Source organism: Notechis scutatus, chromosome 1 (genome assembly GCF_049901735.1).
Source record: "Notechis scutatus isolate UNSWTSFEM ecotype Mainland chromosome 1, rNotScu1.2, whole genome shotgun sequence".
Classification (NCBI taxonomy): domain Eukaryota; kingdom Metazoa; phylum Chordata; class Lepidosauria; order Squamata; family Elapidae; genus Notechis; species Notechis scutatus.
In genome coordinates, this window is record NC_142009.1 from 95,100,270 (window position 1) to 95,244,448 (window position 144,179).

A 144,179-nucleotide genomic window follows, 5' to 3' on the forward strand; every position below is an offset into this window, starting at 1 on the left:
TATCTGAAGATGGAAATTGATTGTTGTTGCCAAGTCTGCAATGAGATGAATTTGGGAGACCTGGTTCCTAATTTTAATGGTAGATTGGTATGCCCTATTTCTTTCTCTTCGTAACTGTGTACTTATTCTGGAATATGTAGAAAGTATATATGTTTTTATCCATAAATCAAGGAGTTCAATAAAATAAGTCATATATATTGAATGATCCATTGTATATAACCCTGTTTGAAATTATTCGTTTGGTAAGTAAATATAGCTTTCCTCCTGAGAAAGTTGGTTTCGGAGTCTGGGAAAGACATTTATGCTTCCAAACTTGAATGTTGAAGTATGCGGAGAAGTTACCCCAAAGCCTTTTTTTCTTTGCCAAAGCTCACCCACAAAGTATTTGAAGCTAGTGTAAACATGGTATTCATCTTCATATACTTTCACTTTATTTAGATAAGTGGAGCCTAGTGGTTATGAATTGGAGGAAAGTGTTCTACAAAAACAAAACAGGACCTTTGCCAGATTCCTGGCCAATATTGGCCATTATGCTCATTGAGTCTAAAAGCTAATAACTATAAGAACATCGATTAATCCTCTGATGTAATGAAATGGAAACAATATGCCCGTGATGGCGAACCTATGGCATGCCTAATTTTCGGCCTGTTTGAGGCCTTTTTTCGGCCTCCCAGGGGCTTGAGGAAGGCCTCTGCAGACCTTGCAAGCCAAAAAAATAGGCCCGTTTCGTCAGTTCCTGTATTTCCGGAAATACTGGAAGTGATGAAATGGGCCAATTTTTCGACCTGCAAAGCCTGCAGAGGCCTTCCTCAAGCCCCTGGGAGGCTGAAAAAGGCATCAAACAGGCCGAAAATCAGCTGTGAGGCACAATGCAGAAAAGAGGGCATGGCAGGGATTGTGCGCGCATGTACACGGGGTGTGGGGGGTGCGCACGTTGCTTTCTGGGTGCTGGCACGTGAGCGCTCAAGTGCAAGCATATGCACAATTTTTGGCACAGGAGCCCAAAAAGGTTAGCCACCACTGCAATATGCTTTCCCAACCAATTGCTTATGGCAAAGTTTTCAGAGCACTGTTTCTGAATTGCTGCAAAAAGACTTTTAATGTCTTTTGGTCTGAAACGTCTGCCTACTGGAAGCGAAAGGGAATAGAAGAGTAATTATTACTTGATTCTTTACTCAAGGGAAGATGGGAGCAGAGGTGTTCTCTTGGCATTCAGTGATAGGGTGGTCAAGAAGGCAATGCCAATGGATATGATTAAAACAACAGACAACCGGGGGGAGGGGGAGACACTGTTGACTCTTCTCTCTGAGCCGCTTGCTCCTGAGTCACCAGGAGCAGCTAGTGGGGAAGTTTCTTATAAAAAGTAGTTGAAATAATGGCACATCAGGCAAATCATTCTGGATTGTAATGCTCATTCATTTGCATTCACAGAATCCTCCCAAAGCAGAGGTGGTATTCAGCAGGTTCTGACCAGTTCTTGAGAACCGGTAGTGGAATTTTTGAGTAGTTCGGAGAACCAGCAAATACCACCTCTAACTGGAGATTTTGCAGTATCCGTCCCCTGCCACGCCCACCAAGCCATGCCCACAGAACCGATAGTAAACAAAATTGAATCCCACCACTGTCCCAAAACCATATGTTTGAAAGCTTAGTGAAACATGTAATGAATATTCTTTGCTTGATGTACTTGAACACAGTTGTTGTTTTTTTAAAAAAACAAACAAAACTCCTTTGTTTTATAAGGCACTTTAGTAATACTTTGTCACTGTTGTGGGAGAATTACTTTATATGAACTCCAGTTTAATTGACTCCCGGCATATTCCTGACCAATTCCTGTACCTAGATCAGAGCAAGCACACAGGCCATTCAATAAAGCTACCCAATTATCTATATATATCTACATCTACTTCTTGATGTTTATTCATTAAATGGCAGCAAAATTAAATATTTACCTTTCTCTGTTGGACGAATCCTAGCATTGTAAAGTCCACATACCTTTTAATATGCTCTTTCCTATTGCAGTTTTTTTCATTTGCATTGTTCAAAACATGTTGATAGGCCTCCAGCTTGGCAGTTATATTCTTAAGAGAAATTTAATCATAAAATTTGATTAAAGGACATTGGTAGTTTTCTGATAAAAATTTAATAACAATTCCTTGATAAAATTACCAAAATTGTACTTTGTATAAAATTGTACTTTGTTTACTAGATTTCAAATAGAAAAATGCCCTGACATATAACAGAACAATAGAATAACAGAATCATTAAATTAAGCTTCCACTTGCTGATAATTTCAGATTCATGAGTTTGCTGAACTTTGAAAGTTTTATCTACAAAAAAAGTTGGTGTCACGACTCCAATGAGGAACAGACTGGAGCTGAGACAGCTGAGATGCAATACGACCATAGTCTTTTAATTACCTTACATTGACTGTGTTACCATGTTGGCGTTATGATGAAAATTCCTCCAATGACTGACATCGACTTCCTGACAAGGAGTGGTGCAATAATGATGATTCATGACTGGATGTCAAGAGGGTGGTGGTGTAATAATGGTGCGGGGCAAATGGGGGATGGGGTGAATTGTCATTGGGGTGCATGGAATCATCGAGCAGGGGAAAGGTATAGTTACCATGTTTCTTTAATTTAAGGATGTCTGATGTTAGGCAGCGAAGGTGGCCGGAAGGTGGTTATAGTAATTATGTTATTATCTAAGGTATAACATGTATAAATACACCTCTGGGTTGCAACGAAAACCAGAGCTGACTTTAAACATAATTTGATCGCTGTTACCTGTTCTTGTGGTGTGGGAGACAAATAAAAACTTCACTGAAGCTACACGAGTGAGTTGGTATCTTATCGTTTACCACCTCAATATCAGATGAACAGCTGACAGTTGGTTTATTTAATCAAGGCTAGAATAGATATGTTGTTCTCTCTGGCAACACCTAATGAAACTTTTGTTGACATCAAGGATGAAAAGTTGAGGTTTTATGCATTTGTTTACTGATAAAAGATAGGATATGAGAAGAAGAAATTATTTGTTGTACTTTAAGAGAAGGTGATAAGTTACTGAAACTGTACTTGTGATGAAATTACTAAATTAAAAAAAGGTAAGGCCTTCCTCACCATAAAAAAAAATAACATAATTATATCATTGTGTTTAAACAGAAGTTATAAACAATATTTGATTTTATTATAGGACTCTTGGCATTCAGCCAGCTGTAGAGAAGATAAATACATTAATGAAAACAACAAAACACCAAAGAAGCAAAAGTGAATTAATGAGAAAAATCTGCTGAGTCTACATAAAAGTAGGTAAACGTATTTGAATATTTGTAATATTGTCAAGAGGATTAACATAAGACCTTATGTTTAAACTATTTTAAACTAATATGTTACTGCTGATTATTGAATAGTGACTTTTTGACTCTTAGACATCTTACCCTAAGGCAGGGGTAAGAATCATTATAGCATTGTGCCTTGAATCGAGATACATATAGGTTGTAAGGAACAGGCCTGAAAGAGCATTCATTTAAAATGATACAAATGTTGGAAATTAAGGCCATCTCTACACCTGACTTTAACTCTGGACTAATGGCTTTATTGAATTAGATTATACTGTATATTGACCTTTGTATGCTGAATACTCTGCAGAATCCATAATATGAATGCACAGCGCTTTAATAACTTCGTATCCAAACTGCATGACAGGAAAGCATGATTTCTTATAAAGAACATTAACTTGAAAAAGAAACGCATTGTTGCATTCAGATGACTGAGTAGAATCTGCGGAATATTATTAGATGCACCTTACCTTTCTGCAGAACAAATTATGGTAACATAAAGATCTGGTTTTATAATCAAGGTTGGTTTGTCCTTGATTATAAAGAAGCAATTGACAGGACTAGTTTTTAAAAATCCACAGGGTGTTAGCATTGAAACAGCTATTAAGAGTTGTGTCCTCTTCCCTTAATAGAAAAATAATCATCATGAAACATGTTTTAGCAAGATAGCAAGTATTACATTGAATCCATTCACATATTCTGCCCGTGTTTCCTTATGATGTCAAATGTATTAGCAGAGGGAAACTATCCTGATCATAATATGGGAATTTGGATAATTGAATTCTTGCTAGCTGACATGGTGAAGTACTGTGATGGATTGCTGTAAGTATGGCTGTTTTTAACATTCTGCCTTACGGGAGAAGCCTGATGTGAGGTGAATTTCTATAAGGATGATAATAAATTGATGTTTGCCTGCTGTGAACTTTATCTTGAAATGCTTGGAGGTAAGAGATAATTAATCATTAAGAGCTACCAAGAAACTGGAATCAAGTGGGGAAGCCTGAAGAAGAGTCCATTTGTTACTTCTGTTCTTTTACAAAGCCACTTTGGTAAATTCTGGGAATGATGGCCTACAAATGTTTGTTTAATTTCCTACTCATCAATGTACATTGGGAAGGAGAAATAGGATTATATGTCCTGGACTAGAAAGAAGGTAAGAAAAAGATAATGTTTTTCTTTACCTGTAAAGTGGAACTCTAGATAAGAAATAGGGGCCATTCATAGGAAAGTTGAAGGGTATTTGCCCCTAACAATGTGGTGAATAGATTTGACTTGTCTGTGGTATAGATCAGCAAGCTGAAATAAGTGGAGAAAGATTAAGCTGAGAGTTCGGATCACTTTGTTTAGCTTAATTCTAACAGGTAGAATATATACTCCTTCTTTGGAAATGGGAAAATAAATGAGTGCATTGTATTCTTTAAAGTAACGCCATTGTATTAACGTATTCAATAATGCTAAATTTTATTTTATTTCCTATTTGTAAGTTTGAAACAGTGATGTCTATGCTGGCTTGGGCATGTCGTGAGGATGGCTGATGGGCAGATTCTGAAAGACCTTCCTGTATGGAGAATTAGTGCAGGGAAAGTGCCATAGAGGGAGACCACAGCTGCGATATAGGGATATCTGCAAGAGGGATCTAAAGGCCTTGGGAAAGGACATCAACAGCTGGGAAACCTTGACCTCTTATCATTCAGCTTGGAGGCTAAAGACACAGCATGGCCTTCTCCAATTCGAAGAGACACTCATTCGGCAGGCTGAGGCAAAGAGACAGTTCAGGAACCAGCAAAATCTGGGGACTGGAAAGAGGACAGACTGTATCTGTTCTCATTGTGGAAGGGATTGCCACTCTCAAATTGGCCTTTTTAGCCACACTAGATGCTGTTTTAGGACCTCTTTTCAGAGCATGATGCCATAGTCTTTTGAGACTGAAGGATGCCAAGATATTTGTAAGTATAATGTGATTTCTGCAGCTATGGTAGAACAAGTATGTATAACCTTATAAGTGCCAATTTTTACAGCAGTTGGATTGGACAGGAGCATGATCAAAGGACATGAAGAAAGTTCCCAACTGCTTTGCAGGGTGTCCAAACAGCAATGATTCTCTTTTAGAAATGCTGAACTTCCAAACATAAAGGGTTTTGTTTGTAGTCCAGAATAGGGACCTGACTGCTAACTCCCCAGTAACTACCACATGAGACAATCATGTTTGCTTGATTTGATCATTTCTGCTTTATGCTTTGAGTAATATAGCATCTAAGGATAACATAGAAATGTAAGGAACATATAAACTCAAATTCTAACAGGGTCCCTTCCTTTAGGGTAAAAATATCGAGCTGATAGCCAGGAAGAATGGAAGAACAACTTAAGTATTATCTATCACAGATGTTGAGTTAATTGGCACCCTGCATACAGGTGTTGAGATAATTGGCATCCTGCATGTCATTCTGCAAATGTTGCCAGATTTGTTAGATTTTAAATTAACATTAGTAATAAGGCCTGAAGAAGAAAGTTGATGGCTAGTATCCAAAATATTTCTTAAGTAACACCTGGCAAATGTATAATTATTCCAGAAATCACTGAAAGATGTACAGCATGGTAGTCAATATCTTACTGAAAGTTCAGTGAGAACAAATTTTATTCAGTTGATACTTAGCCCAATGTTTCTCAGGTATGTTTAAGATATGTAGACTTCAACTCCCAGAATTTCTCAGCCAACATCTTAAAGCAGCTGAGGTTGACAACATTGCCCTACCTAAATTTATCTGGATCTAGAATCTAAGCAGGGTCTGGGATAGTAAGGACTTGGATAGAAGATAAATGCAAGTTGAAATAAATTGAGTTGGATAGAAGATAATTAGGGAATACTGATGTTGCAGATTAGACCAGGAAGTAAAAGAGTCATCTTAAAAGAAGCAATGGCAAACCACTTTTGCCCAGATGCATTCCTGCAGTCACCAGCAGTCAGGTGAATTGAAAGATTCCTGACTACAACTGGGATGGAGATGTTTGGTAGAGGAAATATAATGTATTGTTAGAAGTAGTGAGATAATAAGTTTAACATGTAGGAAACATGAGAAGATGGTCTAATCTTGTATCATGATAACTTTTCTATAACTTTTTATTTTTTTATGATAATTTTTACCATCTGCTAGTCTCCAGACCTGCTGGATGGCATGAGTTATAAGAAATGTATTTCAACATGTCTGAAAGCTACCTTGAACGAAGTATTTCAGAAGATTGTATTACAACAGTTCAGGAAAACCTAAAAAGATAAAAGAGTTTTTTTTTAAACTTGCTTCTGATAGATGTAGTCTGGATGCTTAGATAATTTATTCTGACTAGAAGACCCCTCTGAAAGGAGAAGCTAAATCAATGCTTAAGCAATAGATTTTAAGAGTCAAATAGTCTGCTTTTCCATATATATATATATATATATATATATATATATATATATATATATATATATATATATATATATATATATATATATATATATATATATATATATATATATATATATATATATATGTTTTCTGAGGTTCTCGCGGGTATTTGTATGTGGATCTTTGGTTATTGGGTTTTCTCGCGTAAGATTCAAAGTATCTGAGGCAAGCGTTTGGCGAGGTCCCACTCGCCATCTTCAGGCTGGTGCTTTGGCTTAGTGCCAGTGCAAGCTGCTTGCACTGGCACTAAGCCAAAGCACCAGCCTGAAGATGGCGAGGGACCGCCAAACGCTGCCTCAGATACTTTGAATCTTACGCGGGAGAAAACCCGAATAACCAAAGATATATATATATATATATATATATATATATATATATATATATATATATATATATATATATATATATATATATATATATATATATATATATATATATATATATTCTTTCTGTTCAATAATGTCACTGAGATTCCCTGCTGTTTTCCTGGCAACTGGTTCAGACAGAAAGACAGACAGACTGAAAAAAATATTGATTTTAATGCTATTTCTCTTTTTCTTGTTTCTTTCGCATTTAAGTTAATACATTTAAATAAATTTAAGTTAATAAAATAAAGAATTTTAAACAAGTTGTCTGTGCACACAAGATGAATATATACATCCCATCATTTAGCAGTAGAACAATGTAGTGAGTTGTTTTCTGCAGGCATACTCTTTCCCTGATAATGACAAAAGTGGATTTCTGAATATTAAAATGAATGCAGTTCTATTTTATGGTTGTTCTCTTGAATTAAATAGGCAATTACATTTTTATGGAAGAGATGCAATAGATTGGGTTCTAATTTATCCATTTATATTCCCCCTCCCCACATACGTTCTACATTAACCTTCAGTTTTAAAATTGGAATACACTAAATGTAGGAAGTAATCTAGCAGTTTGTTCATGGGCTGGAATTAACATTCCTTTAAAACAAGTACTTTAGCCTTTTCCTTTTGATTTTTGTCAACCCATAGCCTGAAGTTGAGTTGAAGCTCTATTGCAGGGCTGTCCAACTCCTGGCCTGCAGGCCAAATGCATCACATGCTGGCCACACCCATGCCTGGTTTAGCAAAGGGGAAAAAAGTCCCAATATGTCACATGACAATGATGTGACGACATGAGTTTGATACCCTACTCTATTGGAATTGAGTAGAGTAATTGAAGTTAATCTGCTTGGGTTCTGTTGAATGCTCAGAATGGATCCTGAGGATACAGTACTATGTGTGAACGATAAAACTGCTGCATCTATCTTGCTCGCTCATCTTAGTAAGAAGGAGGCTCAGAAGTAAATGAGAAGATAATGGTGGGAATTGAGAAGACATCTTGCTCTTCTCATTCATTTTATGAGGGGGTCAGAAAATAGAAAGTACTAATGGTCAGAGTTAAATTCAACCACCTCACACTACCTTGGGAGAGGTAGTAGGGACTATTTGAATCGGTTTGGAGAGGTGGTAGGGACAATTTGAATCAGTTGGCCCCACTCACGCCTGCCCGCCTTCTTCCTTTTAGAGACTGAGCCCCTCCCCCACCGCCACCCACCAAGCCACACCCACAGAGCTGGTAGGGAAAAAAATTGAATTTCACCCCTGGGTCAAACCCATTTTTACTGTCTGTGCTGTAGAAGGAAAAGGCTGGATCTTTTTTTATTGAACCAAATAAAAACTACCTCCAACCAAAGCAACTAATTGAGAATGATGAGTCTTCTTTTAATTTCCAAAAGGAATTCAAGATTGAATCCTAAAATTCTATTGATTTCAGTGGATCAGCTTTCTAATAATAATTTAAAACTCAGGAAGGAAAGCCTCCTTAAATGAAAAGGGATGGATACAGAGCGACTTCAGAAGTAGGAGGAAAATTGATTACATTTCTTCCATAAATGTCTTTAAACAAAATTACATTTTTTTATCCATATTTGATTTGGAATCATTATTTCTTCCCACCCAATTCCAGTACTCCAAATTTTATTTTGTGAGAGAATGCAGGAGAAGGGGGAGGACCTCAAAGCAAAGAGGACATTCTGTCCCATAACAGGTCCTGGACCTGTAATGTTTTTAACATTCTTAATTAACTCTGCATGGACAGCAATTGAAGATATGTCTCTCGGTTGTTCTGAAGAGTTGAATTTGTCCCTGGTGAATACTCTTATTCCTGTTTCCTTGGTCACAGTGATTTGCCATGGGCCTTTCCCAGCATATTTTTCAACTTTCCACTGTATCCTACATCCTGGTATTTTCTAGAGAATTCCCACTCAAACACCAACAAAGCCAAACTTTTAGCTTCAAGCTCAGATAAGATATAGCAGGTATTGCTACATTCTGGGACTCTTAGACATTTTCTAGTAGATATTTATTTATCAATGGCTGTGTGTAACTTCATTTTATTGGCATATGTGCAAATAAGGGAAATGTTTGATGAATAGAATACCTCTGAGCTGAGGGATGAGGCAATTGAAGTTTGAATGCTTAGAAATGATAACGTTTTCATAGAAAGATATTCTATGGAATAAGGTCCTGGAGATAATGAATAGAAAAGAGCCTAGCCTTCCCCTACCTGGTGATTTCCAGGTGTGTTGAAGCCTTAATACAGTGCTTCCCAAACATTTTCCTTTATTATCCGAATCTGCTTATTAGAAAGTCCTTTTTACTCAATGTAGGTAAAACACTTTACGAATTTAAATATCCCTGTTATGATTGGGTAATGGGTTTGTACAGAATTTTGGATAAATTACCCAGGTTTGGGAAATACTTCCACAATGGCTAAAATAACAGGGAATTCTGGAAACTCCAATCTTCATCTGGAAGATACCCAGATTCTGCTAAAATATTCCCGATGTATCCTTGATTTTTGCAATTTGATTTCTACAAAAAAGGCTATAATGAAACTGGGGTTAATCATGTTAGTTTTGAATGAAATGGTGCTCTTAATATCTTTGATTGGTTGCAGTGTACCTAGAATCTATCTAGTCTTAGCTTATTTTTTTTTAAAAAAACCATAGTTCTCTGTTTTAAGGAACTTAATCCTGTTTTTTTCATGTATGCTAATTCAGTTTTAAAGCTACTCTTGATAATTACTAGTTGTATTATACTGTAGTTACTGGTGAGATTAGATTTAGTTAGTAACACTATAATAATCTTTTTTTAGTAGCTTTAACAACTGCTCAAAACAATGCTTAAATTACTTAATTGTGGTGATTATAAGGAGGGATTCTTTTTCCAGATAATTAAATACATAACTAAATAGGCACCAAATTGGCATCAAATAAGGCATTTCTGGTCCAGGAGATAAAGATAAATAAGTAGAGTTTGTTTAATTCTCTGGAATGTACTTAAGGTTTCCAGTGATATTATGGATGGAAATATGCTTACAAAGGGATGCCTTTGTCTGCTAAGCAACTACATTTGGCAGGATCCAGATGTTTTCTGTTGTGATGGTGCCAGCCCTTTGGAAGATCACATTGCCTTCCCAGTGAGACTGGCACCCTCCTTGATGTCCTTCTGGAAGTCTCTTAAAACTTGGTTATGTCAATGGACACAGATAAACCACCAAGTGCTTCAACGATCCTCTAAAACAGGGCTGTCAAACTTGCGGCCTGCGGGCTGGATGTGTCATGCGCTAGCAATGGCCACATCTGGTTTAGCGAAGGGGAAAAAAGTCACGATATGTCACGTGACAACGCTGTGATGACGCGAGTTTGACACCCTGGCTCTAAAAAGATGCAAATGACCAGCTGTCTGAAAGGAGTATAAATCCTTCTATTCCCCATTATTCTGTCAGAGCTGAAGAAGCTTCTTGGATGAGAAACAAAACATCTTCACAGAAAAACAAGAAAGTCCAGTTGCCACCTTAAAAAGCAGCTTTGGGACAACAGACTTGGAGGCTTCACCAAAATGGAGTTTTAATGAGGTGGCTACATTTGAGTGTAACATCTATGCTATTTTTACCTTTTAGGTTTTTTTAATTACAATAATTTTTATGTTTTAATATTATTTTTCTAATTATTGTTTTTTATTTTATTGCACATTGCCCAGAGTCAGGTTTCTGTGAGGTGGGCAACATGTAAACATCATAAATACATATCCAAAGAGTAGATTAGAAAGGCAGTTGGTGGTGGCAGGATCCTACTTTGGCACCCATCCATTGCTTAGAGCCACAATAACACTTCATTTCATTTAACAGAGCTGCCTTTGATTTAGGAGTACATTACTATTTTCCCACTTATGACCACTCTCAAAAAATGCATTTTGGTAAAATTAACGAATGCACAGCCCAGCAAATTAACAGTGTTCACAGTGAGGAATCTGACACTGGGATAAATGAAAGCTTGGTTTGAAATTCATGGGATGAAAGAGAGAAGAGTAGGATAATAAAATGGCCATAACTAGGAATAAAATGATAAATCCTCAGAGTATTCCAACTTTAAGAAGTCTGCAAGGGCACTTCTTAATTATTACTGTACAGTTCATGCTTCAGCATGTTCATTAAAAAAAAAAACAGTGTTTGTGCTTATTAGAATAATGTAGACTCCAACTGTGATTTTTCTAGCAGGCGAGTCATATTTATTACTTTGCCATTTTATTGTTGGCAACATAAATGGTTTGCACTAGTGATCATTGCTTCACACTTCCCATTGATTAATGTAGTGCAAAAATAACTATGTCTCTACAACGCTACCACTTTCACACGTATTGGCCACACTACTTATGTTTCTGGGTTTTTTAGATAACAAAAAAATGTTGTGCTACACACAGCAAACTTCATCCCACCTTGCATTTTTTGAAGGGCTTTATGTTTTCCTGCCAAGATAGTGATCCTTATATAACTTCTTTTTGTGACCTCTCAACTGACATTCAGGTTGTGCCTGCTGCTTAAAACAGTAGCCGAAGAGTGAATCTTAACCATGCCTTTTTCTTGAATGGGAAAAGTTTCTTAAAATCCCTTTTCTGAATTATGTCCTCTTCCTCCCTCCCTTTAGCTATTTACAGAGTTTCAGTTTCTAACGTACCAGGATGTTTATAAGAAAGCCCTTGAGAATTTGGAACTATATGCAGAGAACACCATTAACAACATACTGGGTGAGGGACATTCAAATTGCTGTTGTTTATGGGGAAAAAACATATATATATTTGAAATAATATATCTGGAAATGTATGAAAACATTTGGAGATAGTATAGCAGTTTGGAATTCAAAACTTTAAATGAACGATATTCAATCATAATTTTAGAAAATCTAAACTAAAATTAACAAACTTCACCTCCAAAAGGGCACTGGGAAATAGCTTTTCATCCCAGATTCATTATGTTGTATTCTAAGTAGAATCTAAACCAGTGTTTTTCAAACATGGCATCTTTTAAGATGCCTGGACTTAAAACTCTCTTTTATGGCTATGGCATTCTGGGAGTTGAGATCCAGATATCTTAAAGGTTGCTAAATCTGAAAAAACCTTGATTCTATAGAATTGGGGGTGATGGTTAATTTTTCATTCTAAAGATACCATCATGTGTCACATTAACAATATATGGAAATTATCTCCCATCTTATTATTATACCAAGCACTAAGGAGAAATTCCAAATTTATTCTGCTATGACATTCTTGAACATTTTTGACTGATATAATCCTGGAATTTCTCCCCCTCCTCCCCCCCCAAAAAAATCTTTGCCAGGTATGAAGATAATAGGCATGCCTTCACTTCTGTCTAATGTGTTGGGGAAAAAGTAGCTTTTCTTTTCATACCTGGTATTAATTAGGAGATATGTAAAGAGCTGGTGGATAGCCTAGACCAGCGCTTCCAACCTTTTGGGCACTAGGGAGCAGTTTTGTAGAACAGGGGTCCCCAACCACCGGTCCCCGGACCGGTACCAGTCCGTGGATCATTTTTTACTGGGCCGCAAAGCTTGGGCGCCGCCATCTTGTTTCGACAGCGCTTCCAGGTTTTTGGTTGGAAAGTGCTTCCGGTTTTTCAGTTGGAAAGCGGCGTTTGGGTGTTCACGCCTTAGTTTTGTCGAGGGGGGGCGGCTTCGAACGAAAAGCCATCCCGATGGCAGTGGAGTCTCGCGTTAACTCAGGTACTGGTCCATGGAAGAATAAATAATCGTGAAACCAGTCCCTGGTTCAAAAAAGGTTGGGGGCCACTGTTGTAGAAGACAATTTTTCCACAGACCAGGGAGCAACTTGCAACTTAGATCCCTTGCATATTTGTGCAATTTACAGTAGGCTTTGTGCTTCTAATTTAATCTTACACCTGATGATCTGAGGTGGAGCTGAAGCAGTATTGCTAGTGCTGCGGAAAAGCTGCAAATTTAGATGAAGCTTTGCTCACTCGCCACTCACCTTTGTGTGGCCCCAGGGGATTGGGAACCCTTGCCTCAGAGAACAATAAACTATTTTTTTTTCCTTAGATAATATCTTTGGTAAAAGGTGTTGGTCATTAAAATTACTAAAAATATGTGATTGTTTTCCTTTTATGCTCTTTGACAGTAACCTGAAATTCTAAGCAATAATTAATTGCTTAGTATTAAATACAAGGATCAGCAGTTCAATCTCCTGTTTGGTAATGATCTTATTACTTAGCCAGCTTTTTCAGTTTGTGCTGTCATTTCTGGGTTAAATGATAAGCACCAAGGAAAGAGCTGCTTTCTCTGACATAAAGACTGCATTTGCTTCTGACATTTCAGAATGCAATTGTTCTCTGGGGGGTAGTAATAGTTCATTAAATACAAAGCGCCAAATAATTCTAAAGAGAGCCAGTTGCTGTTAGAATATATGGAATTGTACTGTTAGAAGGCAAAAGCCTCCTTAACACCTTCTAGCCCAATGGTGGGCTGGATAGGGGCAGGTATAAGCCTGGCTATGGCTCACAGACCATAAAATGCCTATGTCTGTTCTAGCCAGATAATACTGTAATCTTGGCCATGTCTGACTCCAGGAAAGTCCAGTCACAACATTAAAAAAAACCACCTGAACTTTTTAGCCAAGCTTGATTTTTTTTGAAGAAACTGATAGGAAGTTGGCAGAAATCAGTAAATGAACCAAACCCTACAAAATCCCCTCAGGATATGGAAATCCTTTACAAACATAGCAAAATTCCCCAAACCTGGATCCATCACCCAAGGTCAACACAAAAGATGATAAAATTGGCCAAGGGAACAACCCATTCAGGTAAACATTTCTTTCAGGATACCATAAATTATACCTATTTAAAAACAAAAAATCCTTTCCTCTATGTGACCGCCACCTCCTGCTGCAATGTTAATTAAACAGAAAGCTGGTTGATAGGGTAAATGAGTGGAAAAACCACACAAGCTCAACAGGGTATCTAACCAAGCATCCCCTTTTGTCCATCCAGCTAATTAGTTCCTAATATTTCTTAGATGGGTCCATGGTGCTCTCTGAGCAAGGTCCCCTCATTTCATCCCTGAGCTACAAATATTCTTCTTTATCAATCCCTAGAGGTCAGACTCTATCCTTGGGAGAGGAGCAAAGGAAAGGTTTCTCTATAAAGGTAACTACTTCAAAATTTCAAGTTCCTAGCCTATCTTTTGACTGCTATACTGCATGTTATGCTATTGAAATCATGTCTGCCTCTGTTCCAAGTAACTTATTCCCTGTGTTCTATGGAGGGCCTGGCCTAGATATGAATCCAGAAATTTCTTCTAACAGTGCGTAAGGCATGCTAGAAATTGGAAGACTCTTTTGAGTTTTAGTCTTGCTTTAGACACACAGTCAGTTGGGTGACCTTGGGCCACTCTCTCTCTCAACCCTAGGAAGCAGGCAAGGGCAAATCACTCCTGAGAAACCTCATCAGGAAAACTGCAGGGGTCAACACTGACTCAAAGGCACCCCGTTCCCCCAAAATGAAAGATTATAAAGAGCCAGTTTAGTGTAATGGTTGATAGTATCAGGCTAGAAATTGGCGGAGTGAATTCTGGCCTTAAGCATGGGCCAATAATTTTCTCTCAGCCCTGGGAAGAAGTCCAGGGCAAACTCTTTTCTGCCATGAAAAATGCAGGTTGCCAGGAGTTAAAACTGATTCAAGGCACATATACCCATAATTGGTAAATGAATTAGGGGAATAAAGGTAAGATCCTGAATCTGCTTTCTGGTTTTGTAGGTTGAAAATGCAGCCTCCTGGCAAAACAGCTATCTTCATGCTATTCTCCGTGCCCTGAATCATCTCATGCCAGGAATTTTCCAAACAGCAGGGCAGGAGAAAGTTATGACCAATTCACATATCTTTAAAGGCAGACTCACAAAGTATATGACATGGGCTAAAGGAGAGGTAGGCGACTATTTCTCTGCTAAGAGAAATGATGGATACTTTTCTAAACCAGGTGAAAGTGATTTGCTGCACTACAAATAAAATCCCATTGAATGTGTGTGTTTGTGTGTGTGTAGATGCTCTTTGAGAGAAGGGTAGAAGCTGAGCCATAGCTCTTGCTGATCTTCTTGCTTCCAATTGATCTTTGGAATTCCATTTCCCGAAAAACTGTACAACACACTTAAGCATTTTGGCTTCTCTCATCTTTGAAGGAAACTGTTCACCACAACTTTCAGTGAAAACTAAGACAAATGGAAAAATATGACTGTACTAATATTGATACAAACCAACTGCATGAAAAATGAGTCATACAAAAGTTCTTTCACATTTTGGCAGTTATGAAGCGTAACAATTTTAAATGCAATTTTAAGTGTAAAAAGTCAGAACAAAATATAAAAGATGCAACTTTTATAAAAAAGACTGAACAGAACAATGTAATATAACCCTTGATGATCTTTTTCACATTGCTTTCTATTGCACATGTTAAAGTCAAGTGACCTAACTTTTACAAATTCCTTTTAAATTGGATAGAACTGTTTTAACTTTTCCCTTACTGCTATTTTTAGATTATTGAGTTAATATTCCTGTTCAACCAATTTAATTCTTTATAAAAAGGTGTTTTTTTTACAGTGCAGGATTATTTTTATTCTGCATATGCACATTTAATTTGTATCTCTTTTCATAGAATGAACTAAAGTAATATAATGCAACATGAAATATAATTACATTAACCTTTTGTAGTTCTTATTAATAATTTCATACCAAATATGCTACTGGAAGTATTTCTTTTTCTTTTAACCATGCAAAAATAATTAAAAAAAACCAGCACTGATCTTCAGCAGTTTTCTTAGAATAAACCAACCAGAATCCACAGCAGTTTTCAGTGTAGTGCAAAATTAATGAGTTAACCATTTCCATTAACTAATTGCATCCCAAATATTTTTAAATTGTGAACAGTTTCTTATGAAAATGGTCAAATAGGACAAAGAGATTAACTAAGCCCAATGGGTAAATTCATAAAGTATATATTTTGTGATTCCTTTAAAAAGGCTAATATAACCATGATTCTAATATGTTCCCTTAGTTACTGGTTCCCCAATTAAATTAAGGTGGCTAATTGTAGAAAAATTAAAACCACCAGGTTGACGAACTTTACGTACCTGCTCTATTAAATTTTTATCTTGCTAAAAACCTTAAGCACTTCTCAGAAGTGTCCAGTTGCCCTAGTTTTTGGAAAGTATCTTTATTTCATGCACTTAAGACTTTTTCCCTTTGAAATATTCATCCTAGGTTATCTTTCTATATCTTTGTGCTTTGGCTAAAACATTGGCTGGAGTGCAGATGTTGTCCTGTAGACCTTTTATCAGAGTTCATTATGAGAGTTTTTATCAGCAGCTTTGAACATCAGGATGGAATTGAAGATTTTTAGGGCTGGTCCCAGTTTAATGCTCATTATTTTGACAATGTCTGCTTGAGTCATTAGAAGAAAAGCTTCCCCATCGATTTGCTGAAAGGAAAAACCAAATCTACATGTTAATGACTCCACACAGCTATGAATGTACTTTCAACTCTATAACAATAATTTAAAATGGGATCAATCTATTCACTACAGATATAGCAAAATGGAATTTGTTAATCTTAAGAGTGAATTGAATTCACCTTGTTCATTGCATAAGAAATATTCCTCAGTGATGCTTATCAACTTTCCCCCCAAAGACTGCCATTGCTCCTGCCTTTCTAGTTAGCATAAGTGATTCAGCCATAAGAATGGTCAGGATGGCTTTTGTAAAAGCAAAACAAAAACTATTCCAGAATTCTTTGAGCACTTGTTCAGCTCATGCCACTAAATATCTAGTTAAAAGTTTATTTTAAATTGTATCAAAGGACTAAAGGGATGTGAGGCTAATAGAAATAATTTATCTCCTAAAATACAGAAGCAAGCCAGAAGCATGTTGTTTGCAGTATGTAGAAGGTCTGTGAAAAAGCTTCAGAAGACGTGCTCTGGAATATGCTGGAATATGTACAAAGCGCTGCTCACATTCTTCAAAAAAAATTGCATCACTGAAGCTGTAATTTCTTCTGCCTGTGTAAGCAGGCACAATCACTACAAGCAAACTCAAGATGAGCTATTTGTGTTGGTTCCAAAGCCTCTTTTCAAAGGATTATCACAGCCTTCATATGCAGCTTCGGAAATCTGTCACATTCCTGCATGCCAATTATAAGTCACTAGTTGAGTTAAAATAGGATCCACAGTAAAATTATTATATTATATCCCATCCTTCAGAGAAATCATGGTATTTTAAATTACGGCGTTATAGAAATATTGTTTTCCTAAATGTTCTCTTTATCTTAATCAAGTCAACAATGGCATCAAAGCCCCTGGGTTAGTTTAGTCTTCCCCTTTTTTTCATTTCTTTACAAGCAGTAAATATAGATGGAGGACTTGACGTCTTCCTGATAGCATTGAATTACAATTATGAGCACTGCTTACATGCTGGTTGGACTGGAACTAGATTAGCAACATTTAAAAATTCCTATGTCTATTATGTATGCAATAAATAACATCCCAATATATTAAGTGGGCATAACTGATTGAAAAAGGAGGTGAGTATTAATGCCCATTTTCTTTTTACTGAACGCCTCACTTTGAAGAATAATTACACTCTCTGAAATGTATGTCACGTTGAAACTTTGAACTTGCAAGGCATTTACACATTGCCATATGCATATAACATTGTCACGTAATTTAAAGCAATATTTTAGATATTCTAACAAACAATGCCTTTAAAAAATGCATCCTTGATTCAGGAAAGAATAATTCCAATTCCAGTTGAATTTCTAGGGCAAAATTAATTACACATTTTATTTCACCGAAGTCAGTTTTAAGACAATTTGGTGAAACCATGCTGAGAGACTGTCTTCAGAAATGAAATTAAAAACAGGGCTGATTTATTGTAGACATATTATCTTTTGCCAGTTAAACATTATATGAAACCCTGTAAGAGTGCTGAACCTTGATCACCCAAAGGACTGATCTGCTATACTCACCTCATCTTTGAATACTTTGCCATGCTCCTCACAACCTGGCAAACTCCGAATGAACTCTGAGACCTGCCAAGCAATTTTAACAAAATAAAAAAGTAAGAATAATAGAATAGCTGTTCATTTAGCTCTTCATCTTGCTTCTAAGTGATAGGAATGGGGGGGGTGTCAGCAAATACTTGTTTCAAAGATGGCAAGGGTACTATAGCTTCTTCCAATGTTATAAATAGCAATGGTCAAGCTGTCTAAACTCTATACTCGACTTAATCTTTTTTAGTCTTGTTTAAAGTCCTTGATTTAGAACTATTTTTTAGTGACATTTGACGTTACAATGGCACTGAAAAAAGTGAATTGTGGCTGGTTTTCTCACTTTTAAGCACTGTATTTCTTCATGGTCATGTGATCAAAATTCAAATGGCAACTGGTATATATTTATGACAGTTGCACACTCCTGTGAGTGATCATGTGTTCACTATTTGTAACCTTCCCAGCCAGCTTCCGCCAAGCCAAGCCAATGGGGAAGCCAGATTCACTTAATGATCGCATGGTTCACACTTAACAACTTCAGTGATCCACTTACTTGTGGTAAAGTTCATAAAATGGGACATAACTACCTTACTTAGTAATAGAAAATTTGGAGCCAATTATAACAGATAACAGATCATCAGAGTTGGAAGGGACCATTTAGTCCAACCCCCCGCCCAAGCGGGAGACCCTACACCATTTCTGACAAATGGCAGTCCAATCTCTTCTTGAAGGTCTCAAGTGATGGCACTCCCACAACTTCCAAGGGCAAGCTGTTCCATTGGTTGATTGTTCTCACTGTCAGAAAGTTTCTCCTTATTTCCAGGTTAAATCTCTCCTTGTTCAGTTTCCATCCATTATTCCTTGTCTGGCCTACAGGAGCTTTAGAAAACAGGTTTACCCCTTCCTCTCTGTGGCAGCCCCTCAAATATTGGAAGATTGCTATCATGTCTCCCCTGGTCCTTCTCTTTACTAGGTTAGCCAAGCCCAGTTCCTGTAACCGTTCTTCATATGTTTTAGTCTCCAGTCCCCTAATCATCCTGGTTGCTCTTCTCTGTACTTTTTCTAGAGTCTCAACATCTTTTTTGTAATGTGGTGAACAAAACTGGATGCAGTACTCTAGGTGTGGTCTTACTAAGGCTTCATAGAGTGGTATTAGTATACCTCCCTTGATCTTGATTGTATCCCTCTGTTAATACAACTTAGGATTGCATTAGTTTTTTTGGCTGCTGCTGCACACTGCTGGCTCATATTTAGCTGGTTGTCCACTAAGACTCCAAGATCCCTCTCACAGTTACTGCTATTGAGCCTGGTTTCACCCAGTCTGTATGTGTACTTTTGGTTTTCTTGCCTAAGTGTAGGACTTTACTTTTCTCTACATTGAATTTCATTTTGTTAGATATGGCCCAGTGTTCTAGTCTGTCAAGATCCATGTGGATCTTGAGCCTATCTTCTTGGGCGTTAGCTATTCCTGCCAGCTTAGTGTCATCTGCAAATTTGGTAAGTTCCCCTTCTATTCCCTCATCTAAGTCGTTAATGAAGATATTGAAGAGTACTGGGCCTAAGACGGAACCTTGTGGAATCCCACTGCTTACTTCCCTCCATGTAGACTTAGACCCATTAAGGACTACTTGTTGACTATGGTTTGCCAGCCAGTTGTGAGTCCATCTAGTGATGGTGCTATCTATTCTACTTTTTTCTACTAAGAAGTAGGTTGTGGTCCTCTTTGTTGAATGCCTTGCTGAACTCTAAATATATTATGTCCACAGTATTTTGCTGGTCTACTAATTTAGTCACTGTGTTGAAGAATGAAATAAGATTGGTTTGGCATGATCTGTTCTTAACAAACCCATGCTGTTCAACCCTAATTGGGGAGCTCTAGATGTACTACCTGTAAGAGCATTTTGTCTACATATCATGCATTCCGCCTCTTCAAATTTACTGATCTAAATAATGTCAATGAAGCAAGATTGCTATTTAGACTCTAAGCCCCACCGCAACTCCATCAATGCTCCTTCACTGCAGCACGGTCATATTCCTGGGATGAATGATCAAAGAAAAATGGGAGTTATATCCTGAAAGTAAATAATTCTAGTGCAGGGGTCCCCAAACGCTGGTCCGCGGACCGGTACCGTCCGCGGAACAAGTCTTACCGGGCTGCTGGTTGCTGAAGCGCCGCCATCTTTTTGATAAAAAGTGCTTCCGGTGAACTTTTCCGGTAGAAAGCTCACCAGAAGCACTTTTCATCAAAAAGATGGCGGCTAGCGCTCGTGAGCTTTTCCGGTAGAAAGCCATTTACCCGAAAAAGCTCACCGAGCAGCGTGCCGCCATCTTTTTGATGAAAAAGTGCTTCCGGTGAGGTCACCGGAAGCACTTTTTCGTCAAAAAGATGGCGGCGCCCAGTTGATGCCGGTACCGGGCCACGGCGCCCAGCTGATGCCGGTACCGGGCCGCGGCATAAAAAGGTTGGGGATCACTGTTCTAGTGGGATCATTCAAGCCATGAAAGTCATCCCTCTGCCCAGCTAAGACAAACAGGCACCTACTGTATATCATGTAACAGCAATATAGGAATGTCTGTGGAGATTCTCAGTCATCCAGGTCATGGCTGTCCCAAAGGTGCTTTTTTTCAAGAGGCAACTAGACTTTTCTGGTTTTTCTTTGAAGACGTTTCGCTTCTCACCAAGAAGCTTTTTCAGCTCTAACTGGATGGTGGGGAATGGAAGGATTTATACTCCTTGCAAACAGCTAGTCATTTGCATTCTTCTGCTAAAAGAATGCAAATGACCAGCTGTCTGCAAGGAGTATAAATCTTTCCATTCCCCACCATCCAGTCAAAGAAAAACCAGAAAGTCCAGTTGCCTCTTGAAAAAAGCACCGTTGGGGCAGCCATATAGGAAGATGTTGGAGATGAAGGCTCACTTTAGTGACAGTAGCAAAGCCATAAAGAATGGGAGAAAGCAATGATAGACCAACTGATATTTTACCAAGAATATTAAACTGATACACAAAATAAAGTGATTGATGAGATAATGCAGGATTTATGGCCTCCCAGGTTGGATGGCCTTCAACACACTATTGAGGAAGTGTTGAGGATCTTTTCAAGAATTAATGTTGATCAGTACACAGCTAGAGTAAAGTCTTCAGGACTCTAGTTGCTGATGCTGACATCCAGGAAAAGAAATTCAAACTTGCAAAAAACTGTGGTGGAAACATGGAATTTAAGAAGCAAGAACATAAGAAAACTGAATACAATGAAAGATGAAAGGAATGGATTGTATGTTGACATCTATAGCACCAGCAAAATGAAATGGATTCTTTCAATCAGAAGATCATACTGTTTACTACTCAAAACATGAAAAAAGAAGGAAAAATGTTGCTTTCATAGATAGGAAGATAGGAAAGGGAAAACTGCTTTCATAGATAGGAAGGGAAAACTTGAGTAAGTCTGGGAACAGAACATTACAGAGAGTCTAGCAACAAAACAGGCCTGTTTCATCCAAAACACCATGAAAAGAACAATCTGAATTGCTTCCAATTTGCAGGATTAACATTCAGAGTAAAATAGTCTGAAGGAGAAATAGAGCATTCCAAGATTCCCTAAAATATCTCTAGAATAGGGTTAGACATATGTAGAAGGCTGAATCTCCTGAAGAAGATACTTATCTTTGTGACATGTACTAAAATTATCCTAAGCTAAGGTACAAGATGAATATAATCTGCCATTAAACTTGAAATTCAATTTATTGAAATTAGGGTGAGCCGTAAGGAGGCAAATGCAGAGCCAAAGCACTAACACACATCATCTGTGAGATTGTGCACTTCAGGCAAAGGAATCAGGCATTGGAATCTCTATTCTCTCACTTCTATGGCAGTAACAGAGGGGGGAAAAATGGAAGCAAGCTATCTTAAAAGCATATTCAGAAAGCGGATGTGATTGCAGAGGTTTTAGGAGCAGAAGGACACCATAAAACAGGGATGTCAAACCTGCAGTGTCATGTAGTCACATGACATATTGTGACCTTTTTTCCTTCACTAAACGGGATGGGTGTGGCCAGTGTGACACATCTGGCCCACAGCCCATGAGTCTGACACCCCTGCCATAGAAGGTCAGTAGTGGAGTTGAGCGTGCTCTCACTTTCAGTCAGACCTATTTCACTAGGCTGTATCTGAATAGGGGGAAAGCTATGTACAGTATGCCATCTTGGGTGGTGAATGACCAGTGGGAAGTAAATTTAGCAAATCAATAAAAAGGACAATACAAAATACCTCTCTCCTGATAAAGGGAGAAAAAAATACCCTATAAATAGATCAGTATTCACTTTCACTAGCCTACTTTATTATGATAGATAATAGCATCCCCTCCTAATCACTACTAAAATATAAAAAGGCAAAATAGAAATATGCAATGAATATATCATCACAATGGATTATGATATATCCTATTCTAATAGAACTCTATCAAGTAATATTAGCTGATGGTGAATAAAAATTCCATTTTTAAAAATATTTTTATTAAATATATAAAAACATCCAAAAAAAAAAAGAGGAAGGAAGGAAGGAAAACAACCAAGGAAATTAAAATAGATGACTTCCGACCTTATTAACAAACCTACTGTCTCCCCTGCCTCTTAAATCTTCCAATAATCCCTTCATCCTCTTATTTAATTCTTACTCTTCTCAATAATTAAATCCATAAATCATTGTTTCGGGTTTTTTTTTTCTTTAGCAAAAAGTCCATTAAAGTTTTTCACTTTTTTAAGGTGAAAATTCCATTTTAAGACATACCTCGTCTGTGCTCCATTTAGAAACTTTACTGGCAGGAATCCCAGCTACTGTAGGAAGGAGCTTACTGTGCTGTTCCCATCGCAATGGAAGTGCAGAAGTTGTGAGCTTGGAAGATAAAATGACTGGCTGTAGATGGGAACTTCTGCTATTGGTTTCCTTGCTGTCTGCAAGCAATAATAAAACAAGTTTTGTTATTGTACATATGATATGAAGACACTTGTAAAGTATGTTCAGTTTAACATACTTGGCCCATTTGACTTATTACTAAATGGCATTAATTAATGAATATATCTATAGAGTATCAGAAATACTCTAATCTGTACTAATTATGTCTGAAATAGATATATAACTACATTTTCTTGAACACAGTTTAAACTACCTTATGTACTTATCTTCTATGAAAACTGCTCAGCCTCTTTCATTTCCCTCTGCATTTTGAAAAAACTATATCATTGCTTCAGCTCCCAATGGTAGGTGGGATGTTCCTAGTTCCTTCTCTTAAATATTGCCATCTTATGGGAGCTAGGAAGCGTATCTTTTCGTTTGGTAGCCCCTGCGCTATGGAACACTTTGCCCCCTGAAGATCTACCCTTCTAGTCTTCTGTAAAGCACTGAGAATTTAGGCGGACCCGCAAACACTGGGATGAAGGGATTACACATCAGAAGTTTGACTTGGTGCCAGGATTTTGTTTTTGGTTTTAATAGTTTTAATACAGCTTTTGTGTTGTTTTAATTTTTGCTTCGAAGCCGTCCAGAATTTGTTATAAGATGGGCAGTGATTGTCACTGTTTTTCTTTTTTAAAAATCCTAAGCCTGAAATTTCTCACTGGGCACTCCTGTATAATATTTTGTTCAATTTATCTCCTTTTTATGGTTGTCCATAAATGCCAATTTCACAAACCCACCACACACTAGTCCTGGCTGAACAATTTACTGCAACTTATAACTGGTCACTCACAACCCACCTAACACCTCTACCTTCTCCAATGTGAGATTGCTTTTCCTTCCATTTTTACAGATCAAATTCTGCATTCTTTCTTTGTCTACAACTACTAGTTTGAAGATAATAAAGATGATGATGACATCATCTACTTTGTTAGCATGTCTGTGTTCTGTAAACTGCCTAGCGCCCCGTGGGATTTAAAATAATCCTATGTCTTTAAATAAAAAATAATTAAGTAAATTCCATCTTTAGTCACTTAGTATTAATCATTATTTGTATGTTTACTTATATATATCTCTCTTTTTTTTTAGCCATTATGAACTCCGTAGTAGAATTCAGGGGGACACGGCCTGAATCCCTAAAGACAATCTAAAACCAAAGAGTCTTATGAAGGCAAGTGTGGCTCTGTTTTTTTAATAAAACGTTTCATTGATGAAATTATTCCATAAAGCCAATTGAAAGTATTAATTTATGTCACTAATTTGTTAAAACTCTTGTACAGCACATATAGCATGAAATAGCAAAATAGCAGCTACCTTTGGTTTCATTTATAGATAATACTTCATTTTCCATTTTTCTTTCTTCACAGCCATCTTTCCCAGTGAGTTCCTTGGCGTGCTCTCCCCTAAGTAATACAAAAGCTTCACATTTAATTGTCTGGTAATGATAATCATATAGGGTTTTTTCACCTCTAGCTAGACATTTTATAAGATGTATAATACAAATTATAATGTATCATATATAAAATAAAATATAGAAATTGAAATCAAAACAAAACAATAACAATTAGTCTGGTTTCATAAACTAATATTACATAATCAATAATAATCAACTTACATAATCAATTTTGCTGGTTACTATATAAAATGGTACAAAACCAAAACCCAACGTATTTCCAACTGCATTGTCTTCCATAAATAAAAAACTCCCCAAAACAATTATATCTTTAGATCTCTAGAAGGTAAGATGATTTCATTAGAGTGGAGCATCATATAAAGTTACTTTGAATTCCTTCTACAATTTTATTAAGTGTTAAATGATGAGTCCGAAGATAATTGATTCCACAGAATGCATACCAGGCATATAAAACCCCAAGGATGTAATATTATGGCTCTAGCAAATGGAATTGACAACACCTTCTGATCTACAAATTACTTGCTCAGACATGTAAGAAATTTTAAAAAACCTGAAGCCACCAAGTGATAATATGACTATATCCAAAGCCATTGGAGAGACTGTCTGAAAAGATGCAGTCAATTCAATAAAAGTGGGGAGCTGTAGATGTAAGATTTTTTTTTTTAAAAAAAACTGTCCCCAGCAGTCAAAAACTAGAAGCGTTGTATATTCCTAATCTAGAAATTATAGGAAATTTATCCATCCATCCAATTTATATGACCTCTCATCCATCTAAAAAAAATCAACCTCTGGACAGTGAACAAAGTTAACTGTAGCATTCTATTAAAACTAAAAAGAAACCAATTGGGGTTTCAATTAAAAAAAATAAATCTTAATTTCCACTTATCACATATATTCACACCAGAAGTCCAGAATTAATATCCCATTCCAATGCCTGGAGACACAGTCTTCACAGCCTTCTAAAAGACCAACAGTCACAACCATTCATATATCAGGGGAAGCTGCTTTATAGGGCTGGTGCCATGACAGAGAAAGCACACTTTCTGGGACCGCCAGGGACATTGCTTCACTAGGGGACCCAGAACATACTCATTGTGCCAAATATTGTGAGATGGGTAGAAACCACTAGAACTGGGGAGTCCTGCAAGCAATCTGGTCCCATGCCATGTAGGTCTTTAAAGGAGACCATTAGCCAGAATCTTACTGGGAACCAACTGAATCTATATAGTAGCAGTGTTATATGGGCATGCCATAGTACGCCCAAAATTACATTTGTTGCTATGTCCAGGACCAGCTGAAGCTTCCAAACAGTCTTCAAAGGCAGCCTCACATGGAATACATTACAACAGTTCTTCCAAGAAACATCTAAAACGTGTGTGGCTGCGAGCAATGCCTCTCAATTCAGGAACAGATGCCACAAGTGAACAATGCGTATTTATACAAAAGCTCCTCAAGCTGGAGCCATGAATCTGGTAGAAACTTCTCACTGTGCATCAACTTTGCCCATGGCAGTGTAAACCCATTCAGAGTTAATGATGGAAAACCACTGATTTGAGGGATTGTACAGCCAATTTAGGTTGATCTGAAGCCAAGATTTCTGCAACCAGACCCATATTTCCTCCAGGCATCAGAAAACACCTCATGTGGATGATCTGGAATAGAGGTGTACAATTAAGTATTATCCTTGTACTGATGGCATTTAAGAGGTCACATTGCTGTGGCCTAGAGGTGAAGCTCTCGCCTCACAATCAGGAGGCTGTGAGTTCGATCCTAGGTAGAGGCAGATATTTCTCTCTGTGAGCACAATGAGAATATATCTGCTGAACAAAACTCTGCACTGGTGACAGGAAGGGGGTCTGGCCAGTAAATACACAGCTCCATTCAGTTGCACAGACTCCATCCCAAAAGGGATTATGGGGTCATTAAAAGGAGATGATGATTGCACTGATGACATTTATCCCAATGTTGAGGGATGATCTGGATGGATGAGTTTCATGTACATGTTAAAAGAGGAACGGGGAGAATCAAGTCCTGTGGCACCCTACAAAGGAGAAAGTTAGGGCTGGATGTCTCTCCATCCTATCACTACTAACTGGAATTGGTTTCAGAAGGAGGAACTACTGAAGACCAGTGACTTAGTGGAAAGTCATTATCATTCTCTGAATAAGTAATTTCATAACGAATGTCAAACATAAAACATTGGTGTCTGACTACTAAAGATGCAGAGTTGACAACTTTGAAAACAAGCAAGGAAAAACTAGCATTTTTCAGGATAATTTGTACATAATAATTTTCCTGCCACTTTTACACAATATATTCTATACACAGCTGTCAAATGTAAGACATTTCAGATCCTCCAGTTAAATTTACAGTATTCCATTATACTCCAGAAAAATGACTGAACTATTTTCAGGGCTAGGAAATTATGCTAAGCCATAAAAGCTGTTGCATACTGAAGTGTCATTCCTTTTTAATTAGCCACGCAGATGAAGTAGGAATGTGGGCAAAAGGCAGTTTCTTGCCAGGATTTGCTGGCAGGTGGTACATTTATGTTTATCTGGAGAGAAAAAAAATTATCTTCAAACATATCAAGCAAAAAGGCAAGTTATATTGGAATTCTGTGTTTGTTATCAGTAGATCTGGTGGACACATAAGACTGAGTCATAAAGCAATTTTTACTGTTATAGATTAGCCTAGCCTTAGGGAATTACGTTACATCGGAATGAGACCCTATTTTTTCTTTAACAAATTTGGCTTAGCACTGCTGTGTATGCAGCGCATTTTATTTGCAAGTTCCACAAATGAGCCTATAGCAAGGTGTCACTAGATGAAGAAACCATTTGCTGCTCAACCTGAAAAGAGAGTGCCCTAAGGGTTCTGTGTCCTTCATTTAATGCAGAAATGGATTAATGTGCTGAAAAAGAAGACATTTTTAAAAATCTCAATAGCAGGCTATCCAGCTGTACAACAGCAGGACTCTTTACCAACTCACTTTTGGCATATATGCTAAAACAGAAATGCCTTTGATTTTTAAATGTTAATTGTGATAAAAGCAAGTAAGGAGTATAAAATGCATTAGGACATGAACTCCTCATATAAAAAAATGTTGCTCCTCAGATTCATTTACGTTATTTTCCTGTGTTTTTAAGTAAAAATAAAACTGGTTGGCTATATCTCCCTTTGCAACTGCAATTATGTGAAAAAACCCAAAAAGCACAATTAAAGGGCAGATTGACCAACAATTCTATAATTTAACAAATAAAAATGCACTTAAATTTTAATTATTAGATGCTCCATGTTGAAATATAGACGATAATTAACAGTTATCTAATGTCAGTAATAACACAAAGAATTGGGTTCAGTTTTAAAGAAATAACTGCAATAGAAACTAGTCAGTGTAAATCCATTATTTAAATTTAGAATCATAAGTATGTTGCAATATTGAAATGCGCAACATTTAAAAAATATGAAGCAGGTAGTCCTAAACGAACGGCTAGTCATTTTATGGGTTTGCAGTTACGAAGACCTCAGGATGGGTGCTCTATGCACTTCTGGCCACTGAAATACGTCACGCGCACCTCCCAGTGGACACGTGACTGCACTTTACAAGTTGCAATATCCCAAGGTCATGTGACTAATTTGTGATGTTTTTGTTGGTTTCCAGCATTTTTGCCAGTTTCTAGCAAAAAAATCCCCTGCCCATTCAAAAAAATGGGTTTGCTGAACTTTTTTTAATCACTGTGAAAAGTGTCAGAAAAATTGATCTGGACTGGTTGATGCCTTAATTTATGACCACAAGGAGTTGTGACTGAATTTTCTTATGTTGAGCAGTATCTATATTCTGGAGCAATGAAAACATTTAAGAGAAACTGGTCAAAACAAAATGCAGATTCACCTACTGTACCTAGACAGTTACGTATGATGCCCCCTATCATTTGTGGCAATATAAGAGCAAATTTATTTTTAATAGTTAATTCAATAACGTTCAGAATACAGTGAAGGAAATTTCAGTATCATTTCACTGACTTCGATGTTTTGCTTAGAATGTGGCGTGAAGTTGGCTACCGTGAACTATAAATCATCGTGGCTTAATGTGTTGTGAAGCTACCTAATTATTAAGCATGGTTTAATATGACCTAATATGATTTAATGTGATCTATGAATGAATGGTATCACAGATGAACAGCCACTCAACATTTACATGTTCCAGTTTCAGGGAAGCAGTTTCTGGTTATGCATATATGAAGAGGATTAAGCACATTCCATGGGTGGGCTGCTACCAGTTCACCCCAGTTTGGCGAACCGGTAAGTAATTTTATCATTTTAATTACCCCATCCCTCCGAGGAGTCCCCATGCGGCCTGTTTTGAATGCCAGGGCCTGCGTGGAGGCTTGGGGAGGGCAAAAACTGGGCCTCCCAGAGGCTCTGGAAGCCTCCTGAGCCCAGGGAGGCCATTTCCCCCCCTCGGAGGCTTGAGGAAAGCCTCCAGAGCTTGGGGAGGGAGAAAAACGGGCCTCCTGGGAGTTCTGGAAACGGGCCCATTTCCGGACTTCTGAGGGCCTCCGGAGCCCTGGGAGGCCATTCCCCCCCCCCCCGAGGCTCGAGGAAAGCCTCCAGAGCCCGGGGAGGGCGAAGCCTCCCCCACCATAGTACAGGAGGCAGACTAGGCCACACTCACCCAACCGGGCAGAGAACCAGTTGCTGAAATTTTTGAAGCCCATCCCTGGTGCATTCCCTTGTGTCTTGGGAAGGGCAAGACAATTTGGAATCACCTGAAAAAATGGTATTACTCAGCCATGAAATAGGACTGGGCAGTTGCTTTATTTGCAGCTCTCTGGACTTTGCAGGACAGACTGCAAATAAAGTATCCCTCTTCATCCCTTCAAAATAGCCAACACTGGTTTAAGACTCATGTGTCTGCTTCAGTTTCTGACGCGTCACTTTCGAAGCAGCACATGAACCTGTCAAAAGTTTTGGCTGGTTCAACTAATAAAGAAGTATTTAGGTTGCACTTGTTGGAAGAAATGTCCATCTGGGTTCAGTCCCAAGTGGGAAGAAAGACATTGGAAACATAAGGCTCTTTGGAAAGATGATTTAATGGTGGACAGGACCACATGGTTTGACGTCCTGGGCAACTGAGCACATGGGTGAGAGAGAGAGAGAAATTTATACCTTCTCTTGGGCTTTGAATTTGCTTCCTGTTCCTGTGGGCAGGGTATTTATTCTGATTGGTTGTGAAACTCTCATGGAGCCATGCAGGGGTAACTTTGTAGACTGTCTTGAGTCCCAGGCTTGGTTGAATCTTGTTGGGTGATACAATATTCCCAGGTACCATGTGGTGAGATGGGTAGAGGGCTAATCCTATTATGTCCCGAGGGTGAAGGTCTTTTGTTTTGTAGATGAGCTGGCCTAGCCTTTTCTCTTGTAGATAGGTTGACACCAAATAATCTGCTGGGGGCGGGCAGGGAGCTGAGGCTCTGAGTTTATGTCCTTAGAAACATGTTTCTCCTTTAGGAAAAATATAATATTCTGTCTTTTTTAAACATTTCCTAGAATATTTTGTTTTTCTAGGAGAAGGGTGGGTGCTAACTTTCTACATACTTCTTCACATTTGTGAAATGTCTGACTTCTGGAGACTAAGACACATATTCCAGGAAAATGTAGTCATTATTAAGCCATTGGGTTAACCAAGATTCTATTAATTTAAAAAGCGCTACTACTTTAGGTACTAATTAATCTCTAATATTTTTCTTATTTCTAGCTATGTTACAACTTTCAAAAATATTTGATGCTCATTTAAAAAAAGTCTGGACTCAAGAAATAAATGTGACAGGAAGAGTGAGATATTGTACATTCTGAATGCAGAAAATGCAAAAATAAACAAAAGATATAAATAGAATATTAACATTAAAATGGTAAAGACACTTTTTATTGAAGTTTTAAAATTGATATAGAATTTCTGTGACAATACTTGCCATTGGTCTACAGAATTTCCTAATAATTAGGAAAAGACTGAATATTCATTTTTGGTTCTTCTGTTCTCCTTTCTAGGAGGATGCTAATATTGAAAAATAAGCTTCTAGACATTATAATTACTGAAAATAATTTGATCCAGGTTTCAAGGGATTGAACTGCTTTTTAATTAAGTAGGATGCTGCAGTAATCCAGACAGTGCTATGAAATATGAACTACATGCAATTAACTTTCCCAACCTGATGCTTTCTCCCTAGTCATAGGTTGTTATAACTAGTTAATACTATGGATGCTATGAATATAGTACATTTTAATATTAACTCTGGGATATTTCATTATACTATCTGTAGCATAATCCCCACATCAAATTCTCAAACAGTGATTTTACTCTGTCTTTATTGCTATTAGTTCTCTGATACTATTTTCTTTTTTCTTTCATAAACAAGTAGTAGTAGTATTTTTAATTAAAGCAATAAACCGTTATATCTGCAGAAAAAAAGGCAGAAGAATTTCTATAGGCAAATGAAGGACTACCATACGTTTCTTTGGACCAGCCCCTTGCTCAAGCAAGAGAATCGATACCCATCTCAGACAAGTGACTCTCTAATCTCTTCTTAAAAACCTGCAGTGAGGTTTTCTGAAGGCAAACTGTTCCACTGGTTAATTGTTAGGAAATGTCTCCTTAATTCCAAGTTGCTTCTCTCCTTGATTAATTTCCAACCATCATTTCTTGTCCTGCCCTCTGGTGCTTTGTAGAATAATTAGATCCCCTCTTCTTTGTGGCAGCCCCTCAAATACTGGAATACTGCTATTAAGTCGCCCCCAATTCTTCTTTTCTTTAGACTAGCCAGACCCAAACCTGCAGCCGTTCTTTGTATGGTTTAGTCTCTTTATTCTATGCCTCTGTTTATTTTATACATGATAATATTGCTCAAACTCAGGTCAACTATGTCAAAGTGACACTCACAATCTGGAAAGTAAAGCCCCACTCTTTTTTTTTTTTTTTTTGATGTTGCATAAACATAAAATAGAATGAGGCTTAAATTATAAGGTCACAAACACCAAATTGACTTTTTGCCAATACGATTGACCCTTGGTTTTTATGATCCTCTCTCTGATTGCTCCTGCTATCTAGACTGATGTTAAGGACATTATTAGGAGCCTAATTTTACCTATTTTTAACAAATATTTATTCGCAAAACTTGCTAATGTCTTTATAGGGTTTCCTGTATCACTTCAATGCACTGCACTGCACTCTATCATTACATAATGGTTAATATTAGGAAAGAGGTCCCCACCCCCCCAATATGCTAAATGTCTGACTACATCTGGCACTCTTTATAATGATTAAGGGATTAGGTCATTTGTGGTGCTGACTTTCTACAAGCACACAATTGAAGTTGTTACTAGTTATAATTTATAATTCTAAATGGCAAATGTAAGTATTCTCAATCTTCAAGGTTTCTATTTCACGATCCAATCTGGGTTGGTCATCGAGACCAGAGGTTAGGTTTTCGGAGGCCATCTTTAGGGAACTTCTCTCTAGCAGAGTGTGTGCTTTAGGCTATTCTGTGTGTGGTATTTATATGGTGCCTGTGGGTCTTTAGAATTTGACTGGGGTGTTGATGGCTGGCTATTAAGTAATTAGCTGTTGTTTTCTTGTGCTGCCAAGCCCTTGCTTCCTAAGTACTTGATAAGCACTTGATAGTTATCCTTATATTCACTGATTCATCTATCCATCCACCCACCCACCCACTAACCTACCTATCCATCCATCACATTTCTAGACCACCCAACTCATCTAAGTGACCCTGAACAGTTTACAATAAAAAAGCTATGATGCTATAAAAGCATAAGTAAGAATAAAGTTAAAAACAGAATTAAAAAGGTTAGGGTGAAAATATTAAAAAGTTACAATTAAAAAGGCAGAGAGAACATCCTCATGATACCAACATCCCCAAGGTTGCAAATCATTGTTTGACTCCCATATCAATTGGCAGAGCCAGGTCTTAACACGCTTTCTGAAGGCCTAGAGAGTGGGGACCCCTCTCACTCCTGGGGGAAAAAGGCAATGGCAGAGAAGGCTCTCTTCTGGGATTCTTCCAGTCAAAATCCTTTAACCTTTTTACGAACTAGAAAAACTACAATATCTAGTAGTGAATGATACCAATCTCATTTATAAGCATACAGAAAAATGTTAGGAACGACTTTCAAGAGTTTAGCAAATGGATTGTAGGCTGCATCATTTATATGATACAATTAAGGGTCTGAGTAAAATATTTTGTTCTGGGAAGCAGCAAATAATGGTATTCAGCTTATATAGATCAGAGCCAAAGTATATAGTATTTTTTTAAAAACCCAGATAGATACCTGTAGTTTTCTTCTTTGACATCACACATTAAAGGCTTTTTGCAAAGAAGTTTCAAATCTGTATCTTCCTCCTTTGAAGGCTGTAAATGAGGTGCAGGCTTTACTCCAATATGACTGGGACTGGGACATTTTCTGCTACTGTTATATATTAAAAAAAGAACAATTATTTAAAATCCTGTATTGATGCAAAACTTAAACTGGAAAATAAAACTGAATATTACCGAGTATCTCTTTTTATTAATTAGCTATTTATTTAAAGCATTTATAAATCTAAGATCTCAGAAACTGATCTACAGCTATTTTTTTCAGTAAGAGCAACTTCAACATATTCATTCATTCATTCATTCAGTTTGTATAGCTACCCATATCAAACCAATGACTCTGGGTGGCAAAGAATCATATAAACAATAAAAAGGTTAAAAACACAATACAAAACCAGAAATTAAATACATATAGCATCCAGGAGATATTGCAATCCATTCATGGCAATTTAAATAGAAAATTGGGTCCTTTACACACTTGGGGCTCCAGGCCCAGCCACCTTGTCAGATTTTTCAAGGCCTGATGTATCATTTTCCGTGTTTTCATTTGCATCTTATTTTATTTAAAAACAAATGCAAGTAATAAAAGAAAATTCAATCATAGTTAAGAAATGACTGTCAACTAAATGTTAAAGCAAATAATAAATGCAAACTGAAATATAGATAACAAAAACAAATTCAGTGAAAAAGGATAAAAGAGAACAAAGCAAAATAAAACCATTTGTCCAATATTCATAAAGAGAAAGATGGAGACTATTTTAGAAAACAGGAGCCACCACTGAGAAGATCTACCCACCAGGAAGCACAATGGCCCACTGAGAATCTTGGAATATGCAGTAAGACCCCTTCTGCTTAATAGCAAAGGAAATACATCAGGTACTCTCTTCAACTGAAAGCGCTTAAATCATAAGTAAAATGTTGTACCTGATGTGATATCTAACAACTAGTGCAATTACTTCAACAAGGGTTTAATGTTGTTTGTCAGATATCCCACTCAGTGACGTGGCATCCATAACCGTTATCCGCTGCCGCTTTTAGATCAATGGCAAAGTTGGTCTCATAAAAAGCAGCATTACAGTAATCTCAAGGTATCTTTCTAGGTTGGGTAAACAACAGTATCTAGGCTGTCCCTGTTTCCCTAAGGAGAGCATCCATGGGAGGTTGAAAGGAGGAGCAGATAGTAAAAGTACTGCTCCAATGAAATATAAACTCCACCCCTTTTGTTTCTGAAATGGATTAGATTATTATTTAATTCTATTCAAAACCAAATTATTAAAAATTGATAAAATGTTGAATTTTACAGTTGTTTCGGAAAGTTTAGTTTAAAAAGCCCTCCTCTATACAAAAGTGTCTGTTTTCTCTACTGCTTACTGAAGACGTTAATAATATATATATTAATAATGCATGCAAACCTCATTTTCAGGTGTTTGATAGGCTAATATACCATTTCACAGTGCTTTACAGCCCTCCCTAAGTAATTTACAGAGTCAGCATATTACCCCCAACAATATGGGTTCTCATTTTACCCACCTCAGAAGGGTGGAAGGCTGAGTCAACCTTGAGCCAGTGAGAATCGAACTGCGGGCAGGCAGCAAGCAGCAAAGGCAGCCTGCAGTTCTGCATTCTAACCACTATGCCTCGGCAGCTCTGCTCTATTGATTCTCTATTTTAACACAGTGGTTCTCAATTTGTCACCTGCAGATTCCTGAGGGTCTGCAAAGTCATCATAGGCAGTTCACGAAGACTTGAAATTTTTTTATGATTTAGACCTTGAGTTAAGTCTTGGTGGTCCGTGGCCACGGTCCATGGTCACAAAGGTATTTAAGGAGGGTCTGTGGTGAAGAACCAATGCCTTAACTTATACATTTACTCTCACAAAAAGAGAGAAAATCTGTAACCTAATACCCCAGCTTTGTGTGCCTCTGGTTGAAGGATTTATCTTCAATAAAACCAAGCATTATAAATACAAGAATGCGTATAATCGATATATGCCATCAACAAAAGACATTTATACTTATCAGAATTGAAATCACTGCAATTTGTTTCCAATGCCCAATTGAATTTGGGGTTGTTATTTCTTGAAGAACAATTCCCCATGGGTTTTTTTCCGAATTGTAGAAAGATTCAAACACATGTTCTCATGACATATGGGATTAAGCTGCTCGAGAGGAAGAAAAAAGCCAAAATCCCCTGGGAATAACTAGAGCCTTACAATGGAGACCTAAAGCATTTCTCTAAATTTCAGTCTTAAGAAATACATACTGATGAGTCAAAAGAACTTCCAAGTTCTTTTCACAAGTACAAAATGAACTTACTTAAAAAATTCACATTTTTTTAAAATATCAGTCACAGACTTTTGAGTGTATCCTGAAACAAATACCACACAGATAACATACCGTATTTGCCGGCGTATAAGACGACTGGGCGTATAAGACGACCCCCAACATTTCCACTCAAAATATAGAGTTTGTTATATACTCGCCGTATAAGACTACCCCTCTTCCACACACCTTCCACTTTTGCACTTTTTTTTTTTTTGACGCACTTTTCTGCTTTGGACAATTTTTGAAATGAGCTAATCCAATTTTGAACCAAGAATATGCCAATAGCTATGGAGTTTAGAAATGAGTTTTAAAAATATTTTTCATTGCTTACCATTAAGCGTAAAATATGTTGTAAATAAAATGAGAACACAGGAAACGTTCTCTTCTCAATACAGCTGATCTCTCTCTCTCTCTCTCTCTCTCTCTCTCTCTCACACACACACACACACACACACACACACACACCAAAAACCCGGACACTGAAAAGGCTGCCAAGGAACAGTATATTCAATGCCTTCTCTTTAATCAAGAAACAAGGAATTCCTTAGAATCTTTTTTTTTCCCCAAGTGGCCCTCTTTAAAAAAATATATGGAGGTAACACTTTCATTCAAAAAGTCTTCCAGTATCTGGAGTCGCTCAGACATATTGAAGTGAGGCAGGAGAGTAAGTGAAATTTGAAATGATCCAGCTACAGTTTTCTTCCCCTCCCGCCTCAAGGCCATTATCTCCACATCAAAACGAACGAGGGGAGGCAAAGAAGCCAAACACGCTAAAAGGATCTCTTTATTTTCCTACACAAGGTCACACCTACTTTTTCCGCATTCAAAGGACAACCTCTCCTCACCACCACCACACACACACACACACACCCCAATACCCGCAAACAATGTTCTGGGCATTAATCACCATTGCTACATTAACCTGGTAAATTTATACCCTGCCTCCCCAGTGTTGCTTTGACGGCAGGATTTCACACAGCGGGCGCTCGCTCGCTTCTCTTCTCCGCTCTCCCACCGTTCGCACATGTTGGAAGCACCGTAAAACCTGATAACCCACCCGGGGCTCCCCATCCTTAACCTACAGCCGCCGCATGCAAAACCTGCGTAAAAAGAAAAAAAGAAAAAGAAAAGTACGCCGCACGTGAGGATCTTGAATCCTCTCCTCCCCACACCGCTAAGGAAGGAAGAGGGGGAAAGGTTGCGCAGCGCGCGTGGCGAGTGACACCCGCCACACACACACACACACACACACACACACACACACACACACACACCCCCCAGCCTCCTCCCGGCTGCAACTCAAGCTCGAAGTGGGAGTCGAGTCCTCCCGGCGTATAAGACGACCCCCACTTGGAGGCATGTTTTTCAGGGCAAAAAGTCGTCTTATACGCCGGCAAATACGGTATGTGCTTCAGGTTCAGCCAGAATAAAACACATAGTAGAATAAAGTTTGAGCATAATTTCATTGACATAATTACTTGATTATAGGAGAGGCTGATCTTTCATTTATTTCTGATTTTCGATTCCAATGCATAGGTGGATTATTTAGAGAGGTCTCCCCACTTAAACGGTCCGAAAGAGTATGCTCTTTGTTTAGGTTTATTTCAGAATATGGGCAGTTGACCACACTGAAAATTAGAGACAGAGAAGAAAAAACAGATTAGATGTTAAAGCAGTTCCTAGCTGAAACAAACATCATATTGGTTACAATTTCTCTGCAATTACTTGGAATTCATTAACAGACGAAGTATAAATGTCTTGTGTTCCTAATAGCAATTCCTAATAATCACTTTCTGCCAAGTATGTTGAAGCACACAATGTTTATTTTCAGGGAAGCTTGTTATGAAGCATATTAATTTGTGATGTATATTTATAATTTAAAGACAAATATTTTGTTTACTATTAGAAATAAGAAAGCCATATTCTCAAGGATCAATAGGTTAAGGGAATGAGCAAAGTAATGTAGTACTCTGACAGGATAGCAAGAATTATGAATAAAAATGAGTTTTTTCTCCTTTTCCACTTTTCCTTTCTTTTTTATTGGAGTATTAATACTATTGAGACAATATACAGTATATATAGTAGCTTGTTATTTTAGCTAAATATTATTGCCCTGTTGTACTATTTGTCAAGAAAAATATATGAAACAGAACCCTTGCATTTTATAAGTTCTCATAAGAGGAAAGAAAAGTAATTACAAATATCAGTGTGAGGATCACAGTCTATCTCAGGTTTTTCAAACTTTCAGGTTGTGGAGCTGTTCATTTAAAAAAAACACTTTAATCTGATCAAGAGGCAAAACTCTTAATAGAAAACTGGCAATGTTCAAGTGAATACATTTTTTAGTCTTTCATGGAACCTCATCAACTGCTCGAGGAATCTGAAGGTGCCCCAAAAGACAGTTTAAAAATCCCAACTCCATCTTATTGTTCCATGAGATACTAATCTTCAGTATCTCTATTCCTCAATTTAGCTTCTTCAGATAAAAGCAGCCAGCTTTATTTTCTCCGAACTTTTGAAAAGATAACCCTGTTTATGAAATCAGCAAAGATATCATAATATTACTGAATCCAAAGATTTTACTGTTGCCTACTTGCCTTCCTTCAATATTCTTTTCTGAAGTCAGGAAATTATAAAAATGAGCACAAATTAGTTTATGCTTAATGTCATAAAGTTTGGAAGCCAATTCTTTATTACTGTCTTTGTTGTTGTTTTTTCCTTTTCTCCTTTTTCCTTTTCCTTTTCTTTTTTCTGGACCTTTTCCCAGTTGAGTTTGCATTAGTTTTCACTGGGTTTATTAAAAATTTCAGTTTTTCTTATCAATAAACTGAAGCATCTGACTTCATGAAATATGTTAATTCTTTTCCGCCCAAGGCTTCTTCATATAAGTTTTTAAAAACCCTCCTAATATTTTATCTGCTGTTTCTTTTTCTCCAAAGCCATTGCCATTTTTCCACATACTGTCTCACATTTCACTCATTGTAGCAAAATTATCACAAACCTCTTGAGAGTCCTAATCAAATGTCTATTCATTATGAAATGTTACCCATAAAAACAGTCTAGTTTGTGTATTGTTTAGCTCATTTTTAATAGTCCATAACACTAAGCTTTTTGAGGTTTAAATTAAAGCTGTGAATTAAAAAACAACCCTCATTCTCATATTAAATCTATTTTTGTTCATACCCTTTGAAGATTTAAGCATTATGTTTTCTTTTCAAATAAGACACATTTATCAATTCACTGACTTTCATCAGCTAGGGTTATTTTGTCACTTTCTTACAAGTCAGTGGATCCTTTTCATCCTATGCTCAAAACAGATGTGCCTATTAATTTAAGTTCAATAATATGAATGAGGGCATGGAAATCACTGGTTGATAAATAGTTGCATGCAGAAATTCAGATGTTAAATTGTTAGACTCCTAAGTCAAGCAGGCCTGTGATGCTAAAGACTCAGAAAGTGGTTGCTCCCTCCCTTTGGCACATCATCCTTCAGAAATTAGACTAGCTCCTACTGACACTCTTTCAAAAGGCCTTGAAGACTTGGGAACCCAAAGTGGGGTGGAGCCCATCAAGTGGTTTATTTGACTGTGTATTGTGTATTTGTTCGGGTATTTTCCCACGTCATAGTAGTTGTGCTTTTAAAGTTGTAGCAACGTTTCAGCAGAATCTCATCTGCCATCATCAGGCTTTTGTATAGTGTTCGTCTGTGAGTTAGACTTTTACAGTGGTTTCAGATTTAAATTTGGGGCAGCCTATTGCTGTGCCAGAATGGTTTTTTCTTTCACCATGGAAACAGAAACAAACAAACAACTACCATTCCTAGATGTACTAATCTACAAAAAAACAGATGGCACACTAGGACACACCATATACCAGAAGAAAACCCACACCAACCGCTACCTCAACGCCCAATCCCACCACCACCCAGCACAGATAAACTCCGTGGCTAAAACACTAATTACTAGAACCAAACGCCTGGCAGACAAGACACACATTAAGACTGAACTATGCACCCTGACTAAAATATTGACAGCCAAGGGCTTCCACAAAAGCAAAATCACCAACTTGATCCACAAAAACACACTGAGACATAATAGAGACCCAGAAGATGAACAGACCCATGGAACAGCTGTCCTGCCCTACATAAGAGGCACTACAGACAAAATTAGTAAGATACTATACAGACACCACATCAAGACTGCCTTCAAAACAGACAGAAAAATAGCAGCCATCCTCAGAAACCCCAAAGACAAAATTGACCTGGAAAACCAAGGCATATACGAAGTCCCCTGTGCATCATGCCCGGCCACATACATTGGACAGACCAATAGAAGAATAAGCACCCGCCTGGATGAACACAAAAATGCAGTCAAAAAGCTGGAACACACTTCCTCACTAGTCCAACACATGGAAGCCACAGGTCATAGAATCAACTTCAATGGCACCAAAACCCTAGCCACTATAGAAAATCCCAGCCACAGAATCATCAGAGAAGCCATAGAGATTGAAAAAAAGACCAGAAAGCATGAACAGAAGAGATGATTCCACCAGGCTGTCAATCATTTGGAAGCCTGCACTCACAAACAAAAAAATCTCCACACCACAAGCCAGGCAAACACCTGGGCACAAACAGATCCCCCCTGATACCTCCAGCTCAAACACACCCCAACCAGGCACCCAGATGAAACCCAGCTTCCTAACTAATGATAGCCGTCCATTTACCCGAAGCCAAGCTGCACTAAAGGCCTCCAATTAAAGTAACACAATGTTGCCAGCCAATCAAGATACAAAAAGAGCCAAAAAAACAGACAGAAGATATTAGAAGCAGAACACAGCAAACTCCAAGACCAATAAACACAGACCAAGACTCTCAACCAATCAGGATGAAGAAAAAACCATTCTGGCACAGCAATAGGCTGCCCCAAATTTAAATCTGAAACCACTGTAAAAGTCTAACTCACAGACGGACACAATACAAAAGCCTGATGATGGCAGATGAGATTCTGCTGAAACGTTGCTACAACTTTAAAAGCACAACTACTATGACCTGGGAAAATACCCGAATGGAGGGAGGGAGGGAGGGAGGGAGGGAGGGAGAGAGAGAGAGAGAGAGAGAGAGAGAGAGAGAGAGAGAGAGAGAGAGAGAGAATAGATATAGATATATATTATCCTGTGTTTTTCTGCTTGTAGGCCACCCAGAGTCATAGTTAGTGAGTAGGTAGCCATATAAATTTCAGGAAGGGAGGGAGGGAGGGGAGGGAGAAAGGAAGGAAAGTCAGTATTGTATCACAAGTCTGGAAGGGATAAAGACTAGACTTAGGACTTTGGCAACTGCCTTTGTTCTGCTAAGCTAACTTTCTTCATGAGATGTAAAATCAACATGATAAACATGAATACAGCAACTCAGCCCAATGTTTGTATGAGTTACATGGGGTTCACATATCTATATGTACAAACATGTGTGCAGTCTTGAATATACATACCCTGAGACGAGAGTATTATAGAACCTGCTATAATATGGATTATGTGGTGGGCTTCAATTAGCCAACCAGTATAAAAGTTCCCAATATCATTAATTCTATTATTTCTTTCTTCCATAGTTCCCTGCTGATCCATGCAGTATGTTTACTACCTCCACTATAATACTTAGCCTTGGATTTTCTTCACACAATATACTTTTTTTCAATCCTTTCTATTCAGAGGTAGTATTCAGCAGGTTCTGATCAGTTCTGGAGAACGGGTAGCGGAAATTTTGAGTAGTTCAGAGAACTGGCAAATATCACCTCTGACTGGAGATTTTACAGCAAGGGTTTTCAAACTTGGCAAGTTTAAGACTTGTGGACTTCAACTCCCAGAATTCCTGAGCTAACATGACTGTCAAGTTTGAAAACCCTTGAAGACCCGTTTTACAGTATCCTTCCCCTGCCATGCCCACTAAGCCACGCTCACAAAACCAGTAGTAAAAAAAAATTGAATCCCACCACTGTTTCTATTGTATTAAGATAAAAGCCTCATTGTGAACAAGAGAATTATGTTCAGATTATTATATATAAATTTGCAGCCCTGTAGGATAAAAGCAACATTTGAAATAAAGACCTTCAGTTTTGACTGCATATACATAGGAGCGTTTTTAATGATTTTCAATGATGCAGAATGGAAAGAAAAGTAGAATTAATTAGTACCATTTACTACTGACTTTGCTTATCTTAATCCCTGGCTATTAGCTCAATCGACTATTAGCCATCAACCACTATTTTCCATTCTGTCTATTCTTTGCAGCCCACAGCTTTTTTAAAACAATGAGTAAAGACAGGCTCCAAGCCTCTATATAACAATCCTTTTATTAATGAGTGAATGTTAATTGATTTACTCCATAAATTGAGGTAGAGCCTTTGAACACAAAGGGATTGGATATCCCCTTCAAGTAAAACATGAACACTGGATGTTTGTGAAGAATAAGAAATTATATAATTTGCTTGACAGTAATTTTGCTAAGGAAGGGATTTTTCAGGGTTTTAGGATTTAAATTTAAGTAAGTACTACACAGATTGTGAGCATGCTTAATAGAATAATAGAGTTCTCAATGTTATCTCCTAGTTTCAATGCAATCCAAAGCAAAAGAAACAGAGTATTTCTATATTAACTCTTTGAGAACTTTATTGCAGTATAGATGCACTGTACATTTCTAAGAGCACTAAGCAAAACTAAGAAACACTAGAAAAATGCGGAATGAATGGATTAATCCTTCCAAATGAAAATAGAGCAATAGGAACAAATGTGAGGGAAAAGCCTCTTACAATTGTATTAGAATTTTGTGGACCAGCCTTTCTCCCATACCTGTTTCTGACCCATCCAACCTCACTGAAATGTAGACTTAATTTCTCAAAACAAAATGAAATTTCAACATCTACATGAAATTATTCAAATATATTTTCTAATGGTTATGTTAAGAGGTCACCAATGTTTACACTCAGATGGATTGAGGACAAAAGGAAAAGAAATCAACCCACTACTATTTCAGAGATATTGATTATGGTCCATTGTCTGTTTGCTTCGGGTTGAATGGCTTTATTCTAAAAGGTTACATTTGCATTTTGAAAGATTCTTGCAACTTGATGCATAGATTTTTATTTACTCATATTAATAGAATGTCTAGAAGTCTATCAAATGAACTCCTGTTATACTGTGTTTCTCTGAAAATAAGACTGGGGTTTTTGCTTCAAAAGACACATTGAAGCTTATTTTTTGGTTAGGTCTTATTTTTAGGGAAACACAATAGCTACTCACTCTCTGCTAGTTTACTGTTGGGGGATTCCCTTAAAACATAATACAGGAATAGAACCAAAATGAGAAATTGGAGAGGATAATGAGAAAAATAAAAATCAATATTATAGCAGGATCCAATATGGGTCAGTCACCATGACCAGAACTTTAATCTTCCAAGCTTTCAAACTCATACTGGAGCCCATCCTCAGGGAATTTCTCTCTAGTAGAGTGTGGGCTTTGGGCTATTCTCTGTGTGCTATTTATATCCACAGAATACAGAATAGCCCAACACAGAGAATAGTCCAAAGCACCCACTCTATTGGGAGAAATTCCCTCAGGATGGGCTCCAATACAAGTCTGAAAACTCAGAAGACAAGTTATATAATTAAGACCTATCTACTGTTAGTCTTGCTAAAGCCTCAATGTTCAGTGAATGTCCTTTTCCCACATGCCCCCATCAAATAAGGTGAGGAAAATGGCAGTTAAAAGGTTTATTAATAAAGCTTTATATGTGAAATGTCCTTCCAAGAAAGGGTAACTTGGTATCCATGATATGGCCTATTTTTTCTTCTAAATATTTTAAATAATACCATACAAGTAATCACTGACTTACAACCATTTGCTTAACAACTGTTCAAAGTTATGACAGACTCGAAAAAAATTACTTCTGACCTAGACTTAAAGTTATTGATTGCTATATGACCCTGTGATCACGTGATTATATTTGAAGCACTTAGCAATTGGCTTGCATTTACAATCAATTGCAGCATCTGCAATAACATTTTATGGGGGATTTTACGTGGGGTTTTTTTTGGGCAAAAAACAATCATCGGATGAGTTGGATTTGGAGCTACAACCACATGACTGTTTAAGAACCATTGTAAAAATGGTTGTAAAGTCTAGTCTCGTCACAACGAGAGTAGACCTACAATGCAAATGACTTATGACCAAAATTCTGAGCTCAATGCAAGTATTGCCTATATTCCATCTTGCATGTTGGCTCTTGTATATGATATTGTTAACTACTGGTGGGCCCAGCCGGTTGAAAATATTCTTCTTTTTGTTGTTTTGTCTTTGTGACAATTTACACTTACATATAGTTTAGAGGATCAGCATGAGTGTTTGTAGTTTAATAACTTGGATAATAATTTAACAGTAATGTATTAAATAACTTTAATAACTTGAGTTACAAAACAGTTGGTAAGCCTACTCTACTCCATTATAGCATATAATATGGAGTTCTCATAAAGAAACACAAGATATTGAGTAATTCATTTGTATGCAAACCTGAATCTTTTTTATTACTATAGAACTCTGAGGTCCTTATTAACATTTGCATTTAAAAAGACATTCATTTTAGCCCTGTCATACTTTGTCACTGCACATTTTCATCCAACTTAAGCATTGTGCTATCAGAAAATGACTGATTAACCTTGCTTTCAGACACTTACTTGACAACATAAATGCACCTTGTCATGAACATTTCCAAAAGTATATTTAAGTAAAGTTTCAACAGAGATTTAAAAAAAACCAGTGGACTGAAGCCAGGTGTGAACGACTATACCCATTTTATCCTACCTCTATTAATTCAAATGGAATTTCGATTTGAGAGTTCAGGGACAATATGGATTTGCTCAGGGAGCGATATCAATATTATGTTAGTTCCCTGAGAGCTATTTACACTCTTATACTTCAATGCTTTTTGTATACCAAATTTGTAACCACTTTAAATTACAAACCACAGTAGCAGCAAATACAAGTTATTATGACAATTTTGGTGGTCTAAATAAAAGCATGCTTTTAATAGTTTAGTTCCTCATTCTTAGTCATCTAGCTGCTGACAGGAAGCCCATAAGATAATAGCACCTTTCTGCTCGTTTCCCCGAACTGATAATCAAAAAATACAACAATAAATGTAGTATGTATTTATTGACTCCCTCTACACATGCTATTTTCCACTCCATCTTAAGGAAAATATTTAAGCCCACAATTCATTAAGAATTTAAGCAAAAATGAAACCCAGTAAGCCTAATTCCTCAAAACTATTAATTTAGCCAAGTGAGTTAGTTAGAATCAATACAATGCTTAGTCATTGAATGTACTTTTCTTTGTTATTGGTCTACGGGCATTCATAATTCAAATACAAATAAATATGTGTTTAGGCAAAAGGTAAACTTTGCATTCTAGTCAAGATCCATCCAAGGGGAAGGAAAACCAAATGTAGATAGAATTTTTAAAAAAAGTATTCTTTCTAATATCCCATATAGATGAGAGGACCTGAAAAACTGAAGGCTAAAGAAGACAATTAGTTTTCATATTCATTGTAAAATATTGAAACTGGATAAATACTTGAAATATGATTTAGTCAAATGACAAATACATAATATTTACTGATCAACTGAAACATGTTGTTGAACTTTGACTTATAATAACCGATAAGACTTCAAATATTTGGTTTATAACTTAAGAGCAAAATTATGAAGAAAAAAAAAACCAATATTGTGGGGCTACAAGATTAAAGCTTTAATGTCAATATAGGCTGAGATTTTCATTAAGGAATCAAACTAACAGCTCCACACAAAATAAGGGCCATATTCAACAGGCAAATATACCTAACTGAATGCTAAGGAGAAATCGCTTACTAGGGAGCATCATATTAGTTAAAACATTATTGGTATTGAGAGTGGTAAGCACTCTCTTAATCAGGTGTTATATTCTGGTCACAATGAAGTCATGCAATTGAGTGATGGTCACCAAAACAATCTAAATAAATGGATACTTGACTGTCCTTTTTCTTTGCAACATCTTGTCTCATGGACAGCAATTAAATCAAATTCACAGCCTTATTCTAATGGGTCACCTCTTGCTGAGCTACTGAATCACCAGTTCTTCATAACACATACCTGTGATGGCCCATATGCCTGGCTCTTTTTAAGTGTCCAACTCCCCTGCAGCCTGCTGTAGGGCACCCTCCTTGTTCTAAAGCTTCTACTAATTCCAGTGGACCTAGACAAATAATACAAAAATCAACTTCAACATTAGCTTCATATTTCCTCAAATCACAAGGGTGGCCAATTAATTTTTCCTAAGGTGACACAGGAGAAATGGCCTGTTGTGGAGGGCCGCTGCCATCCTGTCCATTCCAAACACACACACACACACACACACACACACACACACACACGAAAGGTTGGATGTCAACTATAAAATGCCCAAGTCTACACTAAAAGATGATGATACCCCCTCTCATGATCTCTTTTTAAATGCTAAATAAGAGTCCAAGTTAATATTTGAATTACATTACGTGTCTCCCTATTCAATCAAATTGTATGACTATAGATAAAACAATGATTTCTCCGACCTTTGAGAAATCCACCTGGAATTCTTATCATGGATTAGTAAACATGTATACATTTTCTCTTCTTGAAAATCAGAATACCCACAATTATAACAGGTTTTAATTATCAGTGTTTCCCAAGCTATCCATTGATTTCTATAGATTTTATAAACATTCACTCTAGGAATGATTTACTACACAGCTTGGCTCTGCTACAGCACATTATTTTGCCAAGGCAGAAGAAAATAGACTAGTAAATATTTATTGTATTTTTGCATTTTTATTATCTTACTAAGAGGGGGCTGAAGAGGATGTCCAGTTTTTCCACACCAGCCTGCAGGATGTATGTCCGGGTTATCTGCATCAATCCAATAGTCATAAATACTATCCCAGCCATCAAAGTGGATCTAAAACACAAAGATATAGAATGTTGAAATCCTTGTAGTCTCGGGCTACTTTCTTTTCTTATAAAAATTAGTAAGTTATTTTTTTTATATTAGAGCTTTATGAAGAAGTGTGACAAATGACACAAAAGCATATCGTGTTTGTACTAATTATGGTAGCTTTATATTTACTTTGCCAAGATAACATTTCCAGTTATATTTTAACAAACCCTTAAAATTTTTAACGTATGAGTTTAACGTTTCCAAATTCAATCTTCACATGATGTTTGGTTCCCAATGCTAAATGCAGCTCAGCCCATTTTTTTCTGAAGCCTGCCAAATGCTCAGCATTGGAATAGGGTATACCAAATGTCAGAAATGGTGTAAGGTTCGCTATGGGGTGTTTTAGCCAAAACCCAGAAGCAAATGTCTATTTTTGGCAAAAACATAGTAAACCATGGCCATATGGCTACAAATATAGATACCCAAACCCCACCACCCCAGACTTCAGAACCGGTCATAAGTACCTTTTGGGTAGTCAGTTGCAAATTTTGAACAGTCACTAAGTGACCAATGGCAAGTTGAGGACTACTTGCAATTTTTTCTTAAGTTGTTCCAAATTGTACTCAAACTATTCCAAAGCAAAGCATCAAAACCCTTTATCCTAACTAATCACTGTGATTTGTCATTATGATTTATCCTAATCATAATACTTAGTAATTATGAGCTAAGTATACAACTCAAGAGATTAAATTCCGGTTATCAGAAAGATAAAAGTCATGATGATGTTGATTGACTTCGTAGGTCTGAAATGACAAACCATAGTTAATTTACCAAATTAGTAAACTAAGGTGTCACTTCCTTCATGTTAGTATAACAGTGGAAACAGCTGGTAAAAATCACATTTGGATTAACACTGAAAACAGTTGATTCTTTCTTCAACTACTGACAGCACAAATTAACAGTTCAATTAGGAGTGAAGTGTAATATGGTATCTCCACAGGATGCAAACCTCACAATCCACTCAAACTGACGAAGACAGAAAGAAAATGATTTTGTCTTGATTATGTGTTTATTGGAGATTTATAGTGCAAATTTATAGGGTGCCTTGTGAATGTGTGAGAGCACCATGTCTAATCACAGTTTGTAATCATTTCACATGCTGCTTACTATTATATGATGCAACTCTGTCTTACAAAAAGATTGTCCATAGTACAGATACCTATACAATTAAACACCAATGTTGACTGAAAGCCCATTAAAATTAAACAGAACTGAAACAAGATCTTAGGTTGGTACTCTTTAGGGAATCCATCTACCATACTATGCTTCAGATAAATTTTTTGTTAAAACTGGTGGCTAATATATCTGAGATCAACCTACCATAAATAAAAAATACCACTTTGATATCTAATCATGGAACTGAAAATTGTTATAGACTTTAATTGAAAGGGGACAAATTCAATAAGATGAAGCTATGTTCCTCCTATTCAGTGAAATGAATAGAGAGACCAGAGGAGTATTGTATGTAATATAGTATTATCATTTATAACTGTTCAGCAGGTAATAGATGTTCCTGTTTAAAAAGAATATAAATTACTTTAATTCTGTGATCTTCTGATTCAACCACAGTAGCTACTCTGATAAGTGCAGGATTCCTCTTGTCAACAGCTTCAAGTTTCATATTCTTCTGAAATCCATGAGAAAGTTTCTACAACAGAAAAAGGTACTTTTAGTTTAATTTATATCTATTATTTATACCATAATGTTCTCTGCCAAGGATAGGATTCATTAGAAGAGGCTTGCTTTTCTATGCACTTCACGTGAAAGGAACCAATGATGATATTCTAGAAAATATTAACTAATTGTATTATTGAGTTGATTAACTATTTAGGATCCCTTGGACTCTTAAAAAAATAGGTAGTAACTGTGGCCAAGAGGACCGTGGCACAGTTTAACCTTGTGCCCCAAACTAGAACCTTTTCTGAAATGGGAAGTATTACTCATCAGTATTAGAAATCACGCGTTAGTGATTTCTTAATTGGACTGTAATATTGGAATACACTCTACATGCCCTTGAAGAGCATTTAGAAGCTACAATTGTTCCAAAATACAGTAAGTCAAGTAATTATACATGCATTTCATGGCAAGCACATAACACCTTTACTTAAGGAGCTACACTGGTTAGCTTGCAGTTGCTACTTGTCATCTTTAAAAATCTGACATGATTCAAGGGTTGGGTTTCTGCAGAATCATCTTCTCCTAGTATCAACTGTCTGTCTGATAAGATGTAGGAGATTGTGTTCCTCTATCAAAGACTGCCATCTTCAGGGACCATGAAATTATGACTTCTCAGTTGTTGCCCTCTTCCCATCAATAAATATCAGCTCCAACACCAAAGTAGCCACTCCCTCATGGTTTTCAGGAAATTAGTGAAAATTTTGATTGTCTATCAAGCCATCGAGGCTGGTTTACTGTAATTATCCCTCTCTAGCAAGAAATTGCTTTATTCTTTTGAATATTTCTCCCAGTTTTATGTTAACATTTATATAATTATAATATACAGGGTTTTTTAAAAAAATATTTATATTGCTTTTAATCCGGTTAAAAGTCATATAAATCAAGTCAATAAATAAAAATAAAATAAACCATGTATCTAGCAATTAACAAGTCCTCTTTTTTCTTGTGTTGGTTCAGGAAGCAAAGTGGTAGACGTAATCTTCAACTTATAACCATGCATTTAGTGACAAAGTTATGATGACAATGAAAAAAGAGACTTATGACTGTTTTCCACACTTATGACTGCTGCAGAATCCCCATGGTTACAATTGGCAATTGGCAATTATTTATGACAGTTGCTGTGTCCTAGAGTCATGTGATCATCTTTTGCAACTTTTTGACAAGCAAAGTTAATGGGGAAGCCAGATTCACTTAACAACCATTACTAACTTAACAACTGTAATGGTTCACTTCACAACAGTGGCAAGAAAGGTCACAAAGTGGGGCAAACCTCACTTAACAGCTGTTTTGTTTAGCAACAAAAATTTGGGGCTTAAGAACTACCTATACACTGAAAATAAACCATGTTTAGGTAGTGCATTTCCTCCATTCTTCCTTCCCATAAAAAGGGAAGAAAGGAAAGTTAAGCTATTGTCTTAATATCTTAAATATCCAGAGATAGCTAGGGTTTTGGATCTGGCTTGAAGACCAATTATTACTGAATTCCAAAAATGGGGAAAATTTTATCTAAAGTCAAAGCAACAAGGTCATAAAGTTAGATATTAATATTGATCACAGCAGCAATAATGGTGGTAGATAATAAGCAGAAAAAGTATGAAAAAATAGATGTTTCTTACCACTTTAAAAGCTCTAGCAGGTGCAGGTAAAGAACTGGTTTCTTCCAAATATTTTTCCCAAGAAAAATGTTTGCCATGAGGATAGTCTAATTGATAAATAATGATACAAGATTTAAATATAAATATCATGCACTGGATGAATTCAAAGCACTGTGCGTCAGATTTCAATTAAAAGGAATAAAGTAAACATGACCTACACTGCCTTGTAGTGGATGATCTACAACTCATCGCAGATTTAGCCAACATAGTTAATACACAGGAGTGCCAAGAATTGACATTCACTAACATTGGAGGGATGTTATTCTCACTGCAAAGTACAAAGTGTTTTTTAAATTCCAAAAGTTGTTCCTGAAACTCTCACATCTTGAGAGATAAATATCTCTGACTCTTTGATCAACCAGATGGACAAAAAAACCCCTATGTAACGAGATGAGAGCAGTTATATTTATTCACTTAATTTCTGTAAAAACAAGGTTTACCTTTGAGACAGTGTATTAAAGTAAGAATATATTTTCCTTTATCACAGTAGAAACCTACCTAGGGAAGAATATTTTGCTGCTCTCAAACTCATCTCTCTCTATATATATATAAATATATATATATATATATATAATATATATATATAAATAATATAATATATATAATATATATATATATAAATCACACCAAACTTGATTGCAGGAAATACGACTTCAGCAACAGAGTGGTCAATGTCTGGAATACTCTACCTGACTCTGTGGTTTCTTCCCCAAACCCCAAAAACTTTAACCTTAGACTTTCTACTATTGACCTCACCCTAAGAGGTCTGTAGGGGGCGTGCATAAGCGCACCAACGTGCCTACCGTCCCTGTCCTATTGTTTCTTTTATTTTTCTTATATGTATCCATGTATTCATAACTATGTTTTTACTTATACCTATTATCTTGTAAGCAATTGACAAACCAAATAAAATAAAATAAAATAAATATCTCTTTAATTTTTACACCAAGTATACATGATAAATTTCAGCATCATGGCTCTACTTTTCTTTTGATTTATGCTTAGCCTGTATTTAAGCAAGTATGAAAATGAGCTTTGGATAGCATGCAAATAGACAGACTTTACGGCAAAGATAGAACGGACAAAATAATCCAGTGCACATCAAACGGAATCCAGCATGACAGAATTTAATGAACAGTAAAGACTCCCCCCAAATTTGCTGCAACTTTTACTTCCTAGGCAACAGAAATTAGGAGTTCTGCACATTTTAGTTCAAGGCTTTATTAGGTCATATACCAATACAAGTATTCTCACTAACCCACCACTTGTTCAACGATTGTTCAAAGTTACAATGGTGCTGAAAATGGGGACTTATAGCTGGACCTTGTGGCTGCTGCAAGCATCTTCATAATTGCAGTTTAGGTGCTTGGCAACCTGTGTGCATTTATGATGGATGCAGCATCCCAGGATCACACAATTACAATTTTTTGAGCTTACCTGCTGACTTCTCATAAGCAAAGTCAATGAGAAAGCTAGCAGGAAGTCAAAAGTCACGGTCATGTGACATTCCACTTAATGACCCATAACGATTTGCTTAAGGACTTCCATGGAACTGACATCATAAGTTGGTATGATCACATAATATTTCACCTTACAACGGTATTGCTTAAAACCGAGTTGCAGGTCCCACCTATGGTCCATAGGGGAGGGCTACCTGTATACATACATGTCTTTCAAATATAGATATTCACAGGTAAAGCCATTTTTTAGCAAAGCTCAACTGAACAAAATTTCTGTTAAGACTATATATAAATGTTAATGTAAGTTTTATATTAAATAAATGCTATAATGGGAGAAAAGTTGTTAATGCTAGTAGGCCCACAGTTTTCTGTGTAGATAAAATGTCTCCTGTTAATAGGTAACAATCTTCAATGTATCACCTTTCCAAGTGACTCATAGTATGGCAATGAATGACACCATTGATATGTGTGGGCAAAATTACAGAGTTTGTTCCTGAGAAACTACAATTAATTCACTTACAGGTTAAATATTTATAGCTTATGTAAAAGTTGTTTGATAAGTGGATTTGCATTCTAATTTTATAGTTACAAAATGTTTTTCATAATTTATACAGTTGATATCTAATTATCAGTGTTTGCCTGGTAACTTTTTCACTTTTTCATATATCATTTGTCCATATGAACTTCTCATTCATTTAGGTTCTGCATGGAATGAAAATATTTTCCTTTTTACCGAACCATTATCCAAAATGCATGTAAAACTAGCTTGTCCAATCGTAATATCCAATCTTAAATTCTTTTTTGTTTTTACCTAACTCACCCTTAAATTGGGATATTTTAAAATTTTGGCACACTAATAATTTCTGATTAAAAATGTTAAATAAGGGAAATAAATATGTAAACTTATGCGATTATACAGACCTGGAGGAATTACAAGTGTTTTTTTATGTTCTTTACACCATCCAACTGGATGAATATACGGACTAGCTGCTTCACACCTGCAGGAAAAATACTGTATTAATTGTGTACCTTTCCTATAACTATCTTAATTGCAATTAAGATTTTTCTTCTATTATAGTTCAAGGCCAATGGGGCACACATGAACATCTGGACTGCTTGTTAAATGTAGACACTGAATAAATTAATTATGGTATTGGAATGCTTTTTCAGAGAGAGAGAGAGAGAAAGGAAGAGGGAGAGGGAAAGAGAGAGAGAGGGAGAGAGAGAGAGAGGGAGAGAGTGCATAAACATATTTAGGAAAGGCTGAAATATATATTTGTTACTAAAAACATTTGATTTAAGACAATCAAACATACAAAATTATACTTTCAAAGTTTTTAATCCAGAAAGAATGCCCTGTATGGATGCCTCACACATCATTGGATGCAGCTGAATATTTTTATTACTTGAAACTACTTTATTCTATTGTTACTGAATTTTGTTATTTATTATATTTCATAAACATATTTTAGATACTATGAATTACCTTAAGTATACAGAGAGGTGAAAAATGAATATTAAAATTGCATTATGTTATATGTCTTTTTTATATAAAAAGCTGTGTCCTAGATAGTACAAGTTAAGAGGATAATGAAACAGAAATAAACACAATAAAATATTATTACAGAATTAGTAAACAAAACATAATGACATTTCTGCCTGTGTTTTTCTATTACCCATGCTACTGTTCATTTTTTTTAATTGGCATAGTTCATAAATATTATCAACTAAATATTTTTGTTGGTTTTTATTGGGATCAGATATCCATCTTATAATATACAGATCATCTTATAGCCCCATCTTGTGTTCAAATGAGGAACCTTTAGAGCAATACATGTTTTGTGTTAAAGGAAACTGTTTTGTTAGCAATCTACTTTTTATCTCCCAAAGGTTTTAAAAAAAAATTGACAAAGGTTTTTCTTTTTCTTTTTGCCTCTCTTTCACTTATGGGAGGTATTGTCTTAGAAGTAAAATGCATATTTGTTGAATGTTCTGTAGGCTGCAATCAAGAGGGAAAGGCTCACTTCACTTGCAGCCAGGAAAGAACAGAGTAAATTGGAACGGGACAAATGACTTTTGACTTTGGAGTTCTATATATTCACAACCAGGAATGTAGTTAAATGCAATACTGAATTAAACTCATACATTAATTACAAATTATGACCAGGCAGTTTTTTTAAAAAATTTGTGTCCAAGTCACCAAAAAACAAAGGTTCTTTTCCTCAGTCTGAGGGAGAGAATTGTGGCAAAGTAAAAGGAATTTGAGTGGATACACTGCCGAGAAAGGTTAAATGACCTCTCTTTTGCCTCCTCCTAAATCTGAAGGTACCTGCAGCTGCTTTCCAGAAGAAAAAGCATTTGTAGATAGGGAGAAGAATGTGAAGGAAGGCTTCAAATATAGGATAGGAAGGTTATTCACAAATAGAAATTTAAGCATTAATGGCACAACACAAATATATTCTGGTGAGTTCATTTCATGGTGCCCTTTGCAGCTTTTAAACGGCCAGCTTATCATAATGGGGTTCTGTTAAAGAAATAAGCTTGGCCCTATTTATCCTAGATTTTAATTGGCTCTTGAAAATAGTTCTATTTCTGTTCTCATTTCATTAGGAGTGCTGGGCTTAGTCTTTAAATTATAGGCTGGTTGTTTGCATTTTTTAAATTACAATATAGTTTTCCATGAGGTCATAGACTTTTTCCTTTCAAAGCTTTGCATTGGAAGCATCTCAAAAGTTCTCCAGTTATCACAATGTCATATTAAGGACTTGTGAGACTCTGCCACCCATGAGTTACCGTGAGTTACCAAGGTGGCTCTTTTATAAATTAAAGCCATTCTATGGGGTGAATCCATGGGAAAGCAATTCCTTTGGCAAATTAATTCAAATCTGGTTTCTGTTCCACTGCAATCCCTGTAGAGGTAGTCCTCAACTTACGACTGCAACAAAAAATTATGTTGTTAAGTGAGAAATTTGTTGAGTGAGTGTTGTCCCATTTTACGGCTTTTCTTGCCACTTTTGTTAAGTGAATCACTGCAGTTGGTTAAATTAATAACACAGTTGTTAAGTGAATCTGGTTTCCCCCATTGACTTTGCTTGTCAGAAGGTTGCAAAAGGGTATCACATGACTCCAGGACACTGCAACTGCCATAAATATGAGTCAGTTTTCAAGCATCTGAATGTAAATCACGTGACCATAGGGGTGCCACAACAATTACAAGTGAGAAAAAAGGTCATAAGTCACTTTTGTCAGTGATGTTGTAATCTTGAACAGGCACTAAATGAACTGTTGTAAGTTGAGGACTACCCTGTAATGTGGTTGGGGTTCCTAAGCAGTTCCTTGTGTCCCGAAAAGGCCCTTCCTAGAATTCCTACTAGATAGAGTACGCAGGAGATGGAAGTGAAGAAGGAAATCATCTGAACTGAGGTAGAAACAACTCTCAATTGTTGTCTACCCATCAACCATGACCTGGATGACTGAGAACCTCAAAGGCTGTCTACTCATCAGGTTCAAGCATTGCCCTGTTTGTCTCAACCCTTTTCGCTTAACAATACACCAGGCTTCATTGGCAGATTGCAAAAGGTCAGCAGCTTAATTATTTGTGTATTTGCACAAATAATTTGCACATCCAATTCTTAACCCAAGGAGGACCACATAAAAAGTTTTCAATGACTTCGAGTATATTTTCTTGTATTCTAGCCTGTATTTTTTTCCAACTTTCAGATTGTTTTCTTTGACATTCACATTTATTATGCCTTTATTCTTTACACTGTATCAACACCTACATCTCTTTTAGAGGGTCTGTAACATATAAAATTATTCTAGAAGAGAAATGTTTTTTTTAAAAAACGATCATCTTAATTAAATAGAAAAATGACAATATAAAACGGGGCGGAAGGGTAGCATCGCTAAAATTCTATCATCAAAACACTCCTACCAGTAGTCATAGCTTTCATCCCAGTTGTCAAAATGAACCAGGAAACGGTTGTCCACAATATCAGTTACTGTAGCAACACATATGAAAGCAGGATTCTTTTTGTCTACTGCTTCAAGCTTCATCCCTACTCGAAATCCTGATGGGATCACAGTCTAATCAAAGAGAGGTTCAAAAATAATGTTGAGTAGAAGGATGGCTATTGAACCACATAAAGCAAGACAGCACAAAACAAACCTAAGACAAAAAGCTGCAGATCAGTAAAAAGATAAACATCAAACATAATGCTGCAGATTAATTTTAAAAAGCCATCTATATTGGGGTCCCCAATCCCTGGACCGTGGCCCACTGTTTGGAAATGCACACATCCCCACTTGCGTGAGTAGCAGGTGAGTGCATGAGTGCTCCATTTGCATGTTTGTCAGCCACTCATGTGTAACCATCCCCTCTTCCCCCCCCTCCACTGGTCCACAAAGCTGGAAAGGTTGGGGAACTCTGCTCTACCCCCTCAAATTCTTCTGATTTTCTAAATTATCTATTTTATTTTCTTATTTTTTGACTGTCTATCTTACTACATGGTATACTGCTGAAATTGTGTAACCTTTCACAGACTTTTCAAAGTAAGTTTGTCTTTCCTAGTTTATTATGAAATGAAACATACAGTCATTACATTCCCACAAAGGAGCTAAATCCAGACTCCCATGAATTCTGCTGATCTTAATCTAGCGCCAAATTGGCTTGAGTGTTAGTAGATCAGATTCTTGTGTACAGGTAGAATGAAATTAATTTTTAGTGCTTTGAACTCTATTCCTGTTGCTGGCTTCTTGCGCTTGACAGTGAATATGTAATCACTCAGACAAATTAGGACTTATGTGAAGTCAATGAGGTGTGTGACCATGTATTAAAGATGTCTGTATCTTATATCTTGTATCACATTGTCTTGGGAATAAGATAAACTCTTATTTTCTAAATCAAATAGTTGGATTATTTTTTAAAAATTGAATTCAGACTTCTTTTATTTCTGTCTCATCCATTCTGTAATCCCCTACATCATCTTCTTTTATATCTAATTTACTTGGATATTGAAAGAGGGGACAGTGCATGTCATCCTGTCAAAAAAGGATGTCAGAAAAGCCTTTGATAAAATTTCCTTCATATAAATCTTACATGGTCACATTAATTCTTACTGAAGGCTTGGTATAAGTTCAATTATTATTTTAATAATTATTAAATTTATCCACCTAGCCACTTTCATACCTAAGGCAGGACTAGAACTTGCAGTCTGTTTTCTAGCTTGGAACCTTAGAGCAAACTGGCAAATTCTGGACTTTTTTTTTCTTTCTTGTCTTTAACTTTAATAAAATTTATATATATAGTACAAAGGCATGCAAAGCAGAATTTAGTGCCTGCTTTCCTCTACCCATATAGGAAAATACTATTCCAATGCTTTTTTTAAATGCTTTTACTGAAAATTTAAACGTTTTAATACACACTTTCAAGTAATTAAATTAATATCAAGTGGCAAAGAAAAAAGATGTAGAAAATTTAAAAAAATACCTCCTGAAGATAATACACAGGTAATGTACATGTACACATTTATTTTATAAATTTACTATATGAAGTTGATTTATTACATTGATAAAATCCCATAACATTTTTCAACTAGATTGAGTATATCAATATATTACATAAATGTTAATGTGAACACAGAGGTAAATATAAGGAAAAAACTTACTGTGTTTTGGTTTTCAAACAAGGATTTAGGAGCAGCTTGAGCTTTACATTTCTTCAGATATGCAGGCCAATTAAATTCATCTTCTTTATATCCTGGAAACCATAAAGAAGAATAAAACACATATTCTTTTAGTTTGAGGTGCACTTACTTTAATTGCACCTGCTTCTGTCAGTATCACCATTCAGTGTCTGCCAAACTGTCCATTTTAAGAACAAATGGAAAACATTTAACTTTTAAAAGTCCCTTGAGAATATAATTACAGGCACCATATAATTTAAAAACAAGACCAGTCAGCAATATCCTGAAAACTCCAAAAGCACCAGCTTGTCTTCAGAAGTCGCACATATATCTTTTCCTACAGAGGTGAGCTTCAAATGCAGTATTTGCAGATAATACACACTGAAAATTCTAATATTTTATCATTTTGTGAAGTGAAAATAGCAAAAGTCTGCAATCGTGGTATAAATATACAATATGAACTATATTTGATAACTTCATTGTAACTATGTTCACAAAGGCAAAAAAGAAAGAAAAAAGAAAAACAGCATGCCAAGAAAACTTAACTATTGCAAGGTTGAATACAGTAACAAAGCATGGCTTAAGTATTACATGTAAAGAAACCTATGCCATCCAAACCATTTTTAAAGATTAAAAACTGTTGCATGTTGTTAACCAAACGCCCCTCTATTTTTCTGGTTTTGATTTTGTGGTCAAAGAGTAAAAACAACTACAATGTTGTGTGAGAAGTTACTATGAGTACACAAAAAACCAAGACGTGACCAAGAACAATTCAATTCCAACTTCAGTATAGAATAGGAGAGAAAGAGAATAGTTTCCTGAAGCAAAAGTCAGATCCCACTTTAGGGAGCAAGATGAGGTCACAATGCAGGCCTACCTTCTTAAGATAAAACTTAGGATCTATAAGAAGAGTGCCACTAAAAATCTGTGTGTGTGTGTGTTAGTGTTATATACAGATACACACAAATATTTGTCTGTTAAAATGAAAGCAATACCAAGCAGGAACAGGGGATTATATCAACATTAGTAATACACCTCAGAAAATGTCTCTTGCAATGGCACAAGGAAATAGAATTACTATCAATGCTAGAATTGGGAGCTAAAAATTGAAGAGCGTCATAGAAGGATAAAGCACTCTTTTATGAGTCTTGTATGATCATAGTTTAGATCTGCCACAAGGTGAATGAGAAAAGGAAAAAAAATGTTAGGTAATTCTCAAATTGCAAAGCACAACAATTTGCTTGTTGATGTAACACCATAATGATATTCTTGGACTCAACCTGTAAGATCTGGTTGCAAAGAATTGGATTCAAAAGCTTAGAAGATGTTCAGAATAGTGAAGAAATTTGGGCAGCTAATATAGAGGTGGCCCTTGGCAATTCTGTGGCCAAAATATTACAATGACACACTTCACTGACCAATCTGTGGTGACTATTTGGAGGGAAATAAAGGTGAATCCCTGAATGAGGTTAAACATCACATTTTTGAGATATATGGAAGCAAAACACTTCTGCTAATGGAATAATGCCAAGATATTTTGTAATGCCACTATCTGGAATTTCTGAACTGGATGCAATTCTTCACTTTTGAAGTGAAGAACTATTTTGAAGATCCAAAATGGACCATATTCCACCATATTTCTCAACATGGAATAACATGGACTTTTACTGGAAGTAAAAGTCTTTTTCTCTTTCCTTTGAAGGGCATTGATTCTACTTAAAGTACTTTCCTGCTAGTTGTCCTGCTGGCTGCGAAGCACATAAATATTTGTAAGGAAAATGATCATTAACCTGGTGATATGACCAGACTTTATTTTGATCAGTGTTCATGTATTTATGATAGTATGTGGATGGGCTTAGAGAAAAGAGATAAATGTGTTAAAAGTTCCCCTGAATCTCATCAACTGATCAGAAAAATTCCACTCCCTTATTCTACCTTTTGAGGTTGGCCAGAGACCCTCAGGATCAAAGATTACATAGGAGTAGACAACAGTATTGTAAGACAAAGGATACACTGATCTAATTAACTGGGGGTACTTTGGGCCCAAGAACAGCAGAAGACATTGATAAAGACGATTTCAACCCATTTATCTTTCTGAACAGGAATTCTTTTGTGTCCTGGTGTCCTTTAGCTTTTCAGTCTTCTTAACCTGTGTGTAGAGGCTTCTATGGATTGCCTAAGCATAGGTGGACAAAGACTCTTTTTGGTAACTTTTGAATGTTCTGAGATGCTGATACCAGAATTTTGTCTGTAAGCATGTGCAGCATGGAATACTTTCTCCAAAATCTCTTCAGCTACAAAGAGGTTCCAGAAAAGGGTTCAGGGTAGGCACAAACCAGAATATGATGCACATTGACAATGATGAAGATGCAATGCTTTCTACTATATATTATTTCTTTTTCTTCTTCCTTCTAAGGAAGAGGAGAAAATATTTAGGTTTATACCTTTTTGAAACCACTGATATCCTAATCAAGCATCTTGATGTTAAACTGATATAGTTATTAAAACTATCACGAGGCTTTCTTTTGAGAGTACTGTGTAATTCATCTGTTAACTGTTTGATCATTAAAGCATTGGTCAAAGGATAATTTCTGCCTTTGAACATAAAAAAATATACAGTAGACATTTTCAGATCCTGGAATTTAAATTTTTCAGAATTCACTTATATTTTATAATGTAAGAAATCATAAAAAGAAAGTGTGTACCACTTTTTTTTTACTATAGCCAGTATAAATTTTTACTTGTAGAGTCTCTCACTATTAGAAGTGTACCTAAGCTGCTTTAATACAAATTTTTTTAAAAGGTCATAAATTGTTTATGTAGTACCTTTTGGGGGATGAAGTTTATGCCCAGTTTTCTCACACCACCCAACAGGGTGAATATCTGAAGAATCAGCATTCAGCCAAAAATCGTAACAATCTGGGTATTCATCAAAATGGAGTCTAATTCTGTAGCCACAAATCTAAAATCAAAGTATATAAAAATATATACATATGAGTAGAAGTGTATCTCCTAATGGGCCTTAAGAGTCGATTATTGAATAGGGGAACAATTCTCAAACAAACTTTAGATTGCATAATCATTCAATGCAGTAGTTCAAACGTATCACATCTTTATTAAGATTCATTCAACACACACATATATATGTATGTATGTATGTATAATTATAAGTAAAAATCCAGTATTTCTTTTCAGCTACAATCCAAGGGAACATTCTAAGTATTTCTTGTAAGATTAGAACCTAGGTCTAATCAGTGAAGTTGAGTCATACAACATTTAATAAAAGATACACTGGTTACGAACTTAGATAAATTTAGAAATTTAGAATAATTAAAAGTACCAGAAAGTATGCCTTTGCAACAAAGCTCTTCTTATATTCTTATTTATAGTTTATAATTCTACGTTACCTAGCTCTAAATGATGGGGTGCAGTTATTTTCTTATTGCCTGGTATAATTTGTTTTCAATACAGATAAATGTATAGATAATATTGCTAAAATGAAGTTTCTTGTTTTATCATTCTGGCATTTACCTCTGCTACTGTAAGCACACAATACATTGACTGATGCTCAGGATCCACTCCTTCTAATTTCATTCCAACTTTGAATCCATTTTTGTTGTATGGGAATGACTGGTACTAGAAGTAAAAAGTCAAGTTTTATTTAACATAAGCATTTCTAAAATACACTAAAATCAATATCTTACTTTTTTCCATTGAGAAGAAAATCCAGATTTTCCACACTGATGCCAGCTAATGAAACTTTTTTCCCCACTTCCATTTTTCAAGAAAAAACTATATGGATATAAACTAGATCAAAATTTTCAGGATGAAGTACATTATACTTTTCCTAAGCAATAAATATGTTAATATATTTCTGGATTAATGGTTCTGCCTCTCATCTCTCATCATCATTCCTGCTGTGCGAGTTGTATTTTGAACTTAGGTTAAGTAATTATGTCATCATATGCCTCATTATACAATACAATATTGCATATATGTCTGCATGACCTTTAAGAATGGGGTTTTCTTTACTGTGTCAGTTATGCTTTTTAATTTCTAATTGATTCAGTTTATGCCTTAAGCAGAGATAGTAAATACAGGGATGAGTACAGCTGTGCTTCCTTATCTCTCTCTGCAGCAAAGCACAGGAATTGCTTGTTAAAAGACCTTGTATAAGTCATATGTATATAAGTAAGCTGCCTTTCAAAAAATGCATTTCTATGTTTTCATACAATGAAGGATACTCATGTCTTCCTTTCTGTTATCGTTTTCCTTAATCATTGTGAAGTAATTCTATTGGCCTCCTATTAACACATACACGTTGTCAAATTGTCTGTGATCAACATTCTCTTTAAGACTTATGTAGCCTAGTAGTTCTTATTTTTGGTTCATCTGGGTACAAAAAAACGAATAACTGATAATAACCTGCTAGCTTTGAAAAATAAATGACTCTTTGGATCATCTCCAGTGGTTAATATATATTGCCAAAATGTTTCTACCACATTGCTAAAACGAATTTTAATATAAAGATTTTGACAAATCTCTTATATGAAGTATTTTGTGAAAAGTATCTGCTTCTTCCACAATGATTTTTCTAGTTATGCCATGAAGATATTCTTTTTTGTCTACTTAACAACTGTTATTAACCACATTAACTGTGGTTAATTAGGATTACTTCTACAAAATTATTGATGTACTGTTACATCAAGTGAAGTTTCTCACCAGAGGTTGCTAGTTATCAAGGCTATAACCACTGATCCTGTCAAAATACACAGAAACCACATTGTACATTGTTGTACAGTCCTCCTTGTAATTCTTACTAAAGTTGCTCCATAATAACTTACTATTTTCACAGAACCAAAATTGTATGTATAATAACAGCATCTATATATGCATTAGAAGAATACCAAAAATGGATACAATATGAAAAAAGAGACAGAAAAATGTTAAGAGTATTGTTTTTGTATGCCAAAATGATATAATCTAGAATTCTTTAACTGACTGTAAAATTATGAGATTTATGTTTATGTTTCTTTGACCCGATTCTTATTTTAGTCTATACAAAAATATTCTACATGTTACTTTTAAAAAGCCATTAACTATTATCTGACTATTGCAAGTATTGAATTTTTTCTTTTCTATTCAGGATTGTTCACACTATGTGCTCCAATTTTTTAAATATATAATTTAGATATATAAGCCCCTCCTCCAACTCATTACTGACTATAAGCTGCATGCATTAAAAAAAACACCTTACAATTGCTAAAATAAAGCAAAAGGGAATAAACATAATGGGTGAACCAAAAAAACTTATAACCAAAAAGTACTTCCAAATGGACATAGCTAACCTATCCCAGAATTTGGGATAGGGAAAACAGGTTAAAAACTTATTTTCACCTGTGTGTAAAATAAAGCCAAGCACAAATGTACACACCTAGCTCTCCAACTTCAGGCTGCCAGGAGTAATAACACCGATGAATTCTTACTGCAATGTTTTGGAATTGGGCACTTAGTAGCATACAGAAATAATCTTAAATACATCAATCATATAAAAATATAAGGAAGTATGAAATAACAATTCAAAAATTATGCATAGTAGAGTTTTAAACAGAGGCAACAGCATGCTTAGCTAAATCAACATCAACATTTAAAGCCTGCTGGGAAAAAACAGGTTTTCAGCAGCTGTTAAAAAATGTTTAGAAGAGTTAAAAACAATACAAGTAGAACTCCAGAACTATGTTGTCACTATGAAAACCTGCCCACTTATATGCAGGTTACCTATAACAGAACAACACCCGAGAGGATTTCTACATCAGTTATTACATATATAGTCACATCTGTGAACTGTAAGGGAACATTATCAGCAATGTCAAAATTTTAAATTCACCTTTATTTAAGACAATTATCTGGCAAAGAATATATTCCTCAAACTAATTAATTAGGATTTTACAGGAGAGCTTACCTCTTTAAAAATCTTAGGAGGTGCTGCTATAGCCTTCTCTTCTTCCAAATATGAAGACCAACTCCACGCTTTCTTTCCCTTTGACATTAAAGCTGAAATTAGAAATCAAAGCAATTAAAAAATTAGAAAATAAAATCTATTCTCAGAAGACTGTTATCTGCATTCAGTATCTTCCCTGTCCCATTCATAAGTAATAATTATCTTGGTGAAAAATCTTGTATTACTATTGGGTAAATATGATAATATCATCATCCCATATACTTCAAATCTAGTAACACAATGTTACTATACAGGTAGTCCTTGACTTACAGCAGTTCATTTAGTGACCATTCAAACTTACAACAGCACTGAAAAAAAGTGACTTATGTGGTTTTCACTCATCTTTGTAGCATCCCCATGATCATGTGATCAAAATTCAGACGTTTGGCAACTGTCTCACAGTAATGACCTTCATTGTGCCCCAAGGTCATGTGATCACCTTTTGCAACCTTTTGACAAACAAAGTCAATGGGGATGCCATATTCACTTAACAACCGTGTTACTAACTTGTCAACTGTGGTGATTCACTTAACAACTGTGGCAAGAAAGGTCTTAAAATGGGGGAAAACTCACTTAACAAGTGTCAGAAAAACCCAGAAATGTTGGGCTCAATTATGGTTGTAAGTCCAGAACTTCCTGGATTTGTGTGAACAGCACTGCAACAGATTGCTGTTAATTAAGATAGCAGGGATAGTAGATGATTACCATCAAAGTGAAAATTATAGATCAGCTTACAAGTAACTAATACTGCCTAATCTTATTATTTTCCTTAAGGAAGCATATTCACTCTTTTAGGAAACTAACTCCACAGTGATAGCATTTTATTACTTAGTTTTAACACTTTGGATTTGTCACTTTTTAAAATATAAAATACTTAATTTTCTACAGGTTCCCAAAAATTAGTTGAACAATTTCACCTATGCAGAATAGAAATCCCCATCAATGTTCAGGAAAGAGAATAATCTTAATTTCATTTATACTTTTTAGTTTAAACTCCCCTATGGAATACATTTGAAGCTTTTAACAAAACAATAAAATGTAAGCACTCAAAGGACAATGCTCTTCATTTTTTTCTTTTACAAAATACTGAATGTTTTGCTATGTACATCATAGTTATTATAATAAAGGGATATCATTGACTAAATATAATATCATATTATTTTAATTAATTAATTTGATATTTTTATAGCCATCTATCCCACGTAGTGATTCTGGGCAGCATAATAATTAAGAATGTATAAAAGCTGATTGAAACAATCAATTTAAATTAAAATAAAAACAAAACAATTTTTAAAAAGTAATGGCATAAAAACAGTGTACATCCATTAACTGTCATATAACTATCTAACAGGCTCCACTGTATCATAGCATCACTAAGCTAGATAAAGCTAAGTTTGAAGGCAGGGGTGGACAACTAAGGCAAGTTTTACGACTTCTGGACTTCAACTCCCAGAATTCCTAAGCCATCAGGGGACTTGAAGTCTAAGGTCATAAAGTTGCCCTCCCCTGTTTTAAGAGGTTTCTGGAAAACTGACAGAATTAGGGCATGGGGGGGGGATGATATTCCAGAGGGTGGAGGGGGATACATCAATTTTACCAACCAAACATACAGTGGGAATGTTCACCTGTGGCATCATGAAATAATCAGTGACCAGAAGATATTTACAAACAGTATAAATATGTAAAATTCACAGATTCATATAATATGGTTATTCACTTCTGATTGTACACTTAATCAATCCATTTACCTCAAAACATATTTTAAGTTTTTTGAGGAACTGAAGGAAAACTTTATTCTGCTAAAGTTTATTTATTTATTTAGCGTATGGCACATACATGGACTTATAGTAGCTCAAATGTCAATGTCCATTCCACCCAGCCATTCAAAGACAGGGCGGTCCACGCTAAAAAAAATCAGACACTGGGCTGGTGCAAGCTCCCAATGGACACCCGGATAAAACGTGATAGACACTCTGCTGAAGAGTACCACAGTCACACTGAGGGGCAGAGACAAGACCCCACTCAAAAATACTTCCTGTTAAAATATTATAAATCAACTTACTTTGTTTCAAAATCGCCACATCTCGTTTCCTTTTCCGTGTGGCTCTTTGAGATACTCTCAGTATTCTTCCTTCACAGTGCTCTTCCTAAATTGCAAAATTAAATATTGCGACTGGCATAATTTTCATTTATAATTATCAAACAAAGAAGTTCCTGTTCTGAGCGTATTTTGAATATTTAAATATGAATTTAATTCAGTTCGTGTAAAAATCAATGGAGAATGAAGTTTCAGCCTGTAGAATGGTATTTGATTAAACTAGAAGATATTATGAACAACTTAAGTACATCTGAAACCAGATGTATGAATAAAATTCAATTTTGATTTGCAATATTAACAGTGAATTACAGTACAGGACTTTCCTAATTATTCTCTCAATACAAGAGAAAATAACAATATGCTCTCTGTAAGACTCTTTAAGAAAATGATTACACTGTAGAGCAGATATATAGTTTACTATTCTCTCATTCTATCTACATGAAAATAAATTCAATAGTCAGAAGAGTAGTATATATTTCTTTAACCAGCCCAGCTCCAACTCCAACATCCAGTTGGGTAAGAATTCACAACATTTGTCAATGGCAAAATTAAATGTTTATCTATCAATCAAATGGTTGGAAGGTCATGATATTGTTGAATTTTACAAATTTCAATATTCTTATATCTTATAAGATTTCTAATAAAAAATCAAGTTCATAAAATTTGGGGAAGGGGTGTGATTTGACACTGCTGAAATATCATGTAGTCCAGAAATCTCATGAGATTGGGGCAAAATCAGTTAAATTTAGATTAAAACATACCATTCCATTGATTCGCAACAGGCTTAAAGTGCACGGATTTCACAAGCAGGGATTACAGAATAGTACTAAAACTACAAGAAATGGTCTAATCTTTCAACTGAAAAGTACTAACTGTTTCTTTATCTTTTTCTTCAATAACCTCTCCTTTGGATGACAGCTTGTTTTTTCTCTTTTGAATGCCCTTAGAATAGTCTTCGTCACTGCATTCTGACACGTCTTTTTCCTCCTTCGATTCCCTAGAATGAGAATTGCATTAATTACCACAAGGAAAAAGTTATGATTCACAAAACAAGACTTTGCATCTTTCAAACCTTTCCTTTCCTCTTTCTCCTCAAAGCGCATAATCTAAAAAGGGATTTTGAAAGAAAAGAAGTAGCAACTTTGAATGCTGTGAAGTGGAATAGAAAGACTGCAATCTGTTGAAAGATTGAAGAGATTATTATGTAAGGCAGTAAAACAAATTTCTCAAATGAACACAGTAAAAGCAACTGTGCAATAATTAATTGCATTAGAGATAAACTGAACTACACTATTACTGACAGAGAAGAAAACAGAAAATATGCAGTCTTTCCCTTTTTAAGTTAATGCATGGTCCTGAACAGAAACACGTCTTTGCTGCCATAAATTCCAATACACTGGATTGCATCTAAATAGAACCTTTATAAAATCAAAGTGAATAATGCAAACATTTTGATCACATGCTCATATGCTAAGTAAAATTCTATGAATAGATACTGATGCTGCAATGTTTAACTAGAAGTCAAACTTACTGGGATTTATTTTTTAATAGATATGTATCAGAACTGTTCAAATTCTTATAGCACGCAGGAATGTGAATGAAGCAGCTATCTTTTGACAGCCATGTATTTTTCTTTTGCAGGTTTACTTCAGCTGCTTCTTTGAAGACTGTTTCAGAATATCTTATGCTCCTGTTCTTTCAAAGAATAGGCTGCCCTAATATAAGTTTGCACCCAAGGCTGCATCCTGTTGACACTTAGCTATGAATTATACTGAATGATAATCAAACATGTGACTATTCTGGCAGATTTACATTATGCTCACAAACAAACAGTGGTTTGTTTGTGAGCATAATATATATGGCTTCTCCGAGATGTGTAAGGTCAATACTGTTTCTTGGGGATTCTTCTATTTATGAATTTAATTAAATAGTTGTAGAAAACATTTGCCTTGTTTTGTATAACTGAATAGGGGTCAATAATGAGGTATCAAAAGCTCTACACTTATGTACAGTATCTCCAAGTGGCATTATCAAGTCACAGAGAAGCATTCTTAATAAATGCACGTTTGAATTATTGTGAGATCATCTGTGTTCTAGCCCTGAAATTTAAGAGTGGATGGTTTCACCTGCAACTACTATACAGGACTGCATGATGGCACCTAGTACCTATAATATCCCCATACTTTTTCTCATTTGCTTCACACACACACACACAAAATCCAGCAGTAATTAGCAATAATAGTATAACATAGATTCCATTTTTAAAAAATCAACTGACAGCTCAGCAAGTATTTTTATCCAGTGTTCCCTTAGGCGACAACAGAATTTGTACTTGCCATGACATTGTATTGTATTTATTATATTAACTCTTACTTGTTTTTAAACAGATGGGTACATTTTTGGCTGCAAGTTCTTTCTCCATCTACAAAATCCACTGATGTTCCAGACTGAAAACAATTTCCACAAAAATGAAGCCCATCTGCCTTGGCAGTTTCCTTCAGTTTTGTTGGTACTTCTGTTTTTTCTGAGAATGCTACACAGAAGAAAGAAAGCAGTGAATTCTCAGGATGACATACTGGTGGAGAAAAAAATATATTAATGAATTGTGTCAAACAAAACCACCAAGACTTTCAGCTGGGAATCACACCGAGCACATGTCTACCATTCCTTAAAGTAGCTGTATCTTTACCTAGTGTTGTGTAGCTGCTTTTGCAACTGTAGAACAATCTATAGACAAAAAACATATTTGGCTGATGTATTACAATTTGCATGTTGCAAAACATCTTTTTTGCTTTTGAGTTCAACCTCCTGAGCCTCTTTAATTACTGATACACATTTATCCTATTTTGAAAAGTGATTTCAGGCTTCCCACAAGTGATCAGTGCTGACACTTTAGAAAAATCTTACAGGCTTTATCTAAATGATTTACTCAACAACAATCTTATTTCTCCAGGTTAACAGTTCAATGAAGATTTGAATAAAGTGTGCATCTGCTGTGAAAATCAATAGAGTGTCAAGGATAATAAGAATTTGTACTGAAAATAGAGAACCCAATATTATAAAACCATAGTTTTGGTTTTGTGTTTTAAATATTTAATCTGTATAGTTTTAATACTTTAATATATTGTAATTATTTTTCTACTTGTTTTATAAACTGTAAACCATCCAGAGTCACATTATAGTGGAGATGGGTGGCATAAAACTTTAATATATAAAGAAACAAAATAATAAATAAAGAAAATAAATAAATAAATAAAGATTTTATATAAATCTATGTTGCAGCCACATTTAGAATATAGTGTGTAGTTTTGGTTACCAAATCTTAAAAAGGGTATAATGGAACTACAGAAAGTTCAGAGGAAAGAAACTAAGTTGATTAAATGACTGATCTTACAAGGAAATGTTGTAACTTTGGGGGCATTTATTTCAGAAAGGAAGCCAAGAGAGGATATGAATAAGGTGTACAAAGCTGTACATGATATGGATAAGGAGAAGCTGTTTTCCTCTTCCTAAAATATATACTAGAAGCAGATATTAATGAAACTGAATCTTGGAAGAATCCAGTGACACAAAACGAAGTATTTTTACACCATAAATAATTAAACATTGGAATTTGGAGCTATGATATATAATAGTGACTACCAACTTAGCTGGATTAAAAAAAGAGTTGGCCAAATTTGTGGACGAATACTTTCTTGTGTAACTGTTTGGCCACTGCGATGACAGATTAACTAACAGTCCAATCCAGCAAGACACTTCTTAAGTTCTTACTAGCCAACATTTAAATTACTGCTTATATTAAGTGGTTTGCAACAGTGGTGGGATTCAAATTTTTTTACTACCAGTTCTGTGGGCGTGGCTTGGTGGGCGTGGCAGGGGAAGGATACTGTAAAATCTCCAGTCAGAGGTGGTATTTGCCGCTTCTCTGAACTACTCGAAATTTCCGCTACCGGTTCTCCAGAACTGGTCAGAATCTGCTGAATACCACCTCTGATTTGCAAGCTTAAGAACTTTGGAAAAATATTCTATCAAACAGATTTTAATATATAAAAGCTATTGGACTGGATCCCAGATGAGCAAAATTCTGCTCACTGAAACTCACAAGAGAAATAAGGACAAGTGATTTTTGATGAATTTGCCATTTTCCTGCAGAGATGCTCCAGAGGACTGTGGAGCAGCATGAAGGCTGCAAGGCAACAAGAGAATTCACAAATTAAATCTCCTTTAGACTTTTTCTATTGGTAAGATTTTGCTGAACCTGGTCTCTTTCATAAATGAAAGATAAGCTCCTTTTCCTGGAAGCATAAGTCTGTATATAGCCAGCATTTAGAGCAGGAATGGGCAATCTTATGGTTGTTGGGGAATCAAATATAAAATTTGGGGGAAGGTGAAACCATAGTGAGCAGGGAAATGAGTGGGCAGAGCTGAAGTAGTTGAAGTAATTTGTCTTTTTTTCCTAAATTGGGTTAATGCCACTCTGGGGCTTACAAAACAATTTCCAGGGCTTCCCACACAGCCTTATACATCCCTGAGGCCAGCAACTGCATACTTCAGCCCAGAACACAATTTAATTCAGTAGTTCTTTTCTGAAATATTCAGAATCCTATCACCTAGTTCTTAATTGGTTATTAGTTTTCCATGGGCATAAGAAGATGGTTGTGTTTTAGCCTCACCACAGACAAATATATAGAAACCACAACAACTTTAAACAATCTATGGATTGTTCTTCTCTGATCCTTTTATCTGGTGCCACTTTTATTTTATTTTAGTTCAGTTTTCGTATTATGGCTTAACTATTTCAAGAGACAAATGTGATTCTGTGAGCTAAGAGATGGTGTTGTATATTACAAGAAAGCAGGAACTGCAACCTTCTTCTAAGCAAAATCCATTAGCAGTAACTTTTTTTTGCTTTTAATATAAATCCTGTTGATTTAGAGCCAACGTTTATGTGAATATTTTAACTGCATTTAACATGACTTAAGATGTTTCCAGGCCAAGAGAGCAAGCACTTGATCAAGATGGGCGACTCATCAAGCAGATAAAGAAGTCTAGTCCTTTCTTTCCCTTGTGGCAGTAGAAGAAAGGTAGAACAGCATGTTTTTTTAAGGAAGAATGCTTGGATTATGCCAAATGCATACCTCTGGTCTCAATCTTCACACACACCCCATTACTTGCTGCCACAAACTGTTTAAAAGTGGGAAATTATAACACCACTATTCATTCTTTGGAACAAATTTTAGAGTATTTGTAGAACAATTCATTTCTTCTTATTTAAAATGTACGCACAATAGAAATTATAAGCTTGTCTAGGACAGCTAGACACACTGATATCCATATGAAATTGTAATGCCAAGAAACAAAATTAAAATCATTGCACTGACCTTCTTGGACAGTTGGGACCATCCAAGTTGTGGTAGCCGTAGCCTTCTTAACACTTTCCATTTCTGTGACATCAGTGATTACTTCTAGAGCTCCAAATTCATTCACACAAAACTGATTTTAAAATGTGAAAAAAATAATATAAAAAGTTTTAGTATCAGTTATAGTTTTTATATTTTACACAAACACACGTGCACATACAGTAATATTTATTCTTCTTCATTATATTAGCTCCTTAATTATCTCATAACTTACTTAAATTGCCAATGGATTTGATTTTAGACAATAAAATAAGAAGTAGCTTTTATATTGCTACATATAGTCAGTCTTTTTTATTTATTTTTATTTATTTCATTTGTAAATCTCTTACAAGATAATAGGTATAAGAATGAACATGAGTATGAATACAGGAAATGTATGAATAAATGGGGACAATAGGATAGGGACAGTAGGCAGAATTGTGCACTTATGCACGCCCCTTGCAGACCTCTTAGGAATGGGGTGAGGTAAATAGTAGACAGTTTAAGGGTAAAGGAGTGGGGGTTTGAGGATGTAACAACAGAGCCTGGTAGTGAATTCCTGGCATTGACCACTCTGTTGCTGAAGCTGTACTTTCTACAATCAAGTTTGGAGCAGTTTACATTGAGTTTGTATCTGTTGTGTGCTCTTGTATTGTTGCTTTGTAACTTTGATTTATAACCATCATTTACCAACCAGTCAAAGTTGAAAACAACTAGTTCTCACCCTTACTTCTATTGTAGCATCCTCATGGTCACATGTTCAAAATTCAGATACTTGGCAATTGGTATATATTTACAATGGTTGCAACCTCCTCACCAGGTTCCATGGTTCTCATTTGCAACTTCCTAGCATCTTCCGGCAAGCAAAGTTAATGGAGGTATTGAACTGATTCATTTATGCTGCTGTATCCCAGTTGGTATCTAATTTATATATCATCTTCTGAATTTTAAAAATAACAGTCTCACCCACATGAACTGAAATAATAGGCAAAGGCTGCTTAGCCTGAGTGCATCTGTCTCAGTGAACATATTCCTAAATTGCAAAAATTAGAGTTTTCTATATATTCTTTAAACATTTGTTCCAATTTTAGGCTGAACAAGGACCAGAATTCTCAGAATAGCACTCATATCAAAGATGAAAATGTTGGGGAAAATTACAGAAAGTGTGAACATAAAATAAACAAAGCAATATAATTAAATGATAGTAAAATTAAGGAAGGCTATTGAAAGAAAAAATAGTAGATTGCCAGTACCCTCTAGTGGTCACTTACAATTCCATTGAAAATACATTTGAGAATGAACTTTCTGAATGGGACTGAATGGCTTTATGCAGTTGCATTTTTCAACAACAAAAAAGACAACCTTTTGTCAAAATACCAGCACTTTTTCAAAGACAAGTGCATACAGTAAACTCCTGCCTCTGCTACCCTTTCCTTTCCCTTTTGTTGCTCCTGCAGTGAATTTTTGATTATAAACACTTTAGAGCTAGAAGCTACTATTTTCTGCTCTATACATACTTATTAATACTTTTATGTAGTTCAAGAATGAACAGTATACATATGTGTTTAGTCTGAAAATCTTTTATGTGTTATTTCTCATGTTACACATATCAACATCCTAGGTATAAAAATTCATTTGGTATTAGTGCCATTTCAGCCAATGCTAGATTACATAAACATTCTTGATACTGTTTCTTCACTATTGTGCCAAATTTTATTGCTTTCCTGATAAATTTCTACTTGCATTGAATTTATGCTCTTAAGAGAGGTCCAAATGTAATTAAATGTGTGTTTCTAGGGATATGTTTCATTATGAGAAGCCTTGCTTTGTGAGTTGCAAAGCATGGATACCGGGGCTAGTCATTCTCAAACTGGTGCCCTTGCCTTGAAGAAAGTGACTTATTTGCATGTGTAGAAATCACTTTGATCAGTCAAGGAAAAAACACAGCCACTTTGCTCTACCACCCTTTGTCTTCGACAACTTGTTTAACGACCATTTGAAGTTACAACAGCACTGAAAAAAGTGACTTACAACTGGTCCCTCGCACTTACAATCACCACAGGTTCCCTATAGTCACTTGATTAAAATCAGGGTCCTTGGCAGCCGGCATGTATTTACAAAGGTTGTAGCATCTCAGGGTCATGTGATCACCATTTGCGACCTTCCCAGGGAGTTTCCGGCAAGCAAAATCAATGGGGGAAGCCAAATTCACTTAATGACCAATGGCGATTTACTTAATGAGCATGGCAAAAAAAAAAGTTGTAAAATTGCTTTGTGACAGAGGTTCTGATCTTATGTTCGTAAGCCTAGGACTACCTATATTCAACCATCCTAATTTCAATGTGTGCTTTTGCTTCAAAGGATTGCACTCTCAAAGCAAGGCAGGTGGTTAAAAATGGAAATAGCAGCAGCTGGGAGAGTGGATTAGGACAGCTGTAGAAATAGATGGAGAATTTAATTATTTTCCCTCCTGCTGTGGTCCTGAAGAGGCTCCTTCCTCCAATATTTGCTTTCAGGGGCAAAATCCTCTGGGGCTCAGCATTCTAAAGGCATGTTTTTTGCAGCTGGTTCCTGTTTGCTACCTTAGGTTCTACATATAATCAAAATAACACCTCCAAGCTTTAAATCTCTGTACCCCTGTATCACACAGTGACAATGGGAACTGTTTGTAAATGGAATGTACTAATGTAATTTCCAAGTAAAGAAATGGGATAATTTAAGGCACTTTCAGATTTTTGCAAACCAGATTTGATAATATATTTATTTCTGGCTAGCTCTATTTGGCCATTAGGTTCTGGCACATGTCCTTTCTGAATGTATTCCCAGGCTCAGCTATATCTATTTTCAGAATGCTTTTCAAAATAGATGCATTCACTTGTTTAGTTAGCAATAGCAATGTGCTAGGCATACTTGTAACATCACTTTAAAAGTAGGGCACTTGAAAACACACAAGTACAATAATAAAAAGAAGTGTTCCACATTCTGCTACTTTTCCAGGAAGCAATTTTAAATTATTGCAGCTTGTCCAATTTGATTGGAGCACTTGAATCCAAAGGTGATGGTGATTGTATGTACTCATCAGAGTGACTCAGAAAAGCAGGGTCCTTCACTTTTATATATGCCCTTCAGTTTGGAAGGTATCAACTTTTAAGCCCTCTACATAGTTCACAGCAATTGTAATATGAAGTGTTTCTGATTTGAACACACCACTTTGCCTGACAAATGGAAAAGTCCCAATCCTTGAAACTCCATAGCAGCTGAAAATTACTTATTGCATTAAATGCCAGGCTGCTGCAGCATTTTTATTTCATTTTGTCTGAATGTTTTACTAACAAATTTGATGTTGAAATACTTTGTAACATACAGTGTTTGAAACAAATCTGAATAATGAATAAAAGACCAATTTTCTTGCAGGCAGTCTTCACTTGTAAAAAATGGCTCATGTATGAAATTGCTTTCTATAAATAATCCATCCTTTTATACTAAAAATAAGAAAAACAACAGTGCAATATAAATTGTTTTAAATAATTCAAGGGACCTGTATTTTAATGTACTACTAATAAATATTTTTTTCTGGAGTAACCCTCTGTTTGATCTCTCTTCTTTTGAGGTTAGGAAGAAGTTGCCCATACCAACTAAAATTGTTGTTGGTGTGATTCTAAGGCTAAGCCTTCTCGTTTAATACAAATCTTAATTCACTATTTGAATTATCAAAAGCAATCAGTCTTGGATCTAGTTAAATATTTAAAGTTCCAAGAGTTGCCTTAAGATCTTCTCCAAACTATTCATTTTCAAAGGTCTACCCTGCAAAACTGCCCTGGCATTTTGCAATGTGGGACAATCCAAATAAAATTGATCCAATTCCTTGAGTATCATAAGTAATGATACCTTTACCGCTAAACAAGGAGCAACCTCTTTCATCTAATATCATTACTAATAAGATTGCCCCACACTACTGTTATTCCAAAGCAGGAGAGTTTCTCGGATGTTTTCCTAGTTAAAGAAACCTGATCTATTATAACAGAGGGATTATGCATGATTAGTACAGTATGAGTAAATTACCAAGTGTATTTAGGTGGGAAGAAGAAGTTGAATATAAGTTCTGGAGCCAGAGAAGAATGACAACTGTATGTGCTGTAGAAAAATCAAAAACTTCTAATGCTTAAGTAAGATACTTTCCATGAATGTGGGGGAGGGATGTTTGAGGAAAAAATGTGCATTTGGCCTACATTCAGACTTAGTCACATTTTAAAACAACTTGGAGAAATAATAAATTAATAACAAAATCTTCTGGCATTATAGCTTCATTGATCCCTTTTCCAACGGAAACCCCAAGTCATGTTAGCATATAGGAGGAAGAAGTCATTTCCTCAGCACAAGGAAGGCAAAGAACAGAAAGCCTCTGTTTAAAAGCCTCTCTTTAAAATGTGCCCTTTCTGAACAGGAGGAAGCTGGTGAGCCCAAGCTTTCTTCTCAAACACACACCTATATCTTATTTAAAAGAATAAAACATAGATGTGAAACATCCTCTCTTTATTTATTCAGAAATTCAAAAGGACTAACTCTAAATTTAGGTTTCAGCCTAGAAAGAAGAGAAAAAGATGGAAGGAGAGAAGATGAAAGCACCGGAGGCAAAACAGCATGATCCTTGAAAACTTAATACGACACATTTCATTTCCCTCAATTAAACATTCTGAATGCTGAGCATGGAAATGTTGTACAGCAGTCTAGAAGTAGAAATAGAGCTGAGGAGACAATTTGGAATCAAATCTCCATTCAGTCCCATAGAACTACTCACAGGAATTGTTTTAAGCACTGCATCTTTGCGTATACCCTGTATAACATTTATTGTTTCAATAAATGTGAAACAAATGTATTTTTTTTATCACTGTTTGTGATGTTTATTGGAGATGATTCTTTACATCAGCATATAAACTTCTAGGATTTAGCCCTCAGAATTACAGGTAGTCCTCAGTTAATGATCATTTGTTCAGCAACCATTAGAAATTATGATGGCATTAAATTAGAGTTATGGCCAATCCTCAATGTTGCAGCCCCATGGTTCAATATTGCAGTCATGTGACTGAAATTCAAATACTTGGCAACTGGCTTTCAATTAAAGGGTTGCAGTGTGTCCCACAATCACCTGATCACCATTTGCAACCTTCACTGGCAACAAACAAAATCAATTAGAAAGCTGGCAGGAGACTGCAAATAGCAATCACGTGACATCACATCTGATGACCACATCTGATGACCATCACATCTGATGACCAGCAGTTGCATGACACTGCATTTTACAACCATGTCATTTTACAACTGAGTTCCCTGTCCCATTTACCATCATTTTCCCAATGATTATCTGTTCAGTGTTTTCATTCATAGAACAGTTCCTTAATCCACGAAATAACAATGAATGCCTTTATGGTTTTGAAGCTTACATATAATTGCAATTCAATCTTACAAAGTCATGCTCATATTACTGGGCCAGCAAACTTTCTACGAAGTGGTTCATACATGCATAAATGTGCACTTTCCGGTGTATATTTTATTATAGGAATATATTAGAAAGATACACTTTGATTTTATTTTAATACACTAGAAAAACCTCTAAAGCATAAAACAAAGAAATATTCATTTTTGTATCAGAAGTACTAGCACAATTATCTAATTAGAGGAAGCAGAAAAAACAACCTGAAGCCAGTACAAAATCAAAATCATCCTCCATCACTGGGGGAGAAAATGCACGCACAAAGAAGCTATCCAAAATTTCAAAATGGTATCTTCCAGATTTTAACCTCCTTCACTGAAGTGCTGACTAATATCACACAAATTTCTATATGATATGATTGAAAGATGATACTGTTGATGAAAATATCTTAATTAATCCCATGTAATCCTTTCTAAACACAGAGCACTTAAAGCAGCTAAACTGTATAAAATAAATAGCAAGAAGTAAGGGATTGCTCATGGGCAAGTTGCCTCAATTCTACCATTATCCTGAACTAATATGTATAGAAATGTCATAAAATTTTTTAAAAAAACAATCCATGTTATGTTTCCATATCAGCTGTAAGTGTCAGGAATTGTCACAGAGCCTTCTTTGTGCTCCTTATTATGCAACATCTTAATAAAATTCTAGGAAACAAACTCAACTATATAAGCTGGAAATCATTCCAGTTGAGAAACGGTGATCATTTGAAGGAATAAGAAATGGTGTTCAATTTGTTTAGAACAAGGTGACATCCTTACCAAGACAGCAAGGCAGTTATTAGATGAGTCACACCCAATTTTATAACTTTTGCCATAATTATTTAGTAAATCACTGCAATTGTTAAGTGAATCAGGTGGTCATTACGCAAATCTAGCTTCCCGCATTTGACTTTGCTTGTCGGAAGCAGACTGGGAAAGTTGCAAATGGTGATCATATGAGTCCAGGATGCTGCAACCATTCTAAACACACGCCAGTTGCCAAGTGCTAGAATTTTGATCATGTGATGTGGAGATGCTGGGATAGTTGTAGCTGTGTAGGGATATTCTAACTCTCAAAGACATTTCTTTCCAAAGCTCGTTACTTTTAAGATTTTGAAGTTATTTAAGTTAAAATTTAAGTTTAATATGCTGCTCTTGTTTTTACTAGGTAACTTTATTGCTTCTTTTATATTATGTACTGTTATGTAATATTTTACAATTAAAAATAACATACTTTTTGTTCTTTTGTTTTTTAACTAAAATAATAACACCTTTTAATAAAACATTGTACATCTCTGTGTTTACATCTCTGCAATTACAGTACCTTCAAATCACTTCCAGGCAAGGTACCAATTCCATCCTTCCAGTCCATTACACTAAATACATCAAAGTCTTGCCCATTTCCACTACAAGCTGGTTCATTCATGGTGGCTACCCTGTAAAATAAATGAGGAAGGTTATATCTCTAATTCAATTTCATATTTTTTTTCATTAAAAAAACCTGCCTTATTGGATAATTTTTTAAAAATGCATCTGTTCAATATTATTTAATAACAAGTTTTACATGATTCCAAAATTCATAAAACCCTTTTTGAAGCAAGGAAAATGTCACAGATTAATGTGAAACTTCTCAGATGACTAGGATTCTTCACCTTCTTGGATACGAATCAAATTGAGTGCTTGGGAAAAAATACAGGGCACAGAAAAGCCTGTATTCAAAGTTGATAGAATATACTTACTCAGAAGTAAGCCCCACTGAATTTAATGGAAATGATCCAAAAGTTAAATTTACCTATCACAGTTAGAATAAAGAATAAAGAAGCTAACATTATCCACATGTATATTTCCAAGATGTAAAAAACTACCTTGAGCATTAAGCAAAATGATTCACATACAATTAAAATTAATTCCCATGTTTTGCTAATATAAAAACTGCTAATTTATCAAGGAATCTGAATTTTTTAAAAGCTGGAAACTAAGTAGTAAGAATAGCAATAGTAATAGCAACAGCACTTATATTGCTTCATAGTGCTTTACACACCTTTCTGAGCAGTTTACAGAGTCAGCATATTGCTCCTAACAATCTGAGTCCTCATTTCACCAACCTTGGAAGGATGGAAGGCTGAGTCAACCTTGAGCCGGTCAGGATCAAACTCCTGGCAGTGAGCAGTTAGCCTGAAATATTGCATTCTAACCACTGCACCACCATAGCTCATTATAAGAAACAACTTAATAAAACACATAAAGAATTGTAAACAGCCTAGTGGACCAAGCTATTGTTATTATTATTTTAATTATAATTTTATTAAACATTACAATTAAAAAGAAAAAAATGCAAACTAAAAAAAAAGAAAAGAATAAAAAGAAAAATATAGAAAGTGCCAGAAATTAAGAAATAGAAAGAATAGAAAGGAAAATAAAGAAAAAGAAGATATATAAAGAAATAAGTTCTCCCTTCATCACAAGTATAAACAATTTTAATAACTTATCACTTTATCTTAAAAGGAGATCTTTTCTTCCTATATTTTATCTCTTATCTATAAAGAAATCCTTAAAACCTGGTTATTCCGTCCCGGTGAACAAAAGTTCATTACCAGTTACTCTATTTTAAGCTTGATCAAATAAACAACTTTATATTCCTCTGTTTTACTTTAATGTCCTTGACTTATTTTTATTTTTTCCATGTCCTTTCTCACAAAATTCTTCAAAACTATAACTAGTTTCTATTGGAAATCCAATGTAGGAAAGTTATCTAGATCACTCTTTAAGTTTGTTATTTGTATATCCCTTTTAATTTTTAAGATATCACCTGGTTTGTATATCCACTGTAAAATCTTTTTCTATATTATAGTTATAGCCTGTCATTTATAAATTCACTTTCAAATCAGTTTCAGTCTTGTCCAGTATAACTTTTTCTTCTATAACTTTTTAAAAACACAGTTGTGTTTGCAATGGCAGATACTATTGAAATTAACTTCTGGGTCCATTATTTCCAATATCTGACAATACATCCAATGTTGAAGTACTTTGTTCCGTTCTATTTTAGAAAGTTCCATTGAAATATTCCTGTCCTTTATTATAATCTTTAGTTATCTTTAGTTCCCCCAAGTGCATTCAACTTGAAAGTTCATCTTTTTTTAAGAATTCAAAACAGTAGCTTTTTTTCCCCATGAGAAGCATTCTTACAATCAATTTCAAATTTTTATTTCAAATCCATGTCAACTTAGTCCATTTGTAATTTTTCAAAATTGATCATTCTTTTGCAGTTTATTCCAAAAAGAGAGATAATTTTTTGAAATTTTTAAACTTATATTTAAACTTAAATCTTTAAACTTGTATTTAAAGTTTCTTTCTCTAAGAATTAAAAGAAACTTATTCAAAGCTATAACTCTTGTCATTTCAAAGGTTCCTAAAAGTTGAAAAGCAGTTAACAAACAATTTCATAAAGTTATTAGCATAGGAAGCAGTGGTGGGATTCAAATTTTTTTACTACTGGTTCTGTGGGCGTGGCTTGGTGGGCGTGGCAGGGGATACTGTAAAATCTCCAGTCAGAGGTGGTATATGTCATTCTCTGAACTACTCAAAATTTCTGCTACCGGTTCTCCAGAACTGGTCAGAACCTGCTAATTACCACCTCTGATAGGAAGTATGAAAATCCTAGGTCCATAAAGGCAGATGCCTTGGTTTGGACAAAGGTGACCTCCTCTCATCTCTCAGAGGTCTAAACCTGCTGAAGACTTTTGCCCCATGGACTCCTCATGAGGAGAACTTGTGTGTGATCCCAAGTAATCTCCCTGATTGTAAAAGTATTCTGAAGAGCCAATCTACTCACCAGCTCTTCATTCTGCCATAGTCATTGGTGCCGTTCTGTCTTCGGTTTGCTGTTTCTTCCCCAGAAGTCCTGGACCTACCTAATATTATTTGGGATATTTTTTAAACGATAAAAAAGCATTTACCCTGGCATTTGATCCCTTCTAATAACACTGCTGCAATAATAGCTTTTTTATATACTTTACAAAGTTTAATTTTTTAAATTGCTTTATGGGTTTTACAGCAAACACAGTATTTTAATGCATACAGAGCTGGCAGATGCTTAGCATAAGAAGTGCTATAAAAATATTTAAAAGATTTTTTTTTAAAAACACGATAAATCTTAGCAATATTCTTAATTCCAAAATCTCTATTTTAACTTTTGCCTCATAACTAGAGGATGTTAATTATGCAACTGCTAAATTTATCATTTCAGATCCTGTAAGAACATGAGAGATAAATATAGATTTAATCTATTTTATTTTTATTTCAATCAGATCCAAAAGATATAGATTTAATATTATTGAAATAATGGAATTGAAATACAATAATCCTTACTTGTAAGAAAGATTTCACTAAGAGTTTAACAGGACATATCCTTTAGCTATGAATCCATCATTATGAATTTATAGGTTTCAACAAGTACAAAAATATAGGTTTTATTTAAATCTAGGATACAGTTTCAAAATTGAAGATATTTATGATAATTACATAAACCAAATTAAATGATGTTTATTGCTGTTTACAATCCAAATCATAGTCAAATATTTATTCTGTTGTATGATCACAAAAGCAATGATCTTGAGAACTTCAGCATGCCATGATTTCGAACATATTAAAATTAAATCTGACTCTACAGTACAGAACTTGTCATAATTAATTATATTATTGATCAGATTTACCTCCGTGAAGCGATTTGCAGGGGGTGGGAAGAGCTATCACCCTTCAAAACAATATCAACTGGCTCTTATACTAGGGAAACTAATGACACTTGCAGAAAAATAAACCTTAACGTACGGGGGACTGCATCAGATCAAAATATTGTCAGTCTAGGATTCTGTTTTTAAAGTGTTTTACTATCTCACATATAGGTGCATGTATAACACTAGTTTTAGAGTAAAAACTCAAAAGAAACTGACAAGAGTATTCCACATAACATTAACATCTGTACTATTAAGAGATTATTATTACATAAACCATCTACAATCTCTCTTTCTCACACTCGCACACTCACACACAGACACATGAACTTATCTAATACAGTATTCCTCCCTCCTATTTCCCCCATAATTACTGTATAAACTTATATATACATTAAAATATTGTTCCAAAAAGATATAAATAATTCACAAGAACAAACCATGTAAGTTAAATGACCTCTCACATTTCTTTCATTGCCAACAGACAAAATATGACATCCAGCCAAACTAGTAACACATAAAAGCTCTCTCCCCCAATCACTTATCTGTGATTTGTGTTTTAGGTCTATATCATAATGGCTAATACAGTGTATAGAAACTGTTTGACCTAATAGTCTGGATCAATATCATAAGTGGATGTGAATAATACTTAGTTCCTGCCTTGGAAATCTGTGGTAACCTAGTTCCCTTCTACGTTCTCAAATTTTGGTCCTAGGCTTCTAAGATGAGGAATGCACTTTGTATAATTACAGGTATAAACAGCAGAAGGTGAATCCATATACACAGCATGCATCCAACCCAACTGTGTTCTAACAAATGCTACTGTAAAAATTTTCTTTTAAAAACCATTAATCCTTTAGTTTAGTATCATTTCTGCATACACTGTATATAATAGCAATAGAAGTATCAATAGCACTTAGATTTATATACTGCTTCACAGTGCTTTATAGCCCTCTCTAAGCAGTTTACAGAGTCATTATGTTGCCCCCAACAATCTGGGTTCTCATTTTATCAACTTTGGAAGGATGAAAGTCTGAGTCAACCTTGAACCTGTCAGATTGAAACTTCAGGCTGTGGGCAGAGTCAACCTGCAATACTGCATTCTAACCACTACACCACCAGGGCTCATAACTTTCTGCAACACTAAAAGTCTAGTAGTTCAAAACCAACATACCTTAAAAGCTATGCAAGTTGCTTTCATTGTGAATGAAATCACCATTCCTAGCCATCACAGATGCTCTCTACCACTTACATTTTCCTTTTTAAAGGCACACAGACATATTTTAAATCAAATATGCTTAAATACAATAATGAAAAACATTTACCATATTTATCATCTGACAGTGCCTTTTGATGCTCTTCAAAATTTCCATGTGAAGTAGTAAGTACCAAGGGAAGTAGGTAATTGAATATACTGGTACCCATGTATGAACCATATGGCCTACCTAAAATATCCATATTGGTTCCATTTTGATTTTTAACTGTACTTTCATTTTATTCTTACACTGTGGTATGGGAGTCATCTCAATTTTGAGAAGCGCTAAATAGTTGCCAACCTTCATTCCAAAAACATATGGACAAAACATTGAGTAAATCAAAGAAATATTCTGTAAGGGATATTCTAAAATATTACAAGTACAGAAATGTTAAAGATAATAAATTACATAATTTGGCTGTTGTCATATGCTCAGATGAGTATCCAGATATAGTAAGTATTATGCATCCCACAAATAAAAAATAATGAAATAGATTTGTCAACCGAACATTTGCTCTTTAAAGATCATGCACCGAATTGGCATTTCTTGCTCAACTATACAGTTCCATTAATTATGAATGCAAATGGTTCCAGCGAATAAGTTACTTGTGTCCTGAACAGGTAAGCTAAGCATGATTGCAAATGCAGAATTCTGGTGCCGTTTGTTGGAAGTATCCACAGAACAAAGAGAAATTCCGTATTAATTAAAAATGAAGTGGGAATTCTAGAACTCATAGCCCAATGTGTCTTCCCCAATGGGGAAGGTTGTTTTAATATGCCAACTTCAAAAACTCAATTATGAAAGGAATGAGATTCCTAAGTAAGATATAGTAATATAGTATTACTATGAAGGAATAGGGTTCCTATTCCTTGGTAATAACACCAATGACTGAAAAGCCATCCTCGTTAGCCAAGGTCTTGTCATTTCAGCCAGTGCTATGTCTTACAGAAAAACATTATCATTACGTATTTAAGCTTAAAGAAAAAGACCATCTGAAATAAAAAAAAACTCAGTTGTGTGAATCAGAAGGCTCCAATTATGGCACACTGGACTTAGCCATATCTTCAAGTTCAAGGCAGGAAAGCGGAGAGACCGTGCCAGCCTTATGTATGAAAGCAAATCTCTCTTACTAGGTAATATGTCTATGATACAGTCAAGCATATTATTTGATACTTGCTACATAGAATAGGTGAAGAAGTTTGTTAGGACCACCATTTAGGATTCCTTGGCTAAACTGTATTTCATCTATTCCTTAACAGCCTTGGAGGTTCCCAGGCCTGTCAGAGAATAAAAGCAGTGTAAGTAAACAATGTAAGTCAATAAAAACATGTATTAATGAAAACATACTCCTAAAATCAAATAAGTAAGCAGCTGAATTAAAGAGTCAAGCCAAAGTGCCAATGTAGTGTGGGATCTGGATCTGAGACCCGAGCTCATTCCAAGGCCATGAACTGATTGAGATGAAAGCCATTCGCTCACTGCTATTTTATTTTGCCTAGAGATAAGACTGGAAGGTAAGCTTAAGAAGACAAGTAAAACAAGAGTGACAGCTATTCCTGAAAATATTTGAGAACCAGATTATGAAAAGCATTACAGATAGTCCTTGATTTATAACCATTTGTTTGGTGACTGTTCAAAGTTACAAAACAGTGACTTAACACTGGTTTTCATACTTACGACCACTGCAACATCCCTGTATTCACATGATCAAAATTTGGATGCTTGGCAACAGGTATGTATTTATGATGGCTGCAGCATCCCGGGATCTTGTGATCACTATTTGTAACCTTCCCAACTGGCTTCCGACAAGCAAAGTCCATGGGGGAAGCCAGATTCACTTGTGGCAAAAAAGGCCATAAAATGGGGCACAACTCACTTAACAACTATCTTGCTTTGCAGTGGAAATTTTGAGCTTCATTGTGATTGTACATCAAGGACTACCTGTATAGGGTCGCACCAATAACCTGAATTAAGTCTAGAACTATGTTGGTTGTCTGCCCTGTATAACAAAAATGTCTCAAACATATTTGTGAAATTTTACTCCCATAAAGGGATTCATAGCAATATTTGCACTTAGTCACTATTTCACACTGTTTTCCAGTGCAATTCCACATACAAGTATGTATGTGTACGTACACATACAAAAAAAAATGCATTGCCATGGCACAATATTATCTCCAAGAAATAACTGGGCTTGAACTCAAAACAGAGATATAAAATTAACTAATTGCTCTAGCAACTTGTTCATCAAAAGAACCACTGATTTGCGGAGAGGCAGAGGTAGAAGACCTTGCTCACATCCTACTTGATTGTTGCCTGTATAAGAGGATGACAGACAGGTACCTCGGACTATATATCAAATGAATAACCCATTGGGATTCCCATATCAAAACAAAACTCACCTTATGTGCAGCCAGAATCTGAAAATAACATTTAACACAGCACAGTACTTAAGCAAAATGGTTCAGCTGAGATCTGCATATGATTGGGGTAGATTGCAGGGATGACCCAGAAATATAATTTTATCATATTTTATCTATATTTTAAATTATTGTATTCTATTCCAATTTAATTTTAGACTGTATTTTATTCCAATTTCATTTTAAATTGCATTTTATCTAATTCCATTTTAAATTGCTTTTATCTAATTTTAGTAATAATTTGTTTCTGGAACTTTGCACTTTGATATGGCCCAAGGGCTAATCAATAAAGAAAAAGAAGAACCACTGAGTTAAAAACAACTTCCATACAGGTAAATTATGTGTTATCCAATCACTGTTCACTGTTAGCTACCACCTAAATACGGGTAATCTTCAACTTACATTTGTTTAGTGACCATTCGAAGTTGCAATGGCACTAAAAAAATGTTACTTATGACCGTTTTTCCACACTTCTGACTATTGCAATATCCCCATGGTTACCTAATCAAAACTCAGAAAGTTGGCTACTGACTCATATTTATGATGATTGTAGTGTTATCGGGCCATGTGATCACCTTTTGCTACTTTTTGACAAGTCAATGGGGGAGTCAGAGTCACTTAACAACGCTGATACTTAACTATAGCGACTCGTTTAATAATGGTGGCAAGAAAGGTTGTAAAATGGGGCAAAGCTCACTTAACAATTGTCTCACTTAGCAACAAAAAATTTGGGCTCCATTGTGGTTATAAGTCGGGGGCTACCTGTACTTAGATTTTTTCCATGACAATCCACTAACCTAATTCTTCAGATTTTCAAATGGTGCATCCAACACTATTGTAACTGGGTTCATTTTTTTTTACTACTGATTGTTCTCTTCTCTTTCTCATTGTTACAGAAATTCAGCAAAGAACTGCAAGCAACAAGGCTATAGAAATAATATCTTGGTTGCATGCATTCTGATTCTAATGATGCAGAAGCTCAAATCCCCTGTTGTGTTTCTCAGGACTAAAATGGCAATTTACAGGAGGAGCTAACTTTAATCCTCCATGGCCCAATTACCTTCTTTAATTTCAAGTCCAATTGCCATTTCATGGTCATCCTGGCCAGGCTCAAGTCCAGTCTATTAAGGAGATGTAGCTTTTCTGATTGCTCGGTAAAGTTTCCTGGCATAAAGAAAAGCTTGCCAGAAGGATGAAAGATCAGAGCTGGACTCCCAAATACTAGTTTCCCTTGAATGATCTCAATTTGAGATATAGAAAAAAAAATCTCAACATCTTTTATTTTTCCTTCCCTTACAGGCTGGTTTAAAAGTCAAGTTTTTATACTGTCTGCCTAGTCCACAGGCAATTATACAAAAGCCCCCCCAGTATTGACTGTCTTGTAGACTTCTCGTAGAATTATTTCTTTCTTTTTAATTCAAGATAATCAGCAATAAATGGAGTTTTAATTCAATCAACCTTTCAATCATAGGCCTTTGTCCTTCATTTTATCACTACAGGGGTGGGGAGGGGACCAAAATTTAGAATGGAATGGAATGGAATGGAATGGAATGGAATAGAATAGAATAGAATAGAACAGAACAGAATTCTTTATTGGCCAAGTGTGATTGGACACACAAGGAATTTGTCTTTGGTGCATAAGCTGTCAGTGTACATAAAGAAAAAATAAAATACATTCATCAAGAATCATACTAGGGGACAAATAAAACAATATAAATCATAAAGATACAAGCAAAACAGTTATAGTTATAAGTTGGAAGAGATAGGTAATAGGAAGGATGAGAAGAAAATAGTAATAGAGTCTTACTAAATAGTTTGACAGTGTTATGAGAATTAGTTGTTTAGCAGAGTAATCGCATTCAGGAAAAAAAAACTGTCCTTGTGTCTAGTTGTTCTTTTTTTTTTTTTTTAAAACAAGTTTTATTAATTTTTAAAACACACAAATTATCATTATTCATTACATGTTTAAACCTTTTTCCATTGTAAATTTAACAAGTCAGATAAATTATGATTCTGTTTTAAACCATTTCCATATAATATACCAAAACCTCTTATTCAATTTCTCTTTACTTCTCTTTACTCTTATTCAATATCATTATTATTATTTCATCTGATTCTTTCTGACTTAGTTACCATTATTCTCATTCTATATTTCTACAAGTTTTTACCAATTCTCCCCCAAAAAGACATATACACACAACACACAAAACATAAAAAAATCTTTTGGAAAGTAACTTGGGCCCAGGTATCTCTCTTCATGGACTTCAATTATATTCATGCTCATCTTACATATCATTACTTATTTTATTTACCATTCTAAACCTTCTATATTAACTTCTCCACATATTTCACACTTCTTAATTCTACCTTAATTAATCATCTTAGTTTAAATCATTATACTTGTATCTTTTGTCCATTTTTATCATCCCTTTGTCTCATCCCTTATGAAAAAAAAAGAAAATCAGTTTCTCCTGAAATCATTAATCAGAGTATGATGCCTTTCTATCTCCCCCTAAGTTAATCAAATTAATCTTTAAAATAATATCTAATACCCAATCAGATTTTGCTTGGTACATTCTATCTAACTAATACATCCAACACAATTAAGTGCATAATTAGACAATAAATCCAAATATTAAAAAGAAATACTATAATAAAAATTTTATAATAACATCAATACCATAATTTTATTAAACTCTTTAATTAAAACAATATTCTAAACCTCTCCTATTATTAAGTTTTAAAGCCAATCATTTTTAAACATTTTAACATTTTAATCTCTTATCAACTCTTAAACCATTGCAATACTACCATCTCATCTTATGTACCTTGCAAAATCTTTTTTTTTTTTAAAAAAAATTATACTTTATCCATTATCCATAAAAATTCCTTTTTCCATTTAATTTCAAAACATTGTAGCTTTTTCTCCACCTTTTCCCTTTCTTTCTTTTCCCAACAAACCTTTCTACCCCCCTTCTTCTAGCCTCTGCCTTACCGGCTTCCTTCTCTGTCGATTTCTTTTCCCCTTTGTTTACAATCATCATATTGGTTTTGCACTTTATTTTTCCCTTTCTTAAATGTTTTTTGGATCTTAAGTCCTTAAATCCTTTAGTTTTCTTCTTTTCTCTTCTCTTCTTTTGTTTCTCTCTTCCTCTTTTCTGGATCAAATTCTGAGATTCATTAAAGATGGCTCCTTCCTTTCTTTCTTGTTCCTCTGCTGTCTTCATCTGTTGTAATTTTTGTTGATAATTAGTAAGCGCCATTTCTAAGAAAAGGAAAGCTTCTTCCACACCATCTTTACCATTTTTTTTGCTTGTTCATATTCTTTTCTTAGTTCCTCAACAGAAAGAGCCATTATAAATCTTTTCTTTTCTTTTCTCCTTCTTTCTTCTTACAACAACCAGAATATTCAAAAGAAAATAAAAAGATAAAACAGTCCCAAAGTTATCAATCAGTCCAAACCAAGGCAGAGTTCTCACTTTCTCCTTCTGGGGTAATATCAATCAAAGAGAAAGAAAGTCCAAATCTGTTTAAAATCTTATTACAATATATTCTAGTCTTCAAATCCTTAAGGCATCTGCTCCAACAAATCTTAGCATACAAATATTTTCTTCTTAATCCTCTCTCTTCCCACTCATCGCTTAAAACCAATTTCCACCTAAAAATAGGTTTCTTAATATCCAGTTATTTATTCCATAGGAAAAGAGGGAAAGCTATCCTTTCAGCACCTTCAAGCAGCCGCTTTTTTCCTCTTCTGGCAGGTATTATTCAGAGAATCATACTTTTCAGGAATTTTATTAAATATGTCTTAGAGTCCTAGGAGCCAAGAAAACTTTCTCCTCTCAATCACTTTCTCCACTTCCTCCTGCGCATTCTTACCCGGCTGCCAGCTTCTTTGTGGCGGCCATTACGGACCGCCGCTGCACCGTCCTGGGAAAAGGGAGTTCTGCCGGCCAGGGAGGGAGTCTGCAGCACCCCCAAACCCTTCTCTGATCCCCCTACTTCAGCTGCCCCTGCAGGGCAGCCTAGCTCCGCACCCGGCTGGGTCGGAGCCCCAAAACGGCTAGCGCGGCAGGGATCGCGCAGCTTCGCAAATCCCTGCCGCGGTCGCGACAAACCGGAAGTCCTCGTGTCTAGTTGTTCTGATGTGCATTGTCCTATAATGTCGTTTTGAGGGTAGAAGTTGAAACAATTTATGTCCAGGATGTGATGGGTCTGTAGATATTTTCACAGCCCTCTTTTTGACTCGTGCAATATACAGGTCCTCAATGGAAGGCAGCTTTATATCAATTGTTTTTTCTGCAGACTTCCGTTGAAGTCTGTGTCTGTCTTGTTTGGTTGCAGAGCCAAACCAGACAGTTATAGAGGTGCAGATGACAGACTGAATGAATTTCTTTGATTTGTATGAAATCAAAGAAATTGATAAGGATGGATGTGAAAAAGAGACTGCCAAAGAAAAAGAACAGAAAACTAGATTTCAAGAATAAAGGGTAGAAATTGGTAAGAAGAAAAAAGTTAAAAGCCAAGAAAGACAAAGATATCAGGAAGTTCAGAGAGTTACTGGTATCTAGTATGAGAAAATGAACTTAGCTAGATAACTGTTACTATGATAAGACTACAGGAATTGATGGAATAGAAATATGTGGCAAACCACAAAAGAAGAATCTGTAAAATTTCTATTCAAACTACAGAAGCAAATCTGTAGAACAATAAAAGATCTGAAGACATCTGAAGGCACCAATATAAAAAATAGATTTAAAAGCTTGTGCAGATTGTCATACAATATTCCTTAGTGTCACATGTTAGTAAAATAATGCTCAGGATCATTCAATACAGATTAAAGTCCTAAACAGGAAGGGAAATGCCAGATGTTCAAGCTGGCTTTAGAAAAGGCAAGGAATAAAAGATATGATTGCTGATTCAGACTGGATATCTCAGAAAGCTAAAGAATTCAACAAAAGAAAACGAAAAAATAAGAAGTCAATATGTGCTTCACTAGAAAGGCCTTTGTGTCAACCATGTCAAGCTCTAGAATGTGTATAGGAAAATGGGAATACCAGAACAACTCATTATCATTGGGTAAATCCCTATATGTAGAATAGGGAGCCTGATTCCAGATGGAAAATGGCAATACAGCCTGGATCCAGATCAAAAAAGGAATGAGACAAGGCTATGAGTTCTCCCCTTATTTATTCAACCTGATGGAGGCTGGACTCGAAAAAGAAGAGTGTGATTTAAAATTGGAGGAAGAAACAGTAAACTGTACTATGCTGGTAGTTGTTAAAGATCTGCCAGATCTAACACTGAAAGTCAAGGAGCAGAATGAAAACATGGGACTAAAATCACATAGTAAAAAGATCAAACTAATAGAAAACAGGTATAAGCCCCAGAACTGATGATGCATATACCAAAGTATAGATAGTTCCTGCTTGTTCACTATCAACAATCAAAGACCCAGCAGTCAAGAAATAAGCCTCGGACGTTCAATGAAAGCCTTGAAAAGGATATTCAGCTACCACAATGATGTAGAAAGTAAAGAAGATGATCTTGATCGGTTCCCAATGCAATGAGGCAAAAAGCTCAATTCCATAATGATCTGAAGCGAGGAGGAAACAACTCTAACAAAACCTCCTCCGTTTCACAACACTGCAGGGATGGGGAAGGGGGGGGGTCAGAAATAAAGCACAATCAGAGATTTTGTTACTATTGGCAATATAATCAAGTACTTTTAACTATGCTTTGCACTTACTTTTTTGATGTGATATGCTGTACAAAGTGGAGGTGACCTAGGTCTATATCTATAAAGATTAGAACTGTGCAGGCAGCGGTTTTGCCTGGGACACTCTATGAAAGTAGGACTTTGAAGAAGCAGGGTAGAAACAGTATTGATGTTTTGGAACTTTGGTGAAGTCAACAAAACAAACAGATGAATCATTAAACAAATCAACACAGAGTTCCCACTTGAGGCACAAATGAACAGGCTCAAATTATCATAGTTGGACACATTAGGCAGAGGCCTAACTTTCTTGTCTCTGTCTCTAAAGCTGGGAAAAGCAGAATGAAAATGAACACGAGGGCAAGCAAGAGGATTCAATTACAGCAGCGTTGGGTACACTGTTGGAAGATTAGAAAGACCAGATTGGGAACAATCATCCTGGAGAAAAGCGATCTACAGTACATCATTGCAGAAGTTGATGGCGCATAATTAGTTTCATTATTTTTGGCAATCTATTTTAAGCAAACTCTTACAACTATTTATTTAGCAATAAGAGGAATGGCATTCAGTGGTAGGGGTAATCCTCATCTTATGACCACAATTGAGCCCATAATTTCTGTTGTTAATTGAGATATTTGTTAAGTGAGTTTTGTCCCATTTTAAGACCTTTCTTGCCACAGAGAATCATTGAAGTTAATAACTTGGTTGTTAAGGGAATTAGGCTTCCTCGTTTGCTTGTCAGAAAGTCGCAAAAGGAGATCACCAGACACCAGGACACAGTAACGGTCCCAAGCATGAACCAGTTGCCAAGCATCTGAATTTTGATCATGGGGATGCTACAAAGGTTGTAACTGTGAAAAATGGCCATAAGTCACTTTTTTCAATGCCGTTGTAACCTTGAATGGTCACTAAATGAACGGTTGTAACTGGAGGACTACCTGTATTTACTTTCAAAGCAGTCTGCCCAGAATCACACTGTATGCACAATCCAAAGTTTTTGGTCCTAGATAGCCAACTGAGAAGCTATCACTCACAGTTGTAACTCTTCCCACCTGAAAACATGTTAACGGTTCAGGCTGCCCCATTTTAGTCTGGAATACTTCCGGTCCTCAGAGCCTTCAGTATATTTGGCTTTGATGTATTTTATTTCAACCATAAATGCCATTAATTTTCTTTTCACTATATCCTGCATGCCTAAGGCTTGTGATAGGTAATCAAAGAACTCCTCTGAGTTGTAGACAAGAGTATTGGCTAGTCTCATCTCTTTCCTTTGTTTATATATATTGTTACGGTAAGGGGGCAAAAAGATGAATGGATTTGCTTATAATAAGCACACTATGGGTAACTAACAATAATCAAATCAGTAATTAACTACGGATTCATAAAAACATTTTCATAGCACTTACACTGTAGCAGAAAATTTGTCTCATTCTTAAACTGAATGAAAGTCTCTGCCTGCAATAACAATTTCAGTTCAGCAAGCCAGCTAATACACAATCCAATTCATCCTAGCGCAAAAATACAATAACTAGATAGTCCCTCAAGCTATGGACCGGAGTTCAAAACAGTGTGTTACAGCAATCACAAGACTGAAAATTCACATTTGGGGGAGGAGGGGGGAGAACATTCAAGATTTTTTCATAGATCACATATTATGCTGTGGAATCTCGCTGTTATGTATGTTATGTATGGAATCCTCCAGTTAGTTATCCCATTCTGCTACATTGGTCTGGCATTCAGTATAAATCTGATAAATTCATTCTAAAGACAGTTTATTTGGAAATAAATTGATAACGTAATTCTAGCATTAATGTTATTTTGTTCTTAAACATCTAATTTACTGAATTACTAAGGTACAGATTTGTTCTACAGCCGATTAGCTTGTTCTTCAAGTTTTAAATGAGATAGTATTGCTTAACCTTTCAACATTAATCAATACAGTATGTTTTGCAATAGCACTATTCAGACTATCTATTCTGAGAGGATAAAATAAGCAATGTGTAGAAATACATTTTTATTATCAGTCAGAAAACTGTTTTTGTCAACATACAGCAGAAGCCTGTTCATTTCAACTCAAGAACAGCTCAAGGCCAAGCTCTTAAATAAAACATAATAAACACTATCTTGCATTCAAGTAAACTCGTTTCCAAAACTGATCGCAACTTAATGTATTGAAATGTACTGTTTGACGCAGAGTGATTCAATGAAACAAATTTTAAAATAATATGCCATAAACTTTCTAATACATATATCAGACCATGTGAAAAAGCTATCCTAATGTAGTTTATTTAATTGATTTAGTAATGAGCTAAATGGAGAGTAAATGAAGTCATACTACTTGTCAGGGACTAGCAATATTCCCAGCACTGTCAAGAGTTACAATAAGCTAAAATGAATCTCATGGAAATGGAGGAAGAATATCTCCCTATATTGTATCACTCCCATGAGAATATACGATCCTTAAAATTGAAAGGCTATCTCCTCCAATTATGACTAAATAGGTGAAAAATGAGATTACTAACTCTGAATCATTAGCTGCTTATAGCATTGTTTGGCTTAGAGCAGCATATAAATTTAAATAAATAAATGCATCTGAATAAATTTGTTTAAAAAAGGCCTTCTAAAAACACAATTTGAAATGTTTCAAACTTTTTATATTAATTTCTTAGATTATTTATGACTTGTCCTTTTTTTTACCAAAAAACTCCTAAGACAATATTCAGTTTAAAATGTTTAAAATATCCTCTCAAAAAAAAGCAAAAAAATCGACTTCTGGTTTGAGCTTCTTCAGCGACAGACCGAAACCTCGTCTCTGCGAGGCTTCGATCCATGCTTGCCACTGGAGCGCCCCGAGCTGGCTGGTTTCGGGGCTAAGCCATCCCGTAGAGGTGGTGAAGAGGGGGGAGACTGCCAGCAGGGTTGAGGAGAGCCGCATCTCTCCTCCCCAGCTGGCCATTACTCCCTTTCCCAAAGGCGGTTGCAGCGGTGGTCAGAAATGGCCTCCACAAAGAAGAACTCCACCGGAAAAGAATGTGCAGGAGGAAGATAAGAGAAAGTTTTGGCTGACCGGGTCAAACAGCAAAAGCAACAAATAAGGTACCCTGGAATTGAAACTGTTAAAAAACAATAACATTGTTCCCTAAGAAGATTTTTAAGCTGTGAAGGAGAGAGAAAGGGGAAAAGATTTGGTTTTCTCCTTTTCCTATACTGACAGCTAAGAGACTTAAGCAAGAAATTGGAAAAAAATCCACTTTGACATCAATAGGCATTTAATGCTGAAAATAAAAAGTCAAAGGGATAATAAAGATTTCTGGATAATTAAAAGCTTTTGAAAACAGGAAAGGAGAGAAAAAGAATAAAAGGGTAGGATCTGGAAGGGAGGAGACTGCCTGGAATTTAAAAAAAGAACTAACAGCAAAATCTCAACAAGACTTCCAAAAGATACATTCTAACTGAAATATCGCAACAAAAACCCCAGGAAGAGAAAGTCGAAAAAGAAATAAGAAGATATAACTCGGGACTATCTGGATTACTTGATGATTTCTGGATTCTTGGTTATTGTTTTGAATGACTAAAATCAATCGGGTGGTTGTTTAAAACTTTTTAAAATGGCTCCACTTTTAGAAGAACTGAAAATGGAACTTAAAAAGTACAAAGAAGATGCACAAGAAGGGAGAGGTTCTTTTCGTTTCGTATTTCAGTTTTTAGAAATGGAGATTTGGAATTATGAGAAACAACAAGAAATGCCTGCAGAACAAGAAGATTGCAACAAAGAAGAAGCCATCTTTAATGAACAAGTAATCTTAGATGGGGGAGGGGAAGGAAAGGGGGGAAAGAGAATGGAAAGTTTAAGATTGGGAAAAACAACTCCCCCCCAAAAAATAGAGTGAAAAATAAGTATAAAATCAGAAAGCAACAGAAGAGGGAAATGCAGAAGAGAGAATTAGAACTAGAGAGACAAGGGGGTAAAAAGGGGAGGGAGAAGATGAGAGGGAAGAAAGAAAGGAAAAGAAGTTATAAAGGACAGATGCAAAATATAGAGAAACAGGGCCTATTTAGAGATAATGGGTGAAAACTTAATGGAAAAAGGGATTCTGCAAAGGTACATAAGATAGTATGGTTATATTAGAAACAGAAGTAATTTTAGAAAATATGAAACAATGTATGATTAAAATGTCTGATAAAATAGCTATTGTAATTCAGTGGAATGCTTGTCAATAAATAAATGTAACAAAAGGTATATTTAATGATTTATAAAACATATGTGAAGAGAAATAAGGGAAAAATAATTATGGAGATTATATGTGTTTTTAAGGAAGTATGATATTTAATTGAAAAGAAGTGTTAAAGATGTTAAGATTTTAATGATTATTAATGATAGAACTGAACTGGAATGGAATGAGGGTTTATAATTACATATATTTACAATCTTTCTTTTTTTAAAAAAAAGAATATAGTGTGTATTATAAGAATGTGCCAAGCAGAATTCGATTGGAAGTTATGTATTATGTATTATATTGAAGGTCATAAACTTAAGGTATATATTGAAGTTTAAATAAGAGTTGAATGGATGTAATTAAAAGATATAAAGGTGTCATACTCCAATTAGTAACTACAGGAGAAAATTCATTTAATGGGAAAAGATAATATGAAATTGAAACAGAACAGACAAAAGTATAAATATAATGATTTGAATTGAGATGAGATAATCAAAATAAAATTTAGAAAATTAAAAGAGGGAAAAAACTATATAGAAAATGTAAAATAGTATAAGATATGGAATAGAATACAAAAAGGAGCATGAAATTGAGTTTTGTGTCTGTATAAAGAAGTTCAACCCGGGGCCATGCTATTTTCAAAAAAGATGTTTTACTTGTATTTTGTGTGTGAAAACCCAAATAAAACTTTATTTAAAAAAAACAGCAAAAAAATCATTATTAAAGAGTAGAATTAATCATATCTGAAGTCACTGAATAGCTAAAAAGAGGCACACAAAACTAAACAAAAATGAGGCAACCTGTGCTCTTTACAGACATAATTCCACAAACGAATTGTAGCCTTGAAAAGGCCTTCTTTTATGTCTCCATTGGACTAGATTTCTCCATAGTGAAACATACAATAGGATGTGAACCAAATGTTAAATTAGTCATGTTCATATAATTGGTTGCAATAGGAATTATATATTGATAGTAGCTGCACTTTATGTAACTCTTCAACCACAGCCTCATAAAAAGATTACAGTATTGCGTCATGGAGCCCTATATTGCTAAAAACCAACCCTTGTCAACTTTTTCTTCTTCAACTTCTGTACCAACCATGGCATTGGTAGACACAACAACCATTCCTTCTTTCCCAAAGCATGAAGTAGAACCTTTCCAACTAGAACAAAATGTTCCTTTAATTTCTATTTGGTCTATCAATGGAAAGAATAGTCTCACCTGAACTCACCCTCAATGGGCCATTTAATATGTTCAAGATTTCAGTGGTCAACCCAGCATTAGTTGGAAGAAGGCTAGACCTAGGTATAATCAACTATAGTGACATTAACCAGGTGACCACCTCAATTAGTTCTAAGATGCTAAAAACATAAAGGCCAAAATCCCATAATGGCCCAGGGGCTGAACAGCAGGTCTGCAGTGCCATCTCCTGGGAGTATTTATTCAGTAGCCCTGTTTTCCATTATCCCATCAGATTTTTCACATGTACAATTACTGAAAATGCCCAAATAGAATGAAACAAACTCTGTTTAGTAAACTGAACAACTGGAAGGATGGTGAATAATATTATAGGAAGAATAGAGACTAAATGTTTTTATGATTCTGGCTTTTTACAGCAATCTCACATCTTGTTTTGCATTTCAAAACCATCCAAACAGCTAGCTTTAATCAACCAGTTAAGTAAAGTGTCTATCCTCAATATGGAACAGGCTTTATATTATGTCCAAGAGAGCTGAATGGTGCTTGAAGGTATTAAGTAGTTATTAGGGAAAAGGCCTGAGAACAGCTTCTTCGCAGCCATTATATTCATAGAACAGCCTTGAAAAGAGTTACAATCTACACATGATTAAGATTTGCCACAAATATTCCATCAATTTTCTATCTTACAGAATTTCATTGCCTAAGCTTTTCGCCAAACCAGCTTTTAATTTCAGCATTTCTACCAATGCCACTTTCAAAGTATACAGAAGACATAACTCTACTTTACTTCCAAATTTTATAAGGAAATCTAAGTTTCAATTCATAAATAACTTTGTGAATTTGCAATGAGCATCTCATAATATTGCCTAAATTTATATTAATGAACAAAACAAAACTGTTTTAGGGTCGTCTCCTATCACCATTAGCATTAAAAGCAAAGGTGAAATTGAGCAGTACTAACAAGAAACCTAACTAGGGAACAGAAGCTCATAGCTACCCAGATATATTTACCTGTTAAACCTTTAGCAGTGCACAAGTTCTTAAATAACACTCACCCTTCCTTACTTTTAATACTTGAAATACAAAAGAGAAACAGTGGAAACAACAGTTAAGAAGAGAAGATAAAGACATGCTTTTCAAACTGCCTAGTTCTCTACCGATTCATACCCAGCGAAAAACAGTCTCTGTAAAAACTTGAGGATTAAATTTGAACTTTGCTCCCCAAGGTGAATGCCTACGTCTGACCAGTAGGGGTCCCTCCTTGGCCAGTTTTGAACTACATTTTTGCTGCACTTGAAACTTTCTGGAAGAAATACTGTGATCAGCCCGTCAGATTCCCCCCTCCCCGACTTTTTCTAAAATTAAGAGCGGCGGGGGGAGGGGGAGTGGAAAAAGTGTGGTCTTTTCCCTGCTCCTTCCCCTAGTGTCTCCCCCCCCCCCTTCCCACGCAAGCCTACCTTCAGGCTGCAGCGGGATTTATCTTCCTTCCTTCCTTCCCTCCCCACCGAGTCTGCCTCTTTTTCTCTCCTTAGGCATGAAAAAAGTAGCTCGGATCAGCTCGCCCCGGGACGCCCGAAATAACTTTTTACGACCGGCCTCCCTTCCATCTTCAGGGAAATGCCCGAAAGGGAGGTGCGATTGTTGCACGGCGGGCAAAATAGAAGATGTACGCGGGGCAGGAGCGAGAGGAGAGAAACCGGGCGCTCGACTGAGGAAGTTGCATAATGAAAGACTCTTGTTTGTTAATCGAGTCCCGTTTTTCTTACGGCGGCTGCGACGGAAACCGGGAAGGGGAGGCTGCCGAGAGCGAACTCAAGAAGCCTTTTGTCCCCTCCTCATTTTGGAAACACCCTTCCACGTTCCCAATTCCTGGGGGGAGGGGGACACCCAGGTCCCTTTTCGACTCCCAAGGAGAAAAAAAGGGGGTCAAGGCTTTTTTCTCCCCCCCCCCCTTGATCCAGGCTTCTCCTGGGCGGGCTCCAGATTTCCCCCTCCGAGAGAGGGGAGACGGCTCGCTCTCCCCGGTCTCCTTAGCCCGGCCCCAAACCTGAGGCCGGGAAAAGAGGGCGGGCAGAGAGGTCTTCCCTCTGGGGACCGCTGGCTCCTTTCAAACTTTTCCCCTGTCACCCGCCCTCCTCTTTGCTATATAAGCGACTAGGAAGAAAACAGAAGGGGCCGCAGGAGCGCCCACGCATAAGGACACACGCATTCCTGTTGTTTTCTACCCTGACGCGCCCCAGATCGGGCCTGGGTTCTCACACTCTCGCAGCGAGCTTCAGAAGGAGCCCCCCCACCCTCACTCCCCGCAACGAGCGGCGAACAAGTGTGCAACGCGAGTCTCCGGCTCCCGTTTCATTCATAGGCTTCCCAGGAAGCGCAGACGCTTTAAAGGAGAGGCGGGCAAGCAAAGTTGGAGAGCGCGAGGGGCACCCAGGTGCGAGTGGCAAGCGGAATTCACACGAGGCATCTTCTCGCTGCCTTGAAAATTACGCAGCGATCCACCGTATCTCTTACCGGCCGGATTTTGTGTGTGTGTGTGTGTGTATTTGCTGACAACCTTCAAATTGCACTCTTCTCCCTCGGGAAGAGCCCCGCTCCCCACCATACACACACACACACACACATATGTTTACACTTAGTGAAAGACATGCACAGGAATCAAAAGGGTTTCTCTCTCCCCACCACACACACACACACACACACAAGCCCGTTCCGCGCGCGCACGCGCGCGCGCCCTCCCACTACAAACTGCTAAGCGCGTCTCTCTGCGCGTGTGGTGTGTGCGTGCGTGTGCAAAGTTTGCCCAAAATGGCGGAATTGGGGAGCTCGGTATTATATTTCTATAGCCCGAGACACGCGCACACGAGTGCACCGCCACGCGCGCACTCAAACGCCACAAAGTCCATAAGCGGCACAAGGGAGACAAGGAAGCGAAATTACCCCAATTCGCGAACAAATCCTCTCTTCCGAAGCTGGCGGCGGCGGCTGCTACGCGCTGATCGGAACAGGCCTTTTTTTTTTTTTTCCCCTTCCCTCCCTTCTGCAAAAGGAGACACAACACAACACATGCTACACATTCAACCGGTATATCCCGCTGCAAGCCGAACCTGGCTTCTTCTTTCCCAAGCCATTATCCTCTCTCCCGAGGGATCCCCTGAAACAAAACAGAGTGAGCGCTGGGATGCAGGATCCCCGTCCGCCCCCTCTCGCCCGACACCCCAAATCTTTGTGGCGGCGCCCCCTTTTTTTTCCCTCCCCCTCGCCAGCATTCCTGGGGAAGTGTCAAGAATTCCCTGGCCGCGGCTCACCAGCGGTGGGGCAGGACGCCGCAAATCGCTCACCCCCCACCGCCACCCACCTATCCACATCAATATGTGGGCGAGTGTGGATTGCCCGATTCCTTATTTCCCGGCCACTTCTGCCCCCTTCCGCTCCCGATGCCCGTCAAGAATTCGGGTGGGGGAAAAGCAGAGCCCGGGCGGGGAAGAGGGGGCGCAGAAGGCGAAGGCACCCTCTTCCTCCGCTCGCTCTTTTGTTCCTCTTTCACTCTCAGGCACTTAGGATTTTAGGAAAGATTTCCCCCCACACACACCCGCGACCCACCCACCCACTTCAGAGTCATCTGGCCACTTTCCCCAGATTACTTATATTTCCTTCGCTGGATATGTTGAAGGGGAAACCTTCCCTCCCAATTCCTTAAATAATAATACCCCCCACACCCGTTTGCCCGTTTCATGAGGGAGGTAGAGGAGGTGCGCTTGCCTTCCTTTATCTCCTCTCTCTCTCTCTCTCTCAACTTTCATCCCCAGCGAAGGAACGGAAGCAATTTGAAAGCCATCCTGAGCATTGTGCAATTGCAGTTAATGGGTTAGCAATCGTATCCGAACCAGCCGCTTCCTTACCCCCCCAAATCCTCTCTCTCTCTTTATTTTTTTTCTCCGTCTCTCGAGTAGTCCTGACAAATATGGTCCAGGGCTGCGGGCGCAAGTGAGCATGCGCCCGTAGAGTCAGGGCTGGGGAAAGGGAAACTGCTGCTGCTGCTGCCGCTGCTGTTACTGCCGCCGCCGCCGCCTGAGTGGCTTTTCTTCCCTTCGCTTTTATGTCTCAGACTCTGGGAAAGGCAGGCAGGCGATAGCCCGTAATCTTGGGTGTTTTGTCTTTTCCTTCCCCGCACCCCGCCGCCGCTCCGATCCACCAAGATCACCATCTTCAAAGGTGCGTCGGGAACAACGTCGATTAGAATGGAAACCCGCGGAAGAGAAATCGAGGGGAAAACGTCTGAGGGGCAGCCTTGAACTCTCTCCACGTTTTGAGCGGTGGATTGTATTATTTATTTATTTATTTTGCTGGTGTTGATTGGATACAAACAAACAAACAAACAAGCAAAAAAGAGGAAGAAAAACAAACAGTCCACAAAGTTAGGAAACAAAAACAAGAAAACAAATCAGAGAGATAAAAAACGGAGCATGTATTCCTGGAGTCGTGCATAAAAGTTCTACCCAATTATTTCCATAAATGGGAGCCATATTTTATTAACACCCTTTATTTATTTCTTGGATTTTTTTTAATCCTATCTTTATTACTTTATAATTAACTCAAAGCCCCAAATGAACATAATACTCCCTATTTTCCCCCAAACAACAACTCAAAACACCTAATGATGACATTGACTCTGCAGTCCATTGTGTATTGGGGCCATATATTTATCTTTCCTGGGCTGAAAACTAATTATTTTATAGCTATGAATTCAGCATGGAGAATCCACCTTTTTTGTCCAGATGTCAGTTTTTATGCAGTAAGATCTAAACGTATGAAAATGCTAAACCTTGTTTCAAAGGTTATATATGTAATAACTCCCTCCCAAAATGGAACTCTAATAGGACATTGTACCAAGATGTTTTAAAGAAATATCAATTTTACTGCATCTTCAAAGAACAATTTTCATGTGTCTTTTCTACATAAACAGGGCCCAATAAATCCAAAACACCATTTTTGTTAAGTACGACACATTCTAAGATCTACTTCAATTCTTGTTATTAAAAATAACCCTTCTCATTGTCTACACAAAATAGAATCTTTAACTCTATTCCATTTTATCATTAAATGTTTTATATGAAAATGATTGGATGCCAACAGAATTTTATAAAGAGTAATTTGTACAAAATGTTGTGCCATTGGATTTCATCAATTGTGGTAGATTAGATGTTTCTGAGGTTGAAAATGAAATGTGTCCAAACTGGGATAGCACTAACAGGTAGCCCTCAACTTATGATCACAAGCCCAGAATATATGTTGCTAAGTGAGAAATTTGTTAAGTGAGTTTTGTCCCATTTTAAGACTTTTCTTGCCACATTTGTAAAGTTGTCAAATTACTAACACGGTTGTTAAGTGAATCTGAGTTCCCATTGATTTTGCTTGTCAGAAGGTCACAAAAGGGGATCTCATGACCCCAGGGCACTGCAACTGTCATAAATATGAACCAGTTGTCAAGTGTCTGAATATAGATCACATGATCATGGGGATGCTGCAATGGTCATAAGTGTGAAAAATGGTCATATTTCACTTTTTTCAGTGTAGTTGTAACTTCAAACAGTCACTAAATGAACTGTTGTAAGTGGAGGACTAGGTATAGTAGATATACTGCTACTGTACTGTGCCATACCAGGCAAATAATATTTGTCCTTTATAGTAGAAAAGGATAAAAAAATCATCTTCACCTATTTGATCCAAAGTATAAATCCTAGTGTCCAGCTAAATTTTCCATGTAGTAAGTTATTTGTTAGATCTGAAATCTGAAGTACTCCGTAGCATCAAAGAAAAAAGGATCAAAACACTGTTTCCTAGAAATAATGGGTGGGGTTTTAATAGCATGATTTATTTCTAGACACAGTAGAATCAGAGTTATTATTAATCTTCTCATCAAAGATTATATCAGTGCTGTCTGTCACTACTGTACCTGCTTTAAAAAGCATAAACAGAAATGCCAGAATGTGTGTATATGTTGAAAGTATAAAAAGCTATCTATATATAATAAACCAGGGGTCCCCAACCGCCGGGCCGCGGACCGGTACCGGGCCGCGGAACAAGCCTTACCAGGCCGCTGGTTGCTGGGCGCCGCCATCTTTTTGGTAAAAAAGCAATTTTTCGTCAAAAAGATGGCGGCGCCAGCCTTCGGTGAGCTTTTCCGGGTAGAAAGCCATTTCACCCGAAAAGCTCACCAGAAGCTGGCCGCCGCTTTTTTTGACGAAAAATCACTTCCGTGACGTCACCAGAAGTGATTTTTCGTCAAAAAAAGATGGCGGCGCCCAGGTGACGCCGGAACCGGGCCGCGGCGCCCAGCTGACGCCGGAACCGGGCCGCGGCGTCGAAAAGGTTGGGGATCCCTGTAATAAACTACTTTTAAATGTTTGTTATTAAGAAATATATTTAACGCATTGCTAAATTATGTGAATGTGTCCACACAAATAAGCTCATATTTAAATTATTATAAAAAAATTTAACATATTCATTTTAATACATAATGTCTGGCATTAATAACCTTTGCAAAAAGGCATGTAGGAGTCCTTGACTCACAACCATAATTGAGCCCAAAATTTCCATTGCGAAGCAAGACAGTTATTAAGTAAATTTTGCCCCATTTTACCAGCTTTCTTGCCACAGTTGTTAAGTGAATCATTGCAGTTAAGTTAGTAATACAGTTATTAAGTGAATCTGGCTTCCCCATTGACTTTGCTTGACGGAAGATTGCAAAATGTGATCACGTGACCCCTGGACACTGCAACCATCATAAATACAAGTCAGTTGCCACATTTTGATCTGAATTTTGATCACGTGACCATAGGGATGCTGCAATGGCTGTAAGTGTGAAAAACAGTCATAAGTCACTTTTTTCAGGGCCATTGTAACTTCGGTCACTAAACAAATAGTTGTAAGTTGAGGACTACCTGTACTTAGTATTATATGTAAAAATGCCTAAAACATACATTGCTTCAAATTCATTCCCAAGACTCCTTTAACTGGGTTCACACAAGATAGGATGGACTGACCCCTGGGGTGGGGGGGGGGGAGAGTGGATGGTTCTGCGTGAGTGGCAGGGGAAGCACGTGCACAAGTGCAGCTCCATTTGCATGAGCGGCAAAGGTGCTTTAAAACCTCATGCAAATCCAGCCATTTGGACTATGAAGAAACTTGGTCATTCGTGGTCTGCTAATTCTGGACATGTATCCCAGTGGTGGGATTCAAATATTTTTACTACCGGTTCCCTGGGCGTGGCTTGGTGGGCATGACAGGGGAAGGATACTATAAAATCTCCAGTCAGTTGATATTTGCCACTTCTCCAAACTACTCAAAATGTCCACTACCAGTTCTCCAGAACTGGTAAGAACCTGCTGAATACTACCTCTGGATGTATCCCATTCCTTCTCAGTTCTTCTTGGAAGCAAAGGAATAGACCTAAGCAAGAATTTTGTATGTTATATATGTGTTATATGTTCACAAACATGGGATCCACAAATTATTGTTGAGGAACTTCGCTGAATAACAATAACAAACATATTAAACAGAACACCTAGGAAAGATTGCTTTTTTATATAAAACTATATATAATGGAAATAAAAAGAAGTCATAAATGAGCAATTAATCTAGGATATTAGAATTATGAAATTTTGATTACAACAACTGAAATGTTTTTTCTGAATCTCACTGGGCACTCAGTCACCATTCTCATCTAATTCTGAACATTATAACAAGAATTAGCCCTCTGTCTTTAAAGCCACTGAACTCAACCTCTACATTTGTAATCTCTTGGCTACCATATGGGATAAAACTATTGTTGGACAACCTGATATCCTGCATGCATGAAACACAGAATAATACTTCTGTAAGAAAGATAACCATCATAATTCTTGAAAATCAGCTAGTTCTTGTGTAACGTAATAAAACACAACAATCGTTCTTGCAAAGATACGGTTATAAGACTAGGCAAAAGGCCAAGCTGAAATATGTTCTATCTTTTTAAATTCAAATCTTGAAAAGCATGTACACACTCCATGGTATCTCAAACTCTGGTCATATGGCAATCTGATGAATTAAGTGCTGATCACATGGAGTCAGAGTGGACTGAACTTGTTGCTTTTGTTGTTTCTTCATAAAGTTGGTTCTCCAGCCAGACGAGATAGATAATTTGCTTCAGGCCTTCTCTGCCAGAGAGTTCAGTACAGACGCAAAACACAACTGTGAGGCTATGAATTGAAGTAAATATGCTAGTCAAAATGGATGTTATTTGAGCAAGATAAATAAAAAAGTAGCTTTTAACAATACCAGGGAATATTTTGTTACAGGATTGCAAAACCAATTTCATCATTTATCTCACACATGTACTTGGATATAAATGAAAGTCCTAAAATGCTGACAATATTGAATCTTGGCCATGTATTGTCTACCTCTTTATAAATGTTTTAAAGTGGCATTGGAACATGCATACATTTTTAGAAATATACATTCATCATTTATTTTATCTCTCCGCTATAGAAAAATTTGATAAAATATGAAGAATTTGCAAAGGAAAAGAAGAAGAGCAAGGCTAGCAGTGTCAGTGATGTTGGCCACTCAGCAGCCTGAGTTTCCTGCAGAATGCTAATGCTTGTCAGAGGTCTTTGTCTTTTTAGGCTAGGAAAAGAGCTTTTATACGCTGAATGCTGCAGGTAGACTGGGCTTACATCTTATACTACCTCTTTAACCCTGGTTTACTGAACACATTACAATTATTTTTTGCAAGCCACTAAGGTTGTTTTCCAAAAGGGGGTAAAAAAAATTATCAAGGTGGCAGTCACAACTATGCCACAATTGTCATGCATGTAAAACATGCAGGCCTTCATACACGTGGTTGTGGCTGCCATTTTGAGGTTTTTTTTTATTTTCTCCATGGACACTGCTATAAGCTTAATAGATTATATAAATAAAAAGGCAGGATACACATTTCATATGAATAAATATTTTAAATAAATCATTGGCTTCAGACAAAATACTAAATCATAAATCACGTTTTAATAGCTGTTATGTAATGGCAAGCTTTACTTTGCAAGACAGGACAACCAAATTGCATTATGGCATGACATGAATATACATTCCACAGGCCTTAAAGTTAGCTATATCACATTATATGGAATATTTCTTTTTGTCAAGATACAGAATTTGTAGTAAACTGGATAAAATGACCTTCAGATTATTTTGTTTCTATACTACTAGATTTAACAAAAATGACTTCTATCAATTTACAACATCAAAGCACAGTTAAAATTATATCAAAGCACAGTTAAAATTATAAAAACCAATAAAAACTAAACAGAAAGTAATAAACCACTAGAATTGCCTTCACATAAATGAGACATATAATACTGTTTTATACTGACAGGTTTGTTTAATCAGTTTAGTGAATAAGTCAAAATTGATTGTGTTTAGTCATAAAAGCAAGCCATAATGAGATAGTGCTTGGTTTGACTTGGGATGTTATATGAACACTAACGATGTTTTTTTTTTAAAAAACAACAACAACCAATGATCAAATAAATCTTGACTTAAAAATAAGATGTGAGCACAGCTGAAGTTATAAGCCATGGTTTTCTAATCACAAAAGCTAGGATCCAGAGCTGGTATTCAGCAGGTTCTGACCAGTTCTGGAGAACAGGTAGCGGAAATTTTGAGTAGATCGGAGAACCAGCAAATGCCTCCTCTCTCTGGGGATTTTAAAGATTTTAGCCCTGCCACGCCCACCAAGCCACACCTACAGAACCGGTAGTAAAAAAATTTGAATCCCACCACTGCTGGGATCATACAACGTACTAAGTCAAAACCAACAAAATCATATTATGACTTACCATATGGGTGAGGGGGCAGTGCGAGTAAGACCATGCATGTTAAAATATCAAGCAAATGATGCCAATTACTAAACTCACATTAATTATACAATAACATGATGGTGTGCAGGACATCCTCGTGGCTTGTAAGAGATCCTTATATTTAGCATAGAATGTGAATCCAGTTTCTATTTCAGAAAATGCAGTTTTATGAATACATCTTCGTCAAGGTAACAGAATGAAGACAAATCTACACAATGAATAGCAGGGATATTTGAAATAAATGTAATGGAAAAGATCAAGAATAGTAGACAAACCTTTCGAAAAAGCATGGCTATCATTTCTTTTTCATCAGGAAACTGCTCAATTGCTTGTGAGGAATGTTATAAAATTTGAAAACCCATAAACAAATGTTCTCCCTGCAATCCACAACCAGTTGCAAACACTGGCACTTCATAAGTAAGCAATAACAAAAACTTGACCGGGTTAATAATGAGATGATTTTTTTTCCTACTGCTTAGCTAACTTGGTTGTGGTTAAATTTAAGAGTCTCTTTATCTAATCTCACCACCCTACATGAACTGCTGAAATAAAGCCCGTTGTTTATTTAAAGAGTTTCAGAGCAGCACAGTTCTAATAAAGGTGAAAAACATGGTTATGCCAATGAAGCACATTTTTCTTTCAGTAAAAGTGACTAATATTTGACAGAGTGGGAGTCATGAATGCCAACAAAAAACTGAAACTAGAAACTGAACAGAAACGGATAGAAATATATAATAGGAATTGTTTTTATGCCTTTATAGAAGCTGTGTTGGCATGACACAACTGATGAAGACATTCCCTTTTTCCCAACATTTTTTATCTCACTTTCGTGCACAGGCACTGCACTATCAGAGATGTTCCAATTATGTTCAGCCCTATTTAAGGTCCTCCCAACTGCCATAGAGAAGGCTCAGAGACTGGTTCTTTCCTCACATTTTTCTACTAGGAAAAAAAACAGGTATGGGGATCAACAACATTACAGAAAGGATTGGGGTCTGTTTGCCCATTTCTACTAATTTCTGCCTCTTTCCCTCCCGCCCGCCCCACAGCCACAGACATGCACAACAAAAAAACAGCTACAGAAATGAGATGCCTAGAGAGGCTCCATTTTTGTAGGTATTATCTAGGTCATTTTCTCTCTTCCTGGCAGGAAGAGAAGTTAGCACCTGTGTCCCCCAGCAATATGAACAATTTAGCTGACCACATGGAATTACTGTAGCTCTCTCTGGTTACTTACCTGAGACCTTTGGCTGGACTGGAGTAAATTCATGATACTATCTCTCCATATCCTCACCTCAATGTCAAATAACTAAACAGAGCAACCCTTTGAAGAAAGGAACAAATACCTTACAGTGTTTCTTTATTATTTATAATTAGAGGCTGCTGACTCCAAACATTACACTTATTATTTTAAAAAAATCAAATCATAAAAGAGAAAAACAGATCATATATAGTAATAAAAAGAATTCCCCCCTCTCTATATATAGGAGGAAACCAAGGAGAAAACCACATTCCCACTAACACTGACTGGGAAAACTACAGTGTATGTACATGTGTATATGTGTATAGGTATACATTTCTATATAAGTATATAGTGTGGAATCTGGCACTTATTTATGGGAGGGAGGAGCAAAGAGACACATCAGCCTTGAGACATAGAAAGGATCCTCCCTAATTCTTCACATCACTTATCAGATATTTATGCAGAATGTGATTTAGTCTGGCAAGATTCTGTCTATTAAGAAACTACTTTGTACAATTCCTCATGTCACTTTTAGTTTACCTGCCTAGTATGTACATAAATAGAGAACAAATCCCACTCTCATCAGCACTGATGATGTTATCTAGTTGGGTAATGAATTATCTGCAAGCAAACAAGCTCAGAGAGCACCAAGGACTTCACAGTCTAATGTATATGTTTACTATTTCCAATATAGATATTTTATTTAAAATGCAGATTTAAAGTGACCAAATATGTGCTACTATGCTAGAAACTGAAGGAAATGGGAAGTATTTTCAGATTCAGTCTGTGACAAAAATAATAATCCAGGAGGCAGAAAACTGGGCTCAATATCTTCTAAAAAGACAATATTGTAAAAGAGAATGTTCACATTGTACATACATAGTTTCTCTATACAATTGTGGGCCAGTATGAGGTCACCAACAAACCATTTGATTTTTGCAATCAGTAAATTACACATCAGACCTCCAGACTATACATTTTGAGATGGAAAATCATAATATTCTGAATGATTGGCTTTTATTTGTATAATTATTTGGCTATCAAAGCATTTCATTCATTAGAGCAGTGTTTCTCAATCCTGACAACTTTTTAAGATACGAGAATTTCAACTCCCAGAATTCCCCAGCCAGCATTATCCACGTATCTTAAAGTAGCCAACTTTGAGAAACACCACATTAGAGGCAGATAGTTGATGTCTGAACAAGATGTGACAAGCAAATTGCTCCATACGCAACTCCTGCAACTCAACTACATTTGCCACCTTCAAATACGATACAGTAAAGGATATCTTCCTATCCTCAGGATTGAACCAAGATTCAGCTACCACAGCAATTACTTTTGTGAAATGAGAGAGAAAGCAACATTTTGTTTTTTGTCTCAGTCAGAAATATTTTGAAACAACCTTGAAAATATTTTTTAAAAGCTTAGTTTTTCTGTATAGATTTTGATGCTTTAAGAACAAAGGTCCTTAGTAAGTGGGCATTTCACATTTATTTCAAGAGGTTTCCATTCAAAGTTTACGCAGTCAGAGTTTCAGATTTGAAATTGCACTGTATGATAAACACTCTTAAAAATACTGCCATTGTGGCTGGAAAAAAATTGGAAGAACTGCAGCAAGTACTTATTCAGTTAATTGTGTAACATCACAATTTCAGATATTGTTCAAGCATTTTGCACTGTGGCTTTCTAACTTCAGTTTTACTAGCAGTCTGTGCAATTTTTTCCACTTAGGTCCAAGTAGAATCTAAATGGATGGCTTATACAGCTCTTAATCTCTTCAATTTTATCCAGCCATGCTTCCCTCTAACCACCTAAGATTCTTAATGTTTTCTCAGTAAATGCCCTTCTCTTCAGTAAACATCCTTTCAAATGCTAAATGAAAGCTTCTTGTTTGTGCCTTTTTTATTTCTTCCCTTGGTCAGGTGAGAATTAGGGAATGAATGAGAAATAGCCTCTCATTTGCCACCTGCAAATTGTCTCATCCAGATTTTCTTCCTAGCAGGGAGGCAAAATTAATCATTTCCTCTCACTGTTTTCCTTTAAGATGGTTATTTACTGTTTTTATGACACTATTTTGCCATTAAAAAGGGGGAAAGGAAAATAAGTCAGTAATTAAAGCAGCTGCCACCACCACAACCGCCACTGACATTGTGACAATAAAAAGACTTTTCAGGGGCAAATTACCACTAATTCACCTTACTAGGATCAACAGCAAATAATGCATGGGCTGTGAACTTGAAAATAAGAAGTGCTTGATTTGAAATCACAATGACATGAGCCTTGAAAATCTCAGCACAGGTTGCAGCTGCAGCTGTATCTTATCACACAAAGATTGCTACAAATAAAGACTGAAACAACAAAGGAAAAATATGTAGGAAAATGAAACTGCAAGAGAGTAACAATGAGATTGTGTGGATTCTGCATAAAAGGGAAAGAGAAGATTTTAAAAAAGATTATTTCCAAAGGGGAAAAAATATAGGGACACTGTAGCATGGAACTGTATGTTAATACAATGGAACCATCTCATTAATGTTTTATATTGGGTCTTTTTAAAACATGGTCTGGAAACCACACAAGCTCCAGAACAGGACCACCAGATTAGCCAGAAGTAGATATTTTAGCTATTTTAGCAGATCACCATATCTGATCTGCAATAATCTATCTGATGGTGTGAAAGATGTAGGTGAGGAAGGCGTTACCTATCTCTAGTAGTCATCCGGAATTCTTCAACTCTAATTGATAATTATAATATTACTCCTGCGCCTTTTCAGATGCACTAGTTCAGAAATCTGGTCAGCTTGAGACCAGATTTCAAGAAACATGTCTTCTGTTCTATCTTAATTTCCTGAATGGTAAGAGTTCTGCCAGGGTTTCTATTCTAGCTGTGTTTGCTAAAGGAACTGAGGTGAGAAACAATTTTGGAGAGAGCTTTTTGGTAGTAGACCAGATATGAGTAAGATTTCGCAAAAACTTTTTGTCTAGATTTTCTAATTTTGTTTCTTCTACAGCTAGGCACAAAAGACCTCTTGAAAATCTCCACCAAATTTGTGGGCAGAATGATTTCATGGATACATTCTCCCGGTTTCCAGAGGGAAAAAGCATTCAACAATTTATCAGTGATTGATGACCCAAGCAATAATATTACTATACATATAATAGTTACCTTGCAAGGAAGTGTCTTATGAATGATCTCTTGGAATTAATTGACATGCAGCAAATCAGGAAGGCTGCAAACTAAGTAGAGATGATTATATAAACATATGCATTTCTTACCAAGTTATAACGAAAAGTGAAAGAATACTATATTCCAGTCATGATATTTCTCCAAATCTCTCTTTCCCTTTGAAACACAATTGCTGAAACAGCCCTTTAATAAAAATTTAATGAGAATTGGAGATGGAAGGAGGGGGATGCAGGAACATTTTTCTGCCTGATCGAAGTTTTTGTAGGAGGTGACCAGGCTAAGTCTAAGGGAGTGGTCAAATATGTCATAAATCATGAGTGCCTGTGTTCCTGCAACAGATCCAGTCCACCTTGAATATCTTTCTTAGCTCTCATTTATTTCCTTTGATCATTAGTTGGTCAGATTCTTGTAGAGACCTTAAGCTTGCAATAAATCTTTATACTCATTTGAACTGCCTGAATCTCCTGATTTCCCAGGTGCTTGACAGCTTTCTTGAAAACTAGATGAAGAGTTGACTGTCACTGAAACTTTTTGAATAACTCATATATTCTGGGCCTCTCAGTTTTTTTAAAAAAAATTATGTATGGAATTGTTTATGGTTTTGTTTTGGGGCAGGGTAGTGGTACTTTTTGTTGGTTTTGACACAGTGTTATAGTCTATTGTAGATTGAATTGAAATTGTCTTTACTAATAAAGTGAATTATCCAGGGAAATTTTCATGTAGTGACATATAAAAATAATATAGTGACATACAAAAAGTATTTGTCCCCCACTTAAAAATATGCAAGTGGAAGACAAGATGTGCCAAACTAATGAAAACCAACCTCTTTTCTAAATGCATCACAAAATCTCATGCTTATCCAAAAGTGGTGGATTTTTCAGCATTATACCGTAATGTTGCTTTTATCATCCAGAAGATTTTATATGTAAGTAGCTAATAAATAAAAGATATCACTCGTCTTTTCACATTATAACTATTGAAGCTCAAGGTTATAGCATTGACTCAAATATAGACAACAATAGTTGTATGGGGTCATAATAGAATTCTGAGTGACTGCTGCATTGTTTCAAGAACTTATTATCCATTATAAGAAATAGCTACTATAACTACTAATATATGTTAATAAACATATATTAACTTGAAGCATGTTTCAACATTGATTATAATTAATATCACAAGTTGGATCTGTCAGAGCATTTGCAGGGTGAGTACTATTATGAGACAACCCAGGAGCAAAACACAGCACACAGAGACTTAGACATTTAACAGTGGTTAAACAGTTATATACAGGCATATATGTGGTAGGCAAAATACCTTACAAGCAATCTTTCTTCTTCTTAACTCTACACAGAGAACTTCTGCAATGAATACCAATGAATACTGGACACAAGGAGAGAGAATATGCCCTCTAATGGCTGCCTTTATATAAACACATCTTAAAAGGATAGAACCCATCCCCAGTCTTAAAGGGAAATACCCATGCTATGCTGATTCATTCTTATTTCATCAGCCTATATTACATCAGCTTCACTGCTGGTCAGCTCTTAAATCCCAAGACCTTAACAGGATCCATATATTACTGCAGTTCAAGTTATTCTTGAGCTGTAATGTTTACATAAATCTATATATTTGGTATCAGAATTGCCTAAAGATGCACATTGTATTCTAAGAGTCTTTTCATAAAGGGTCTGATCAATGCTTGTTCTGTCAGCTGGGATCCTAGTTATTTCCATTCACTTCTTTAAGAAGTGAAGGTTTCTTTTTTTCTTTACCAAAGATTTCTTTGTCCCTATCAGCTAGAAAGGGAGAGAACACTCCACTTATGCTTTCAGGATAATTAATTTATATAACCCAACATGGATGGAAAACCAATCATTTGCTTCAAGTAGATCATCACAAGTGACTTTCACAATATATGAATGTCAAGTTTTGCTTTCGCTATTCTGTTCGGCCTCAATTACGTTCATTTCTCAGCATTCAAAATATCATTGAACTTCTTCTTTGTCATATTCACACACATTTTGTAAAAAAACTTCACAGGCATTTTAATTAGTAAGCATGAAAATGTTCAGAGTCCTGGCAAACATTTTTCTGCAGAACTGCTGATTATGTAGTTTTCTCACTTTCAGAAATTAGTATGTACATCATGTTTTAATATGCATGCAGTCAAGCCTGTTTTATTCAGTATTAATAATTTATTATGAACACGAGTTTACTTCAATAGCTAGTGATAATGTAAGTGTTTTTATACTCTGGATCCTAATTAGTTCAAAGACAACAGCCACAATTTATCATCAAATTAGCATGTATATCTCTCTTATATACTTTTTCTCAATCTTTCTCAAAGCAGTATAATGTTTCTTCCAGTTTAATTTTGTAACAAAAACATTAGGATAGTCTAAAGACAACAAATATTAAAAATTGGAGTAAATTCTGTGTTTTGAACCCCTACAGTTACACTCTAGTACAGGATTTCTCAAAGATTGTGGGATAATATCTCCTTAAAAGGATAAAAGAATATGTGCAAACTCCTCCACCCTCCTCCAAACTAAGCTAATGATTTTATTGGGGTTAGGGTTAAGCAAAATAAAACACACACTTTACTTTTAATAATTACATGTAATCAGTTTCAAATAATAATATAATCTTATTATTTTGGCATGAACATATGGATGGTTTGGGTCTGTTTGGCTTCATATTCTCAATGGACTGTGGTTTGCTGTTGATGTTGTTTTGACAAATAACACACTGAAGTTGTTCTTCTCCTGTGGCAAAAACACTTGTGGAATAAAAAGATAAATGATTTTATTCCTATTGTTTTGACGTAGCTGTAGCTTTATCATCATTATTGATGATACTTGCCCTATTTTTCTTTTACTACCGAACAAAACCTTTTCCATTTAAAACTAGAAATATAAAAAATAATGGATGGAAATACTGAGCTTCAATTATATAGACATTTCTATACTTTTCAAAAGATTATGGATATACTTCTGCATGCCATAGCAGAAGAGATACTTAAAGCACACAAATAACATTGCAATAATGTGAGTAGCTATAGTCATTTTATTAAGAAAGGCTGGTAGGTGGTAAACCAATACTTTAGTTTAGCAATACTTAAAAGTCCAATTTCTACTACCATGCCTGAGGCAAAAACTACCCTTCCAATCTAACTACCCCCCTGTGGGGTCATAACCTGAAGTTTTAAAACCCCAACTTATTAACAAATAAATGGGGAAGCAAAACAGTACTCACTTTCTTCTAACCCAAATGTCACAAGGAAACCATATCACTGAATTAAAAACTCCATACATTTGGCTAGACACAGTTGGGATCAGGCCAACTTGAGCAAGGACATGCCTGTATGACGTTAGCTTCCATATACAGTATATAGTGTTGGAAATAGCAGTCAGGCAGTTTGCTTTCTTCCAACGAAACTTTATTTAAGACATTTTAACTCACTTTTCCACAAACCAACCTCAAAGAAGGAAACCATTAACAATAAATTAAATACAATTAAAATCTAAATAATTCAATAAAGAGCCTCTAAAATACCATGCTTGAGGCCGTGAACTGCTTAAAAGCTGTGATGCAGGAGAATACTAATCTTCTTCAGAAATACAGTTGGGTAGTATAACTGAATACTTGGGACCAGATAGGTTTTAAGGAGGAATCAAAAAATATCTCACTAGGGAAGAAATGTCTCACATTAGAGGCTTGCATCGAGAATGTCCACAGTCAAGTTCTTGCATAGCAGTTCATTGGCAGATGATGCATTCTCAAGAGAAGCATTACCAGTAAATCTTTGTTGATGGACAAGAATGTGCAGAAGAAGGACTCTTTTCGTTGTCCTAGTGCCATGATGGCAAACCTATACCAGAAGTGCCCGTTTTCAGCCTCCAGAGGGTCTCTGGAGCCCTGGGGAAGCCATTTTCGCCCTCCTGGGGGCTCGAGGGAAGACTCTGCAGTTTTTGGAGGCCAAAAAATGGGCACTTCCGGTATTTCCTGAAATACTGGAAGTGCCGAAATACTGGAAGGGCCTGTTTTTCAGCCTCCAAAGCCTGCAGAAGCTTCCTTCAAGCCCCCATGAGGATGAAAATGGCTTCCCCAGGGCCCCAGAGACCCTCTGGAGGCTGAAAACGGGCCCTTCTGGTATTTCCGGAAGGCCTGTTTTTCAGCCTCCCGAGGCCTCCCTCAATGTGGGTTCCGGCACATGCGCTATTGCACACACACACGCTTTCGACACACCACAACAAAAAAGGTTCGCCATCACTGTCCTAGTGGTTAATTCTTTATGTTTTGTATATTATTGTAAGTATTCTGAACAAAACTAGGGAGCAAATCACCAGTCAGGACAAGGTCTTTAGAAATGTACTGTATTTGCTTGCAACAGACAGCTCTCTTTAAAACTTCGCATTGCATTTTACATTGGATACAGTTCTCACACTAATCCATATGCAGAAGGCAGCAATAAACCAGGATGAAGGCCTCTAGCATATAGATCACAGAGAGCAAGTTATATTGCTGAAGAAGATCCTTACTTGGAAAAAGGCCATTTAAGCCCTCATCAATAGAGTTACTCCAGATAAAACTCGTGGTTTTTCAAGGAGAGTACAATCCTATATAGTTGACCTTCCCAATGATTGGAACAAAGAAGATAGAAAGGTCTAGTTGATCAAATCTCAGATTCAATTTATTGTCCCTGTCATAGTGTCCAGGAATGCATAACATTTCCTTATTCAAAGGATATAGAAAAATAGGTGAGGAATCTTCAACATACCACTGAAACCTCCCTCAGCGATGTCCTGCGGATATGACAACTTTGGGAACAAAATGGAATCTAATTGCCATGGGGATTCGGTACAATCACCTTGCATTATTCTCTGAATACTATCATATGGGTAGGAGCGAAAGCATTGTGAAAACCATGGCTTTTGCACAGCTGGTCTAGGAAACTATTGTAGTCACGACCATCAAAAGTCATCAAGAGATTAAGGAAAATCAATACGGTCATATTCTTTCTGCCTTCCTCCCTAAAAAGGTCATAAGAGTGAATGGTTTTATTCCAAAGGCAAGCTTTAACTCAGATTAAATCCAAAGAACTTCTTTTTATGAAATATGTTTCAGCTGTGCCTTCCTCTTCATTGGGAACCTTCAAAATAAGAGATATTAAAAAATATGGAACCGAACATTGATATCATTCATTCAAGTAAAGAAATGTAATTTTAAAATTGGGAATCCTGATCTTATATCTACACAAACTCAATTGATAATTCAATTTATTGACTACTATTCCAGAAATGAATTGACTGTAGCTGCGATTTTAAATTCAACGGAGATTCATTCCTGAGCAGACACATATGCAAGCATACTCTATGCCTTTTTAAAAATCGAGCAGTACACAATTTTACAAATTCTGTGACCAGAATACATTTGCAGCAAATTCTAAGAATCAATAATCAGTTTTCTCATTGCCATCACAATAGGGCTTGCAGAAAACATATAATATTCCACTAATGAATGTTTGTAGATGTATCCCCCATCAGAACAAAGTAACGATAACCCTATTTATTGCATCAATGTTGATTTAAATAGTTTGCACATGCATATAAAGATTGAACATATTTCCTATTAACTGAAGCTATTGCAAAGGGCCATCTTAATACTTGTGCTATCCAGTTTTATTACTCTGAATGAGAATGAGTAATATGTTATAAACTGGCCAGGATTCCTAAGTAGCTGATGTTCTGGAACTGCTCTGGTGGTTGGTGTCCATCAGTTAGTAGTATCATCTCCTCCAGATTCCTTTTCTTCAACCCTTTAAGTCAGTTTCTCAGTGAGTCATTCCTGTAATTGTACCATTTACTGATGCATTGACTTCTTTCAGGGCTATAGCTATTTTGCTCTCGATTGCTTTTAAAACATCCATTCGTGGATGGAAAGCACTAGACTACCCCTGATAAGAATACTAAGGATTTTTCTCACATTGCCAAATGCTGAGCACTTTAAAGGATCACAATTGGGACCAGAATTCCCACTGCTAACCAAGATGGCTATTAAGTCAACTTTACAACCCTTTTTGCCACAGCCATTAAGTACATCATTGCAGTTGTTAAGTGAATCATGCTGCCATTAAGTGAATCAAGATCCCCCCATCGACTTTGCTTATCAGAAGCCACCTGGGAAGGTCACAAATGGTGATCACATGACCCCAGGATGCTGCAACTATTGGAAATATATGCCGGTTGCCAAGTGCCCAAATGTTGATCACTTTGGAGATGCTTCAATAGTCATGAGGACTATCATAAGTCACTTTTTTTTTCAATGCCGTAACTTGAACAGTTGTAAATGAATGGTTGTAAGGTGAGGACTTACCAGTAGTTTATTTAAAAAATTATAACTGTTGGATAATACTTTTATTAGGCTAAAAAATCAGTCAGAGTATGTGCAATCTTTCAGGTTCTCAAGAACTCCTTTTCACATAAATTGTGAGGGAAAGTACAAGACTCATGTACTGAAACAGGCTGGATGATGGGTCATAGGTTCTGAGGTTGTTATTATAAACAATCTCAATAAAAGTAGTTTTAGCTCTCATAGGAAGCTGATTTCTTGACCTGGTCGTCTATCTAGGGGGGCTGATACAAATGAAGGTTGTGTAATCCGCAAGGTAAAGACGAAGAGATTGCAAGCCTTCTTATGTGTGTCAACTCTTGTTCAGGCTGAAATTAAACATGGGTTTAGCCCTCTTTTGGTGTAGCACTAAACCTCTTTTAGAGGGCTGTAGACATTCATCTTGGCCTTCTGCATAGATTTCCTAGATAGGTCTTTTTCCTCCTTTCTGAGTATTTATTTTCAGCTTTACAGAATAAGCTCGTGATGGCGAACCTATGGCATGTGAGCCACAGGTGGCACACAGAGCCATTTGCGCCGGCACGCGAGCTGCAGGCAAACTTACCTCAGTGCGCATGCGTGTGCCTCACAGCTGATTTTCGGCCACTTTGAGCCTTTTTCAGCCTCCCAAAGGCTTGAGGAAGCTTCTGCAGGCTTTGGAGGCTGAAAACTAGCCCCATTTCATCACTTCCTGTTTTTCCGAAAATACCAGAAGTGAAGAATTGGGGCTAGTTTTCACCCTGCAAAGCCTGCAGAAGCCTTCCTCAAGCCTCTGGGAGGCCGAAAAAGGCCTCAAACCAGCCAAAAATCAGCTGTGAGGCATAGTGCAGGTAAAGGGGTGGGGGTGGGGATTGCGCGCTTATGTGTAGGGGACATGGCGGCGCGCACATTGCCTTCTGGGTGCTGGCACGCGAGCATGAGCGCACACATAATTTTGGGCACAGGAGCCCAAACAGGTTAGCCACCACTGGAATAAGCGAAAGGGATAAGTGAAAGTCAGCCTTTAGGGGAAGACTTTATATAGTCAAGTCTAATGATCCATCTATGATGTTCTGGATCAAACCAGCAAAGAGGAAGTTACTAAGAGCTATAGTGAAGACCCTGGTGAAGATAGAAAAGCAAAATCAGGTTTTCACCAGTTTTGCCTTGGTATAAGTGGGTTACATAGGAAAAGCTCTTTTGAGAAATCTGAGTTGCATCTATTCCCATTATCAGCAAAGAGTCATTCTTTCAAATCCTTGTAGTGGCATCACATATCTCCACATGAAGTCTGGTTTTTTTAAATAGTAATTTTATTAATACTAGTTATTTCCTAACAGAGGTACAATACAAAAATAATTTATCAGTAAGGTAGCTAAACTAAGCATATAGTATGAAATTAGACAGCTCCCTTTGGGAATTAATTTCCCAAAGCTCTATAGTGTAATGAAAGAACATTAGAAACAAGAAGGTGATGGCAGCGAGTGATTAAGGAGTAAAAGTAGCATGGAGAAGAATGCAATATTGCAAAAATAGACAAAACAGTTCCTTAAAATAATAAAAATAAACATGGCCATTGTAAAACATGCTATCGAAAGAACCAACAATATGCTCCTTAGTAACAGAACCAGCTGGCATCACCTAACCATCATTCCTAGTATAGTCCCAAAGGTGCTTTTTCAGGAGGTAATTGGACTTTGTTTTTTATTTTGAAGACATTTTGCTTCTCATCCAAGAAGCTTCTTCCGCTCTGACAGGAAAGTGGGGAATGGAAGGACTAACCTGTCAGAGCGGAAGAAGCTTCTTGGATGAGAAGTGAAAAGTCTTCAAAAGAAAAAAAAACCAGAAAGTCCAGTTGCCTCCTGAAAAAGCACCTTTGGGACAACCATGACCTGGATGACTGAGAATCTCTACAGATTCCTAATTTAGATTGACTTCTTCTGCTTTGAAGGATAATTCATCTCACAAAAGAGCATAACTCTAATTTTACAAACATAAGTTCAGAGCTTTTTAAAACTACACTAAACACATATTTAAAACCAAATTTAGCACTTGTTCAGAAGGGCACTGCCATTTGAAGCCATACCTACAGGGACCCCATAAAATGGCTGATCAGCACATTATAAAGCTGTCCGAGCTTGACATGGGCTAATACTTCAGAAATCAGGAGTCAGGTGTGGGTCTCTGTTGCAGTTTATGTCAAAATGACTACAGAGATAATGGCCAGTGAAGAAAAGGCATGCTCCAGAAACATCAAGTGACCAGATAGAGCTGGGCAGATCCCAGTTCTGAGTTCATCATCACTAGCATCAGCAGTGAAGCATTGTAGATTGACAAGATCTGTCTTGTGGAGGAAAAGGAAAACTGGAACTGCTTTAATGCTGCTTTAAGCTGCTTCTGCAGCTATCCAGGAATGAGACAAAGACAACATCCTGAGACCATGTCCTTTAGAAATATTAGCAGTGTACCTTCACGCTGCCGATGGCACAGTGACTTAGTGGTTGAGACACCACACTTGTTGGCTAGAAAGCCAGCAACCCAGGTTTGAGACCGGAGTTCCACATGACAGGATGAGCTCCCATACTTGCTCCAGCTCCAGCCAATCTAGCAGTTTGAAAGCCTACAGATGCAAGAAGATAAATAGGTACCACTTCAGTGGGAAGGTAACCGCTTCTGCTGGCAATGTTGGTCATGCTGGCCACATGACCATAAAAATGTCTTTAGACAGCCCTGGCTCAATGGCCTTGAAATGGAAATGAGCACCACCCCTTTAGAGGGCAACAACTAGCGAAGTAAAATCTGCTTTTCCTTAAAAAGAAAAACCTTCATGTGGCAGTTCGTAGAACATGTGAGTAGGTCTATACTGTAGCAAGTCTTTTTCTTTTATAGCTGAATTGTTCTTTCAATTTCTTTAATCTTTGTGCTCTGTCTTCTCTTTTCTGACCTGCTTTCTTCATTCTTCTTTCATAGTTGTATTTCTAAAGAATATTATATTCCTCTTTTGGTTATATTGGAAGGTGGACCACAGCAGATCCATTTCCCATTTCTATTCTTCCTATTTCCTGTTATGATTAAAACCAATGCATACACACACCCTTGCTGCCTATGGGATTGCATTTCTAATTCCCAAGTTATTTTGGAAACCTTGTTTTAGTTACCACTACACACTTGGAATTTTTGTAAAATCTTAAAAATATATCCCAGCAGTTCCAGACATTTTTTTAATGAGTTGGAAGAAAGGATAATTTAAAAACTCCCTGTTGTATCTCTTTTTCCTAGAGTTTCCTTGTAAGGGATTATAGGAAGCCGCTGTTCCCTTGAGATGGAGAATTCTTAGCTATTTTAGCCAGAGCTTTCCCCTTGAACCTAACTCTAATTAAAAGGAGGACGGCAACTAGGATCTTTCTGCCCAAATCTTGACAAATTTTGTACTGTACTGATCCTGAAACATAAGTAGCAGTTATGTAATCATGCAGTTTTGCAAGCAAGGAAGTTTTAAATGATAAATTTCCTTTTAAAGCCAATAAAGCCGATCTATAGATATAATAGGAGTTTATTGCAAAAAAGGGGAATATAGGGGAAACAAAGGAAGTCACAAAAATAATATGGTAATAGTCACACAAGCAGGATCCAAATTAAATCAATACATATAATCAGCCTAGCTAAACAAGTTATTTTTTAACTCCTTGAATAACAAGATGCAAGCTTGTGACAAGAGGTTTAAGGCATCAATAACAGGATAACAGAGAATACAACAACAACAAAATTAAAGCAAGATGGATAGTTAATGGTTTTAATAATCATTCTATAATCAATTTTAATACTGTATTTTAATTATTTTGTAGTCTGTTTTTGTTTCTGTTTAGTGTAGAAAGGAAGGGTATAAATCAAATAAATTAATACATAAACCCAAAGAAGTTAGTTATTTGGGCATCCTGGAAAGAAGCACAACGAACACCAAAATTCACCTAATATGGAAGAGATGATAGTCAAAGGTAACAATCATCTCCAAAAAAACCAGAGGCAAAGCATGTCATGTCTCACAGTTCTTCAGATTTATAGCTTGTTAGTAGACATCATAATTCTTATCAGAGATTTGAAGAAAAAATAATTGTAAATTTGCCCCAAGAACATAATATTATCTAAATATTTGAAGTAAAGAAAATTTCCCTCACGTAAGTAGCAAGGGCAAAATACTCTGATGCAAACAGAGCAATAGTGCTAAAGGTCAATAACTTCTAGATGGCGAGAAGAGTTGTATTGACAAAAAAAGGGCTTCCTGTGGATTATCTGACTTGAGAACCAACACTGCACAACAAACGTATCCTCAAACCAAGAAAGAAACTTTGACCACTGTTTCTCATTGCTAAGAGTTCAATTACAGATCGGGAAGACTGAGAAATGGAAAAGAATACAATAAAACAGACTACAGTTAATCCGTGACTTAACAACAGTTTGTTTAATAACTGTTCAAAGTTACAACGGCACTGAAAAAAAGTGACTTATGACCCTTTTTCACAGTTACGACCGTTGCAGCACCATGCCATGGTCACATGATCAAAATTCAGATGCTTGGCAACTGACTCGTATTTGTGATGGTTGCAGTGTCCTGAGGTCATGTGATCCCCTTTTGCAAACTTCTGACAAGCAAAGTCAACAGAGAAGCCAGATTCCCTTAACAACTGTTTTACTAACTTAACAATTGCAGTGATTCACTTAGCAATTGTAGCAAGGAAGGTCGTAGAATGTGGCAAAATTCACTTTAAAAATGTCTTATGCAGCAAAAGAAATTTTGGGCTCAATTGTGGTCATATGTCAGTGGCGGGATTCAAAAAAATTTACTACAGATTCTGTGGGTGTGGCTTGGTGGGCGTGGCATGACTTGGTGGGTGTGGCTTGGTGGGCATGGCAGGGGAAGGTTACTGCAAAATCTCCATTCCCTCCCCATCCCACTAACCTGCTTTCCAGCTCCGTTCTCCTATGCAGGACAACAAAAGAAGACCCAGCCGATCAACTGGGACTCAGGAGGCAGATAATAGATGGGGGCGGGGGCGGTCAGAGGTAGTATTTGCCAGTTCTCCAAACTACTCAAAAGTTCCACTACCGGTTCTCCAGAATTGGTCAGAACCTGCTGTATACCACCTCTGTCGTACGTTGAGGAATACCTGTATCACAATTCAAAACAAATTGGTTGATGCAATACAAACCACAGAATATGACAAAATGGTAACTATCCAGCAAAATAGTAGATGGATGGTCTACACACAAAGATCAAGTTCTCCCATAATATTGGATTGTTGGATTCAGAAAGGAGGACTGATGGTTGAACATGGACTGAACATAGAAGATGAAAAGGATAGCACTTAACAGAATTTCTTGAGCATTTCATAATTGGATGGGTACAAAACAATATAAACCCAGCTTCTCGGTTAAAACCCAATAGTAAACAGAGCTGGAATATATCATTTTGAAGTAAAAGAAAGTTAGAATGGCCAGATTTATATTATCATCTTCCCAGGCTCATTATTTGAACAATAAACAACTGAGAAAACCTAATTAATTAGATGTAACATAATATGCATATGATTATTAAATTAACTTATTTGACTAAACTGAAACCCTATTAGGATATGAATCTCATACTCGAAAAATAAATTTGTGATAATGTCTGTGTGATAATGAACGCTTCACATGATATTGTTTCTTCATCTTCACACAGAAGAAACAAGGAACACCACAAGTCAATCAATGCATTCCCACCAGTTGATCAATAAGAAGAATGCAAAACAAAACAAAATTCAATCAGTGCCCTGCTCCAGGCCATTGCAAGTCTTGGAATAACAAAAATCCCTTCCCTTCCTTTCTCTTCCACACTCCAAAGCAAAAAAATAATAAAAGAAATTGCGATCCACCCTATATTTCTAAAAAATATGTACAAAATGCATTCAGTGATTCTAAAGGATGAATGAATACTTCCAGCCTAGGTTTAGTTGAATGAAAATAGCTACTGTTTTAAAATGGGACACTTCTATGATCTACTTGTTTGTAAATCTTACATAAACTTTATGATTGGGTGCACTGGTACTTACTAAAAACATAAATAGAATGGAACTTTCAGAAGAAAATTATATTTTGGGGGCAAAGGGTAAAAATCTCTTGTGGGTTTGGTAAATGCAAAGAAATAATTTTGATTCAAACTGCCTAAGAACAAGGAGATGAGTTCCTTAAAGATTAACAAATGTAAAGTGATTTAAACATTCAAGCACCACTATCTATTCGGCCTAATAAAGTCATCACTAGTCCTTAAAGCTGTATTTATGCCTCAGTATAGCTGTTAATCTTTAAAATACTAGAGAACTATTTATCGCTTTTCTGCAAAGGATTAATATGGCTTCTTCCACAACTGTATTTCAGTAAGTGATCAGATGCAGAAAGATAATAATCCCAACATGTAAATTTATTGTAAATAAATATTAATGAGAAATATATGTTATTGAGTTGAACAAATAGGTTGAATTCCTTTTCCCACAAACAGCTTCTCAGGTCTCTCTCTCTCTCTCTCTCTCTCTCTCTCACACACACACACACACACACACACACACCAGATTTCTTTCCATGGATATAAGAATCCTTCGGGTTAGATTTGGGGAAAGGATACATGGAAGTTGGAAAAGGAAGCTTCTGCTACCAAAAAGCCAGAATAATATTGAATGTATCCCTCTGGTAAAATATTTTTGATTGTTAAAAAATAAAGCATAGCCATATGCTTTATTTCCATAGTATGTGTGTATCTATCTATCTATCTATCTATCTATCTATCTATCTATCTATCTATCTATCTATCTATCTATCTATCTATCTATCTATCTGCTTACTTACTTATTGGAATAGTTATCAATACCAGGTTCCCTATAATGAAATTTGTAATTATGTAAAATTTGCTAAATAGGTATCAGCTAGGATCCAGTGCTTTGATTGACTTTATGGTTTAGCTGATCCTTGTTTTATCACATAAAAGAACAGATAGTTTAGTGTTAGAGCTCCATGGTGGTGGCATTAAACAGAATAGAGTAGATTTGGCACTATAGTAGATACAATCTACTGTCAAAATAGGTGGGATTTTTTTGGTTGTTTTTTGCTGACAAAATTGTTGTCCTGGGGACACTGGGAGTTCTTAATCTAGTGTTCTCCATGTGTATTGGCTATTTCAAGGTGAGTTACTTTTATACAATTTTTACAGCACGTCCCCTTAAAGGAATATATAGTCATAAATCATTAGGTTCTGGATCTTTTACTGCCTTTCTGCTTCCACCATTATGGCCCTTTTATTCCCACTACAGGAATTGATAAGGATCTGCAATTAGCTTTCTTCCTTTTTACCTCTATCCTATGAAAATTGTCTCTTTATTCTGACAGCCTACAGTCTGGAAGTCAGCCCCTGATGTCTACCAAAGACATTTCTAACAGTGTCTGAATGTTTAACTTAATTCTATGACTTTTCTTTTTAAGTGGGTCATTTCTGCTTTAAAACCGTATCGCTGCTGGCTTTTTTTTTTATGTACGGCTTTTGCTTTTGTCTTTATCAGGCTTATTGATACTGTATTTGCAAGCCTGTGAACAATTTTCAGAAAAGTAGGGCATGAATGTTTGACTAACCCCATAAATATAGTTCTAGATGTTTCTCAAAGTATTATTTTGTTAATGATGTGATTTGGGATGGAGTGTATTTGGATTCTCAGAAAAAGCTCTTTGTCTAGTCAGTCACAAACTAAAAGCATATTTGACAAGTCCTGAAGAGAAGGCCTTTTCATCAGTTGCTTTTAGGCTCTGGGTGGCTTTGACTAGGAAGGCATAAGATAGCCCAGAATGGGACAGGTTGCCAAAGCCAACTTGCTGCAGCCAACTCGCTACGGCCCACTTGCTGTGACCAACTTGCCGCAGGCCAACTTGCCGTGGCCATCTTGTTATGGGACAACTTGCCATGGCCTACTCACCACTGGACAACTAGCTGCAGAACAATTTAACAATTCAATTTAATTATTCAAAATAAATAAAAAAATATTTTAACTTTTGTCTTTATTTCATTCAATCCTTCCTTTCTTTAATGATTCTATTCCACCATTTTTTTTTATATTAGTGTAACTCTTGTCCCACAGCGAATTGTCCCATGGCAAGTTGGTTATGGTGAATTGTCCTGCAGCAAGTTGACCGCAGCAAGTGGGCCATGGCCAGTCGGCTGTTGCGAGTTGGCCATGGTCATAGATCCAAGGTAGACTCATATCTACTAAACTCATTTCCTTAGTAAAAAAAAAATTTCCCCAGAGACCATCTTTGCTTTTAAGCAGACTTGTAACCATTCCGAAGTTGGTTTTAACTGACTATGTATATTGTTTTGGTAATGTAATCTACCTCCATAGAGAAAATACTGTTGACTAAACTTTCACCTTCCATGATTTTATGCTTTAATTGGATTGCTATAGTTTATAACTCTGTTTTAATTGCATCACTGTTGCTGGATGCTTTATGCAATTTTTACTGGAAAGTTGAGGTAGAAATGTATATTTCAGTTTTACATATGGGTGTATAAACACATGTATGACTAAATCTGCAGTCCTATTCCTACTGAATTATAGTAATTCACATTCAATGTAAAAGGAGTGACTTCTGAGTAGGCATGAATGGGATTATTCTATAAGAGTACATTCTTTTACATAATCCAGAGTCGCATCATTAACAAAATAATGTTTAATAAGGAGTGAATAACTCTAAAGCCCTAGAGCTGGAAACAACTAGCACTTATGTGCGAGGGGAACCTTTACCTTTACCTAACTCTGAAAATATCGAGATTATTTCTCCATAAGCATTTTTCTCTCCACAGTGTGAACCTTATGGATATAGATAGTTTCATATTCCTATCTGGGTTTTTTCTTCAATGGTCTGCATTACATAGAAATTCTCTGTAGAATTTTAGATTGTGGATTGTAGATGCAAACATTAATAAGCACCCCCTCTGGAGGCCATTTTTCACAGTAAAATATGCTGGGCCAGCTCACTCAATACCCATCAAGCTAATCATTTGGAGCCCAGAGATTGGGAATTTTGGAAGCCCAAGGTAGCTGACACAGTTCAAATAATGGATTGATCCTGGCATTGCTGTGGAAGCATATGTGCTATTGCTATTTTGCAGAATTATAAAAGAAGTGAAGTTGGATGTCATGATGTGAGTATAAAAAACAACCATCTTTATTTCTTTTTTCTTTTTCTTTTGCAATACCTTTGATTATCACTTACTCAAAGAGCAGGTGTCAGTGTTCCAAACCTTGGCAACTTTAAGATACGTGGACTTCAACTCCCAGAATTTCTCAGCCACCCTTGATGTTGAAATCCACATATCTTAAAGTTGCCAAGGTTTTAGAATCCCTTCTCTAGAAAATACTTCCAGTGTCAATTGTTTTTATAGCACTCAGCTCCGAGATCCCTTCTCTGCATCAAAGGTGTGATGTGTGCCATTATTTATTGTCTGTTTCGGGGATACATTTTACAATATGGTTGACCAAACAACACTGTACCTTATTTTACTCATTTCATCTGTAATAGATTCTATTCAGCTCTAACCACCAATCATTGTATGTGCATTGAGTCCATCCCTGAGCAAGTCAGTGGGAAATTTTTCAAAATCACATAGTGCAAGATAATTCACATGCCTGAAAAATGGCTTTCTTACAAATAGTTTTTGAATGTTAACAAATATTCAGTAAGATCCATTCAGGTCAGGATTTTTTTAAAACTAAATGTGTTGAAAGATGTGAATTGGAATGTTAAGGTTATCTATGCATTTATATCAAACCATGGAAATAATCTATTTAAGGCAAAACATCAATGATCTCATTAATAATGATCAGGTGTCTTCTCATCTTCGTATATTGGAGCCTGGCATGGGAAGATACTTATTAGACTGGCTGCAGAGAGTGGGGTTGCTATTTTGCAGTGGTTTAAAACAGCACACCCAATCTTTACAGCCAGTCGAGTAAGTATCCCTTTTTACTCTGTCAATGGTTTCAGCCTATTGTCGTGGGTGAGAAGAAGTCAATCTCATGCTCCCTAACTTATGGGATACAACAGGAGTCAGCTGTATCTCCATGAAATTGGGGAGGTCATCCAACAATTTGGGGTATGCTATCATTACTGTGCTGATGATAACCAACTATAACATTTACCTTGAATTATGAGGGAAGTTCTGTTGATTTTCTGTCCTTTGCCTGAAGTTTTTTTTTCACTCTCCTTTTCATCTTATTAAGTTCTTGATTGACATGATGGGAGCCCCAAGAGGCCAGGCCAGACCAGAAAATCAACTCCGCAAGGAAGATTAGAACTAGAGGTAGTCCTCATTTAGTGACCATAATTTGAACCAACAATTCAGTCGAGCAAAGTGGTTGCTGAAGTGTTTATGATCTCCTTTCCTTTCCTTTGCTTTACATATCTGCAAAGGTCGTAAATGCAAGTATTGGTCATAAAGTTACTTTTTCATCACCTTCATAACTGCAAATGGATACTAAATGAGGCAGTTGCGAAATGACGGTAATCTGTATACTTTGAGATACACTATAGTAACAGAATCTTGAAAGTTCGATTGGACTTTACTGCCTGTCCCTCTTACCACCCACTGAATCAGGCAGTAAGTCACTTCTGAATGTTATCTTGCTTCCCATGACTTAAGAAATATTTCAGCCCTCTTTCCTTATATAACAGTTCTTGACTTTTCCCATCAAGGTGTCTTCCCTTACTCTTTATATAGGGGTTCATCACACAACATGTCCATGGTATGGATAAAATTTGCATTGCCATGAACTGGTGTTTTTCTTCCAGAGCCAGTACTATACATCCTCCTGAGGTAGGGCTGAAACTAAGTGAAGTTCTTTCTTAATCAAGATCTCAGCTGGTTCTGGGTTTATGAGACATTTGAAATTGCACCTGGTTTTAACAGCTTTATTTTAAAGATGAAGAAACATAATTAGTTGTTCTGTGAAGGAAGGATGATAGCTAGCTTCTCTGACAGATCTGATATATCTGACAATGGCCTAAGACAGTGACTGAATGAATAGTAGTTTTTGAAGTTAAACCTAGTTTAAAACAAAACTGTAAAATGAAGAAGATTATATATAAATAATGATTACCAAAGAGATAAATTATAGCTTTAGTTTCTAAAGTCAGAGGATGGGGAAAATGTATGACCTTGATTGCACAGTAGGGGTGGGCAAACTGCAGCCCTCTATATTTAGCTAATCTACAACTCCCAGAATCCTTCAGTATTGGCTAAGGTGGCTGAAACTACTGAGAGTTGTAATTTCATAATACCTGGAAGATCGCAGTTTTCACACCCATGGCACACTGGTACCTGTGCTGTCACAATTTTGAGAGGTTGATCATGTTGATAAGGAAAATAGGAGAAAAGGGAAAGGATTAAAAAGATCAGGCATTTGGAAAATTGTACAATATGATACTGATAATCCTGTTCACAAATCTTCAGTATTATATCTAATTTATCCCTAGGTTACAGATATGTTTCATATCTACTTTCACTAAGTTATCTAAGGATGTTTCCATGCTGGTGCTTCTAAACACTACTCCATTTCTTTCTTTCTTTCTTTTTGTTAAGAGTTGTGTAGGGAATTGTCATTTATTTTCTATACTTTAAAGACTATGTTTTAATTTCATGGGATGCATTTCATATTTTGCACTGAATGATATAATTCATACCTGGGGAATATTTTGGATATGACTCTGCTGCAGGGAATTGTGGCTCTTGCAGAATAAGTTTATTTATTTCAAGAGGTGTTTGCTGATATGGAGAGAAATATATAGACTTTCAGATACATGGAAGAAATGCCCCTTTTCCATGTTAATAGCTTTTCTGCTGTCAAAAAAACTATACGTCTTGTGGAAAATGAGTATAATATAAAATGAGAAACAAGGAAGTGATTCTTTACAAGGAATATATTCCTTGGACAATGAACAGATGTTGCTAACTTTTCTCCCAATTTAGACACTAAACATAAGAAGTAATTCATGCTAATTAAGGACAGCAAAAGACCCGGGCTGTAGGAATCATACATGCCAAGGACATTTGGCAAGAAATTTTAATCTCATTTCCATTTTGACTTATTTTAAAGTAGAATACTGGAGAGAGGAAGAAAGATTTTAAATAAATGGAAATGTAAAGGACCTCCAGACCCCATCTGGGAACTGGGATAATTGTTGCTTAAAAAAAAAAGACCATGAGCATATCAGAAACATGGACTGCTTTCAGGTGACTAACTTTTAATGTTCATCATTGATGTCCTTCTATCAAAAGCTATTAGTGCAATTTCATTGAACTGTCACCCCCTTTACAGACAGAGATAGATAGATGATAGATAGATAGATAGATAGATAGATAGATAGATAGATAGATAGATAGATAGATAGATAATATTGTAGATATTTATTTATTTATTTGATTTTATTTGTCAATCGCTTACAAGATAATAGGTATAAGTATATACATAGTTATGAATACATGAAATGGGTACATATAAGAAAAATAAAAGAAACAATAGGACAGGGATGGTAGACACGTTGGTGCGCTTATGCATGCTCCCTACAGACCTCTTAGGAAAGGGGTGAGGTCAATCTAAGGTTAAAGTTTTTGGGGTTGGGGAAGAAACCACAGAGTCAGGTAGAGTATTCCAGACATTGACCACTCTGTTGCTGAAGTCGTATTTCCTGCAATCAAGTTTGGTGCGGTTAACCTTGAGTTTGTATCTATTGTGTGCTCTTGTGTTGTTATGGTTGAAGCTGAAGTATTCATTGACAGGTAAGTCATTGCAATGTATGATTTTATATACCATACTTAGATCAGACCGAAGATGGCGTAATTCAAGGTTTTCTAGGTCTAGAATTTCAAGTCTGGTGGCATAAGGTATTCTACAATGAGTAGAGGAGTGGAGAACTCTTCTTATGAAATATTTCTGGACTTTCTCAACTGTGCTAATATTCAGACTGATGAGCTGTATTCAAGTATTGGTCTAGCAAATGTTTTGGATGCTCTAGTTAGTAGTGTGATATTACCAGAGAAAAAGCTACGTAGGATTAGGTTAACAACTCTTAATGCCTTTTTGGCTATGTAGTTACAGTGGGCTTTAGCACTTAGATCATTAGAGATGAGTATTCCAAGGTCCTTTACAGAGCTTGGATCATCAACAAGGTCTTGACTATTCAGTTTGTATTTTATTTTCTTATTTATTTATTTTTTGCCAATATGTAAGACAGAGCATTTATTTGTTGAGATTTGAAGTTGCCATTTGTTTGACCATTCTGATACATAGTCAAGATCTTTTTGAAGGGTAGAAGTATTGTCTGTGGTATTGAACAGCTTTACATCATCAGTGAAGAGAACGCAGTTGCTCTTAATATGATCACAGAGGTCATTTATGTAGAGTATGAAGAGAGTTGGAACTGCCTTGGGAGACACCACTATTGACAGGTACAGAATTTGATAGGACGCTCCCAATTTTGACCATTTGTTGTCTGTTTGACAGGAATGCTTCTATCCAGTTATGCAGTTGTCCAGAGATACCATAAGATTTTAGTTTTAGTAGTAGTTTGTCGTGTACCACTGAATCAAAGGCTTTACAGAAGTCTATGTAGATTGCGTCTATTGCTTTGCCCTGATCGAGTTGTGTAGTCCATATGTTTTTGCATTGTAAGAGTTGCAAATTACAGGATAGTTTTTTTCTGAAACCAAATTGTTTATTAGAGAGTAGGTTGTTTGTCTCTAAATGGAGGATAATGGATTGGTTAATAATTGATTCCATGACTTTACAGGTGATGCAGCATAAGGAGATTGGTCTGTAATTTTCAACTAGGCTGTGGTCTCCCTTTTTGAAGATGGGGATGACCGTGGCTTGTGACCATAGGTTAGGCAAGGAGCTGGTCCTGAAAGATTTTTCAAAGATTATGCTTAGAGGGTCTGCTATGGCAGTGGATAGCTTTTTTAAGAAGTAGGCACATATTTCGTCTGGTCCAATAGATAAAGATGGTTTTAGATTGCGTAGTGCTTTTTCAACATTGTCTTCTGTAAAATTGATATAGATTAGATCATTGTAGTTTTCTGTGGTTCGACTAGGAAATACTGGGCATGATCCATTGCTGTTTACAAATACTGAGCCAAAGAATGTGTTAAAGATGTTGGCTTTAATGGCGGCGGCGTTGCAGTCTTCACCATTAGGTCCTATCAGGGGTGGGATGGACCTTGAGTCTTTTCATTTGTTGTTTACAAAATTGTAAAAAGCGCGGTTGGAATTGGTGTGTAGGTTTTCCTCTTGTTTAATGTGATAATTGGTGCATTCAGTCTTTATCTGGTGGCATAAATTTTTGTATCGGCTTTTGAAATTGGCAAAGTGACCAGATTTGTTTTTCCGCCAGAGTGATCTTTTTTTTGGATTGAAGTTTCCTTATTGTTATGGGTAATCTGATTTTTTTTTTGGAGGGGGGCGTTGTTGTTGGTACATATAGTTTGATGACTCTTTTGACTTCAAGTAAAAATATGTTGTAATGGTCTTCAACAGTATTGCATCCAGTGAATAGAGATTGCCAATCAAGGGATGAGAGATCATTGTCTATAAGATCATAGTTGCCTTTTTTGAAGTTATAATTGGGGATTACATCATTGTGGTGAATTTTGTGTGGGCGTATGTTGAGACAAAAGTAAATCATATTGTGGTCACTGTTGGAAAAGGGTTCTTTAGTTTGTATTCCATAAATTAAATTCAAACTATTGCAGAAGATGAGATCGAGACAGTTGTTTAGTATTGTTGGTTACTAGTTGTTCCAGTCCCAGATTTGTAACAGCATTGTAGAAGGTTGTGTGTATGGGATCAGTTGTACATTCGTTTAGGGTCCAGTCAATATGAGGTAGATTGAAGTCACCAAGAAAGATAAAAGCTTGTGGGCAGGATCTTGCCCATGTTAGTAGTGAATTTAGCTTGTTTACATGTTCAATGTCATGATCAGGTGCTCTGTAACATAGTAAGAATTGAAATGTGATATTTAAGGATAGTTCACAGATGATGGTCTCAGGAAGAGCAAGCTCCTGGATAACTTGGATGTTTTTTAGATGTAGGGACTTTTTATAGAAGATAGCAACACCACCTCCTCTACGAATTTCACAATCTGATTGGTAAACATGATAGTCTCTTACTGTGGTAATGGAGTCAGGGAGAGATGCATTGAGCCATGTTTCACAGAAAAATATGATGTTGAATTTAGCCATATTTAGTAAGAGGAGAAATTCAGGTATTTTATTCACAAGGCTTCTTGCATTGAGTAGCTTGCATCTTAGGCCAGCAGTAGTTGGAATTGACGTAGTTAGGGGCATGCGTGCCTAGTCTTGGGTAATGGTGGATTGGTTGAGGTAGGGTTGTGATTGAAGGTTAAAGCTGAGTTGCGGGTTGTGTGACTTACTTTTGATACAGTCAGCACGTTAATCAATGTACAGGTCCTTCTCTCCATTGTCTAGACGTTTTTTGAGTTCAGTGCGGAGTACACGGGAGTGGGCACGTTGCTGTATGGTTAGGTCAGGGCGAGAACGGAGGTTCTTATGGTTGGTGTTGCTTTTGGCAAGTGAATTTATAGTATAAATGAATTTACGTTTGCTTGATTCATTTTTGCAAATGACCCTGCAGAAGTGTAATATGTAATATGTAGTATGCAGAAGATAGATAGATAGATAGATAGATAGATAGATAGATAGATAGATAGATAGATAGATAGATAGATAGATAGATAGATAGATAGCCACTGTCCCAGCTTAGGAGTCACAGGCTGTGTGCTCTACCATCAATGGTGCCACTTTGGCCTTTACTTTCCACATCCCTCTAGTTTCTCCTTCTGCCACTGATCTTCAGCTTCTCATACTGCTTCTTCCTGATGTTGCTATCATTTGACTTACACCTATCAGCACCACTGTTTTGGGGCCTTGTCTACTACCACAGTGTGTGGTTGCATGGCCAGTACCTGCCTATCCTTCTGAATCTTGAAGCCTCATGGGATCTTAACCCTGTTATTCTCTGCAGCCTTCTGCAACATCTTTCATCTGAATTTAGGGAACTCTAACTCACACACTGGGCAGACACTCCTATGCACAGTGCCAGCTTCTTGTGGTGCCATTCAGTGTATGCTATTCCCACTTGCATCTTACACCCTGGCACTATGTCTTGGGCTGTCTCTAAGGCCTCTCTGCACAGTTGGCACCTCAGGTTTTGTCAAGTGTGGTTAGACCCCTGCTTCTATGGATCTGGTGCTTAGTGCTTATTCTTGTGCTACTCTGATCAGTGCCTCAGTACTGTCTTTAAGTCCAGCCCTTCCAGACATGGTAGATTTTCCCAATGTCAGCCTCTTCAGCTACCTGTTGCTGGTACATCCCATACATATTCTTATCTTGTCATAGCAATTCCTCTGCTTGCTCTTCCTCCTATGCCAGCTGCTGCCATAGGCTTTCTTTCAGAAGCTCATTTTTTGGTGCCATCTTGCTGATATATTCCTAAATGTTCTGGGTTTCATCCAAGTCAGTGGCTATGACACTCACTAGACCAGTGATGGTATTCTACTGGTTCTGCCCAGTTCAACCGAGCTGTTAGCACTGATGAGCAGCGGAGACCAAATCGGTTCTCTCCGCTGCTCTGCCGTTGGGCCCACCTGCTTGCCCAGGCTCCCATACCCACCTTTATCCTCTGCTTTTGAAGCACAACTGCTTTGCGTGGCACAGCAGAGTGCTGTTCAGCAGCTGCTGAAGCGACCGGGAGAGTGCAGGCTTGCAGGAGGTGAGTTGGAATGCTTCTGCAACTGCACAAAATGCGCGTTTGCCCACTGAGCCATGCCCACCGAACCAGTGATAGACAATTTTGAAAAACACCACAGCACCAGACCCTGCCTGCCCTCTTTTCATCTGGTCTACAACCTCTAGGTCAGAGGTCTCCAAACTTGGCAATTTTAAGGCTTGTGGACTTCAACTCCCAGAATTCCTCAGCCAGCTATTCTGGGAATTGAAGTCCACAAGTCTTAAAGCTGCCAAGTTTGGGGACCCCTGCTCTAGGTGTTGGATTTGGAGTGAAAACCTCAGTATGTTGTGAGGAGCTTCCAAGTCTTCACATTGGCAGCCTCCATGTCCTCCTTTGGCCAGCTGACTTTACTGTGTATTTGATGACTGGCAGGATATACATGTTGATGCCTGGATCTTGTTCTTCCCACTGAACTGGCTTTTTAGGGCCTGCCTTATCCTTTGGTGGTATCCTTTGATAGTATTTAGATGTTGTTGTCTTCCTTGCTTCTTCATAGTGTTCCTATGTGACTGTAGAGTATCAAGCTGGTAGCTGGTCTGTATGACTGCTATGTTGTTTGTTGGTGGTTCCACCCCATCGGTCTTAAATATTTACCCTCTCTTGACTATTATCTAGCTATATTTCTCTGAATTACATCCTAATGCCTCACTGTAGACTTTGTCAGGTGGATCAGCAAGTCAATATCTTGTTTACTTTTAGCATACAGCTTGATATCTTCAAGATCAAGGAGGTGGCTGATAATAATTCCAGTCTTGAACTTGTATCCATATCCAGTCCTTGTGATTATCTGATTGATGGGTTGAATCCTTTGCAGAAGAGCAAAGAGAACAATGCATCACCTTGTTATATACCACACTTCCTGGCCACTTGTGTGAACCGTTTTGAGTTGATTTCCAGCATTGTCTTTCACTTTCACTCTCACTGAGTTCTTGAGAAAGTTCCTTAGTGTCCTCTTGAGTTTGTATACTGCCAGGCATTCAGAATTATCTGTATGTGACACTGAGTCACAAGCTTTCCTGTAATCAATCCATGTTGTGCTCAGATTAACCTGGCTATACCTTGAGCCCTGGGCAACTACTTCATCTAGGAACAACTGATCTTTTGAGCCTCTGGCATGGCTCCCAATGCCCTTCTGAGCTGTGCTTATGTACTGGTTCATATGGTCCAGTAGCTTGGTGACTAAGGTGCCAGATAGGATTTCCCATGTTGTAGGGAGATAGGTCATTGGCTATGAGTTGGACAGTGCTGTTCCCTTTTGGTTTTTTTCATGATCAGCATTATCCTTCTTTATGCTAGCCAATCTGGGTGGGAGCCTGCTGTTGGTTCATCTGTGCTGTTAGACATTCATGCACAATTATTTGTTTCTTTAGGCTCATGTCCAGACCAAGTGCTGCCCAGCTATTCATGTTCTTGACCCACTGTTTGATTTCTGATACTGCGTTGATGACTAGTTCCTGTTCTGAGGGGTTGCTGTGGTCAGCTTTCAGGCACCACAGCCACTTTGCACTGGTATTATGTCTTCTCTTTCTTCCAGATGTTCTTCCATGCAGATGTTTCCTGCTTAAATACACTCTTTTTTTGTTTTAGATTTTTCTAATATGATCGGAAGTCATCTACCAGTAAAATGAGCATGACACACACATCTTCTTTGACATTGTCTTAGCTGTCTTTGATTAAATGTCAACTTTGCTGCTGTGTTACTATTATTGATATGTATTTATTAGCCAGCCTTCCCTTATACTGTTAGAAAAATTGGGACTTTGCTAACTTGAAGATTTTAATGTTTGAGAAGATATTCCAGGTGAATACCAGATATATTGTCTTTTCCATTTGAGAAGGACAATTAAAGTAGTTAATGATGCAGAAAAGATATAAAAATAACAGGACATTATTTGACATATTTAAATAGTTAAATATTAAAGTGCTCATAAACTCATTCACTGGCCAATTATGCAGTTCAAGTAATAAATACAGGGCTCATCATCTGGATTTCCATGGATTTAATGTAGTTGATTTATTAAATGTGTAGCAACAACAACCAAGTGAGAGTTAGGCTGACTCTGTTGCATGAACTTCAAATACCATTCCTTATACAGCTGCATGATTCTATCTATCTTGAGTGATGATGAATGAAGCATTTACTGTACGGTACACATGGGTTTCCCTATTTTGTTTTTTTCCTTCCTACACCTGTTGAACTAAATTCTGACTACAGGTAGTCTTCAACTTACAACATTTTGGCCCATTTTCGGCCTGGACAGCCTCCTGCAGCAGTCTGCCAGCCAAAAGGCAGTGTGTTGGGGTGCACACGGGGCCCCCGTGGCCCATTCTCAGCCTGGACAGCCTCCTGCAGCACTCTGCCGACCAAAATGGGTTAGAGGCACCACGGGCTGGTCCTTTGCTATTTCCAGGCTAGTTCCGCAAGCCAGATTTAAGCACCCCGCAGGCCAGGTCTGTACCACAGGCCTTGAGTTTGACACCCCTGGTCTAAGGAGATAGATAAAGAAAAATGTATTAAACCAACGGAGTCAAGGGGGACCTAAATGACTGTATTTATAGATAAAAGGTACACATGCAACAAATGACTTTGTATGGATCAGTTAGTAGTGAAGCTTGATAGAAAATAGAATGGAAGTCACCCTGCCCTTCAAGGACCTTTCAGGATCTTAAAAGGGACATAATCACTGGATATTGTCAAGGCAGAATTAAAAAGAATCTGGTTTTATTGATATGGAAGTGCTGGTTTTTATGTATGTACACTAAAAATGCATTAATAAGACTCTTGCATGCTTGTTTTTTGCAGAGTAAATGGCTATAACTTTACCACAAGGATCTCTTACAAAAACCGTTAAATCTCTCTCTCTCTCTCTGTGTACACATAAATGCACAGACACACACACACACATATCTGCAGCATTGTATTAGTGAGGTTGTAACAACGCATTTACATTGCGATAATTATAAATTATAAAACAATAACCATTATGCTTGTCTAAAATCTACTTTAAATGCTAGACTGCAACTCAGTGTAATAAAAAGCCTCATTTAAAGAGAAGCATCATCTGGATCAGCTAAGAGCCCCTCGTATGCTTGAAAACCAAATCCATTTTAGTGGGTCAAATTCTTTCAGAGAATTGACTTCATATTGTAAAAATATTTTGAGGAAAATGGTGATGCAATGTTTCTTTTGCCCTTCCTACACAAACTATTCTTGCTTGGTTGTAGGAGCCTTACATCTGTTAGTGTGCCCTCTTGTGGCAAGCCTTTTAAAGACAAATGTTAATTTGATTGCAGTAGTAATATTTTTCATTTGAATCTGATTCTTAACTCTTCGTGTAACTGCATAACAACGAATTTAACTTGCATTTTCATCTCAGCATTCAAATTTCTTCCAAGATTTCTTTGGATTCAAGCTGTTCTGTTTTCTCCTAAAGCCTTCCTCTTTGATTTTTTTATATACTCTCCCTACTACAAGGTTTATCCTGTTACGCTGCAACTACAACTCTCAGGATTTCAGCCAGCATGTCCCATAGCTGAAGTTGCGCAGGAACATCCTAATACATCTGCAGGGTACAACATCAGAGAAGGCTGTCCTTCTCTCCTTCATTTCATTCCTCAACCTAATTTTATCTTTGATCCTGAAATGGCTCTGAGTTGGCTTTTGATAAATTGTGTAATAGCTTCCAATAAAATATGGATACAGTCTTCAAAGCTACTAATTTCATGGCATCAAATGTGACTTGCTAATTTAGAAATGTCAATGTAAAACAAATAAAACTCTAAACTGAACTCCAATTTCCCCCAAATTTTATGAGAAGTAGCATTCTTGCTATTATAATTTCAAGATTGTCCTAATTGTCCTTCTTACCTTGCAATAATAAATCATGTGACCAAGGGGAAAGCTATCTCTTAGAAGAACATCTGGCCAAGAAATCTATCTGTGGACATCTTAAATTTCAAATATTATTCACAATAGGAAGAAAGTACAGGAATGTTCTATGTGATGATAACCACAAAGGAAATTATTTTTTGGGTGTACACCTATTTCTCATACTGACAGCCCACAAGCTACATATGGAAGGCAATCCATATCATTTTCTGCATCCTGTCCTAACATTTTGTACACACTGAAGATACAACCGATACAAACTCAAAGTAAACCACTCCAAACTCGATTGCAGAAAATACGACTTCAGCAACATAGTGGTCAGTCCTGGAATGCCCTACCCGACTCCGTTGTTACAGCCTCAACCCCTCACAGCTTCAACCTCAAACTGTCTACCATGGACCTCACCCCATTCCTAAGAGGTCCTTAAAGGGATCATGCATAAGCGCACCATCCCTGTCTTACTGTCCCCATTTATCTGAATTTAATGCCTTTGTTCTTGTTTATGTTCATACTTATACTTGTTATCTTGCACACGTTTGACAAATAAATAAATGGAATAAATGGAAAGGCCAGGCTGCTGCATACATTGCGTCAGTGCCCTGCCTGAACCATGGCAAGTATTCTAAGAAGAGAAGGTGGCTTGGTGATAGTGGCCTCACAACAAAACTTGATCTGCCAGGTCTTCCAGAAATAGAGGGTTGGCTGGACAGGGCTGGGCTAAGCAGTGGGTCCCTGCATCTCTTCCACCAAGCATCTCTGCTCCAAGAGAACCCCTGTCTGAGACAGTGCTAGACTTTTTAAGCAGTGGCAGTGAATAGGGGAGCCTGGTGAAGATGGGCTGAGAGGCTGGGGTTGACACACTCCCCAACCACCCCCCAAAAAATTCTATTAAGTAAGGAGTGGGAAAGTCAACCAGCAAGCAAGTAAATATGTGTGATCTATCTTCAAGGTAAAGGAAGGAAGGTAGGAGTTTGACAAGCAAGGAAAGGGAATGAAAAGGAGATTGAACAAAAGACCAGGTTCTCTGCTCAGCAAGCAGGGTGGGAGGGAGAGGGGGAGAGGAAAAAGGAAAACAGTTGTACTGGGATAGATTTGCTAGATTAGATCATCCTAGATATGATCAGGGGGAAAATGACATGGTTCTTGTTCACAGTTTGTTTCACAAGGAGCTCTAATTCACTTTTTTTTTAATATACTAAGTGTATCTTTAAAAGTACACTGTGATATTTTTCATTCCTTCCCTTTTGACTCGGTAGAGACTTTTGTTTCAAAGAAGGAAAAGGCTTCAGGGTTGTAGTTGTTTTTCTTGCCCTAATCTTAATCCTCTGAATTTTTGAATTTGAAGTCCCAGGAGAGCAGATTGGCCACAAATACCAAACCTGAAAGTCATCAGAAAGCAACAAAGATTACGGCTTAGGCCTTTTAATTCAGTTTCAAGAACAGAAAGACTATGCTCATCCTCTTGGAAGATTTTGCACCAAAATCAATAGCATCTTTTCAAAACAGTCAAGTTTTGGATTTTATCCAAACACAGCTGAATTTGTTCTGCCTGTCTAAGCTTTCTTGGGAGTTTGTTGCATGATTATTCATACTAAAGACTTGAAAGGCAATTGATTTCAATCAATATGGAAAGCATCCCAAATAGCAGGCAACAGCTAGCAAAACTGAACCTTTATTAAGACAATCTGACAAAGTTTAAGAGCACAAGATGGGAGGGTGGGGAAACCACTCACCTGAAGCATAATTGGGCTGGAGAAGAGGAGGAGGAGGGAAAGGAGGAGGAAGGATGTCTTTTTGTCATGATTGCAAATATCTATATGACCAGTTGGAAATTATCCCAATAGCTGAGTCAACAGTGGATAGATAATGAGCAAGTACATTAAGTACATGCTGGAAATGGTCATCCCACAAATACAACAGGAGTACTGTTGGGTTGTAAAAAAAATTGTGAGATTTAAATGTTATTGAGATTATTGTGATATAAAATACCAATGAAAATAAAGATAGTAAGGAAATGGGAAAGTGAAAGAAATGGGAAAGAAAAGTGTGGAATAAAGAGGGGGAAACATGCATGGGCAACTTTTTTTTCTGTGAAGTAAAATACAAAATAAAATTACAGCCTCAACATTTTTTATTTTAAGTACTTAATAAGTATTAGCCATTCCTGTAACAACAAACTAATCTACTCAATAAACCCAGTCATTTCCCCTCTGTCTTGGGCACAAAAACCTAGCAGCAGTTTTCAGGTAGAAAGAAAACTAGATATATAATTTTCTATCATTAAAACAATTATTTTTGTCACCTCGGCCAGCTCCATCAATTTTTGCATCCGTTCTTCCACTGTGTGTAGGGGGAGGGGGGCGGTGAGAGGGAGAGGTTGCAAAAAACCTGGACAAGTAACAAGTTCACAACTAAGATACCCAAAGAACTCTCTTTTTGCTGCCCTCTGGTGGCTGTCTAATTTTGTAGCTCTGATTTGTTGGCCTTGTTCAAAGTTGATGAGATTTGTCTTACAATACGCTACAGGAAGAAGAAAATGACAAATTTTTACCACCACCTCCAAGAAGGAAAAGAAAAAGAAACTGTAGCAACTTTTGTTTCACATGTTCTTGAGGCCTAACAATGTAAAGAAATTCTTCACCTTTTTTTCAGAATGGCAACAAATAGAATTGAAACTAAGTTATGAATTTATGGAGTAAACATGCTCATTTACTAGCCATTGTAAGGTTCTCTCCCTTGTTTTCTCTTTCTTTCTCTTTTGAAAGTGAAACAATTTGGGCACAAATCGCATCCCATGAAGTAAGCACCAGAGCAAAACATTTACAGTACGAACACAATGCTACAATTAAGATGGAGGGAAAAATACGTGCTACCACAATGTTGGAGGAATTGCTATTTTAACAAGGGCTCAACGTTGGCAGGGAGGAAGGAAGATCTACAACTAAAAAATAAAATACAGAATGCCTTAAATAAAATAACACATTTGACACACATTCACAGCCTGCCTATAAATTGCACTACTGCCCTAGTGCACTAATTGCACTAATGGTTGTCTCCAGGACAATTTGTTTACACCAAATGTCTACATCCCTTTTAAAGCTCATTGGTCAAGAGCTCTTCATTACTAGCATAGCATTCTCTTTCTTTTCTCTCTCTTGCAGCTAACTGCCTGCTTGCTTGGCTGCCAAGTCTTGCTCAATGTTGCAATACCTGCTTTTAAAAAAAAAGGCATTTACGCCATACAATGGCCAGTGATTGCTTGCATGATATTATAAAATCTAATTCAGGAAATGGGCCAAGTTTAGGTCATACTTTCCAGGTTGCTTCTTAGGATGGTTTCCTTCTTCTTTTTTTTGCCGCATGCTGTGGGAGGAAAAATAGCGGAAATAAAATGGAGAGGTCAGTTCAAGTCAGTTGTACTGAATTAAAAGAAATAATTCTATACTTCCCCCACATCAGCCCCACACATGGGGTCTCTGGTTTCATTTCTATTTAGGAAGGAAACCAAAGGGTTAGCCTGACTGCTGGGAAAGTAAAGTAATATTTTATTTACATGGTTAGCCCAGGTTTCTGCTGCTTGTTCAGGAATAGGAGGTGAATTAAGCTTATTTAAAACCCTTTGAGGATTATTAATTCAAAGGTATGACGTGTAACCATTTGGTAAAGATGCAATAAAATTGATGGGAGAACAAATGCTGAGAATAGGAGGTGATTGTTTTTGGTTGGGGTTACATCAACCATCTCTTGTAACTCTCTGGTCTACATACTATTAAGCAGTAAAATGCAAGTGCTTTCCCAGCACAATCCCTAAAGATCACAAATGCATACACAGTACTATCATTCCACCAGGACCAATATCTCTAAAGCTAAGAGCAACTATTAACAACTATTCCTTGGATGTATGACATGTGCCGGATGCACAACGGAGTAATAATATGGTGGTGGGGAAAATAAAAGGAGGAGTATTAAATGTGCTTATAAAAGTTGTTTATAAAAATAACAAAGATGGGATATAAATAAATTAAAATAAATAAAAAAGAATGCATTATATATTATATTGAAACCAATCAGATAAGATCCATATAGAACATTTCCTGGAAACCCTTGCTAAATTATGGTGTTCCTGGACTTCCTGGTTGGACTGAATTCCCCACAAAAAAATAATTTCTGTTGGTGAATATTGCATTGGAAAGGTGTCCTTGAAATATTACACTGGCTTATGGCCATTCCAAATCCAATACAGAATTACTGAAGCAAAGATGTCATAACAATGGCTGCGGTTTCCTACTGAACAATAATAATTGTGCTTTTTGGAAAAAAAGAAACTAACAATGAGGGGGGGGGAGGAATGGGGTAACCATAATTTCCTTCCTTTTCAAACAGCAAAGCACTGTTCTCCATCAGTGCTTCCTGTTTGTTATTTCATATATGTACGTGTGTGTGTGTGTGCGCGCGTGTGTTCATATACACATACACAGGCAGACACCAATTATTGTATGCTTTAGCTATGGTTTGGTCTTTCCAAATACATGAGAATGCTCAGCTAGTGTGGGAGTTAATTTAATACATCTAGTCTGAGAAAAGCTGATACAGAGGCTATCCGTGTTAGCTATCTATCCTCTACTTAAAAGAAAGGTGGCAAAAAATAACTCGCTGAGATTTTGCCAAGGTCTTTCTAGTCAACATATTGTAAATACTGCCAGAGTGATGAATCGAAGTCCTTCATATAATACACATAATGCAACTATACACACACATATATACACGGACACACACACACATACATGTACACACACATGTGCAGATAGACATACAGACATCTTTAGTCAGTTTTTCTTTTTTTTGTTTTACTTCTGGCGACTGTCTGGGTTTCCTGTAGTTTTCTTGGCAAGATTTTTCAGAAGATGCTTGCTATTGACTACTTCTTGGGATTGAGAGAGAGGGGTGGAGGCTGGCCCAAAGGCACCCAGCAAGCTTCATGCCCAAGGCAGGAGTATAATTCTCAGACTCCTGGTTTCTAGCCTTAACCACACCACCAAACTGGCTCATATATATTAATATATTCATGCACACACACACACACACACACACTTCAGTAGGATTTATTAAATATATTTTATGATTTGGAAAAGCAAATTTAAATAAGCGGTCTACATTCTGTGACCTAATATTGGAGAGAAATGAACAACTGAAAATATAGATTAGCTGCAATTTTTTTTTTAACAGCAAAGTGATTTGAGAACTGTTTTGACTCATCATTTCCAAAAGCCATTCCATGATGAGTTAAAGGACAGTTAGGTTGAATTTGAGCAGCTTAGAGCCAGCTCGCAGATGGCTCTTGCCCCAGTTCACTTTAATCTGATAATGCCATTTGGCTCATCCAATACTGAGGAAAAAAATATCTTGGCTTCTTTCAGCTAATATTGTAGTTCCAGTTCTTACCTGCCTTGCTGTCCTTTCCTTTTCCTCATTATGTCTACATGGCTTTCAAGTTTAAAACTGCTGAGACAAAGGTAAAGAAAATCAAGCTGGCACTGAACTCAAGGACTCTGCGTAGCATTATTGTCTCTGACATATGGCAGGTATTTGGAAGAACAATAGCCTTAATTCCAATAAGCTGTTTTGTTAGCCTTGTCAGTCTTTCAAAGTAAAAATGAGTTATGCTAGTGAGAACTATTTATGGGTCTGGTCAACCTTTAGTGTTCCATCAAAGAGGATTTGCTTAATATGTAAAGTGAGAGCAATGGAAAGGTGATTTAGAAATGTTTTAACAGCCTAGATACACATTTCTGCAGTATCACTAGCTAACATTTTATTCTGACCAGAATCAGCGTAAATCCTTTCAAGCTTCTTCTGTTGGAATAGCCTTGATTATTTCAGGAGAACATTTCCAGAATAAGAAATCTGAGAACTGCAACCTTCAGATTATAAGCATTCACACTCGTGTGTGTGTGTTTGTGTGTGTGTGTGTTTTTTTCTGAAAAGGCTGAGGGCTCTTGAGACATACTCATTCAAAGAGCAGGAATAGAGAAAGAAATGATGTACACAGATTAAAGAGGGCTCTTGGATCACATTCGAACCAGAGCATTTGACACCTGGAGAAACAGATTTTCAACATACAGTTATAACGAGTTTGTACTTTTAATCTTCTATATTTTATAAAACTGTTTTTTTAAAGCAAATTTCTGCTGCATTTCTGTGCTGTGAATTCCAGTTGCTGCAGTCCCCACAATTCTGAGCTTAAAGGGTTCCCTCCAAGATAATGAGAACCTCCTATGATATTCTCTTATTATTTGATACTGTTTTCTACCCAAAGGGGTACAAACTGTGTAAAATAGAAGGAGAGGCAGTGGGTCAGTTCACAGATTGCATGAAGCCATTGATAGTTTATTGAGTAAAGTGGCATTGGTTGTGTTCCCACAACATGCTAGGCCAAACCAAGCATATCATATGATGTGTTGAGTTATCAAAGTCATAATAGCATATTATTAGATGTATAATAATTAATAGAGTGACTTTAGCTGAGTTCTCCAGTCAGTTGTACACTTACACATTCATCCTTTGGTCCAAGCAGTTCATTTATTCACTATAATAAGTGCTCATCTACTACAGTGTTTGTGCAACCTCTTAGTAGGACAACCAGCTTATGTTATCTTGCCAAAAGCTGAGAAGAGTCTCACCCCACTTCTTTTCTTCATCAAAAATTCAGAAAGCAGGATGCTTCCAATTCTTGAAGCAAGAGGATAGGTTTGATCCCCTGATGTTTTTCCATATTTCCCTATTGGTCTCTCCACACATCATCCTTAGTGAAGCGTACAAACCAGCACCTGCATTTCCTTCATCAGATGAGGAGACCACATCTTTCTCCTTCTGTCCTGACCACTTTTTACAGAGGCACGATTGAAAGCATCTTAACAAACTGCATCACTGTTTGGTTTGATGCAGCAGTGCCTCAGATAGAAAGTCCATACAGAGAGTGGTAAGGACAGCCGAGAAGATTACAGGAAACTTGCTTCCTGTCATTTGGGATACTGCTTATAAGCACTATGTGCTTAGAACTCAAAGCATTGTTAGAGACCACACCCACCCACTTCTGTTGCTCCCCTCTGGGAGGAGGTTTTGAAGTATTTCTAGCAGAACTACCAGATTCTGTAAAAGCTTTGTTCCCTATGCTATCCATCTGGTAAACTTGCAAGATTCGTTTCTCTCGCCACGTACATGTATAAATCCAGTCTAGACTGTGTTGTTTCTAAGTGGGAATATGCATAATTTTGTGTTTATTTATTTAATCTGTCATGGTTATGGTAGTGTATATTGGAGGTGGAGACTCTTTGAAAGCTGCATGCAACAAAATGTCATTTTAATGTGTGCTGGTTAATGTACATCAAAATGACTATAAAGTT

The 144,179-nt window shown here is 36.7% G+C and overlaps 1 protein-coding gene across 6 annotated transcripts; it reads right to left on the reverse strand.

The window, feature by feature from the left end:
* Positions 1-15,400: 15,400 nt before the first annotated feature.
* On the reverse strand, positions 15,401-99,310 carry L3MBTL3 (L3MBTL histone methyl-lysine binding protein 3). 6 transcript variants are annotated; one of them, XM_087971977.1, is made up of 23 exons: positions 99,221-99,310; positions 79,612-79,690; positions 77,104-77,215; positions 70,290-70,401; positions 67,282-67,441; positions 65,782-65,905; positions 64,873-64,957; positions 62,772-62,863; positions 60,341-60,445; positions 59,636-59,771; positions 56,792-56,883; positions 55,060-55,211; positions 52,047-52,123; positions 49,627-49,712; positions 47,871-47,981; positions 46,180-46,294; positions 45,454-45,556; positions 36,763-36,912; positions 32,920-33,057; positions 24,477-24,565; positions 22,998-23,161; positions 18,193-18,255; positions 15,401-16,651 (listed from the first exon to the last, which is right to left on the reverse strand). In XM_087971977.1, exons 2-23 carry the CDS (start codon positions 79,620-79,622, stop codon positions 16,508-16,510), a joined length of 2,421 nt encoding a protein of 806 aa, XP_087828103.1. In that variant the 5' UTR covers positions 79,623-79,690; positions 99,221-99,310; the 3' UTR covers positions 15,401-16,507. The 6 variants fall into 6 exon arrangements, with proteins under 6 accessions (XP_087828103.1, XP_087828086.1, XP_026521879.2 ...); XM_087971960.1 differs by lacking the exon at positions 99,221-99,310 and adding an exon at positions 98,259-98,312; XM_026666094.2 differs by lacking the exon at positions 99,221-99,310 and adding an exon at positions 96,776-96,842.
* Positions 99,311-144,179: the final 44,869 nt, after the last annotated feature.

Bases quoted from the DNA above. Each gene is read 5' to 3' on its own strand.
- L3MBTL3 (XM_087971947.1), bottom strand. From the start codon at position 98,395: ATGTGTAGCATGTGTTGTGTTGTGTCTCCTTTTGCAGAAGGGAGGGAA. The intron at 65,906-67,281 runs GTAAGAGTTAAT...TTCTCATTCTAG, and splicing joins ACCCATCTGTTTAAAAACAA to GGAATCGAAGGAGGAAAAAG. The intron at 45,557-46,179 runs GTAAGATAATAA...TTATTTGTCTAG, and splicing joins TCCTCTTCAGCCCCCTCTTA to GTCCACTGGAATTAGTAGAA.